The sequence below is a fragment of the Heterocephalus glaber genome, unplaced genomic scaffold (assembly GCF_053883595.1).
Source record: "Heterocephalus glaber isolate CG9 unplaced genomic scaffold, H.glaber_assembly_v1.0 deba00001608, whole genome shotgun sequence".
NCBI classification, from domain to species: domain Eukaryota; kingdom Metazoa; phylum Chordata; class Mammalia; order Rodentia; family Bathyergidae; genus Heterocephalus; species Heterocephalus glaber.
This window is the reverse complement of record NW_028258379.1, coordinates 22,014,362-22,158,540: the sequence shown is the minus strand read 5'-3', so window position 1 is coordinate 22,158,540 and position 144,179 is coordinate 22,014,362. Positions and strand designations below refer to the sequence as shown.

Below are 144,179 nucleotides of genomic sequence, written 5' to 3'. Positions count from 1 at the left end.
GCCACCTCATCTTTGACAAAGGAGCCAACCACCCTCATTGGAGGAAATATTTAATAAACAGTGTTGGAAAAACTGGATTTCAACCTGCCAGAGATTAAAACTAGACCCATACCTATCACCATGCACTAAACTAAGATCAAAATGGATTAAAGATATAAATATTAAGACAGAAATACTAAACTTGCTGGAAGATAAGTTAGGTAGAACTCGTGAAGACATTGGCATAGGAAAAGACTTCATGAACAAAACCTCAGCAGCATGGGAACTAGCAGAAAGAATCAGCATCTGGGATCTCATCTTATTAAAAAGCTTCTGCATTGCAAAAGAAACCACCAACAGAGCTAACAGACAACATACAATATGGGAAAAAAATTTTAGCAGCTGTACTTCAGACAAAGGACTACTATCTAGAATATATAAAGAACTGAAAAAAATCAGACAGCCAAAATTCAAAGACCCAATTCAAAAATGGTCATCTGAAATGAACAGACATTTCTCAGACAAAGAAGTAAAAGCAGCGAACAAATATATGAAAAAACGTTCAACATCACTCATCATTTGAGACATGCAGATGAAAACAACACTGAGATTCCACCTCACCCCAGAAAGAATGGCTGCTATCAAGAAATCAACAAATAACAAATGCTAGCTGGGTTGTGAGGAGAAAGGAACCCTTCTCCATTGTTTGTAGGAGTGCAAACTGGTGCGATTTCTGTGGAAATCAGTATGGAGATACCTCAAAGAACTAGGACTAGAGGTCCCATTTGACCCAGCTATTCCCCTGCTGGGTATCTTCCCAAAAGAATTAAAAGAATCATGCCACAGTGATATATGTGCACCCATGCTTATAGCGGCACAGTTTGTAACAACTAAAGCTTGGAAACAGCCCAAGTGCCCATCAACTGGAAACTGGGTAAAGAAGACATGTTTTTTTAAAATAAAATGGAGTACTATTCAGCCATAAAGAATGAAAAACTAGAGTCATTTATAGTTAAATGGATGCATGTCGATGCCATACTCTCAAGTGAAATAAATAGGACACACTTGTGTAAATACTAAATAGTTTCTCTAGTGTGAGAAACTGATAGTGTAAACAAGAGTTAAAATGATTAAAATGAATAATTGATAATTTGAAATAGGAGAAAAGGTCCAAAGAAGAAGGAGTGAAGGGAGGGGAAGGGGAAAGGAAGAACTATGAGAAAAGAAAAAAAAAATAGAAAAATAGAAATGAAATCTATGTAAATAGGGAAGGGTGGAGGGTGTGAAGGGTGCACAGGTAATGGGGAAAAAAATAACAACCAAGATATATCATGTGCAGGTACAAACACCCAATGATAAATGTAAATGAATTGTGTACCTAAAGTGTACCAATAAAATTAATTTAAAAATTAAAAAATAAAGAAAGAAAGAAAAGAAAGAAAAGGAAAGAGTGAAGAAAAGAGAAGAGAAAGGAGAGATTCATCCCGAAAGGAGGATAGGCCATTACAGAAACAAGAAAACAGCAAAACAGTATGATCACAGTGGCTGCACAGTAGCTGCCATCTGTTTGTTATACTCTCTCAGATCCTCCCAGTCAGAAGTTGCTCTGACCATGCATCCTGGCTCTGACTGACAGGTCACATCCTGTTGTTCAGCCTCTTTCCAGACCAGGTTTTTACTGTTTTTAGCCTCTGTTCCAAGTGTTTGTAATTTGACAGGTCACCTCCTGTTTTCCAGCCGACCTGCCTTGCCCTGTTCTCCTGACTCCATAGGAATAATTGTAAAAATTTAGTTCACTAATTTCCTTTCTAAATAAGTCAAATTGTTCAGTTGCTGAAAAAAAAAATTCCATTTATCAATAATATCATATAAATACACAAAACTTATATGATTTGAAGGAATAAATTAGGACACAAAATGCTTGGAAAAATTCTTGGAAAGTAAGTTTCATATAGTTTAAATTTTTTAGTTGAACTTTATAATTTCCAACTACATTTTATAGCATTGTAAGAATCAACTTTTTATCATTACAATAAACTGCCTGAGATAAGCTACTTATGAAGATAAAACTACAGAGAGCACTCTTTTAGAGATTCAAAGTCCAAGATAGGGTAGGCCTATTAAGTGCCTCCACTGAGACCTAACGCAGACCATGTCACATCATGGGGACACTGTGTACAAGTGACCTCTGCAGCTAAGAAGCACAGAGAGAGAGGGAAGGCAGCCTTATCTGTTTTGTAACAACCCTTCTCATGAGGATTACCAGGAAGTTGCAGGAGGAGGACTTCACAGCCTCAGTGATGCAAGGACTTCCCACCAGGCTCCACCTTTTAAAGTTTCCACCACCTCCCAAAGCCACCATCCTGAGGACTAATGCTTCAGTAGCATGGAACTCTGTGAGATGCCTGATCCAGGTATTTCTAACTGTGACAGAATTTTATATGTTGAATGAGTTACTCAGATAGGGTTTTAAAGTGTGATTGTATGAAAATTAAGTGAAAGAAGCTTTATGAGAGACCCACAGAAAGAGTATGCAATGTTATTTTAAAGGCAGAATTCAGTGGATTTGGGGGATTAAGTTTCTTACCTGACTAAGACAAAAAGTCTATAATCAGGGTTTCAAATCAGAGAAAAGACTAGATTTTATTTCCATACCCTTGGGAAACAGTATGCCAATAACTGTAAAAAAGAAGGGAAATAAATACATGACTGATTGTGAAGAGACTTCATGATAGTTAACTGATTGTGTCAATTTAAGTAAGAAACACTCAACTGAATCAGATCAACATTGTTTAGAGTGTGGCTGAGGGGATTTACCGAAGACAGAAGACCCACCCTATGGCGGCTTATCACCTGAATAGTATAAAAGGGAAATGAAGAAGGAAGACTCATCTCTGTTTCTCTGGAGGAGCTCCAATCTTCATCTTCACCTTGGATATTATCTGGCTTCAGGGACAGACTCTTCAGCCTTCCAGTGCAGACTCTGACCTCCTGATACCAACTCTCACAGAACACTGCAGTGAGCTCCAGGCTTTCAACTTGATCCTTCCTATCTCCAGAGTACAGACAGCCCTTTTGCACTCTTCCAGGCTGACTCTATGTGCAGCCATTGTAAGATAATCTTCTCAATCCTTATATAATTTTATATCTTTCATTAAATCAGTTCTCTACTTGAACACTGACTGATACAGACTTCTTCTTCTCCAATAATGGACATGGTTAATTGGCTACCAGCTTCTTACAAGTTTTCATTTCCAGAAAATAAAAAGGCAAACTGAGTCAAGTCTAAACTCCATCTAGCATCTGATTCATCAGGTTGCTTTTCCTAAAAATTTCACATACTCATTTTATGAAATGCAGGCAAATATAATGTCTACCATTGAACATATAATTTTATAATTTTATAACTCTGTCACATAAAAACATTATTACTTGACCATAACAGAATAGTGTGACTGAAATGGAAGCTAATTTAATAATTTTAGAATTCTTGATAATTAGTGATAGTAAATTATTCTTCCAAAACAGTGATCAGTGAAAGAACAAATACCAATTTATTTTCAGCTTTGCAGTCACAACCATTCAATTCTACCATAAGTAGTACTATAGACAAGCATAAATGAATGGGTGAAAATGTGTTCAGATAAAACTTTATGAGAAATATAGGCAGCCAGGGTTGGGGATTTAGCTCAGTGGTTCCACCTCCTTCCTCGAAAGCGCAAGATCACAAATTCAATCCCTGGTCAAAAAAAAAAAAAAAAAAAAAAAAAAAAAAAATATATATATATATATATATATATACACACACACACACATATATATACGTATATACATGTGTGTGTGTATATATATAGAGAGAGAGAGAGAGGCAGCAAAACAGACTGGGCTCTGAGGCCAAACTATACCACTCACTGCTCTAAAGTGAAAAAACTAACGCAGAACTGGTAGTTTTATGGGAACTATTGATTTTCTTTTGGTATTTTGGCATAAAGGTTTACACATGTTTCAAACTTAATCACTATTGACTTGCTGTTATAAAAAAATGAAAAAGTAAAACAAACATACATTCCCTTTCACTTAAATCAGATGATATTGCACACCATATTCTATAAACCTGCAACATTAGAACCAAGATTTATTCTTTCCTCTAGTTTGATTTTTCCACCATCGATAAAGACGCTTTAATCTATTCTTGTTTTCATACAAGAATATCCTCTAAAATACTGGGGAAAGCACTCTACATGTAAAAAACCAAACAAGAAGACTGCAGTAACCATCCTGCAAAAAAAGTACCCAAGGAGAATTTATTTTATAAAGTGATTAGAGGAGAGAACTTCTATTTCATTGTTTTTGTTTTTCCCTTGAGCTAAAGCTTTGTATCATATTGGAATTTATTCCCTTACCTAAACACCCGTTAATTACTCTTTTTAACTCTCTCCCTCTAAGGGGAGGACCTAGATAAGATTTTACCAAGGGATCACTATAAAAATAAGAAACACAGATGTTACAAATGAAATGTCCTCTAAGTATTCGTCTATACTTACATCGAATATGTAAATTAATAAATTGCATGATATGATTTATCATATATGGTTGGCATGTCAGGAGAAGTGAAAAATGAATGCTGTATGTGACAGATGGTCCCTACCCACACCATCCACATTCCCCTCTGTTCTCATCAGTGTTTGTCCAACTCGCAACAGCCATCCCCCGCCTTTCTTTGCTTGAAGGTTTTCTAATGCCTCTAGAACTGAACTGTAAGATCAGAAGAATTAAAGATTTTAGAGATGCCTCTCAAACAATGGCCCTCAGAATTTAAGCATATGTATCCCAGCTTCTTTGCCTGCCCTTTTAAGTCTGTTTTACACAAAACACAAAATTCTTTTGCTGGAATTAAGCTCCAATTGCCTGTTAGAGCAAATACTTGATCATTGTTATTACTTGATTTCTCTTCTCATTCTTTTCTCACTTCTTGTCTCACTTCTATTGCTCAGATCCTTAAGAAGATATTTTCTGTTAGTGTGGTCATTTTAAAGATGAAGAAAAAAGGCCTAGATTGTAAGGAACAATGATCTATGAGCATTTAGGACAAGCTGTACTTCATTGCTTTAGCTATACATTACTCACTAGTGATATCATAAAAAGTATTTCAGAGGGCTGGCTGACAGGAAATTTTGTTTCAAATTAAGCAGATTTATTTTCCTGATGTTTGACCCCAGTCCGTGTTCACCAATTGCAAGAACATCAATTAACTCAGGTTGCTTGCATTTTTTTGCCCTCCCTCCTCCAGCAATGGAAATGAACCCAGGGTCTCAATCATGCTGGGCAAGTGCTCTATCCCTGAGCCAAATTTTCAGCCCTTTCTATTTTTTATTTCAAGATAAGTTCTCACTAAGTTACCCAGGTTGAGCTCCAACTTACCATCCTCCTGCCTCAGCCTGCAGAATAGCTGGGACAATAGTCATGCATCACCACAACAGGACCTTGGCATTTTTGTAAACTTGGTCAGTGTCTCACAGCCCCACCAATAGGGGGGAATAGTGTTGTGTAAGTAGAAGTGTACACATACCTATTGCCTACACCTGCATCTGTACACAGTCTCTTTTGTCTCCAGGAATCCCCATTACCATGTGATATGTAGACGTAGCCTCCTCTACGTTCAGAATGGTACTTGTGCAATCACCCAGCCTATGTCAAACTCACCCAGGCTCTTCAGAGTCATAGAGTGTAGGCCATCTTCTCTTGTCACCTGGGACATTTTTCTTCTTTCTTTCTCCTCATTTCTCTTTTTCTTTACATTCTCATGCACAAAAGCACCCCTAGTGCTATTTGCACTGAAAAAATTACTCTTAAAAAGATAAAATTTCATTCAACTCAGTCACAAGAAAGTATTAAAGTCAAAAGTTTTATCTCCAAAGGGCTATTTGCATTTTGAGCCTCAGCTGCAATTTACAGAATGAAAAGTTTATCTCACTTAAAGAAATTTCATACATCAGTGGCCAACTATTTCAAGGAGGAAGGTGCCTTTTAAAAAATCATATACTGTATAAACACAGCTTGCCCTAGTTGGTGGGCAAAGGAATTTCGAGAGGCATCATTAGGCATATTACACTAGGCACTGGCTACAGTCTTGCTTGTCCAGGGGCCTGTGTTTTGAATGTGCAACACCTGGGACCCACTCTGAAATTCAGGTGGGAAACACTAACACTGCTGTAAGCAGAAGACACACAATAACCATATCCCTTTTGGGTTCTAAACATATTTAGCAAAGCCTGGCAAGACATTACCCCCAATTGAGTAAGTAAAACTAAGATCAGTGTCTTTTCCTTGGGGGTGTTCTTTTTCTGCCAGCAGGAAATTGTCAAGCTGACATCATCTACTCATAGCACTGATAACCCAGCAACTGTTTGATATCTCAGCTACTCAAGAGAAACATTCTCATTCCCTCTCTCTCTCTCTCTCTCTCTCTCTCTCTCTCTCTCTCTCTCTCTCTCCCCCTCTCAGCTACCCGTGTTATCTATCTCTCTCTACTCATCCTTGGCAGAATCATCCATCTCAAGCTTTGGGTGCAGGTTTTCTGATAATACTGTACAACCAGGTTGCAAACCAATCCCTGTTGATTCTTTTTCAGGCAAGAAATTTTGCCTTTATAATTGCCTCAGGGAGAAGAAAGGTTCTAAAAGGAAAAAAGTAGCACTTTCATCCGCAATGATTCTACTGGGAAGTTTAAACATAATCTCCTCATTGAGAATTTCATTGGGTTTACTTGCTTCTTCCCAGGGAAGCTTTAAGACTCAGCTGAGATGTCATCTCTCAGGAAGACTCCCTGACCTCCGAGTCTTTGTTAGGTTGCTCTTCTCCACGGTTTTGAACTCCCTTTCATTGTTGCTCTTATCTTCCTGGATTTTAATTTTCTGATTATCTGCCCTTTTGGATTGTGAGGTCTTGAGATCAGAGTCTCTTCCTGGATAATACTGTATATCCCTGCAGCCACAGTTTCTAACTCTGTTGAGCTAAGATGACACTTTATTTAAAGAAACAAACAACACATCTCTATGCCTCAGTGTAATTCTGGAAAGAGTCAGGTACAGTTTGAGACCTCTTCATCCTTATTTTGACCCTAATTCCTTTAGAATCATTTTGTGGAACAGTTTGGCAATCTCAGTGATGCCACAAAGAAATTCTAAATACAGTACGTTCTTTTTTTTTTTTTTTTTTTGAACTCTGTCGTGATTGAGAACTTTTATCCCACCTCAAAGCTCCATTGGTTTGCAAATAATATACTACTTCTAAATATAACCATGACTCAGAGATTCAGAGGAGAAGAAATAATGAGGAAAACAAGAGATGGTAGGAGGGAGGCTGGAAGGAAGGGAAAGGAATGAATAAACAGTCAAGGTGCACATTATCATGTACAGATTCCGACTCCTCACAAGGCATGTAAACATTATGCACTGCAAACGCATGCTAACAAAAATGAAAATTAAAAATGGAAATAAACAATAGTGCCCACACTGTTTTTATTTTTAATCATAATCCCGGTATCATTTTAAAGCTCAGATGAAAATCAAAGATAGGAAGAAAAAAAAAACTCAACAGTTCTGGAACTATTTCTTCCTTGTGGTTAACATTAGGGAAAGGAAGCTGAGTAAGTTCTACTACACAGCGGCAAATGTCCACAGAGAAACATGTAGGTGGTAACAGACTGGAAAACAAAACGTACTCTTCCGCTGAAGTCTGTAGGCATTGTTTCAAAGGACAGCAGAGTTGTGTGGAGTTATCACAGCTTGGAAGCTACCTGCAAAGAACAGTTTGAGAAAACCCATATTATTAGTGTTAGACCGGAATTCTTTATGGATGGAGGCTCTGAATGGTATGTGGTAATGAACCAAAGCACGTGGAACTGTCCAGGGGTTAATAATTGCCAAAGAAGAGGAAGGAATAGCTGCAAACACAGCCGGAAATAGATAGCTGAGGAAGTACTTGGAGTTGACATTATTGGCAATCCAAGATTAATTTAAATTTTTGCAGTCAATGAAAAAGCGGATGCTCCCTGGCTGTGCAGCTACCTGACTCAGACGCACTGGCTGCAGAGGAGGCAGGCATGACTCTCAAAATAAGCCTCAGATACTACGTTTTTACTATCTAATCTCTACCTTAAAAATAAAGCCTTTTAAATACGTATATGCCTTGCACATAAATCATACATATTTACAACACAAAGTGTACAATCAATACAGAATCTTCCTAGAATATAGAGTAAGGTATAGTAATAACAATTTATAAATATTTTAAAATGTTTAAAGTTGGAGAACATCTTTCTAGATACAACTTTATATTTTAAAAAGACAGAAATATTAACAATCAGAAAAGTTTCATGACAGTGTGATTAATCTTCTCATGCTATTATGTTAATATTATCAAATTTAATTTCACTTACCAAAGGAGGAATCACTAAAGAGAAAAACTGAAATGTTAGCCTCCTTATAAGTATTTCTGGAAAAAAAAGATATTAACTAGTGATCATGAAAATATAAAATTATAGAAGGATAGAATTTTAAAATATCTCTTCAAGTTTTGTTTATTGTCATATTTTTTAATTCACACATTACATTTACTACCTAATAATTCCCTGCTATGTAAAATGAATAAACTCATCCTTTCTTCTACCTTCAATCCCTCATTTTTATTAATTATATTGTTATTATTACATATCCAAGGTTTATAATTGCATAGAGTAATGCCAATGTTTGGGTCCAAGCAAAGCCTTAAACTCAACATTTCTGATAGTGACTTCTAAATCTTGATAGCTCTTTTTAGATTTTCAGCATAACATTTTTTTATTTATAAAATATGCAGCATGGACTTTTAAGTTTTTTCTCAGAGATCCTTCATTCTTATCCCAACAAAAATGTCTGAGTTCAAAGATGTACCTGTCAACTTCAAAGTTGGGTGAATTAGAGCATATCACTTAGTCTCAGTAAATATTAGTTTCTTCTTCTAAAAGACAAATTTAATGAAGTACTTGTATTAGCAGGTTTTTGTAAAAATTGAATGAAATAATGTATTTTTATCCACTATTTAGCATAATGCCTAATAAGAGTAAATAATTAATCAATGTTAGCTATGTCTTTGCTATTGTTACTTTTACTATTACCGTCTATCTGGCCCCTTATCTACCTTAATCTAACTTCCTACAATACCCTTTTCCAAAAATATGATCCAATGTTTCTGAATTTCATAGATTTCAGAATGTCTAAGTTCTTCCAACTCCTCATACTTTGCACCTGCAATTTTTTTCTGGTTGAATGCACTTTCCCAACTTTATAAGTACTAATAGCCTGCAGACCTGTCCAAGTGTTAACCATTTAAAAAATCTCCTTAATGTACCATGAGAGGTATTTAGGAATTCCCTTAGATAACTACAGGTGTTCCCTCCAAGGCTTCCTTTTTTTTCTGCCAAGTCTTGAAACATACCTTGTAACATTGTATCATCTTTCATGGTCCCCATTTCAGTCTCACTGCTGAACAGTAAATGTCTTTAAAGGAGGGCAATCTTGTCTGTATGCACTCAGTCCCTGATGTTGTCATCGTCACCATTGTCCTCAGGAGAGATTTCATTTGTTGTGTTTAGCATGTAGGAATATTTGTTTTATGAAATGAATAGATAGATGATATATAATAGACAGATAATATATATCTGTATTACATAACTCATAGAAGAAACTTTCAATTTGTTCTCAGAAGAATTAAATTATCTTCATTGTAGCAGATGAGAGTGCAAGGGACATAAATGTTTGGAAACTGGCCCAAGGTTCAATTGCCAAAAAAAAAAAAGAGAGAAATGACAGAGCCAATGTATTTCGTTGTAAAGCCTAATTCCTTGTTGTCATGCTGAATAAAATAGGCACTCAATTTTTTTTTAAAGTAGAAGGCCACAGAATCTGGGTAATGCTACTAAGAGGTCATTTTAAAGAGTCACTAATATGTTACTTTATATTTCAAAACACTTTTCTGGTCCTTCTAGCTTGAGAATGCACTGTTCTTCAGTTTATATGAGTCGAAAGATGAACAACTGATTGAAACATTGATAAAAATCAATATTATATCATGCAGCAGAATGTCAGTAGATACTTTGTTCATGTTTGATCTTTGAACATGAATGGGAAAAGTGAATATTCTGCCACTATCTTTAAATACTATCTATCACCAGACTATGAATTTTTGACTATAATTAAAACATGAAAATTTGCCTATTTGTGATCGATTTTATGGTTTACTATACATTATTTCATTTTCATGTGGAGGTGTACATTGTGACCATAAGTATTTTATTGCTATGTGTTTGTATTCATTTCCTTTAACAATAAATTCAATGCTTAACATAAAAAAATAAATTAGAAATCTAGAAACACTCAAGATGAAACATGGGAAGTTATGTCAAAGAATCTCATGACAGGAAATCCAAAATTACTTTGAAGTCAGTTAATTAATAGATATGTATTAATTACACATAGATTTTATATATACATACATAACATTAATTATATTATCTGTACATTACACATATAATTTATACAAGCCATTGTGCTGCTATACATTCAAATGGAATCAAATCTTCACCTTGAGTCAAGGAGAGTCTGATAAGAATGTTTTAATTCAAATAGTGGGATAGAAGCATTAATATAGGTGAAGTAAAAGAAGACCCTAACTTTCTGAGAATGGGCATCATATGATTTTATTAGAGCTGGGATGTGAATAAGAAATCACAAAAGCAAACAGCATTGTGTTTTTTTATTAAATCCAAACTGGAATTAAATTTGCCTATTTTCCTCCTATACTAAAGGCTGAGTGACTTAAAGCTCATGACACTATCTCGGTAAACAAATTCACTCATGATTTTTCAATGCCTTAAAATTACTGAGCAGCTAAGTTATTCCATATATTAAATTTGTGCTAACTAAATATCTTATTTTGATTTTTTTATAATAAGATAGGCTTATGATTTACTGCACTCTAGAAAATTCACTAGATAGTAGGTATATATGCCTCTGTTTAAATAATTTTTATCATCTGACTGAGATATTACCTTCACTTGTTCAGTTCTTAAGCAAATATTTAGCAATTATCATAGGTTAACTAGACAATAGTTAGAAAATTGTATTGATGAGTTAAACAGTTTCCTTAAAATTAAATATATATTTAATATTCACTTTTCTACATTGTTCTTCCATGTATAAAAATAGCAGGTGATGTGTTCATAGGTTTTCCATACTGAAAAAAGAATTTTTATTTTGAGACAATGACAGATTTAAGCACTTTTTCCTCCAAGTTATAGGAATAAATCAGTGGTAGGGTATTAAACATAAAAATAGGAAAACACTCTATGTTTAGCATTTCTTTGTTCAATGTTCTGTCCATACTTCTTTCTTGCATTTAATGCTAATAAATTCACCCTTAGTAGTTTTTATTCAATATTATTTTTTCTTTGTAAAATGGTAGTAACTAGGAAAATGATGTCAGAAATACAAAATAAACACTGGAAGTATCTGCCAGTTAAACAATGCCTGGAAGGAAAATTAATTTGAATTTTCCCATCTTAAATTATTAGCTGTGTAAATAAGCAATTTGACCATATTCTTAGAGATAAGAAGGAATTCTGCAAAAATAAGTTAATACCAAAAGGTATTATTAGTCATCAGTTCTCTTGAAATCAATGCACTGATTTTTTCATTCTTTGAAATGATCCAAAGCCCTAGAGTTTGGATGAAGTGTATAACCCAACATCACTGTTCAGAATGAAGTTACCCTTTAAGTCATTTGTCTCCATTTAGAAAACAATTTGATATATATTAAGTCTTTTAAATGTATTAGATGCATTACTTCATTTGCATGTAGAATATTAGTAACTTTATCTTCATTTCCAGAGTGCTATTGAAGTGGTGGAACCATCACTAATAAAGATAAAGGTCCCACAACTTAATAGGAAACATTCATAAAACAAGCATTTTTCTATACTGAATAATTTAATTTTCATAACTATACAAAATATATGCTATCATTATTTTTATTTATAGATGTGAAAACTAAGACCTAAATACTTTTATAAATTTCTTATTGTCAAAAACATATAAAGGAAAAGGCTTGGATTGAAATTCATATTATTTTGCTCCAGATATCTTATTCACAAATTATTAACACTATAGTAATATAAATGAAATAAAAAATTCTAGAGAACAATATTTATAAGTGTATTAGAATCTATGGAAGCTAGAAAGAAAGACTGAGTTCTTCATCTCACTAAATAAAATTCATTAATAGTCAAAATGAATTTAAGAGAAAAATACAACAGTGCTATTAATTACCATTATAATAACTCTTCTGTTAAATAATTTCAGAAAATTGAAAAATAAGTTAGTAAAGTCACTAGTATATATGTCATCTGTGGGACTGATAAAAACATCACATTTAATATACTCCTGTATTTAATACTCATTCCACCTAAATAGTCTTATCATCGTCACCATTAGAAACATTGCCATCTCTGTTTTCCAGATTGGATATCAAAATAAACACAAACTGAGGTGCGGAGATGGGGTAATTTGCTCAAAGTTGCACAGTAATTAGATAGTATAATAGTTAAGCCTGATTATTGACTCAATCGGCTTTGGAGAACCCAGGGGATTAGTAAAGCACATTTTTTTTGTGGGTGTTTGGGATGATAATGGAGACATGATCTTGTAGTTTACATCTAATTCTTCCCACTTCTTCTCTGGCACTGTTCCCCTACTCAGCTTCTAGACCCCCCCAAAATAATCATATTTGCTCCACTATAGTCTTCTGTCATTATGTTTATCCCTTGGAGGCACCCAACCATACACTGGATTCCAAAGAGCATGAGACATGTTAAATCTCTCCTCCTTTAGGTTGATAGTGTTAGTTGCTGGGTCCCAGTGATGGGAAAACTCACTAAAACTGAAAACTGGTACAGAAAAGTGTGGTTATTGTTGTGAATATACCTAACTATATGGTTTAGAACAATTTGAAAATGGTTTGTGTGAAAAGATTGGAAAGATTTGCAGATCTGGGTGAGAGATGCCCTAGAATGTTGTAAGCAAAGCATGTTGAATGAGTCTGGCTGGAGTTCAGAAGACCATAATGCTGATAGGAATGAGGACAGTAAAAGCCAGGCTTGGCAAGTTTCAGCTGGGAACAAATATGTCATTGCCAACTGGACTACAAGTCATACATGTTACACTTTGACAAAAAAAAAAAGTCTACATTTTGCCTGTGAACTGAGACTTCACCAGAGATCAAAACAAAGGGTTTAGACTAATTAATCTCACAGATCTCACAGAAGACATGTCAGGGTAGCTCATTGTTCAGGCTGTGGCATAAAAAACTGCTGGCTACTTTTAGCCAGATTTAAAATAAGAATTGAAAACAAAAAGCAAAACAACAACAAAAAAATGAAAAATTTAAATTCCAGCCTTAAAGAAAATGTATAAAATTAGGGCCAAAGGTATTGTGTTTGCTGAAGACAATAGTGCCATTAAAAAGAAAACAAGAACTCTGTACAGATAGATATAGAAAGAAAGATGCTTTGAGTCCATCTCAGAAATCAACAAGGTCTCATCCATCATAGACTCAAGGGTCTTGCATTTGAAAAGAGAGTTGCTGGGATCCCTGCTAAAGAAGAGCCTCCTAGGAAATTGGTTCATAGGGATTCATTTCATTCTGTTCAGCCATCTAGGCACTCTGAGGCCATGAAAAGCCATGGCCAAAGGATCATAGCACTGCTTCCAATGACAGGAGATGTTAGCATTGTCCAAGTTATACTAGTTTTACTGGCATGAAAAATGCAAGAGTTGTTGGGTGATGAGGGCTTCTACTCAGCTTTCAAAGGAAAGTTTTGCAGGCCAGGTAATATGTCCATGAGAGGATAGGGCAGGAAGCTGTGGGAATAAAGCCAAAGGTGTTATTAATATCCCAATAAGTTGCAGATGACAGGAATGTGGAACATCTATTGAAGAAAGCTGAAGAACTGTGAGAGGAGCCAGCCTAAGAGAGAAGCCATGTGGGTAGCAATGAGCAAGGACACAGAGGTAGGGATGCTCAAGCCCTCTGGAACTCATATTTTGCCAACATTTGCTCATATGTTGTATGTAGAGCTACAGTGCTTAATGCTACCTTGCTGGGTTTTGGTGTTGCTTTGTCTTTTTTTTTTTTTTTTTTTTTGAAGTCCTATTTCCTCCCTTTTGGAATGGAAATATTTAACCTGTACCACTGTTCTTTGGAATTATGTAACTTGTTTTTTAATTTTACAGGGCTTCACTGCTAAAAGTTTACTTTGAGTCTGAGGGGAATCTTTGACCTGGCTGTTTTAGAAATGCTGAGACTGTTGAGACATTGGGGAAAGGATTATTGTAGATCAGCTGTATGTGGGATGCTTGTATAATGCTAAGCAAATTATAATCTTGTGTCTATAGATTAAGTATGTTTTAAAGAGATGTGTTTGGATATCAAGTTAAACAGCATGGTAATGATATCACTAGAGTGTCAACTTGAATGACTTGGAAGGGAAATAGTGAATCACACAGAACAGTGTGTCTGGGTGAGTCATGAAGTAATAACCTTAGGGTACATATATGGTCCTTAACCCTTTCCTCTTTGACAGTGTGCCCTTCCTTTGCTTCCCTCCCATCATGAACTGAACATACTTGCTTGCCATCTCCTTCCTCTCTGATGTTTTGGCCTTGGACTCAGATCACCAGGGACTGAATCTTCTGAAATCATGACCCAAGTTAAACCTTACTTCTTTAAGTTGTGTGTGTTGGATATTGTGCTCCAGGAAGAGTAAAACTGACACACAGATAATGAAACCAAGGTCTTCAAACTCCGCATTAATGATGCTTCACCATTTTCCTGAGATGACTATTGATTTTCAGTGTAGCTGAACAAGTGTTAAACAAAAATTAGGGCAAGTCATTGTTTTAGATTGAGCTCTTGAGCCTGAGGCCCCAACAAACCAGATAAAACCAAAATGGTGTCATTTATGATAAATGCTGCATAATCAAACTGAAGCTTTTAAGAAGCAAATTTCCAAATAAAGGTTTTGTGTTTTTTTTTTAACAGAGACTCCTGTTTTCCTGAGTCTGTGTACTAGGAAGTTTCATCATTTTAAACTTTATGAAAAGAAAATAACCTAAAATAGCCTCCTGTTAAAACAGATTTTTCCCTATTATCCTTTCTCCTTGCTCCCACATAACAAAACCTACTTTCTGCTATTGCCTTATGAGAGCTCTAATTTTATTTTATAGAATAGATGTTGTTCTAGTCCATGAATCACAAATAAATATATTAGATTTATAACTAAATTTGTTTTAATATTGGCTTTTGAAACCAATTATTGGAGATATTTTGATTTGACTTGCAGACGTTCTTGATGACTGGGATAGTTTATATCTAGATATCCACCAAAGTCTTCTGCACTCATATGTGGGGCTTTTAGAGGATGATTGGATTATGGAGGCTTATAGATGACTTGCTATTATTAGGGCAGGTCTGGTCAGGAAAGGTGTGTCACTGGGAGTTTGACCTGGGCAAACAGCTATTTCTCCACCATGCTCCTATTCCATGCTACCTTGGATTGGAGCCACTGACTAAAGACCAAAATGTGAGCCAAAATAAACCTCTCCTCCTTTAAGTTGCAGGTGCTAGGTGTTGTGCTCAGTGATGAGAAAGTGACTAAAACAAAGACTAAGGTACAACCACTAACTCAGTGGAGCCTGGAGAAAAAATTCCATATTCATTGGTTTTGGCTCTTCCTGGGTGCCATGATTCTGTCCCTAATGGTCAACAGTAACTGGACACCAATTATGAGAGGTCATAAGTTTTCTTAAAATGAGTATTCTTTTGAGTTTTTACCTAGATACACAATTCTTCTCAGAAAAATAGATTGATAGGAATTTAACAGCACTGAGAAAAAATACATTTAAAGAATAGTCAACAAACAGAATTTTATTATTGAAATAAGCAATATTCTGAACTAATGCAACCATTATCATTATAATCCATATGAACAAGGAAACAAGAGAGAAACGATAATGGTAAACCTCTTTCTGAGATGCATATAGGCTTTTCCCTTCTCTACTTGTTGATTTTATATTAAAAGTAGAATTTCTCCACTTGTTGAGTAATTTTTGAAGGAACTCGTTTTTACCTGGTCTTTCCTGGTTCCATATAACCAAGCCCTTGTCCTGGTATGCTGCCAGGACCAACACTATTTTAATCTATAAAAGTGAGTTCTTGAAACTATCACAGAAAAGAAAGTAGACATTTAGTTGCAAGTAGAGAAATATTCTTCTGTTTTTAAATGGTTAAAGCAAGTCCCCAGATTGCATTTATACAAGCTTGAGTACTTTATTCATAAAGATGGCATTCAAATTCCTCAACGCCTCCTTTTTGTTTGCAGATCTTCAGAGAAGCTGTTTAATTCCCAGCGTCAAAGGCACAACAGAATCTGTGATCTGCAAGTAACTCAGTTCATCAGCATCAATTATTGCTGAGCCAGCCTGGTAAACAAATGTAATCAGAACTCTTCTGCAGAGGTCCCTGGGAGGATGTCACCTATGTCTCTCTTGCTCATTCTCAGTTGCCTTCCTCTTCTCTCTTATGTACTGTTGACTCTCTGCTTTGGAGCACTTCTGATTTCCTTTCTTATGTTTTGCTTTCTCCCTGGGTAGGCACATCTGCTTTCTTGGCTTTAGCTAAAATCTCTATTATAATGAATTCTAATTATACATTTTCAGCATCAGCCCTTTTCAGCCATCCCACACCTGTATTTCTGACTTCCTACTAAAATGTAACTCAAACTACCATTTCCAAAATGGCTCATGCTGTTCCTCAACCCTCAAATTGAATCGTGTTTCTCCCCCAAGCTCTCAATCTGAGCCAATGTCTCCGCATTGCATAATCAATGTGCATAAAAAGAAAACCTCAGATTTATCCATGACTCATTTCTCTGCTTCTACATTTCCCCAGTACATTCAACCATCGGAACACTACAATCTAATCAGGGGACTCTTAGAAGTCTTCCTACTTAGTAATTTTTACCTGATGTCAGTTTCTCCTCTTTTCTTACCTGAATGATACCTCACCTCACCAGTTTGACTCCCTGCTCGGCTATATTGTTATCTTTTTAAACCTCAAATATTTTATTCTTCTATTTTCTAAACGTTTCATGAATTTTTAAAACAAAGAACACTGAATGGAACTGGTGGGTTTTCTTTAAAATATTGACAAGTTACTTTCTTAAATCTAAACTTACAGTGTTCCTCAGTATCTATTTCATGGACTTGTGCCAAGTGATGAAATAAGATAGATGGACTATAGAATTGGGACATATTGTATGCTTATCAGGTATATTCTGGACTTTAGAAATTTAAAAGAACAATATTGGTAATAAAGCATATTAAACTGGATGAATAGAAGAATGTACACAAGAGTAAACTGAGTTAACAGATCAATTCCTACTAGATTGAGAAACTCTCAGAGCAGACCAGCACAAAAAGATGGAGAAAATAAATGAATCTATATCACCAAACTAGAAAAGGAAATTTAATAATTTCTTAATTAAAATGAGAAAGAAATATATTGTTCATTATATAGGCATCAAAATGTACTGAATGTTTGTATTATTTTACTGAATATAAAGTTCATAATCAATTATGTAAAATTATTTAAGTATGAATTTAGCAATTTTATGCACATTTATTTGCTATTGTCTTTAGTCTCTATTTTAAATATACTGAAGTGTACAGATGCATCTGGCCTATAGAGAAAACATAATCAAAATCCTGGAAGTTTGAAAGGGCTAAACAATGTGAGAAACTTCCAACCTTTCCTTCTCAATGTTTGGCCTTTATATTGCTCATTTCTGTTTTCACACTTTCACTGTTTTATGGGACTCTTGGTTTCTTCTGGATTCCTTTTGCCATTATGTAAGTGACAGTTGATGTACACAGGAAGAGCCTTTACCAGGTCCAAACATAAATGAAGCTAATTGCAATACATTTCATGAAGGCATTTTTATAGACTGCACAGACCACTCAGCTTAAAGAACATCATCCTCCTGGGTTGTCTTTGTGTTTATTTAATAAAAGATGGACTCTTCACATACGAACCCATAGAACAAAAATAATTAACATTGCCCAAAACATGTAGTTTAATTCCAAATTATGTTCAGAAGACAAAGTTCAAGTTTAGTTGATTTCTTGTCATGTTCAAGTACTTTTATTTGCAATGCACCTTTTCCCTTGAATAAAGAAAGCATAATCTAGACATGAAGAAGCTTGGAATAATGGGAAAATTATGAAAGAAAGTAGTTTATTGACCCAAAGCATAATTTCATCAAATATTTTACCTTAATTTCAATGCAAAATTATGGTAAGAAACCATTGAAGCACAAATTTATAAGAACTATCCAACAATAGGGAAAGGACAAAAAGAAAGATTCAAAAATTATGAATGGCTCATAGACATACTATAACTGATATGTTATAAATATGTTCTTATTAATTAAGCCACATAATACTTTAGAGAAATTCTAAGGGGGGAGATTTTGAAGCATAAATATTTTATTTGTGATCAGATATGCCAAGGTGCAGATATGATATAGGATTTTAAACAATATCTACTTAAACCCACATATATATACTCTGAGCAAATTAGTTTGGTGACAAAGAACATGCTATTGTTGAACTTTAGAATCACTTTCAATTTATGATGAAGAATTAATTGGAGGTTTATTTCAAAGAGGGTTAAAAATATGTCAAGGGATTTTTCTATCTTAAAAATTGAATCATGCACTAGTAAGTCAATTTACAATTTTCCTTGGTTCATGATTCTGTAAATGTAAACAGGGCATTGCCTTTGGCAGTGTGTCAAATCTGACTTGTTTTCACAACACAAACTGAATGAAGTCATGAAGCAGCTTTTCTGGCCAGGTCATAACGATATAATTTACGCCATATTAGCCTTTTCATATCATATTGATTTTTCACACTGAAAGACTTCCAACACCACAATAGAAGCTAATGTTATGCAAAGGAACAACAGCATCAAATTAAATGGTAACCCATTTGCCAATTCAAATGTTGAGTTGCTATTACAAAATAAACATCCAGTTTTTGAAAGCATTGGATTCACCCATGATTAGAGTCATATGTGATTAAATGAATCTAAAAAACAAAGGCAAAACCCAAAAGTAATTATTTGCTAGGGCAAAAAATAAAAGTTCCTATTAAATTCTGACCCTAAAAGTTATCAGTATTAGAAAAGAAATCATTTGAATTGATTTAAAAAGAAATTCATTGTATGAAATAACTAAAGAAAAATGTAAGCTAAGATTCAGGTAATATTTACATATCATTTGTTCTTTAGACAAGGAGAACTTTCATCACAGAGTGCTTTCAGTGCTGAGTATCATATAAGGATCCTTGTTCATCACGTTAAATATTATTCAGGCATTAAAAAAAAGTTTTGTCATTTGGAGAAAAATAAATGATTCTGGAGATCATCACGTTGAGCGAAATAAGCCAGACGCAGAAAGACAAATATCAAATATTCTCTCTAATACATGCAACAACAAAAAGATGGCAAGAAAGTAAAAAGAAGACTATAATTACATATGAGGAAAAGAAGGGAGAGGAAGGAGAAGCTTAAGGGAAGGTAACAGTGGGCATGAATAAGATCAAAATACGTTGCACACACTGACCTCCTCCACCAAAAAAAAAAAAAAAGTGAAATTAGGGCTTTGGATGAGCTAAAGTGGGTGATGGAAAGAAACAATAAAGTAGGTCAGGTGTACAAATCTTCCAAAGTTAAATGTATTATTTTGTATAATCAATATGTGCTAATAAAATGTAGGGAAATTAAAATAAAAATTGTTTAAAAACACAATGTTGAAAGCTGTTTGAAAATAAAATAAAAACTACTTGAGAAGCCCAGATTTCTTATTAAGTTAGGTGTAGAAACTTCTTGACACTTATTTTTAAACCCTTAAACCCAGGCTTCTACATTTTAAATAGAATAATTCATGGAAGCAAAAACAAACACAAAGCCTTTAAACCTGTTTTGTTTCTTTCTTTGTTTCTCAGACCTATTCAATTTTAGATTTGTAAATGAAGGTCATGGACTAAGTTAAAAACTCTAGAATTTTTTCATTGTTTATAAAAATATTACATATTTAAATAATTTAAATGTAAAATATTGTCACATTAGTACAAAGAACTCTTATGTGCCCTCAACCCAATACTCTAGTTACTTAAGGTTTGCCATATCTTCCTCTTAACAGAAAATTTTCTAGACTATCCCAGGAAAAGGATAAAGCAGTTGTTACCAAAAGCAGAATTTCTTCATTTGAAAAGCTTTAGCTGTTCTCTTTAGGCCTTTCAACTGATTGAGTCAGGCCTACTCAGATGATGCAAAATAAACTCTCTTACTAAATGTCAACCCAATATGGATTTCTATGCTATGAAATAACTTCACAAAAACACTTAAGATAGATGTTTGATTTAATAACAGGATTGTGGCCTACCCAGTTTGATATAATTTTTTAAAAAAAGAAACAAAAAAACCACAATGGGATATTTATTCTTTTTCTATTTTTTTTATCTACTGCAAATAATGCTGCTCTGAACATTTTTGTTCAAGTTTGATGTATGTGATTTCATTTCTCTCAAATATACGAGGAGTAGAATTGCTGGCTGACCTAGGAACTCTATGTAAATATTAGGAAAGACCAAAATGTATTCCAAATGGCTGCAACAGTTAATTTTTTACCTTTAAAAGGATATTTATAAAAGTTCCATTACCTCCACATCTTCTTCAGCATATATTATCTCTATTTTTCATTACTGACATTCTAGAAGATATAAAGAATGATCTCATCATAATTTTAGTTTGCATTTACCTAATGGGTAATGATATTAAACATATTCTATGTGTTCATTTGTATATGTTTGGAGAAATACCTCTTCAAAACCTTTTCCAGTTCGTGATTGCTATTGTTTAATTATTGAACATGATTATTACTCAATAATTAAATAATAAATAACATTTAGTCTTGTTACTAATTATTATTTTAATCATTAAGTCATAAAAATTCTTTATATAGCTTTTGGTATTAAACCCAGGAAACCCTTACAGAATAGATAGACACCAAGAGTTACTACTATGTTTATTTCCAAGAATTTTATACCTTCAATCTTTAGATTTAGGTTTGCTGTGTTTTGAGTTAATTTCATTTTGTAAACACTATACTTTACTACTTGTGTGTAAAAGCTATAAGTCATTAAGGAAGAATCATCCACATTCATCTTGATGTGTACCTCCAATTGTCCCATTATTATTAGTTGAAAAGTGTATTCTTTCTCCATGAGCTGAAACTAAATTGACTGCAAGATGAAATTTATTTTACAACTCAAAATTTCACTCTAGTGACCTACATATCTATCTAAATGTTAGTACCACATTGCCTTTATAGTAAGTATAAAATCGAGGAAAATGAGTCAAAATTTGATTTTTGATTTTTTAAAGATTATTTTGTCTATTCTGTATCTCTCTCTCTCTCTCTCTCCCTCACACACACACACACGCACGCACACACACACACGCCCACACACACATTTTAGAATCAGTTTGCCATTTTTGCTTGAAAAAGCAAGATGGGAATTTAATAGGAATCACTTAGAGTTTGTAGAACAAATTTGAGAAAAAATCCCATTGTAACATCTTTAATCTATGAGCGTGGGATGTCTTTCAATATATTTAGTTAATGTGTAGTTTTCATCAAAAAGATCTTGCTCTTCTTTCATTTAATTTATTGCAGTGTTTGATGCTTTTGTAGACAATTGTTTTTTTAAATTTCAGTTTGGGATCATTAGTTACTAGTGTAAAGAAATATAAATAAAATTGTCTATTGGTACTGTATTCTGCATCTTGGTAAAATTGGCTATTATTTTTAATGATGTATGTGTATTGTTCATGGGTATTTTTTAAATCATGTCATCTGTAGATAGAGAAAAATGTAATCCTTAATTTGCAGTCTGGTTACCTTTTATTGTTTTTTCTTGCCAATTGGACCAGGCAAGAACCATCGATACAATGTTGAAGAGAAACGAAGAGAGTGCTCGTCCCTTTTTTATCGTCTTTGGAGAAGTTTTCTATCTTTTACTAAGTATGATGTTAACATTAAGTTTTGTGTAGTTGCTCTTTATCAAATTGAGAAGGGACTAGCTTGCTTCATTATCAGGTAATAATAGCCCTATGGAAAGAATTGAAAAATGTCCCTTTCTTTATCTTTCTATATGGCCTTTGTGGGGAGTAAAGGCTGCTGGGAGAGTTTGTAAAAGATACTAAAATTTATTTAAACATTGAGTGGCATTAACCAGTGAAGTCATCTTGGTTTGTGACTTGAATTTTCCTTTTTCATCTTTTAACAGTTATAGGTCTATTCAGGTTTTTGTTCAGTATTTTGTGTTTTTCTGTGTACTTATCCATTTTATCGTTTACCTAACTTGACAAGAGTTTTACAAAGTATTCCCATGTGACTTTTTATTTCTCCCAGTTTAATAATGACACATCCTCTTTCAGTCTTGATTTTGGTTATCTAATTTTTTCTTGGTAGCTCTAAAGGTCTATCAATTTTGTTGATCACTGCTAACCAATTTTTGAGTTCATATTTTTGTTTCTGTTCATTTATTTTTGCTCCAAATTATTTATTTATTTATTTTCTTTTTACTTGCCCTGAATTTGTCTTTGGATTGTGTGTTCATAATGAAATTACTCCTTTGGTTCACTATAACGTGTTTATGTTTCTTGACAAAAAAATTTATAGTAGACCATCAGCTTGTAAATCCTTACCTGCCTACCTAATGTCCCTCTACAATTGGGCAAAGATAATGCCTAAGTCCTCATGTTTCCACTCTTTTAATGGATCTGTCCTTGATATTTGGAAGGGTTTTCAAGTTTGCCATGAATGCTTTTGAGCAGCTTCAGCCTAGTGCACTTGTACAATCTTCTCAACTTGCAGGGTAGACTGTACTGTCAAAAGGACTATGAGTTCTTTCTGTTAAACATTTGATCATTCTGCAGTTTTATGTACTTGTATCATGGAGCTATAAAAGGACTCACTTAAGGGCTGGCCACTAAGATTTCCATTGTTTTTTACATCATCTCGTTTTGCAGAATTTTATCCACTCTCCTCTAAATAAAGTAAGCTGCCTCACACATAACTAAGAATGTTTTTTAAGGCTTGCCTGTCTGGCCTGCCTCTCCTCAAATGCAAGGACCACTGTACAATTACATGAAGACCAGATACAGAGACATTGCTCACTTTTTCTAAAGTATTATTTCTACTTTGTAATTGGATGCTGGGAAAGGGTTAGCCCCAGTCTTTGTGGCTTTCTTCTCCAGTGTGGAACCTTAGAATAGTTTGTGGAAAAAAAGAATTCAGGGTGAGAGGGAGCTCACAGCTGAAAGCCAATGGTGCTTATTGTTCTTATCAAGATATAGTGGATTTCTTTGAGCAAATATTTTTCCTTTTTCCATATCCAGCAGCTAATTTTTTTATACTTTAAATATGATTTTAAAAATATTTCTCTCCATTTACACAGTTATTTGTTGGTAAAAGTTTATTGCACTTTTACTTCTCATTTCTCTATTTCAGAATTCAATGTCTTGCAGTCAGTTTTTAATGCAACATATCTCTAATTATATATTTATATACTGACATTCCAAATATTAAAATTTTTAGTTTTTTTCTGGAAAATATTTTTAGTGATCCTACATGGTATGGCCAATTCTAGAATAAATATAAATATTAATTTTAGTATTGCTCTGTAAAGTATATGTATAAATTAAGTGTATCATTTAGAACTAAGTCTATTCAAGATTGTTAAATACTAAATATAGTTTGAACCTATTACACACCTGCAAACATTAAGTATTAGTTGTTACAAGGATGAATACAGATCTTGACTTGAAAGAGAGACTGTGAAACAATACCTAATGAAAGAAGATCTAACAGGAAATTTAAAAAGATATATATGACATATATGATCATTTAAAATAAAGATATAAACATACTAAATTAAAACTAATCAGCTTTTCTCATTATTTATTTACTTATTTATGTTTGGTACTGAGGACTAAATTCAAATCCTCACACATGCTAGGCAAACATTCTAGCACTAAGCTACATCCCAGCCCAGCTTTTCATCTTTTTAGTGGACAATTTACCTGGATCAGTTATTCAGTAGACATTCGTTATATATATTGGAGTTTAATCAGACACCTTTTCTTTCCTTCTCAGTTTTGAATCAACTTTTGAGAGCAAAACATCAACTCAGACAGAAAAATTGCATTATAAAGATGGGCTAGCTGGGACAACAAATTAAGTACCTGGCCACAGTCAGACTTTTTGATACTTTCACTGATTTATACTTGGCCACTCAGAACTGCTGGTAACTTCACGCCCACTTCTCCCTGGACTGGAGTCTGACTGATCAGCTTAGTACACGAAGGAAAAAATGGGATGAAACATACAGGCTTAGCAGAGAAGCTGGTGCAAAAGAGGAAGCTTAAAGGGAGAAGAGAGATTTTTTTGCCATGAGCAGAGCCTGAAGATGGTCCTTTGCCTCCTCCCTATTCCCTTTCTCCTCCCTACTCCCTCTCTCCTCCACAGATTAGACAGTCAAACAGATGTAGAACTTGGACAGCACAGCCCCAGGAGGCAATTATACTACGTATCCCTTCCTACGCATGCTCCGATCACGAAACAATCACACTGTGTTCCGCCTAGGCCACGTAGGTCATGTAGCACTATTTGCCCTGCCTTCTCTTCTTGTTTGCCTTCCATTATAAATAAAGAGTGTGTGGTACTCCAGGTGGCCATTGGACCCCGACAAGCTGTGGTTCCACTTGGTTCCAACTTTCAAGAATAGTCTTTGTTGCTTTGCTTTTTCTTCATCTCCCACCGCTCTCTGCAGCTTCGGACTCTGTTGTGCGGGTCACGGCAATTTTTATTTTCTCTCCATGTCTTAACAAAAATAGTAGAAGGGGAGGTCTTTTTCCATGTTTAAATCTGTGTGTTTATAGTACTATGCATGTTAGGGATGATGGAAGTCAATAATGAGCCATATAAATTTGAAATCTCAGCCTCTTGTAGCAGTTGACAATCCACACCAGTGTACCATCTTCCTTACTATATATTTCTCTTTATTTCAGCAACTGCATCCATATTCCTCTACTTTTAGTTGGCTTCTAAGAGTACACATACTGTTAACTTACAAGTAAAAATAACTAACTGATAAAAATTATCATTTTAATTTTCTTTTAAAATAACCCTTCTTGGGTATAAAATGTGATTACCTTATTGAACAAAAACAAATGGTCTCTACTGAGTATGACTTTCTACACTTGTTACTTCCAAGATGCTTGGTTGTATAGCATTTTTTCCCTTTCTTTTTGACTGTTTCCCATTTTATTTCAAAATGAAACCACCTGCTTTTATCATAGTAAGCAGAACGTAGTCTTGCTGATCTATCCAGCTGCTCATTAGACACTTAGAATGTTACCACCTGATTTATGATACCATGAGTGAAGTTATGAGTCAATCAACCAACTCTCTGTTAATATTTTATAGGTATCTAGCATCCGGTCTACATCTAAATTTGATCACAAGCTCTTTGGAACAAGCACATTGTCTTTAAAGCTTTATACTTCACTAAGATCCATGTGCACTTACCATACTCTATAAATATTCTCAGAGAATATTTATGACAAATCTAACATGGCAAGCAATTTCACTAGGGTCACTCTACCCTGGTGGATTTAAAGCTACATAAATTACAGCAGCAATCTACTTTGCAATATTTTACCTAGAAAAATCTAAGCTCCAAAACAACTTTCAGACTCCACTCTATTTTTCTAGCTTACTTAAAAAAATCTCCCAGATGGCTTACTGACATTTCTAAGACTTAGACATTAAAGACCACTATCGTAAAATCAGAGTAAAATTACTTTAAGTTAGCATCTAGATCAATGGCAACTATATCTGACTTCAAATCTCAGCTTTTCTCATTTCTATTAACCTTACTCTTCTGTAAAACTTAGTTTCCTTACTTATAAAATGAATATTAAAGCAATAAGTATACCTATACTGTAAACATGTTCTATGAAGATTAAATAAGACCTGACATTTGGTTTATACTCATACTTCTTTGCTGGAATAAATTATGGCAATCAGAATTATAATGGGAATAGTAGTAGTAATGGAAATTACAATGGAATCAAGCTCTGTAGCAGAAGTAAAATCCATACAAATGGACTGGGAGAAACCAGAAGATATTGTAAATAGCTGTGGGAGAAATAAAGGTTTAGAAATGTCAAATCCCAATTAGCCTCAGAACATAGACTCTCAAAGTTGGATATGAATATGATCGCAATTAAAACAAAACCTAAACAATTCCTTGTTCTCCATTTAAAAATTTTGTGTACAATAATGTAGCTTCTATAAAGTCTAGAGAAAGGGATATCCATAGATAAGAAATAATTCTTAATGCATATTCTGCACTCATTAAAGGAAGGTATGCTGACCTATTTCAGAGATATTTGTTTCAACCTCCATGTAAAGCCTTACACCAAATAAGGATCCATCAAATTGTCACACTAAGCATCATCCCAAATAATCCAGCTGTCTCCCATTGCCACAATGTCATACTCAAGTACATATCTGTTGGAGGTTTGGCAGTCAATGGTCATTTCCTCTTATGGAGAGAATATTTGGCTCCTTTTCAGAGTTTTAGTTCTACTTAACAAATTGGCATATTAGTGTATATATCAGCCTTTTGTGAATTGAGTAACCAATTCCAATGGTACCATTGAATGCTAAGAGCTTGATACAACAGTCTTAGAACCAGAAACATTAGCATCATAATGATACAAAATACACCTAAATCTATGATCTCCTGTCAAATCAGCAATCAACCTCAGTAGACAGAAGTTCTCTTAACTCTCACCATAACATAATCTAAAATCATTAAGTCAGACAATTCAACTCAATCCTAGCCTTCTCCAAGAGAAAAATATGGATGATAGAATCAAGATCTTGACTTTATTAAAAGCATGCATATTTATAGCCTCTTTGGATCTTGGTGAGTCTGAGGCTGAAGCAGGGTAGCAGGAACAGGCCTTTGGCCAGGATGACAACACAGGGCACCAGTAGCGTGGGTGTGAAGATAGAACTTGGGCCTTGTCATTCGAGGCACCTGCTTGATCCCCGAGCCACATCCGAGGCCCCAGCCCTCCTATCTGTGGCTATTTCTCCAGGAATGGTGCCCTTTGGGAAATGCCACCTCATCCCTTATAAACAGTGACGCTCATGCTCACCTCTCTTTCACCCTGTAAGCATCAAGGGCTGCAGGGAACAAGAGCACCAGGTTGAGAAGAGGGTGCAGGTGGTGGACTAAGCTCACTCATAGTTCACTGACTCCCATCTAGACCACTGCACTGTCAGATGACCACACATGATAGAATTTTGTTTGGAAATCTCGAGGATGGCAGAAACTGAGCATGCCTGATGAGGGTTCAGAGCTCTGCTCTAGTCTTTCCAGGTGCCTCTGTCTGGCTTCTCTGATGTCAAGAAATGAGCCTGTGTGGGTAGCTCTTCAACAGGAAGTTGAGAGGGACCTGCAGATGGGAAGCCCAGCATCCAGGTGGTGGCCCTGCTGTGCCCATGATCAAAGCCAAGGCAGTTTGTGGAGGGAAAGGCACTTGCACAAGACAGGTGGGCTGGGCCCTCTCTGCATTCACTTGCACTGGAGACATCTGCTTTCCCTGCACGAAGCTGAACTCTCTCCAGTTGAGCAAGTTTGCAATGGATGGCAATGAGGTGACAGCCAGCAGGGACAGCATACCGAGGGCCAGCACTCCCAGTGAGAGGTATATCTCCATGCACCAGACTTCCTCCTCCACCCAGAGGTGGCTCTTGTTGGTCAACCTCTGATATGGACAGAAGGAAAGGAATGAGCACTGTGGCCTCAGCTGAAACGCTTGTGATGTGGTGGGCCAGTGTTGAAGGAAGCAAAGACAGTTAGGGATGCCTATCACATCCCACCTACCACCCAACAAGCACTTGGCTGTGTGTGAAGTTCTGGCCAGGTCTTATTAATCCATTTAATCTCACAATCACCCCGAGAAGGAGGGGTCACTATTAACCCATTCTACTAGGGATGAGGAAGAAAAGGCACAGAGACCAAGTTCATGGGCTCCCCTAGGCTCTCACATATCTGCCTGGGGGGCAGCCAACCAGAAGGGTCACATTGGCTCAAAGTAACGAGTCAGAGAGAGTGACAAGTACAGAACCCCCAAGTGTGACTGGTCCTCACATTACAGGACAACAGAGAGATGCTCTCCCAGACATTATCTTTAAATTTTTATTTTTAAAAAAAGCATGCATATTTATGATCCATTTCTTATGGCAAAAATATATATCACTAGTATATTACATTTTGACACAGAGAAAAACAATAAGGAAAATAAAGTAAAAGTAGAGATATTCAGAGGAAAAAAATAATGAGGAGAAACTAAAGATATTTAAGATTAAAACTAAGCTGTGCTAATGCTTGCATCTTTCCTTTTATTCCAGATATTAATTGGAAAAGAAGTGTGAAGTTAGATCACCTCAGGGTTAAAATTAATAGCATAAATAAGGGCTTAGATATAGACTGTCATTTTAGTTTTTCTTCTGTGAAATAATGTGCTGTACTTTATGTTAGGACCCAGCTTTCTCTTTGCCAAGTGTTTGAAATAAAAGGTTCTTCTAATATATTTAAAATCAATGAATGTGGTGCTTTCTGTCTAGTAAGACTACTCTGTGGTAAATGCTGTGTGCTTCCAAATGACAATAGTAGGTGAACAGCACGACATCCATTAATTTCCATAGTGGTGGCTTCCCATAGAATCATGATTTCATTTACAAGCAACATGAACAACCTCCATTTCCTATTTTTAAAATATCACATTCTATAGATTACCTGAAAATTCAGTTTTCTGTAATACACGCTTTATTATTTGTAGTCATAACCTGCTTCAGAAGTAAAGGTAGCATTTCTGTAAGATTATATAAAAATATTTTCACAGTTTAACATTTCAAAGAATCTCTCCCTTTATGTTCAGTTAACTTTAAAAAAGGGATTTTAATTTAATTTAAAAATTTTTGCATGTCAGTTAAATGTAAATATTCACAATCTTTGTTTCTCCTACTTCTAAGGGGGATATGGGCAAGCCTAGAAAATTGAAGAAGCAATACGCAGACAAAATTAATGGCCCTCTGGAATTTCAGAGGGTAATACTCTGGCCAGTAGAGTTTTTTTTTTTTTTTCTGTTTTATGTTTTCAACAAGATGAATCAAAATTACTTAGATTGAATGGGTTGAGGTACAGAATTTGAAAAGGCTTATGATTTTCTTTCATACTTCTTTTGGCTATAGGATGCCTGCATGCTCTAGAATTAGAAACCAAGGTTATAATTCTACTATCTTAGTGGATTTCTGCCAGATTTATTGCTCCACAGGGCTGTCAAGTATCATTCAGTGTATGTGTGCACTGGATAGTCAAGCCTACATCTCATATAATAGATATTTTTGAAACTGATAGTCATTAGAGATATTTGGAAAATAACATACCGAAAAACATTCAAAATTTTGGTTTGGATAAATACAGTGTTATATTTTTTGTGTACTACATCCATTTCTGTATAATTTTCATGGATTAAAATATAAATACAGTGTTATATTTTTTGTGTACTACATCCATTTCTGTATAATTTTCATGGATTAAAATAATTAGACATTTAAGTGTATATGTGTAGGTGGAGTATATACAAGTTTCATTTAATTATATCACCAACAATCTGTGTATTTAATAATGTACAAACCATTTTTGCATGTTATTGCTCTTGTAGCAAGGTCTTCTACTCTCAAATTTTAATAAATACTGGAAGAAAAAGTGATCACATTATAGTCATGAAAAAATCTTATAAAATAAAAAAGAAGAAAAATTTAGAAACAATAAAATTAATCAGACACAAATGAGAAAAGTCAATAATTCCATTAAAGAAAGTATATTTTTATTATTATTATTGAGCAAAAATAGTCTTTATTCTTATTAAATTCTAATTTCAATAAGCATGATCCCAGCTCACTCTGTTAAAAAATATACAGTGGTTATGAGTATCAACAAAAATAAAAGTGGCTGCAAAAAATAGTTTGACTCTCCCATTTTTTCACAAGAAAATAAATTTCATTTGGTAGGAAAGCCATACTGAGTATATAAATGACAGAAGAATTCCTGTTCTTTAAATTAGTAGTTTCTATATCTGATAATAAGTAGGGTTGGCTAACAATACAATTACATGACACAAGGGAGAATTTGTTCATTTTACTTTTTCATTATATGTTTAACTTTTAAAAAATCGAATTAGTTGCTGCTCTAGGGATACAATAAAAACTCAGACATGGAAGATCCCTACTATCAAGACTTTTCTATTCTAGAGAGAGGACTATAAAATTTATGAACATCCTGGGAAGGGGGGGGAATGTGTCTGCAGATTTCAGAGAAGGTTGAGATTTTCCTGGCATGGTATAATACATAAGAGAGTCATATAGACAGAAACTTCATAATATTCACCATCTGATGCATATGAAGCTTTCTGCTCCGTCCTCTATCTTTTCCTTTCTTTTTAAAACATCTTTGTTCAGCATTAACTATAACATGCTGAATTCATTTAAAAACTATGAGTGCAAATCATAGTCAAAAAGTATCAGCATGTTATGCCATGGACATAAGTGGCTGAGGGAGTTTAGAAGAAGAAAACATTGGAAGACTGGGTAGGAGGGACAGCAAAGCACAGAAATGAAAGATTATCTAAGTTGGTATTATATCCAACAAGAACCTAAGAATTATTACAAGTCTTCCTCAGGGACATAGTGCTGATATATTCTAGAAATGTGTTATTTTATGTCAACATTAAGCTCTTTTTCCCATCTATTTGGCTATTCTTCTTGGGCTACATTTATCAGTTCAAATCCTCAGTTCCCACGTTAATATTTGCGGTGCTAGCGTGTAATCCAGGGCTTGACACATACTAAAGAAATGCTGTACACTAAGACTATATCTTCAGTCTTCAGTCCCATACTAATTGGTATCATCTCCAGGCTTTGTCCTTAGAGATCTTCTGAACTTACATACTCACTCTAAACCATCTTATGCATATTCGTGATTCCAACCACTGTCCAGACCATGATTTCTTTTGTATAATGATTTTTTAAGATATACAACTCATTTGGATACTATCTAAGTTGCAGTCTCATACATTTAGTCTTCTCTCACTTTATATTTCCATATATCCAAAATTGAATAACTCCAGTAAAACTGATTTTTCTTTTGTAATTCACATCTTCAACAACACCTGAGAAAGAAAACTGTTATTCTTTCTATTTCTCTTGTAGTAAGGCAGAATATCTTCCTGGATTTATATCCTAAATATCAGCTGTGTTCTGGTTTTCTTCTTGAATAATATAGCATCACTCCAGATCACACCATCAGACTTCTGGTTTACCTACTTTAGCAATTTCTGGTATCTCCTCTTTCTTCCACCTTTTAATAGAGCATTCACAGTACTTGCAGTATAATCTTGTCCAAACATAAATCCAATTGTGTTATTCTGTAGAGAATACCTAAATTCTCTTTTCCTATTTACATTCGTGTTGATATCATCAATCATATCTCATGTTTAAGATATATAATGTTTATATTAATTTAGGTTATTAAGGTTACTTTTAAAAAATTTTGAAATAAGGTCTTAATAAGTTGCTAAATTACCCAGTCTGGCTCCAATTTGTAATCCTCCCACCTCAACCACCCAGAGTGGTGGGATTACAGGTATGCATGGCATCACCAGCTTATCTTTATATCTCTAGTACCTCACACATATCATAGCCAGTGTTTGCTTATCAATGCTAATGCAAGATAATAAAAGCTACAAGATTATAGGAGCAAGAGCTATTCTAAGGTCACAGTCCATTTCTTTCAATGTTTTTAATTGTTTTATTATGTTTATAATACATATACATTACAATCATCTTTAGGAATTGGTGCATATGCATATCAAATCTTAATCATTTTTTCCCTTCTCTTTCTACTCCTCTTTTCTCCCCCCATACCCAGATCCTCTTTCCATCTCCAAAATGACCACATCCCAGTTTCCTATCATCGATCTTTTATTTTGCCCTTTAAATCATTTAGATTTGGGGTTTCTCACATAACAGAAACCATACAACATTTTATATTTTGTGTCTAATTTACTTCACTTAGCAATGTTCTCAAAATGTGTCCATTTTTCTACAAATCACTCAAATTTATCCTTCTTTATGGCTATATAGGTTTTCCCCATCCATTTTCTTTATCCATTCATTTGTTCATGGGCAGATAGGTCATTTGCAAAATTAAGTTGATAAATTGTGCTGCTATATACATGGATATCCATGTATCATTGTACCATGATGCTTTTAACTCTCTCAGGAAGATGATCAGAAGAGGTATAGCAAAATCAAATAAAATTTCTCTTTTTAATTTTTTGAGGGATTTACACACTGATTTCTACGTGGCTATATACCATTTTATGTTCCCACCAACAATGTGGGATTCCATTTTCCTTACCAGCATTTGTTGTTTTTTGAGTTCTTGAAAATGGTCACTCTTACTGGGCTGTCTTGAAGATAGACTATTATGGGAATCTCAGCGTCATTTTGACTTCCATTTCTCTAATAGCCAAAGATGCTGAACATTTTTTCATGTACCTATTGGTCATTTGTACTCCTGTTCAGTATAGCACTCAAAATTTTAGTCAGAGCAATCAAGCAAAAGAAAAAATAAATAGGAAATGTAAAAGTCAAAAGATTCTTACTAAGATATTACATGAACCTTTACATAGAAGATCCAAAAAATTCCACCAGAAGATTCTTAAAACTAATAAATAAATTCAGCAAAGTGCCAGGGTAGAAAATCAATACACACACACACACACACACACACACACACACACACAGTAGCATTCCTCTGCACCAACAATGAACCCACTGAAAAAGAAACCAGGAAAACAAACCTATTCACTGTAGCCTCAAAAATAAATTAAGTACCTAGGAATTAAGCTAGCTAAGGAAGGAAAGACCTCTATAATGGAAACTATAGTATATTCAAAAAAGAGAATGAAGAGAACATTAGAAAATGAAAAGATATCCCTTGATCCTGGATAAGCAGGACCTATATTGTCAAAATAGCCACATTATCAAAAATTATACACAGATTTAATGCAATTCCAATCGAAATGCCTTCAAAATTCTTCACAGAACTAGGAAAAACACACTTCTAAAGTTTATATAGAATCAGAAGAGGCTCAGAATAGTCAAAGCAATCCTAAGCAACAAGAGCAAAGCAGGAGGCATTATAATCGCCAGTTTTAAGTAAATACTATAAAGCTACAGTGGCAAAAAGCACCATTGTACTGGAACAAAAATAGACATGTTTATTAACAGAATAGAACTGAGGAAGGAGAAACAACTCCAGGAACTTTTAGACATCTTATATTTTTTCCAAAGGGGCCAATAATACACACTGGAAATAGAGGAACCTCTTTTTCAGATGGTGGTAGGAAAAACAGTTATTCGCGTTCAGAAGAGTGAATCTCGATTCATCTCTACCTCTCTCACTTATACTAAATCCCAATGGAAATGGACCAAAGATTTAATATTAAAACAGAAACACTAAATCTGCTGGAAAATAAAATAGCAAAAACTCTTGAAGATACTGGCTAGGACTTTCTGAACAGAATCCCTATTGCACAAGAAATAATACCAAGAATCAACAAATGAGATTATATCATGCTTAAAAGTTTCACAAAGCAAAAGAAACAAATAAACTGAAGAAACAACCTATTGAATGGTGTGTGTGTGTGTGTGTGTGTGTGTGTGTGTGTGTGTGTGTCCCAATTACTCTTCAGAAAGAGAACTAATATCTGGAATATTCACTGAATATAAAAAATTAGGCTCCCCAAAATAAAAGACCCAATTGAAAATGGGAAATTTCAGTGAATAGAAACTTCTCAACATATGGTACATTTTTTGTTGTTTTTGTGCATATTAGAAAAGACTTCTTGAAGGAAAGCACATTTCAACTGACTATGAAGGGACGGGTAAGATTTCTAAAGCCAAAGACTGCTTGGAAAGTCATTTTAATCATAGGAAAAGATGAGATAGAGATTAGAATGGAAAAAGGTAAAGAAAGACAATGATTTATAAAGAAGACTGGGATCATAAGCCTCTCACCGATTGTATGACAATCCTGAAATTGCTGTATTTAAAACATAAAGTTTTAAAATTAAGCAAAGTCGCACATAAACATGTAGACAAAACCACACAGACAGAATGTTATACAATGTCATCTGCTCCTCTGTATTATTCGCTCCTGAAATATTCATTTTATATATGAATTGTTCACTAAATTCATTTTAAACATTCTATGGGTAAAAAACATATCTCACAAGGAACTATTACAGTTTTCCCCCACATCTTTCAGAGTAACTATCATGTTGCTAAATTTCTTAATTATCTCAATATACAAAGAAACTTAGACAATCACCAACACCCAGGTACAAAAAAAGAGTTCATTTGTCCTTTAAAAGTCAATCTACTTTAACTTGCAGAATGCATCATTTCTAAAGACAGACATTTTAGAAGAATCCCTTTTAAAGTACCAAAGAAAGGAAATGGGTTCTTGTTCTTGTTCATCAGAGAGTTTGAAATTATGGGCAAGCAACATGAGCAGAGAAAGCAAAACATATGCCTAAATTATTGTCATCATTTACCATTGCAAATAAAGAAGTATCCAGAGGCAAAGTAAAATCAGAAGAAAACATACCAATATATAAACTTGTTAAGCTTTTTTATCCCAATAACTATCAATTTAAAATGCAATAGAATAAAATAATAAACACTACTTATTTTATTTTCTATGTTTTTCTCTATATGGATTTTCTAGTGATTAATACTGCTTTAGGCCTCCATGGAAAAAAAATTAAAACTGAAAAAGACCATAACAAACAAATAATATCTATATCCTCATCTTAATGACACAAATATATTCTCTATATGTTCATTAAAGGAACAATTTAAAGATTAAGCTTCAGGAGAATTTAAAATACCAGTCCATAAAGAAAACTATATATAAACTTATTAATCAAGTGTCAGGCTGAGAATATATTTGCAACATTCAAAATCAAATGAAGTGTAATGTCTAGAATTTATGAAAAGGAGAAAACAAATATATTAGTGGGACAATGATATGAACTTCAATTTGTAGAGAAGAAATCACAAGATCACTAAATATGCAAGGAAATATACAATATCACCAACAGTCCAAATATGCAAATTACATATACTGAGATTCCCCATTAAATTCAAAAGTTTGGAGAAAAATTACACAGTCAAATAAAAACAATCAAACATGGGATAGAATGGGGGGAGATAAAAATCTTCTTGTAATTGAGAACATAATTTTACACAGCCATTTCTGAGAGCAATCTGGAAAAATTTGGAGAAAACTGACATGAGCAAAATAATGTAATGAAGTAACACTACACTGGAGTAATGTTAGACACTAATGCAAGAAACAAATGTCAGTAAACAGAATGAATCTTTCTCCTTTATGTAACAGTTCAATGCCAGCCTTCTCATTAGTTGGCTTTCCTTCATACTGTCTCAGTATCTCAGCTTCCTTTCAGCACATTACTTTGTTACCCTTATCTTGTAGCTTCTAGGTCTTCCAGAGGCTTACTACCATTCCAGCCAGAAAGGATAAAGGAGGAAGTCACATGGAATGACTGTAGGGACATGGCCATTCCTGAGACAATATTCAAGATATGAGTGTAGGAAGAAAAAGAAAACTTTGAGGAACACTAATAGTCTACAAGTATATCTATGATCTATCAACTCAACCCTAAGTTACATGCCCCAGAGAAAGAGCAGTGAGGTGTGGCAGGGTGCATACATGAAAATGTTCAGTGCTGTCTCTACTGTGGTCACAAACATGAGAAGGGAACCTGAATGTTCAAAGATGGAATGTGGATAAGTAAAGTTAGATGTATGCATTTTAAGAACTATTGTATAATAATCAGAAAAGTGAAGTAGTTTTACATTAAGCCACACCTACAGACGTTAAAAAACAGAAATGCATAAGATTATTAGTACAGTTGTTTTTGTACCAATTTTTAAAACCACATAAAATAGTACACACAATATAGTACAAAGTGTATCTTATACTTTATATAGTATAAAAAACTGTAGACGGTAGAGAGAAAAAGCATATATCAAAACACATGTGTAGGTAACTTTTAGGGGATGAATGGAAGGATGAGCAATAAAATAGTAATTTACAAATGGTAAATTAACAGAGAGAAGATGTACAAAACTGTTAATGGGAGTATGCTGTGAATTTTGAAATGTTATTAATTCTGTTCTGTTTATCTAATTTCCTTCTTGAAACAAAATAGTCCAAACAAATGCAACCTGATTCACATATACCAGTATATTGGAGGCATCATAAATAACAAAATTTCTGAGAAATATCTCATATAACAAAATATCTGAGATTACAAAGTGCTAAAGAACCTCCAGGTTATTGCAGATTTAACATTCATCCAAGAAAAATATTCACCAAGTCACTATCTGATGTATGAAATAATCCTTATCTCAAAAGATTTAACAGATTAAAAGGTAAGGTGGAGGGGCCTGGTGTGGTGGCGAAAACCTGTAATCTCAGCACTTGGGAGACTGAGGCAAGAGAATTGCTGAAAGTTGGAGGCCAGCCTAGGCTATGTCGGTAGGGAGTTCAAGGCTAGCCTGAAGTATATAGTGAGACTTTATCTCAAAAAAATGAGCAAATAAATAAATAAAACAAAATAAACAAAATAAAAGAAAAGAGGGCTGGGTTATAGCTAAGTGCAAAGGCTTTAGATTGAATCACCAGTACTGAAAAAAAAATTTAAGAGACAAGGTGGGGGCCAGGAGTGGTAGCACACACATGTAATTCCAGCACTATCAAGGCTAAGGCAGGAGGATCCTCACAAGTTCAAGGCCGGCCGAGGCTGCATAGTGAGTTCAAGGCTAGCCTGAATTGCATAATGAAAACATGTCTCAAAAAAAAGGCCTGTGGGGGAAAATATTAAACAAATAATTATGCAAATTGTGATATAATAAAAGATTATAAAATATTAATTTATAGCAAGTTATTCACCCTGATTCAACTGGAAGCAATAGGGGGTCATTAGAATACAGTTCACATTTGTGAGGACTGAGCATATAAATAAAACTTTATCCTGAAAGCAGAGTTACCAGAAAAAGAGTTGGACAAGAACATTTCAGGGTCTGACAGCCACTTGTGACAAAATAACACAGTAAAGAACACCTAAAGTATTAAAGGACAGCCAACATGGTTGGAACAGGAGGAGAAAGAGGGGATTCCTTTAGAGAAGACTCGGCCACTAGGTATGTGGGGTTTGTCTTCCTTATTAAAGAACTAGGATTTAGTCTAAAAAACATTTGTATGATCAAGTTTTTATGTTTATTCTAAATTTTGTATATTCCCAGAGACATATATAACATATATTCATTGCAGAGTTTCAAAAGTGTAAAAAACTAGAAATATAATCTCTGTATTTATCAATATACCATTCACATAAATGATGGTGTATCTGTATTATAGAAGACTTAAGTTTTAAAAAGGAGTTGATGAAAACAAATATAGAGTGATGAGTACACAAATGTTAAAGAACGTGTAAGTCCCCCTATAAAATACATAACACAATATGTTTTAGTCAGCTTTACATTCATACAATGAAATACCTGGGGCGAATAACTTACCAAAAAAAAAGGGTTATTTAGATCACAGTCCTAGAAGTTCCAGTCACAGTTTGGTGACTGCATTCTTTGGCCTCTGCTGAAATGGATATATCATGGCAGGACACACAGTGGAGCTTATCATTTACCTGACAACTCAGGAAGCAGAAAATGACTGAGAGATTGGAGTCCCACCAGCCCCCTCTGAGGCACACCCCTGTGACCTCAGAGCCTCTGGGAGGCTGCATCTCCTCAAAGTCCCACTCCTTCCCATCAGTACCACTCTGAAATTCAGCCTTAATACACAGACATTCATTAGACAGTCATCCAAATGATATGTGTTTATGTACACAAATATTTGCACATAAAAATGAATGCAAGATGCATTCTATGTTTTTATCAGAAAGTACTTTAAATGGTGAAGGAGAAGTCAAAGGAAGAGATAAAATAAATAACTTTCATGCTTCATAAGGTATAATTTTGCTAATGGCATTTATGATAAAAATGTTAATATATTATCTTGTTAATAATAAAGAATGAAATAGAAAAAAATGAAAACAGATTGATAGAAAAACTTTAGAATGTTTTAATAACTTACATAATAATCATGAGCAAAGATGTTTGTGGCTCACTCTTGATGTTGCAAAGAGATATTAATGCCCTTCTAGATACATATTTTGGAAGTAGAGTCAACCAAAACAATATGATAATATATCAGGAGTATTAGACAAAAATATCAAAAATTGAATCTCTTATTCAGGAACTAAAATAAGGTTGTTGGAGATACCATGGAATAAGATTATTGGGACATGAATAAAACACAAATGGGAGAAAAATAGTAAGTATTAACTTGCACATCTATTAAGTTTGAGATGTCTGTTTATTAACCCCAGTAGAAAAATCAAGTGTCAGCTACAGTGGCCAGCAGAGAAATGGGGAAAAGATAAAAATCAAGATATATTATGTAAAGTTACAAATCTCCAATGATGAATGTCATTATACTGTAGACCTAAAATGTACCAATAAAATTAATTTAAAAAAAAGAAAAGAAGATTGGATTTGGGATTTTGAAAGCCATTGAACCATAATCCAAAATGTACATCATGTTGTTGCAGTTTTTAGTTGGTCCAGGGGTTTATCACTAACATTATTATTTCATTAAATTCACAAGTGTCATAAAATAGCATTTCCTTATCTGTACTTATATTCGTTTGTCTGTGCTTGTGTGTGTTTGACCACCTAGAAGTTATGTTAGCCTAATGCTAGAAAATATATTTTTTTTAATTTGGTAATATTGTTTACTCAGAGAATACTAGCAAAGATAGTCAAAACTTTAAGGAAAAAAAGTTGAAATTTAAAATAGCTAACAATTGTGAACATTTCTATGATTTATACGTGGGGAGGATAGCCTTTTAACATTTATTTCTTTTTCCTTTCCATGTATCTATCTAGAGCACTGGTCCCCAAAGTATGGTCCCTAGAACAAAACATTAGCTTTACGCTGGAATTTATTTGAAATGCAAGTTTTAAGCCCCAACTCAGACCCAGTAAGGCAAAAACCTTGCGGTGGTGCCCAACTGTCTGTGTTGTAATGATTCCTCCGTATCAATCTCCTCTACCTTTAAGTTTGAGAATCCCTCATTTAGAAGTCATGCTATCACATTTTAACCCAGTTTGCACAGAGCGCTTTGTTAAATTACAGTGGGTGTGGTTATTTAGTTAGGCATTAAACTTTTTTTTAAAAAGCTCTTCCATTTAAGTTTAGGCTGAAGTTAACTTCCATCCTTCACTTGGCATTTGACTGGCACTAACACTGACCTTCTGGAAGTTTGAGGCTCCTGGCACAAATGCTTTTGATCTTGTACAGATTTTTGACCTCATAATTGACAGAAAGTTGGCATTTCTGATTCACAAAGACAAGACTATCTGACCTTTTCCATTACAATGATTTCCATGATTGGCAGGCCTTGGCCTCTGTTTTGAAAGGATGTGGCAATTGGAACCCTAAACTCGTACTGAAGAAACTTCATCCTGTCCTCCAAGTTTGAACATGACACAGCTGGAGCATGACAGATTGGCCTATCTGGTGATATCTTGAGATTCTGTTACTTCAATGAGTTGGTGGATGATTATCAGCTTCCTGATGAAGACAGACAGTGTATAGTTTGGCAGCTACCATTCCGATGTCCTGAGCTTGCTGTGATACTGCTTTGACAGCCGAGACCTTTTCTTAAGGTGAGTGCTGATTTCAAATCAGTAAGGAGAAGACACTGAAATTCTTCTAGATTACATGGATTGCATTAGCCATTGCATCTTGCTAAGAAAATAAGACAAGCAGGACCCAAGGGAGGATATGTTAGCTTAATCAATTGTGAAATCCAAAGAGGCTAAAAGACAGTATTTTAGTAACCAATAACTCTTGCTCCATCTTTAAAAAATATCATCAACATCACCCATTGCCAAGAACATTGCAAGATATCAGAAAAGTTAAAACAAATAAGATTTTTCCCTTATGGTTCTTATAATCAATTTGCCAAAAATATGTACATAGAAGCACATCTGAAGAAGTAGCTGTTACTCAGTTCTAGCTTATCGGTGTCTTAGGGGAAAGAGCAAAGCTTCCCATTGCACAAAAAAATTGGAATTTGAGATTTGATATAAAGTAGCATCCAACTTTCAATGTTTTCAACTCATTCAAATTTAAAACCCTGTGCAGACCTGTTACATGGGGAAAAGATATCATGCTTTTGTATTGGATGCAGCCTTGTTTATCAGTTTTTGTCCTCATTATGTCATGATGCTTCATGTAAAATTCAGTTTACTCCCACAATCAAAATAATCCAAACATTGCTGTTTTTTTAAGTGGAGAAATTATTAGGAGAGAAAAATTCAATTTAATAAGAAATTATAGAAATATTTGTATTTATGAATCTCATCTGATGATCCATCTAAAACAAATCTCATCAAAAACTCAGTGTATCATCAGAAACTGAAAATATCCCACATAGATCCATATGTCCATACTGTTATTGTAGGTATGGTTTAAATCAAGAGCAATGACTCTCAAATTTAGGTGTACATATTCTAGGCAAATATCATGGCTCCATGAACTCTTCATAATAAATAAGGGAAAGATGAATGATCCCAGTTCTCAAAATTGATATCCCCCCAAAATAATTGATCTCTTCTAATTGCTAAAAAGAAATTTGAACAGTGAAGAAAAAAATATGATTCAGGTTGCCCTCTCATTTGACAGTTCACAGATGCATAAATATAAAATGTTAGGTAATTATGTAAAAACATTAGGAGAAAGCAACAAAGAGAAGTACAAAGGAAATTACTCAGTGGTTCTTAAAATTGCCCTATGTCAGAATCAACTGAGAAGCTTTGAAGCTCCTTTGGCCAGGTCATACCCATGTCAATGAAATCATCATCACCAGTGACAGAACATAGGCAATGGAGACTCCATATACAGCCAAATTTGAGAACATTATCATGGTTAAGTATATCCATTATAGTATTTTGAATTTCAGGGTAGCAAGTAGAGAGAAGACAGAATGATGAAAAATACAATTTTCTAATGACTCTAGTCCCCCCCCCTTTGTGTGAAATCATCACTCTGAAAATTATATTTAAGTATACTCTTTTTTAAATTTCACCAAAAATGTGCTCACTTCCACAGCACATATGCTAAATTTCACAAAATTGTAATTCCCATTTCAATTATATACTTAAATTATCAAAATTACAATCTCCATCTTATATACTTACACTACTGAATGTTTCTACCAACATATCTCCCTGTTTAGCATTTTTCTTTGCATCATTTATTTCTGTAGAGCTTTTATTTCCAAGTTCATCTTGCCAGTATTATTTTTACCTCTTTTCAAAACACTGAATGTCCTGTTCATTCCACAGGGTACCTCAGCTCTCCACAGCTGCCTCATTAACTATGTTAACTCACACGAACATTGCACTTACTACGGAAGGCATTGTTCTTAGCACTTTGTAAAGTCAATTAATTTAATCCTCATGCTTTAATCTTTCCTCTGTGAGGGAGTTATCTGTACTGTCTATTTTAAACAATGAAGAAACGGATGCAGAGTGCTTCAAGTACTTTACCCAGAGTTTGAAAGGGGGACAGTGAAAGTATCTGACGCTACACAAAGGAGATCTTGCTCCAGCAAGTGGGCTGCCAACCTTCCAGCCTCCTTTCCTCATCTTTCCTCCGCCATAGCCAAACTCTTCACTCATATTTTCCTCAAGTTAGAATCACAAATTCAAGTTCTGATTTGGGTGGGGTAAGTCCCCCACCACTCCATCATCTTCTTTCTTTCCATTGCTTCTTCTTAATCTAGCTAACATGTATCTTGTGTTACTGTAGAGGATTTCTTGCCAGAGTGGCCATAGATAATAAAAGGCCATTATGCCACAATCTCAATCTGCAAGGACCAACTGAAATCCATTCCAGTTTCTTGCCTTCTTCCTCCTCTCCCAGCACCCCCCCCCCATTCATTTCATGGTCCTAGGGACTGCTACATCCCTTCTCCTAAAAAAAATTAAAAACAAAACAAAACAGGGTCTCAAGTTTCTAGCTTGCCTAGACTAGGCTCAAACTTGTGCTCCTCCTGCCTCAGCCTCCCACAGTGCTGGGATTGAAGGCACATATCACCAACCCTTGGTTCTAGTTACTTTCTGGGTGACCCAGGCCAAAAAGGATGTCTTGGTCCTCCTATACTTATACTTCATGTAGTTAATATGATTTATCATTTGGAAACTAACTACAAATATGAGTATAGGTGATATTCCATTTCTCTACTAGATGAATCACTTCACAACATTCTCTGAAGAAGGACTACTTTATTCTTTTGTCACTTGTTGAACATATGTTTCGTTACTATTTTTTTTTTTTTTTGGTATCGGGGATCAAACTTCCGACCTTGTGCTTGCAAGGCAGGCAGCAGAACCACTGTGCTAAATCCACAGCTTGAACATATGTTTTGGAGCCCCATCTATATCTGAAGCCCTTTTGTACAAAAACATTCTGAAAAAAGAATGTTGAATAAAACAAAGTACATGCCCTCATGTAGCCAACATGTCCAATAGTTTATTTTTTCTCCACTGCATATTATCTTGCCTCACAAATAACAGATCTGTATATATTGAAAAGTAACAAAAGAAAAAGGGCAAAAGATTAAAGAAACTGAGAAGTAGAAAGAGAGGAAGCCAATGATTCCAACATATACTTGATTATTGATGAATATTAGTTTTTCAGAAATGAAGCATTTCCTTGAAATGATTTTAAAAAATTATCAACCGTATTTTGTAAACAGAATTTCAAGGTCAGTAGAGTTGCACATAAAAGTAGATATGCAAATAATGTTCACTATTTGGAGACCTTTAGAAAACAAAATAACTATTTCCTATAGTTAAAGATATGATCACAAGTTTTACCTTCATTTAGGGAGAAATAAATTAGTTTGCTAATATCCTGAAGTGATTTGCTCAAGATTTAACCTAATTAATTACAAAGCTCAGTAAGAAACGTGTGACTTTTTCCTGGAATTAGCTTCTTGATCCAAACACTTGAGGACTTTTTGATTATAAAACGAAATTATAGATATTTCCAAGCCTAAATAATTTGGGCCAAATAGACTTTGCATGTGATATTTATGACTCATGTACCCTATTCTGTAAAACTTCCCCCAAAGAGTCATTAAATCTGTTTTATGTGTATTTTTTCCAGCCTCGCACTTTCATTAACTGGAAGGAAGAGAATAAACCCATTTACAATGCCACCAAACGTATGCCAAGGTCCTTACTTGTTGATGGATATCTTCCTAATGAATTATATGTATTGTAAACAAGTAGTACATGCCAACCCAAAGTTTTCACTAATTTTTCATTAATGAAATGCACCACATAGCTTGTTTGACATTTAAGTGAGCCACATAAATTTAAACTAGAGGTCACCATAAAAAAGCATTTCCAAGTGTCACTGAAGGAACAAGCTAGGAGCTGCTCCACCTCTTAACTCAAAACCTTCTCTAAAGCATGTTCAAGGCTACCACCAACAAATTAATACAATATATAACACATAAATGATCCTGGAGTTAGCTGCTAATGGCCGATTTGAAATTTGGTTCTCTATTCTGCCATTAAGAACATGGTTTCTTTTTAACACCTTTCATTTCATTTTTGATTATCAAATAGACAACATAGACTCTGGGTGTCATGCAATTATTTTGGTTCTGAAAGACACAAGTACCATGTACTTAACTCCCTCCATACACCCCAATAAATACTTTCTCTCATGTGTTTCAAGTTGAAAAAAAAATCACTCTAAGGCAACACAGGAGGAAAATGTCTACAACTACAGTTTAAAATACTGTAACCACTGCAAATTCAAATACCTATATGAACTGAAAAGCCCAAACTTTCATGCCACAGAATTCCCTCCAAAAGTGAAAGATAACCATTAAATATAAGGTTTACAAACAGAATCATCTCTTCATTCTTAATAAATATAGGAGTTAAATGCACTTAAAGCATAGCAATTCTAGAGCAACACAAGTCACTGCAGAGTCTTCTAACTGCCCGGGTATAATTGTTACTACTTTTTTCATCATGATTGGCATAAGATCCAGGTAAAGCTGAGTTTATAATGCACATTATATCTATCTAGAATTCTAACCTGAATGAGGCAGACACTAACAGAGAATTATTTAATTTAAAATCAAAGCAGAGGGGCCAGGGATTTAGCTCAGTGGTTCCAGTGGCTGCTTTGCAAGCGCAAGGTCCAGAGTTCTATCCCTGGTACCAAAAACAATAATAATAATAAAATAAAATCAAAGCAGAACTAGGAATGTACTCTGGTGGCAGGGTGCCTACTTGGCATGCATAAAGCTTTAGATTCAATCCCCAGTACCTAAATAATATAATAAAAAGCAAAAACTATAATGATATTGTTATACTCTCTGACCATGTCAATCAGTTCAATTCCCCCCAAAACATTATGTTCTATTCTATGATTAATACCATGCTAGACATAGGAATACTAAAAAGTGTAATTATTGCTCTTACCTTCAAAGAGCTCAGGTTAATGGCAGAAACAAACATGTAATCAAACTATGTGAGTATAATCAGGTAATGGAGGCAAGACTACAGTATTTTTATACTGCTTCTTCAAACCATCAATTAAACTAAATCCTCCCCTTGTTAAAAAGTAAATTCTGATTGCTACCCTCCTCATCAAGAGATTCTAGGTTTTATCACATTTCATTAAATGCAAGGCAACCCACATATTACTCCTATAGTTACAAGCATTCTTCATAAAAATTTTAGTAACAAATGAAGAAAGAAAATAGGATACCTAATCTTAGCCTAAAGGAGCAATATGCTTCTTGTAATTCCTTTGTTAACACCGTGGATGAATCTTAGAGTTTCCGTTATAGTCTAATCATCAGTCTTCCATCGTGGAGTACGTTTCATTCTTCTAGTTGTTCTCTTGGGATTTATCTTCATTTTCTTCCTTCTCTAAACCTGTAATCATTACATATTTACCTGGAGCTTAATGCCTCTCCTCTTCCCATACCACAGCACTGCTGGTTCAGGGAGACCAACATTGCTGCGGCCCCTTCATTCATTGCTATTATTGAAAAGAAGAACACAAATGATTTCAGTGTTTAGAGTACTTCTGCTAATCATTCAGTGAGCCAGGCTTCTTGACAATCATTGCCTTAAGGCGATGTCAGAGTGAGAAGAAAATAGCCCCAAACAATTCTGTACTGGTGTTCTTCACTTAAGAAAAGGGAAGGAGCGTGATCAAAATATAGACCTTGGAGTGATATTTAATAAACCTTCCACATATCCCTCCAGACATCTTTGCCTCTCCTACCATTTTTCTCACTGCACACAGCAAGTCTTAGGCCTATGCTTTCTTTTTCAACTAAAGGGATGAGAGGAACTCAACAACTAGGCTGTTAGGTTCGGCTTCTCAATAATTTACTTAGATATCCACTGTTCTGCCCGATGTCTTACCGTTTGATCTTAGTCAAGTGTTTGTTACTAAACACCTCAGTATTCTCTATTTTAATATTACTTAAGGCCAAATTCGCCAAAGATATACCTTGCTTCAAATTGCTACTCCTCCTTCTTCAGGTAATAAAAATGCTTTCTTCCTAGAAAGCCCATTCCATGCCATCTAAAACATTAATGCAAGCCATAAGAACAAGGAAAAGACCTAAAAAGCGGAAGGAGAGTAAGTTTTCCTATTCTTATATCATAATGTTCATTTGAAGAACTACAGGGCAAGTAGAATTTGTTTCCATTTTGCTTTCTGTCTTCTCATTTTCTGTGTGAAAGATTACTTTATGTATATAATTATTAAATAATAACTGCTGGTTTATGTCTATATTTATTACCAGGTTTTGATGACAAAAGTCAGAGAATTTACTTTCCAATTGAATTAAACTTAGAAATTGGATTTTCTAACATATATACAGTCTTTATAAAGTCAGTCACTCTTTAAAAAGTCAATCAGATGGCCAGGGATTTAGCTCAGTGCTTCCACCACCTGCCTCACAAGTGCAAGGTCCCCAGTTCAATCCCTGGTACCAAAAAAAAAAAAGTCAATCAGAAAACAATCAATCACTGCTTTCTATTTTTCTCCCTTGTCCCTGTTTATTCTTGTTTTCTGTCTTGGGTGGCACACATAGGCTTGTATCTTCTTTCCCAATAAAAGATCTGATCCTTATCCTTATTCTTCATACGAAATGGAGGGGTGATTTTATATCTTTCCTTTCTCATTACTCGTATAATGAAAATACCTTAATTAACTCCTACGTATGTCTTGAATTGACATATTTTTGTGTTGTCAGCATGGTGGATTTGGGCCATTTTAATAGTGGTCTTATTTCATTATTGTATTTACATTTCCCTGATGACATATTATGTGGAGCATATTATTATATCCTTATTGGTCATCTATATATTCCTTGGTGAGGTATTTGGACCATTTTTTAATTGGGTTGTTTTCTTATGGTCAAGTTTTAAGGATGATACCCTCCCACACACACTTTGAATAGAAGTCCATTATCAGGTATATCTTTGCAAATATTTTCTCCTTATCTGTCACTTATCTTTTGATTTTTGATAGTATTTTTATATAGTACACATTTGTAATTTTAATGAATTTCAGTTTATCAATTCTTTGTTTTGTAAATTGTGCTTTTCATGTTGTATCTAAAATGTCATGAACAATCTCAAGGTCATTCACATTCTCTCCCGCTATCTTCTAGGAGTTTTATGTTTTATATTTTACATTTAGCCCTATTTTGAGTTTTATTATTGGTATATAATTTAGGTTGGATTTAGGTTTATTTATTTATATGTCTTGAGGCTGTTCAGTTGTTACAGTACCATTTCCTGAAAAGATATCTTTGGTCCATTATGTTATTTTTACTCCTTTGTCAGAGATTGCTTGACTTTAATTATATGAATTTCTTTTTCAGTTTTAATTTTTATTAGTACATGTTTGCATTACATAATGATTACCTTCCTTGTGGGGAGTTGGTACATGTACATAACACATCTTAATTTTGTTTTTCATCCCTTTTCCCTCCCTTCCTTCCTCCTTCTCTTAATCCCTTTCCCATTTGAAAAAAAATCTATTTCCTATTCTCTATATTTTATTTTACAGTGTATTTGTATTTTGGGTTTCTCATATAAGAGAATGTGATATTTAAGCTTGTGTGTCTGATTTATTTCACTTATAATTATGGTCTCAAGGTGGATCCATTATCCTCAAATGTCTGAAGTTTATCCTTCTTTTGAGTTTATGTCTAAGCTATTCATGTGATTTATCTATTACTTTGGACTTTCACTAATACTACATTGTATTGATAACTCTAATTTTATAGTTACTTTAGAAATTGGGTAATATCAGTCTCCAACTCTTCTCCTACAACGTGGTGTTGGCTAATCTGAATCTTTCATCTCCTAATATAATTATGTATTAGAATCAGATTCCACAAAACAAAATCAATATCCACAAAATAATTTCCTGAAATTTTAACAGGGATTCAAACTGAATCTATAGAACCATTTGGGAAGAGATGACATCTTAACAATATTACATCTTCCTGTGCATTCACAGGAGTACGTCTACATTTGTTTATTCTTTGACTTCTTTTACCAGAGATATATATGGTTTTCCTGTGTACATATTGTAATATTTGTAAGACTTAAATTGACACTAATTTTTAGAGTGATAATGTAGGTGATATTGTTCCTCATTTCAAATTCCATTTGTTCATTGCTAGTATATACGAAAGCAAAGGATTTTCTATACGAACTCTGTATACTAAAAGATTCCTATGATTGCTTTTTAGTTCCGGAGGGTTTATTTCTGTTTTTGTGTTTTGTTTTGTTTCTTTTTTTGTCAGTTTTTTGAGATTTTCAACATAGCCAATCATGTCATCTGCAAGCATACCTAGTTTTATGCCTTCATGGTGATTCCCAATGCCTTTTCTTTCCTTTTCTTGTTTTATTTGCATTGGACTTCCAATAAAATGTTGAAATACAGTGGTGAGAAAGGATATTCATTCCTTGTTCTAGATCTTGGTGAGAAAACTTCAGATTCTCACAGTTAAGTGCCATGTTAGTTGTAGTTAGTTGTTTTTATAGATATTTTTCAGCACATTAAGGAATTTCCTGTCTACTCTTAATTTACAGAAAGTTTTGCAATTATTAAACATTGCATTTTGTTAAAAGCTACCTATATCTATTGATAAGATTACAGATTTTTTTTGGTTTTTTAATCTGATGGATTACATTAATTTTCAAGTTGAGACAGTTTTGTATACTTAGGATAAATAGCTCATAGTCTGGTGGGTAATTCTTTGATACTTTATTGGATTTGATTTGGTAACTTTTTTAAAAAGGAAAACTAGTGATTGTAACAAAAAATCTAAATAGACATATCATCATAGAAGATAATGAGATGTCAAGTATGTGAGTATATGCTAAGCATTTTTTTCACTAAGAAAATAAAGGGCAAATTCAAAGTGAGAAACCGTAGCACAGTTAGAATGACTGAAGGACAAAACCAAACACAACCAAGATAAAAAATAAAACTGATAACATTCTGGCAAAGATCAAGAGCAACTAGAACAATTATGCCCCTCTAGTGGATTACAAAATGATGTAATCACTTTGGAATATAGTTTGGAAGTTTCATCTAAAACCAAACATGTACTTCATACAATCTAGGAATCTCACAGTGGACATTTACCTAGAAAAGTTAAAACTGATAGTCATAACAAATCCTGTACAGAAATTGTTATGGCTTGTATGTAGATATTTCTAAAATCCTCATGAACTCATCTGTGGGGCTTTATGGAGCTGGCTAGGTATAGGATGTGTGATACTGAGATTAATGAAGTGTGTACTAAATTAGTTCACTGATTAGCTGAGCAAGCTTCTGGCTGTGGATAATGAGAAGCTCCACTATGGGTGTGGGATTATAGCCTGGATGGGATATAAGGGAATGGGGAGCTTGCTTAGCTGCTGGCTGCTGCTTGCTGCTTTTTGTCTTTCCTGTCATGTAGAGTTTCTGCCTTGCTATGCCCTTCTGCCATGCCACCCTGCCTTGAAACTAGTCAACTATGAATTGAAACTCTACACTGCAAGCTAAAATAAACTTTTACTCCTTTAACTTCTGGTGGTATTTTGTCCCTGCCATGAAAAAAGTAACTAAGACTGGAAAATTTAAACAAACTTTAATCATAATCACCAAAAGTGGAAACTAAAAAAACCCTTGATTTTTGAAGAGCCAAGAAAACTGCCACATATTTATACAATTCAATTCTATCCATGAATTGAATTTCTGGAATCATGATTCCAGGAAAGGAATACACAAACAAAAGTAACAAACTATTGTTTCACGTAAGACAAGAATGAATGTAAATACATTTTGCATAATGAAAAATTATGCTGTATAAATTCCATTATAAGACCTTCCAAAACAAGTAAAATTATAGAGACAGAGAATAGATAGTGGCTTTCATGAGCTGGGCATATTGGATGCCTGTAATAATACAGGCAAAGCAAGGGAATTTTGTGCATGTGACAATTATTCTCTATGTTCGCTGTGACTGTGAATGTACAATTTTATGAATTTGCCAAACCCTATAAAATTGTATACCACAAAAACAATATTTCTTTTGAATGAAAATTGTTTTAAATGCAAAAAATCCAATTATTAAAAAGGCTTTGTACTCCTTCACTCCTCCTAGAAATTATCAAAAGACAGTTTTTATTTTAAAATCCCATTTAAAATAGCCTGAATCAGCATTTGACTGTAGTTTTCACTTAGGCATGGTTAATAAGAAGGTTGGTTAGATCTTTCAGGCAAAAGACATGAGGTATTCCATTATATTCTCCTTGAAAAGTTTTGAAATAAAAATGTTTATTGTCTGTGGTATTAGATGTTTCTTAGAACTTAGTCAATTTGTTAAAAAATGAATGCAATTTTGAGAGCCATACTCTTCTTGTTACAGAACCCTAGTATTCAATGAGAGTTTATTGGTAATCTTTTGCTGGGGCTGGTTATATTTTTCTTGTAAATCAATGTTAAAAGAAAAAGTGAACTTGTGTTTGTTTTCTAAAAATATTGATAACAGAATTAATAATTAGTAAATTACACCAGCCAGGTGTGTCCTGAATCACAGAAGACATTAAATTGTGATTTATCCACATGTTGTACAGCCACCAACATTTCTTTGTGTTGTGTATTTCAGATGTTTCCTATAATATGTAGATTTGCAATATAAACATTATTTGGAGAAATTGTTAAACATCGACAAACATGGGTTCCACTGAGGATTTACTTGAATCAGAATCTCCAAACCTATCATTTTAAATACTTAAAATACACTTTCAGAACATCTGGGTTCCTTGGCAATCATTAGCTTATTATACAGTTTATGTGATCTCACAGGATTATTTTTAAAATTATCATAAACTCAGTGACTTAAATAGAAATTGATTGCTCATGCCACTGAAGTTGAAAACTGCAAAAGTAAAGCTATTATCAAAGTCATTATCCCTTCAGGTGTTGAGGGAAATTCAGTTCCTTGACTCTATCTGCTTCTGCTGTCAGTCAGGACACCTTGGCTTGTGGTTACTTCTTTCTCAACTCTCTTCACATAATCTTCCCTGTGTGTTCATCTCAAAACTCCCTTTATCTATATTCTCTGGAAAAAATAATATGACTGTACTTAGTACTAACATAGATAATCCAGTGTAAACTTTCTCTTCTACTCAAGATCCTTAATTTAATCATATTTTTTGGAATATAAAGTAATTATTATTATTTGCCACATAAGATAATATTCAAAGGTTCCAGGTATCAAAATGTGTATATAGTCTTTGAAAAACTACTTAACCTATTACATATGTTTACTGATAAATTAAAAATGCAACTATTGAGCTATTTTAAATTTTTTGTTATTTTACTATTTAAACAATAATTTGAGCAAGAATATGTTTATGCTCACTCTTTTAACTAATGCATATATTAGATTTCATAAACAATCACTATTTTTCATTAATTAAATCTCAAATTCTTATTTTGAAAGTGTTTATAATATAAATGAATTGAAATTAATGATTATGCAATTATTATTTAATATATACCAATATGCTTTTGTTCTAGTATATAGCTCTGAACATTGAAAGTTGATTGTGAAGCATTTATATCATGCAGTAGTTTATAACAATAATGGTTAACTCATCTGCTACATTCCTATCCAATTCAACAACGGTTCCTTCCACATCCTAATTATTCTAAGTCCCAAACTGGGGAAATAAACTTTATGAGGAACATATTGATTTTGTGATAGAAGGAAAAAGAGAGAGGCAGATGCACAGAATGACACTAAAACTTTCTACTTGAAAGTTGTACTTATCACTTCTATCACACTCTACTAAGCAACATGGCCAATTCAGATGTCAGTAGGCTCAGAACGAGAAGCATGATCTATCCACAGGAACACAGTACAGATACATTGGAAATAATAACTCATTGAACCATACCTATCTCCTAGTTCTCTGCCATATTGGGGGTGAAATGGAGATAATGATATTGCCTCCAATGCCACTGTTAATGTTTTTTTTTTTTGTCCTTAAAGTATCATCTCAGGTAAAGTCTTGGCTCAAATATTTGAGTCATGGTATATTTGCTATGATGCATTATAAGAGTAAGGAGAATTCTGAGCATTATTTCTTGAACAATGTCTGTGTGTAAATATCCAGATAGATAAACTCCAAACACATATATGTGCATATATGCACACATTCTATAGTATAGAACTTTTAATGATAAAATTCCACTCCAGAATGGCACACATATACATTCTCCTTTGTTCACCAGATTCCAGATACAATTCACTAACTATTCAAAAGTCCTAGGTTAGTGGGCACATTTTTCATTGTTCTATCCACCACTATTTAATATTATCTTTATCTCATATAATTTCATGTGAAGTAATTAACAAACACATGGAAGGAAAAGTGATTTTTAAATTCCTATAAAAATTAGGCCATTAACTAAAGAGCACCACTGTGGCAGGTTACAGTTCTTATGATGGAAGATGTGATTAAAAATATAATTCAAGTCCGTAGTACACTGGTAGAAATCTATTTTTCTTGGTAAGTAACTTACTACAGGTCAATAAATATTCACAAGACACCTGTGGATATATGTTGCAAAAATGCATTAAACTTCTAAACATTAGGAACATCACAGCAGGACTGCTTAATGGAGTAGTTTTTTTAAGGTCTCTATAGTACAGCACAGCAGATAATATTAGACCAGGTAAGAATTAAGTAGAATAAATTGAAAAATGCACTATTAATATCCACTGACCATGAATTTCTGGTTAACAAAGGAAAGACAAATTAAGCTAAATATTCTTTAATTCAAGGATGGTATGTAGCTAAGTAGCCTTTTTGGATCAAACGCGACATTAACGGTCTCTAATAGGCACTCTAGGCCTTTCAAAGGCCATAAGTAAACAGTAGATTTTCCACATGACACTTTGGTACCATACCTCAAGGCAGTGGTAATGAAATTAATCATATAATAATTGTATAAATCAATAAAAAATCTATCCACAAAGTAATACATGTTAAAACATTTTAAAAATAATAATGAGAACACACTGCCATCTACCATGCTTTAATTACTTATAGGAACAGTGAAAGAGTGAAGGTGAAGCAGAAAATAGTAAAGGAAAGACATGAAAATTGATGGATTTAGGTTCAATATGCAGCAATTACATGTGCTGGTCAAAATTTAAGGAGATCTTATGTCACAATAATAGAAGTGTAGATTTCATGACTATAAAGACAATCCTTTTCTTCTAAGGTAGTCAGAAAATATCTGGAGCATAATGTTTCATTCTGAGCATGACATTTGAAGAAAAACATAAAACTAAAATATTGCATGAAATCAAGAATAAAGGAAAGTTGATAGAGAATCTATACTAAGCCATATTTATTCATGCACAAAGGAAACACTAAGACCATGTATTAGTGGAAAGTTTGAAAAATAGTATATTTAACTAGGAAAAGAGTGCATTTGGATATAGAATCAAAAGAGGATGTCTTAAAACTATTGAAAACTACACAAAAGACAGATTTGACCTATTTTTGGATATGTCACTATAATTCTTTTAAAGTTAATTCTCAAATTAAGAGAAGTTATTATTCACCTGTGTGGGGAAAGTAGGCCAGAGAAGATAAACAGTATTTACCCACTTACAAGTTTGCTTTCAAATTATAAGCTAATTGAATACAGCTTATACAAGAAGTATATTTAAAACAGTCTGGGAATCAAGAATTTGGCTGCATGAATGGTGATGGTCAATGTGTGCCTATTTTCAGAGAAAATAAACTCCAAACTATCACCATTTTTTAAACCGTAAACTTTTAAGGTTTTATTCAGAAGAAGTTATAATAAAGAATTTTATTTTCATCTAGCTAGATTCCAAAGACTGAAAGAAGAAAGCAGGAATGACTAGTTGGCTGATTCTGATTAGTTTGCAAAGATTAAAAAAAAATAGTAAAGATAAAAAGATTTTTAAAAGATAAAGTAAAGAAATTATATCTTATCATTGCAACCCTGTCAACAAGAGGTCATAGGAATGAGAACTATTTTGTTTAACTGAAAAATAGCCAGTTAAAAATCTGTCAATGAGGGACCAATGAGGACCTCAGCAGCTTGGAGCTGGAGCTTCCGCCCCGCTCCCACCCCACCTCAGAGCAATGAGCAAAGCCAAGCTGGTGCCTGCTCAGCACCCCCAAGCCCTCCGAACCCCCTCCCCTTCTGGGTTCCTGGCTGCTGCGTAGGTATCTGGTCCCACACTGCACACACTCCAGAGGCACAGGGGGTCATAAAGGCCATTGTCCTGAGCTGCAGAAGATAGAACAGAAGTGAACAACAGAAAGAGGGCCTCTCCTTGATGAAAATTGAAGCCCACTGGAAAAGTGAAGAGAATCTCTGCAATAAAGGCACACCAGACCACGGTGCTTGATAAGTTGGAGGGATCATCACCTCACATCGGAACCTGGACTATCTTCAGGGGAAAGGCAGCTGGAACATGCAGTAGAACCTTGCAGAGTTCAACCCCAACCCGCCAGGAGGACAGGGAGCTCAACTTGGGACTAGCAGCCAGAAATCTGCCTGCATCTCACGGGTCTGCTACTGGATTGTTGAAACTAATTGACTTATATCTGCATACTGCTGACCATGTTGTCTATTGTGACAGCAGAGAAATACTCTGAAGGAGGTCCTTCATTTTTATTTGTTATTTGTTATTCTCAAAATTATATTTTCTCTTATTTTTAATTTTTATTTTTTCTACTATTTTCCATTTTTTTCTTTCTTCTTTTCTTTTCTTTTTTTATTTTCTTTGTCTCTCTCTCACTCTCTGACTCTCTCACTCACCCACATTGTTCCCTTTTTGCCCCTGTTCTGGCCCTAATTCAGATTTCTTCTTTCTTTTTCTTTTCTTCTCCTTACCTTCTCTCAATTGTAATTAGTTTTAAAGGAAAGTAAATACAGTTTCTAGCCTCCCTATTGTTGTTAGGTTATTCTGTTCTTGTCTTTGTTCTTTCATTCTGTCTTTTCCTCTGGTCTTCAATAGTTTCCTAGAGTTTGCATGATCTTCCTCTGTCCTCACAGCTAATCTTTCCTTATCCTTCTATCTATCTATCCCTCCTTCCCCAACTCCTTCTAGATCCCCATCCTGTAGGGTAAAGTTGCTATATTGAAGAGTTATTCACTATAAACAAATGTTGGGCTGGTCCTCAATTTTGATTTAATTCACACAGTTAAAGGTGATAGATTAGTAACTACCACAAATTGTTATTATCTAAGCTGTGCTTTATGCTATTGAGTTGCTGATTGTATCTCTTGGGCTAAGATGTTGTAATTGATCTAATCAGTTTTCTTTTCTGGTGTAATGAAAATGAGATTGCCTCAGAGTCATTAGAAACTCAAAAGCTAAAGACCAGCTATATTTGGAAGACACCTCTGAGAAGCAATCATTCCATAAGGATTCTAAATACAAGCAACAAAGATACTTACAATAAGCAATATCAAAGTATCAACCCAGGAATTAAACCAAGGATAGTACCAACAACAAAATAAAAATGAGACGACATTTAAGCAAGGTACAGACCCAGATTTCCAGCCCACTAAAGGCAAATTCTGGGGAAACAAGATGGAAAAGTCTGATAATCAACCACCTGGACACCCTGAACTGATAGCACAGGAATTAACAAAACAGATGAATGAGGCTCTAGAAAAATTCAAAACAGAAATAATTTCCCAGATAGAGGTGAACAGAATGAAAGACATGATTAGAGGCTCTAGAAAAGAAACAGATTTAAAAAAAGTAGATGAGTTCAATACCATGATGGAAACCATGAATGCCTAATATAGGAAAGAAATGGAATCCATGAAACAGATTTGAACAGATATCCAGGAGATTAAAAACTCTATTGAAAGCATGCACAGCAGACTGAGGCAATCTGAAGACAGAATATCAGATATAGAAGACAGGATGGTGGTCAGTGACTATGAAAAGAGGGATCTCTTAAAAATAGTAAGGGACCATGAGAAATCAATCCAACATCTCCTAGATAATACAAAGAAGAATAATATAAGACTGATAGAAGTCCATGAAAAAGCAGGAGAAAGTACAATTGACATAATAAAAACTGGTCACAGAATTAATGACAGAAAACTTCCCAAACAGAGCAAAAGAATTTGACATACAGAAAAGTGGAATATAGAACTCCAACTAGCCATGATAAAAAAAAATCTGCACCTAGACATATGATAATCAAGATCCCAGAAGCCCAACAGAAGAACAAAATACTCCAAGCAGTTAGAGAAAAGAAACCAATCACATGCAAAGGAAAGCCCAGCAGAATCACAGCAGACTTTTCAACATAAACCCTCAAGTAAAGGAGAGCCTGGAGCGAGGTATTTCAAGTCCAAAAAGAAAACAACCTCCAACCTAGACTGATGTATCCTGCAAAACTATCTTTCAAAATTAATGGGGAAACAAGATACCTCCGTGACAAAGAACACCTGAGAAACTTCATAAACACCAAACCAGCACTCCAAACAATTGTAAGCAATATCCTAGAAAAAGATAACAAAGGTCACCACCACTCCATGAGGAGACCCAACAGAGCAAATTCATCAGGCAAGGTAAGAAATTAAAGGGAAAGGGAGAAAAATAAAAAAAAACCCAACAACAGGAAAATAACATGACAATGATAAGTCAATATATATCAGTTACAACCATCAATGTTAATGGCTTCAATTCATCAATTAAAAAAAAAAGACTGGCAGAATGGATTAAGAAGCAAAATCCAACAATATGCTCTATATAAGATACACACCTAGTTAAGAAAAAAAACTCAGACTGAAAGTAAAAGTAGGGAAAACAGTTCTCCATGTGTCAGGAATCCAGAAAATAGCAGGGGTAGCTATTTTATTTGCAGACAAAGTGAATTTCAAACCAAAACTAAGAGAGACGAAGAAGTTCACTACATCCTTGTAAGGGGAACAATCTCAGAGGAAGAGATGACAACCATAAATATATATGCACCAAACACTAATGGCCCCAACTATACAAAACAAATATTAGGAAACATAAAAAACCAAATATGCACTGATAAAATTGTAGTGGAGGACCTCAATACCCCACTATCAAAAATAGACAGATCTTCTAGACCAAAATTTAACAATAAAATTCTAGAACTGAACCAAGCTATTGAACAAATGGACTTAATAGATGTTTATAGAGTGTTCCACCCCACAAAATTAGAATACACATTCTTTTCGGTGCACACAGGTCATTCTCCAAAATAGACCACATGCTAGATCATAGGACATGTCTAAGTAAATGTAAAGGAATTGAAGTTGCCCCCTGTATATTATCAGATTATAGTGCATTAAAATTGGAGATCAATTACATAAGAAACTGCAAAACCCCCACAAACACATGGAAATTGAATAACACCCTCCTGAACAACCAATGGGTGACAGAGGAAATTAAAGAAGAAATTAGACACATTCTACATGTAAATGATAATGCCAGTACAATATACAGGAATCTATGGGACACAAGGAAAGCAGTTCTACACTGGAAATTCATAGCAGTGAATGCCCATATTAGGAAAACAGAGAGAACCAGTTAAATAACCTAATGCAGAACCTCAAGCTCCTAGAAAAAGAAGAGCATGACAAACCCAAAGCTCATACAAGAGAGGAAATTTTAAGTATCAGAACAGAAATCAATGCAATGGAGACTAAGAGAATGATACAAAATAATCAATGAATCAAAGAGTTGGTTTTTCCAAAGAATAAATGAAATTGATAAGCCTTTAGCCAACCTTATCAGAAAAAGGAAAGAAAAGGCTCAAATCCATTCAATTTAGAATGAAAAAGGTGAAGTCACCACAGATCCAGCAGTAATCCAGAGGGTCATAAATACCTACCTCAAGAAGCTGTACTCTAAAAAAATGAAAACCACAGAATTCTAGAAACATATGAATTAACAAAGTTGAACAAAGAAGATATAAAAGTTCTAAACATTCCAATTACAATCAGTGAAATTGAAAGCATAAATAAAAATTTACCAAGAAAGAAAAGCCCAGGTCCTGATGGCTTCACTGCTGAATTCTACACAACATTTAGAGAAAAACTATTGCCACTACTCTTTAAACTTTTCAATGAAATTGAAAGGCAAGCAATATTTCCAAATTCATTCCAGGAAGCAAGTGTTACTTTGATTCCAAAAGCAGGGAAAGACCCAATCAAAAAAGAGAACTACAGGTCAATCTCCCTCGTGAACATAGATGCAAAAATTCTCAACAAGATACTGGCAAACAGAATACAGAGTGTTATCAAAAAGATCATACACCCTGACCAAGTCGGATTTATCCTAGGAATGCAAGGATGGTCGAACATACATAAATCAATAAATGTAATACAGTATATTAACAGAGCCAAGAACAAAAACCATATGGTCATCTCAATAGATGTAGAAAAGGCATTCAACAAAATTCAACACCCATTTATGATAAAAACCCTGCAGAAAATTGGAATAGATGGTCTTTATCTCAACTTGATAAAGGCTATCTATGAAAAACCAACAGCCAAAGTCATACTAAATGGTCAAACACTGAAAACTTTCACTCTAAAAATCAGGAACAAGACAGGGATGCCCACTATCACCACTCCTGTTCAATATAATTCTGGAAGCATTAGCACAGAAATTTAAAAAGAAAGAAATAAAAAGAATAAAGATAGGAAAGGAAGAAGTTAAACTGTCATTATTTGCTGATGATATGATACTGTACATAGAAGACCCAAAAAACTCTGCCAAAAGACTTCTAGAATTAATTGACAGATTCAGTAGAGTAGCTGGTCAACATTCAAAAAAAAAAAAAAGCCTTCTCATACAGAAATAACAGACTCACAGAAAGAGAAAGTAGGGAAATAATCCCTTTCACAAAAGCATCCAAAAAAGTGAAATATCTAGGAATCACTCTGATGAAGGAAGCAAAAGACCTCTACATTGAGAACTACAGCACTCTGAAAAAAGAGATCAAAAAGCATATAAGAAAATGGAAAGACATCCCCTGCTCCTTGTTAGGAAGAATTAATATAGTGAAAATAACCATACTTTCAAAACTGCTATACAGATTCAATACAATTCTGATTGAAATCCCAAAAGCATATTTCACAGAACTAAAGAAAACAATCCAAAAGTTCATCTGAAACCAGAAGAGACCTAGAATAGCAAAAGTACTTCTAGGCAACAGAGTCATGGCAGGGGGTATCACAATTCCCAACTTGAAACTGTATCACAAAGCTACTGTGACAAAAACAGCATGATACTGGCAAAGAAACAGACCCCAGGATCAGTGGAATGCATTAGAAGATGCAGAAACAACTCCAGACATACTCAGTCACCTCATCTTTGACAAAGGAGCCAACCATCCTCACTAGAGGAAAGACAACCTCTGTCATAAATGGTGTTGGAAAAACTGGATTTCAACTTACCAAAGATTAAAACTAGACCCCTATATTTCACCATGCATTAAACTAAAATCGAAGTGGATTAAAGATTTAAATACTAGGACAGAAACACTAAACTTGCTGGAAGACAAGTTAGGTAGAACTCTCAAAGACATTAGCATAGGAAAGGACTTTATGAATAAATCCTCAGTAGCACAGGAACTAGCACAAAGTATCAACAACTAAGATCTCTTCTTATTAAAAAGCTTCTGCACTGCAAGAGAAACAACTAACAGAGCTAAGAGACAACCTACAATATGGAGAAAAAAATTTTGCCAGCTCTTCCTCAGACACTATCTAGAATCCATAAAAAGCTAAAAAAAAATCAGACCCCCTAAATATAAAGATCCAATTCAAAAAGGGACATCTGAAATGAACAAACATTTCTCAGACAAAGTAAAAGAAGCAAATAAATATATGAAAAAATGTTCAACATTACTGGCCATTTGAGAGATGCAGATGAAAACAACACTGAGATTCCACCTCACCCCAGAAAGAATAGATGCTATCAAGAAATTAACCAATAACAAATTCTGGTGGTGTTATGGGGACAAAGGAACCCTTCTTCTTTGTTGGTGGGAGTGCAGATTGGTGCAACCACTATGGAAATCAATATGGAGATACCTCAAACAACTAGGATTGGAGGTCCCATTTGACCCAGCTATTCCTCTACTGGGTATCTTCCCAAAAGAATTAAAAGAATCATACCACAGTGATATAGGTGCACCCATGTTTATAGTGGCAAAGTGTGTAATACCTAAAACTTATAAACAGCCCAAGTGCCCATCAGCTGGAGACTGGATAAAGAAGATGTGGATTTTTTTAATAAAATGGAGTACTAGTCAGCCATAAAGAATGAGAAACTAGAGACATTTATAGGTAAGAGGCCATACTCTTAAGTGAAATAAATAGGACACACATGTGTAAGTACCAAATAGTTTCTCTGGTCTAAAAAAATAAATAGTAAATAAGAATCAAAAAGTATAATTGATATTGTGAAATAAGAGGAAAATGTCTAAAGGAATGGGGAAATGAAAAGGGAAGGGGAAAGGAAAGAAGGAAAAAGAAAAAATTTGAGAAAAGGAAAAATATGAAAATAAAATCTTTGTAAACAGGGAAGGGTAGAAGAGGTGAAGGGAGGGAAGGGGAATGGGGAAAAAATAATAACCAAGATACATCATGTAAAGGTACAAGATCCCAGTCAGGAATGTAACTGTATTGTATACCTAAAATGTACCAATAAACTAAATGGGAAAATGTCAATGATATTTCCATTAGGAATTAGACATTTTCAGAAAAAGTGTTGAATTCTTCTGCCTTTAACATGAAACAACTTTGCAAAGTTAGTTCATGGAAACACTTGAACTCTGAAATATTTGGTTAGAATCCTCCTTTTTTTTTTTTTTACTCTATTTATTTATATTCTCCTCCTTTAAAAATGCCATTATAAAACTTTTCAAAAATAATGTAAATGTAAAATTTTAAATTTGACATGTAATTTCAGTAGTTTAATTTTACTTTAAAGAATGGGTTTTTAGAAGTTTTAACCTTAATTGAACTGAATGTAGTATAAATCAGTACCCTCCTTAGTTGTACTCACTCTTTCTACAAAATGAGAGGTTAGTATCTGTTATCAGCACATTTACATTAGGATTTATAGTTAGGCTTGATGCATCTGGAGTTTTGTAAATTTTGCTTTATCTGACTTTAAATTGAACATCAGTTGGTACTGAAGATTAGCTACGTTTTTGACCTAGGGGTTTTGGCCAGAAGGACTTTACAACTTCAGAAGCATTCACTAAAAGACTCCATAAATTTTCTTAAACAACAGGTAAACTTTTGTGATGGAAATATCATTTCTTTAAAGAATACTTCTCAGGCCAAACTCCCACCATAAGCTAATTGTGCTCCCTTTGACTAGAAGAGGAATTCTGTCACTTTCCTCCTTGTGAATAATCAAGTATGATAACATACTGCATGTATTAATACTGACTGCAAAGTGAATGTAAATGGATAACTTTACTCATCCACATCTTTTCTCTAGCAATTGAACTGATCATGCATTAACTTTGAGCCTTTGTTCCTAGGACCTACATCCTGAGAATCTCCTCAGATACACAATGGCTATATATACTTAAGTCTTCTTTTCCTCTCAATAAACAAAATATAAAGACTAAAACTAGCTGCTAAACCCCACATGAAAACTACAGAATCAACTTTGGTTCGTATTTTTACTAATTATTTTTTGTCTATATGCTGGCTTTTTTTTTTAATGCATTCCCCATTTCCAGTCTTTATTTTCTCTGGCTTTTAAATATTTATTTTTATTATTGTATTAAGAGCTAAACTTAGCTTCCTTCCAAATTTTGTCTTTTATCTAGTTATTTTTAGATTGGATTATACTCACCTCTGAAACTTGACTTGGTATTATCTAGTCAAAGCATTGTCAAGCTTGTAAAAATCTAGATTATCAATATTTTAGGCTTTGAAAGCCAAATCATTCCTATCACAACTACTCATCTCTGCAATTTTATCACAAAGGCATTCACAGATGATATATAAATAAATGAATGTTACTATATTCCAATAAAATCTGTTTACAAAAACAAATAGCAGGCTAATTTTAACTCAGGCACCACAGTTTGTTGACCCTTATTAGAGATAAACATGCTTGTACCACATTCTGAGAGATTCATTTACTCATCTATAAGTACACCAAGCATTTGGACACATAGCCATTAATTCCCATGGAAAGATCCATGTAATCAAATATTGCTTGGGAATTGGCTTCCTTTGATTTCTCTTCTAGGTCTTCTGGAAATATCTGAAATCAAGACAAGCATTCATCATTCAATTATATGGATAATTTCAAGTGACAGGAAAATAAATTAATATATAAAGCCCACTTCATCAGTGATATATTTCATATAAATTGATAGAATTTTGAGTAGCTTTAATCTGCAGAGCTGAAACACTTCATATGTACTATTGACCATTTATTCTTTGTTATTTGAAGACAGAAAAGGCTTACGATATGCCATCTTTGTGTTCAACTTCCAATTCCCTGCATCTTCTGAATGTTAGGAGCATCTGTATTTTGTTATTTCTAATTTAGCCTAATACCCATGCAGTCCCATTCCACAGACACTGAACCCTAAAACTAGCTTATTTTGACTCCTCTGTCACTCTCTACTGTTTCCTATGAAGCCGTAGACTGTATCTCAGCTACTGTTGTATTACTCTTTTCTGCACTAGACACACATGCACGGCCAAATACATTCAGTTATTTTAAAAGGGAAGAAACCATATAATTATGCTGATTGGTAGGCATTTTCCTTTTGTCTTCTATCACATTTTCAGTCTCAATAAGAAATATGTTTCTCTTCCCCAATGAATCTTTTAAGAGGCTCTAGAGAGATACTCAGTATTCTGTATGAAACGTGTTCCTAAGCTACGTTTGTATAACTATTTATACTTATATGTCATTATGTACTTAATTAGAGGTAAGAGTTGGTGAAAAATAAACTTAACATAATGTACAGATTTTTTAATTTGCATTTTTCCTTCCAGTGAGAGGTTGTAAACTATTTTACTCATTTTTAATAAAGAAATACAGTGCTATGAAACTTAGTGCTGAAAGTAAGAAGAAAATGGGGCACATACACTATGTACAATTACGCAAATAAAAAAGATATGCACATATTTTGTGAGAACCAAAATGAATATAACATTTTCAAAAATCATATTTGGAAAATAGCCTGATAGAAGAAAATTAGAATGACAAGTTAAAGATAAACTTACAGCTAACTAAAATACAATCGACACTTGCTAGATCATTTCTGGTATCCTAGGAAGGAGAGGAGTGTGATAAACTAAACCCTGAGTGCCTGAGATTAAAAATAAATACATCAATAAAAAATAAAACAAGTTTTGACTAAGTAAAACTATGCTACATTTACTGAAATGATCCATTAATTAATCAAGTCATGTTTTCTCCTAATTTCTTAGAAGGAGCTAGCAAAACATTGGTATTTTTATTAATAATTTAATAATTAAATTGAGATGAGTTGTTTTAGCCATGATGCCATAGCACTACTAGTTGTTACTTGAAAGAAACCTACCACCGGGACTGCCTATGAGAAATGCAATTAAGAACCATTGGAGCCATCAAGAGACCAAGTGTGTACAGAATATAAATGAACTGCAAAGATTTACAAAGAAATAGTTCCATAGAGGGAGTCTAGTGACACATAAACTACCAGAGTCCCACCTGTAAATGGCTTCTAATCTTTACCAGAAGTCTGGGATGGAATTAATTCCATGCAAATTACTCCAAAACAGCTAATTTGTATTATAACTTGGAGATCTGACAATGCATGTGAGGGTTTTTCTGGTTTTTGTATCGAAATATTTGAAACAACAAGAGCATTAATTATTGAAGGGATCATGCTAAGAATCATTAAAACCATCCCAATGCACCAACTGCAGAGCTGTGCATGGTGTTTGACTATTAGTCAGGCCTTTGTGACTTCTACAGCTTCACTAGGAGTTTTACCACTGTCAGAGCCATGAGACATTATCCCATATTAGCGTTCATCCCCCTGATGAAGTTATTTTAGCTGTAGCCAACACCCTCCAAGAAATGGCTTGTTAGAGTGTCCCTTAAGATAATAATAATTCATCATTTTCAAAATCAATTGCTCTGTCATAATCTCCCACTCCCACTTTTTCTAAGATATTAGAAAAAGAAAAAGGTGATGGGGTGTATTTGGTGGCTAAGGGTGCCATAACAAAAACTACCATGGACTAGGTGGCATAAACAACAGACATTTATTTTTCACAATGCAAGAAGTCCAGAATCTAGAAGTTGGGATTCTTGGTTTCTCCCAAAGCCCCTTCTTGGTGTTTTAAGGACCACCTTCTTGCTGTGTTCTCACGTGGTCTTTTCTCTATATGCACAGATCCGGATTTTTCTGTATACCCCAGTGTCTTCTTTTTATAAAGATACCAGTCAGATTGGATTAGAGCCTAATGGCTTCATTTTAAATTAATTACCCTTTTAAGGCCCTAACTCCATTACTGTCACACTCTATGGTACCAGGGATTAAGGCTTCAACATGCTATCGGGGCAGGTATTAGCAGCAGAATTCAGTCCATAATGAGGAGAAAAATAAAACGAAGCCTGAAACCATCAGAGAAAATGCAACAATCCGATTTGTAAGAATTGACCAGACCTGACTGGTAAATTGTAACAGAAACTGCTGGCCAGAATTATCTCTTTCTGATGAACATGAACACATGGGTGATTAATTTAGTCATCTACTTAATGGATACTCTTTGTAATTGGACTAAAAACCAAATTTTTAGCATAATCTACTTGCCCTTGCACTATGTTTGATTAACTCTTGCCCTTCCCACCTTCCTCTTTTGAAATCCAAACACACTGGTCTCCTTTCTGTTCTCTGAATCTGCTGTTCTTCCTTCTACATGGGATCTTTGCCAATACCATTCCCTCTGCTTGGACATATTACCATTTATCCATCAATCATTCTTATTGCATTTTTTCTGTGCTGGGGATCAAATCAAAGTCTCGTGCATGATAAACAAGTACTCTACCACTGGCCACATCCAAACTTTCATTGTTAGTGTCTTGTCCTTGAAAACCTCTTGCCTATGTCCTTGGTTTAGATCAGGTTTTCTCACTACATCCTCTATAGAACAATCACTTTTCATTTATAGCAATTGTTATAATTTGTAGCTATACAGAGGTTTGTATATACTTTATGTGTATTGTATATACTTACATATCAATGAGAGTTAAATTTTTTACCTAATACTGATAATACAAGTTGATACAAAACACCTAGTCTATGAAAAGTGGCATTAGTTTTAATTCTAATAACTTTACCATGTATTTTAAATTGATAGTATTATCACTTTCACATTTTATAAACAGGAATACAGAAGCACAAAATGCTTTTTTAAAAAAAATTGCTTAATATTTGTACCTAAAGAGTTCTGCGGCTTGAATGCAAGTAACCGTGGCTTAATAGCCCATTCTTATGCAACATTCTATTCCACACAATATGTTTATTACCAATTACTTGTCATGCCCTTTCTGTTTCATTGTATATATCAAAATACGTTTATTATGATGATATAAAAACAAAATTAAATGAAAACCACACATAGTAAGACTAATCGCAGTGGCATACAGAAGCCAAGATATTTTATCTTGATCAATCTAAGCCAAGATATTTTATCTTGATCAATCTAAGCCAAGATACAGCTCTTCCTAACTTCAAAGAACAATAATCCTTCCAAGCAGTAAATGTACAATATTCAGGATTTCAATACGTTTTATATTATAAAAAATGATTCAGTTCATATCTTCTCTAAATCACTTCAACTAGCAAATGAAGAGGTGTGATACTAGTTAAGTATCTTAATATTGATTACTGAAGCATATGTTGATATCTTATAAAATGATATATACATACACATTAGTTAATCATAAATACCTATCAATCTGCCTGTTTCTTGACAGAGAGTCAGAGACTATTCTTTGAATAGTAAATTTAACTATAATCGACATTTTTGGACCTCTGCTATTACTTACCTGGAGGAAGTAGAGTGTCAAGGATAAATGATTGGATTCTTGAGCCAAAAATATACGGATTTAAACCACTAGCTAATTTCTTGTAACCCAAGAAATATTAATTAACCTTCTTGAAAATACAGATCACCTATCTTAGATGTGGTAGTGAAGCTTAAATAAATTGCTATACATAAAATCTTAGAAGAGTTCTTGGCACAAAATAAATATTAAAGATTTTAGGTGTTATTATTTTATTTCTTGATCAAATAATTTTGATTTTGAGTTCATTAATTGTGTGACTTTTGCAATATCAGTCTATATTGTTCATATTTGATTTATCTTCTGAGAACAGACATAAAAAACTACAATTTACTTAGAGCTTAAGAAAGAAGAGAGATAAGAAACAAAGAGCACAAATATCAAAGTTCAATGATTTATTTAGAAGAATGTGCCTGAGATACCAACAGCACTTCAAAGACAAGAGAAAATAATATTTGCTTATTTATTATTCAGTAACATACCTCTCTATTTCCCCACTTCCAATAAGCCACAGATCTAGAAATGCAGATACTGGACTGAAAGCAGAACTTGCAGTGGGTTAGCTACTAATAAAATATATATATATATATATATAAAATATGACTTCTTAGCTAAGATAATGCTATTATATATATTTAGGTGATCTAAAAACCTGTAACCAATAATTCATTATCTCACCAAACAAATAATTTAAGAAAATCATTTATTTGAACTTTTCTGTGTTTTTCATGTTTGCTATATTTAATGGAAACAGTTTGAAAAGTAAAGAGGAAGGCAAATTGATCATAAGGGAAGAGATTAAAAGAACCAAAGTAAGAAGAAAAACAACAAAAAATATGAGATCATGAAGAAAAATATTGCAAGATGATCAGAAATCCAGTATCACCAGGAAGAGTTTTAAAGTTGAATATAATTCAGGTAAATGTTGGTAGTAGCAGCATGATTTTTAAATGTAGTTTTAACAAGGCAGGTTTCAGAACATTAACAAGAGAAAGAACTGTAAGTCCAGACAGTCTTGGGGAAAAGGCAGCTATAAAGAATAAGATTTAGTGTTCAGATAGTTAAATTAAATTGATATTTATTTGTCACAAACAAAATTCCATACTATGTGGCACCATGAAAGGAGGTGTCAAGTACTATAGGGATGATAACAACAGTTTTTTCATCTCTTAGAAACTTTCGCCTAGTTGGTTGGACACATGCGCATGTGCACACACATACACACACACACACAACTTTTTGATATAGGACCTAAATTTATCTTCTCACAGTCATTTTCACTCTTTGTAATTATTTCTATTAATTTAGGGAATACTCGGTAGAACTATAGCATGAAAACAAGCTGTGTTAGCCTATTTTCTGGTGCTATAGCTAAATACTGCAGACACTATAGTTTATAAGAAAAAAAATGTTATCTGGCTCATGGTTCTGAAGGCTGGTTAGGACAACACTGAGAGGCTACATCTGCTGAGCTTGTTCTTACTGGAAATGACCTGCAGAATCCCAAAGTGGCACAGCAGATCATGTGGCAAGACAGCATTTCTTAGCTCATGTCTTGCCTGTTCTTGTAAAACCACAGACTCATTGGATTAGTGGCTCCCTTTTTTGGCTTCATTTGACCTTAATAAGCTCTGAAAGAGCCTATCTACATATATCATCAGATTAAATTTTCACACCCTTAATACCTCACAGTGAGCATGAAATTTAGAGGAGAGCTTGGTAAGTCAATTCAAACCACAGGACAGACCAAAACCAACACAGAATAACAAAGCAAAAAACAGTTTAAGAAAACAAAAAAACCTCTGAAGTTCAAAAGCCTAATACAAACAGAAAAAATTTACAATAAAAATACGTATCAGATTGGATAGGAAAAAATACCCAATTTTATGATGGTTATTAAAAATTTCAAATACAAAAATAGAAATATTAAAAGTCAGCAAATAAAGATAGGTAAATTTAGAAACAATTAATAAATTGAAAGCAATATTGTAGATGATTTACACTCATTCCACAAAAGATACAGACAATTGAGAATTAGAGATTGAGATAAAGCCAAAAATCAACTGAATTTTTACATATTAGTAACAAAGGGCTAGAAATATAATCATCAAAAAGTATTAAGATGTATTATGTACCTGTACCAACTCTCTATGAGAATGCAATCATTATTTACTGCAAGCATGTGTTAATACAATTTTTTAAAAAGCAAATATAATCATCACCATAACCAAGGTAAAAAAAAAAAAACAGAACTATGTAAGGTGCTAGTATGGTTTTGATCTAAAGTGACCCCCAATGCCCCATGCGTTTGGGAAATGATTGAATTATGAGTTTATAGAAAAAGGTGCTACTGAACCAGGCCTGGGAAAAAGAGTTGAGTCACGTGGGACACGACCTGGGAGCATTTGACTTCTGCTCTGGACCCCCCCTTTCTCTCTGTGCTTTCTCCTCACCATGAGTAGCTTTCCCTTGCCCAGGTCCTTTCACTACGCAATTTCTGCATTACAGCCAGCTAACCACAGACTCATGGGTGGCATTGGTAAATATTCTCTTTACCACTACCTTCTAAAAATGATGTAGAGAATTGGTACAATTTTCTTTAAATATCTGCTCTATGAAAAAATAAAACACCTTAAAGAAAATATAAACAAGAGAGAGGATTTTGCATAAGACCTATCTGGCAAATGATTATCATTCAAACTATACTCAAAACTCAGGAATAAAAAAATAAACAACCAGTTTTAAAAATGGTAAAGACCTTAGAAATCCCCACCAATGCAGAAAAATAGGCATAGAAGATGTTACACATATATTTCATCAGAGAAATGAAAATTAAAAGATATAATACTACCATACACCTGCTAAAAGTTACCAAATTCAGAATGCTGACAACAATAACAGATACTGGTAAAGATATGGAATAAAATAGATTCTCATCTTTGTTTGTGAGAATGCAAAATATTATAGTTGTTTGGGAAGATGGTTTAGAGGTTTTTTACAAATCTAAATGTAGCACTCTGACCATAAGATAAGAAGTAGAATTCTTTGGAATTTAGGCAGAGGTATTGAAAAGTTATGTTCAGTGAAAAACTTACCTACAGATGTTTATAGGAGCTTTATTTATATTATAAAGACTTGGGAGCAATCAAGATGTTCATTAGTTGCTTAATAGATAAATAAACTATAATACATTCAGTCAATGGATTATTATTCATTGTTAAAAAGAAATGAGCTATTAAGGCATGAAAGGACATGGAGGAAAGTTAAATGACATTACTAAGCGAAAGTGCTGGGTAATGTTAACTATGGTGCTGTATACTACATGATTCCAACTATATGACATTCTGGAAAAGGTAAGACTATAAGGATGATAAAAAGATCAGTGGCTGTCAAGAGTTTACAGGAGGGAGAAGAGCAATTAATAGGAGGAACCTAGAAGATTTTGAAGGCACTGTGAAAACTCTGTATTATACTATAATGGCGGCTGCATATCATCGTCCTTTTGCCTGAACCCATAAAATGTGCAACACCAAGAATGAATCTTGATTTATACTATGAACTTTGGGTAATAATGATGTGTCAATAAAGGTTCATTAGTTACAGCAAATGTATTATTCTTGTGGAGGACACTGATAATGAGAAAGGGGCAGGAGGTAGATGAGCAGTATATTCTCAATTTTGCTTTGAACCCCAATCTATTCTAAAATAATAAAGTGTAAGCCGGGATTTAGCTCAGTGGTTTTGCCACCTGCTGCGCAAGTGCAAGGACCCAAGTTCAATCCCCGGTACCAAAAAAAAAAAAAGATTAAAAAAAATAATAAAGTGCATTATTTTGGTTTTTTTAGGGGGGTTGTATTTTTGTTAAAGCACAACTGTTAATGAATCAATCAATAAGTGACTATATTAAAGTTAAAAATTCTGTATGTCAGAAACATACCATTAAGTATAGGTTAACCAATATAAGATAGAGATGTTTATTTGCAAAACAAATAACTGTTACAGTTCTCCTATTCAAAATATTTAAAGATGAAAGTAAACCAGAAAATAATAGCTAACATAAAAGTAGCCAAGAGAAGTGAATAGCCCCTTAATAAAAAATAATACATAGCAACAATAGTCTTTCCATAGTACCGGGGGGGATTAGTAATGTAACTTTGGAAAATAGTTTTGCATTATTCCATTTCATCCCTATATTTTTTCATAAGAAAACCATGTTCATCAAAATCGATAGTATATTGTACATGACAGTATATTTCTTAATAGCTCTGTGATGGTTAATTTTTCATATCAACTAGTCTTGGCCATTTAAGTAGTTTTGGGTCAAATACCAGTGCAGCTGTTGCTGAGAAAGTATTTCTAATTGTGATTAAAATTTATGTGAGTAGACTGAATTACCTCTACAATATCCATGGAGAAAGAAGGAAGGAATTTTGCCGCTAGAGTATCATTAGAACTAAGACAACAAATCTGTCCAGAGTCTCCGGACTGCTGTTCTACTTGCACATTTTGAACTTACCAGCCCCGCAAATCCCATGAACCAACAAGCTAACCCTTCGTCTCTCTGCCCTATCTCCTTCTCTGTATGTATATACATCCCACAGGCTACATTCTTCTGGAGAATCCAGACTAATAAAACCCCAAAGCTAGAAATTACTCAGGTATTCATTAACAAAAGGTAAATATACAAAAATTGTGAGAGATTCGTGCTTTTCCCCATCCCTCTTCCCTCCTTTCCACTCCTCTGCCCCTCCCTATTTACAAGAACTTTGTTTCCTTTTTTTTCCTTCTTTTCTCATATTTTTTTTCTTTCTCTTCTTTCCTTTCCCCCCAACCCCCATCTGTATTTCCCCTTCCCCTTTGGATCTTTTCTTCCTATTTCATATTATCTATTATACATTTTATATCATTTACACTTTCAGTTTCTTACACCAGAGAAACTATTTAGTATTTACACATGTGTGTCCTATTTATTTCACTTAAGAGTATGGCCTCTATCTGCATCCATTTAGCTATAAACATCACTAGTTTACATTCTTAGATTTTTAAAAAACTCCAGTAATTAAAAAATTATGAGAGAATCACACAATGGAATACTGAATCTCAATGAAAATCAAATGCTACTAGCAAAATATGTACAGATTTCAAAAATAACATGATTATTTAAAGAAGCCAAACACAACCTATGACACGGTTCTACTTAACTGAATTTCAAAAACAAAACCAAATTTCAGTATTTCAGAGCATGTGTTTAGGTGAGCAGATTAGAAAGAACACAGAAACATAATCACAGTTAACAAAAGTAATAATTATTGTAGGAGGTCAGGGAAAAAAAGGGGCACAAAAGAGATTTCCAGGGCCCTAAAATGTATTACTTCTTAACTTGGATATTTATTACCTTGACTTTATATAGCAAAATGAAGCTATTCTATTTCTTAATTTTTTTTTTTGAGATGTGCTATACTCCACAAAAAAATGCTTTAGCAAACAGGAATAATGAGCCTATATTCAGAGACAGCCGACAACAAGAGACATTAGTGATTGCCTGATTTTTCAGGTTATTTCTGTTAATTGGATGCTGAATGTTTAGACTTTAGTGGGAAAGCTTTTTACTTCTAGAAAGGTCTCACATTTTGATTTCCAGTTCATTGCACAACACTGTGACAATGCAAAAAAACTGAAGATAGAATGGCCTGCTTTTTCAGAGCTGGTGGCTGAGATGCTATAGAGGCAGGTGTTCTTTTTTCATTTTTATGCTTTTTAATTTTATCTTAAACTGATACATAATAATTATATATATTATGGAATACATCATGATGCTTTAGAGGCAGGTGTCCTTAAGAAACCAGTTCCTGCTGCATTAACATTATCAGCCTGCCAGCAAAACAGAGCATTTGGAGTAATCTTTCTGAGTTGTTTGCAGAACACAAGAAAGCTGAGCAGAGCTAAATCAATGATCCAAGAACACAGTGTCTACAACTGATCGGATCCTGAATATCTTTTGCAGCCTCCTGCAGCCAATTGATCACCCAACACTATTGCCTCCATGCTGTTTTGCTAATAGATTTGCCTTTAGCTGATTACATTGATGTCCTATAAAACATGGGTAACACTCAAGACAGTTTATGAGAAGCTTACTTGATTTACAGTGACAGATTAGAAATGTATAGTTCATAACTTCTTCCCAAATAAGCCAGGGATATGGAAAATAATATGCTCTTTGGAGATCCATGTACTTTGGTAGTCAAATGTTTATTCCAATCAGCTCTTGACTAGCATATTTTAATTAGAAACATTTCATTTATAATATTTTATGGCCAATTCAATGGATAGCTTTTACTAGAGCCAAATACCTCTCTTCTTTCTCCTATAATTCAACTTGTGCAATACTACACTGTAGCTTTACTTTAAAGTAATAGTCCTTCTCCTACACTTTGGAAATCAATCAGTTGAATCCCAATAAATAATATCACAATATGTTTTCAAGTAAATAAATGAATGGAAATATTAAAATGACTGAAAAATAAGGGATATAACTACAATAGAATGATCCAGACACTAGAAGCACATTTATTGATAATGTTCCTTTGTTTGTTTATTCGGTTAAAAAGCTATAATAAGTCAAACGTTTTACCTAATGTGCAAAACCAAGGCACTTGTACAGGTATGCCTGCTGTCTGAAAGTGCTGTAAGTGCAGTAAATGTGATTGCTGTTACTAAGAAGGTTCTTTATACCTGCTGTTTCATGACTTAAAATTATCATTCACATGATTTTGTTAAAAATCGAGTCCTTTGCTTAATGACACTAGAATCAGACTTATTTCCTCCCTTTAACAAAAGCCCAAGTGACGCCAGATCTCTTTCCTAGGGATTATAATCTTTAACAAATGATCAGGGTTCTCCTGAGATCTGTATTGATAATAAAATTAAATCCTTCAATCAGATATTGTAAGCTGGACATGATTCAAACAGAGTTTTCAACCTAAATAAGTGTTTTACTTGAAACTCAATGAGGTTGGCACAAAAGGATTTAAAGACAATAAAAAGGTGTTTTATTCACCTGTAACAGGATACTTTAGTTATATTAAGTCTACTCTGCCTATATTTCTTCTACTTTCTTTCAACTTAAGACACAAGCATCCATGTTACAAAACAATAACAATTCCATAATTCTGTAATTTTACAAGGCAGGAATCTCAGAAGTTGCTAACACCTGCTCTGATAATAAGGTCAGTAAGTGTCCTAGGAAGGGAGAATTTTGAGGTAAAAGATTGAGTAAAGTTTTCAATTTTCTTGAAAGCCAAGCCAAAAAAGAAATGTTTACCAGATTTGTTGTTACATGATGAGAGAATAGAAGGGCTGCATAGTATAGAGATAGAATGACTATCATGTGGATATTTACACCTGATATCAACAAGTACACTTTTTATTCTAAGGGAAAAAAAGCTTTTCTTCTTTTTTTCTCTTCTTAAAATATTTATAATTATTAAGATTCCCAACTCCTGAAAATACCTACACAATATCAAATATGACACAAAACCTTAAAGAATTGAGGAAGAATTCTAAGTTCTCAAATCCATTCAGTTTGTTAATGACAAATTTATATAAGTGAACAGAAAGCCACTTGAGTTGAATTGAACTCCTTTGCATCCTTTGTAAGAAATACAAAAACCAAACCATTAACAAAGCCAGTATTAAATGCAGATGCACTTCTCAGAGCTGCACTGAAAACAAAACAGAACAGTCTATCCTTGGTTTCCCAATCACTTCACCTTTTAATTATTTTTCCAGTTCCCACTACTTTTCTTTAAATTATCCCCAATCACAATATTGACTTTTGAGCATTCCTAATTCATTAAGCTGGCTATGGCATTTTTCTGATCTGATACTAAAATATACCCCTTAGTGAAATGCAGGAGCACTCAAAAAGTACTTAATAAGGCTCTTTACATACACTACTTCTCAACATAAGCAACACTGTGGGGATGTTATGATCACTGATTTTCCTCGATGAAGAAACAAATTCAGCATAGCTAAAGAAATGCACACACACACCCATACACACACACACACACACACACATCAAATAATAAATTTAAAAATTCAGCTTTCCCTGTCTTCCTCAGGGAGTTGTTCCAACCATTCCTCATGACATTTCTTCTTTTATGTTTGTTCCTATAACTGTTATGTTAACTATCTAGTACATAACTTACTATTTAACAACATATTCTGCTAGCCAATTGTATCTTGTTCTAAGTAGTCTTCTCTTTTAAATATTCTAGACAATGCATTTAATTTATTTACTATAAAGAATATGCTTTCTTTTTAGGAGCTCACAATCCTATGGAGTAAGGTCTAGAATTAGAATCCATGAGCCAGAATTAAAAGACCCACCGCCCCCTTACAAAGGCCCTAGGAAATATGGAAAGCTCAATGTTAACTATTTTGCAAAAGAGAAAACATGCCCACAGCACAGTTGAGGATCTATATCCAGAAGTAGAGAATATATGCTTTGAAGGAAAGATTTATATCTTTATTTATATACACACACCCCTCAATGGAGAAATCTTGTGAAAACAATTTCAATCAGAAACTTTGAGTTGTTAAAATTATTGAAAAAACATTGAACTAATTCTGTTTTTCTATGTATCATTAATAAATGTTTTGGCAACAAACATAACTATTTACATGTATATCCTATTGTCAGGAAAGGAGGAAAAATTATAGTTTAAATACTTTGAAACCTATTTATAATAGCTCCTAAACAATTGTAAAGTTGAGAATCAAAGTATACACACTACTACTTTTTTAAAAAGGCATTTTATAGCATTCAAACTTCATCTTTAACCCAAGCATGTCGACAGTAATGAAAGTGTCACATAGGTTGCTAGAGTATATTATTAAAAACTAAAATATAAATCAGAGGAGATACGAATATTGCTGTAGAATTTACTGGCTGTAAGCTGCGTCTCAAATTACTCATCAAAATTGAAAAAGTCATACGTATTCTCACAGGAAATTAGGGAGACTTGAAATGAATTAATGCAAGTTATTTTAACTTACAAGGCAGTTGTATAAAAGTGAGCAGATTAAATTGCACTTTCAGAGGAACCTTGAACAGAAAGGAAGGTGGCTAAAGGGAAATAATGCAGTAATGAGATGACTTGAAGGCTTGAAAAGTAATTCTTTGATAATGCTTTTTTCATTAGGTCTTTCAAATTCTCAGATGTTGGAGTTAGGAGTATGAGATCAGCCAGTATTGGAGGGTATATCTAATCGGTCACCTTTCTTCAGGTCAAAGGAGGTCAATTCCCTGGGAACAGCAGGCAGTATTCCAAGATACGAAGGACACACACCTCATGATTACTACCTGAAGAATTCCTAGACCTGGTTCCCACTCACTAACGCCCACATAAAATAAGATAAACAGCCTGGTCTAGGAGTTCCCAACTGTCACTCATCTAAACTTCTGAAGTATGATTCATAGATAATATATGTGTTAGTCAGTTTCCTGTCATTCTGACACAATACCTGACAAAATGAACTTAAAGAAGAGAAGGTTTGCTTTGGCTCACAGTTTCTGAGATTTCAGTCAATAGTCTCATGGCTCCATTGTTTGTGGGCCTGTGGTGAGGCACCGCGTCAGGGCAGAGAGGATATGGTAGGCACAGCTGTTAATCTTATGGCAGTGAAGAAGAAGAAGAGTGTTAGGGTTGATATCTAGATGTTCCCTAAGGGTCTCATGCTCTTATAGGTCAGTCTTTTAGAAGGTGATTCAATTGTGGGGCTTATAATTGGCTTGCTATTAGGAGGTGATGTCAGGTAGAGATGTGGGACACTCAGAACATTGCCTGGAATGATTTATCTCCCTTTCTGGTTCCTCCCTTGATAGATCTCTCTCTCTCTCTCTCTCTCTCTCTCTCTCTCTCTCTCTCTCCCTCCCTCCCTCCCTCGCTCCCTCCCTCCCTCTTGCTCTCACCCTCTGCTTCCTGTGTGCCATGCTGCTGAGAGCAGCTCTCCTCTACCGTGCCTCTCTGTCATGCCATTCTGCCCTACAGCCTGCTATGGACTGAAACTTCTACGAAATGTAAGCTCAAATAAATCTTCCCTTCTTTAATTTGTGCATGTCACGTATTGTGTCTCAGTGACAAGGCAATGGGTTAAGACAGATTTTGGTACTGGAGAAGTGGAGTCACTGCTGTGACTATACTTGACCACATGTTTCAAAAGCCTTTGGACCTGGTTTGAGGAAAGGTTTGGACAGGTTAGCAGATGCTGGCTGGAGAAGCAGCCATAGATGTAGGTAGGTAACCTTATCGGAGATTCTGGCAGGAGCTCAGAAGACCAGAATGCTGACAGTAAAGACTAGGGTCAGGTGGTTTCAGTTGGGAAGAGCTCCACTGGCAGTTGGACTCCAGCATATGTGTGTTATGCTCTGGCAGAAAGGTTGTCTGCATTTTGCTCATGTCCTGAGACTGTGGGAGACTGAGATTAATGGCAGCAGAATAATCAATCTGGTGGAGGAAATTTCAAAGCAGTCCAATATTCAGGCTGGATCATGCCTAAAGTTTACTGCTTTTAGCAAGGTTTATGCTGAAAACTGGGATCAAAAAGCCCATTTAAAATCTTCCCAGTTTGCCCAGAAAGGAAGGGGCTGTCAAGTTGGAGCAAAAGAGAGTTTGGTTGAAGAAAAGATTAGCATTAAAAAGAAGTCAATTACTTTACTACAGGATTTTGGAAAAGATGGCTTGAGGCCATCACAGGATGGAGCAAGACCTTACCCTTAGAAAGCTCACAGTTGCAAAAGTGAAAGGCTTTGCTTTGAGAAGAAAGCTCCAAGGCACCCTGCTTGAGAAGGGCCACTTAGAGAATTTGCTATCAGCATTTGATCCACAGTACTCTGCCATCCAGGAACTCTGTATTTGTGATTTAAGGGGCCCTGACTAATGCAGGGGCTGGTGACAGACACTGGCATCATCCACATGGTTTTGCTTTTTTACAGGCATGCAGAATGCTAGAGATGCGGGGGTGGGGGAAGCTACAGATTTTAGAAGAAGGCCTGGGAGGCCAAGCAATATGCTCCTGTGAGAGCAGTGCATGAAACACTGAAAGTGAAGTGAAAAATGCAGTAGAGATCCCAGAAAGTAGGAGAAGTTGGGAATATGTAAGATTTAATGAAAGCCACAAGGAGTAAGAGAAGTTAGTCCACAAGAGCAGTCTGGAGGGCTAAAAGCACCAACAATACCACAGGGGTAGGGCCACGCTGGCACTTTGGAGCTCACCTCTTGCCACAACCTGCCCCTGGGGCTGGACATAGAACTATAGGATATAATATTGTCCCCACTGGATTTTGGTTTTGTTTTGGTGCAATTTCTTTCTACTTCCCTGCTCCTTCCTTTAGAATGAAAATATTTATAGTGTGCCACTATATGTCAAAAGTGTTTAACATATTAAAAATTATTTTAACAGGGCCTCATAGCGTAAGTTTGTCTTAAGTAGCAATGGATAATTTGTACTTGGATGATTCAGCAACGTTGGAACTGTTAGGACTCTGGCAACTCTTAAAGATGAAATAAATGCAGTTTGCATAGGGAGATAGACATGAGTCTCTTGGAAGGCAGGGAAGGAATGTTATGGTTTATATCTACATGTCCCCCTAAAGCTTCATGTGACTAAAGGCAGGACCTTAGAAGGTGATTGGATTATGGGGCAGTGCAACTGGCTTGATGTTAGGAAATAGCATCTCGTCAAGATGTTACTCACTAAAGGCATGGCCTGGAAGTGTTTATCTTGCTTCTGGACTCTTCCCTTGATTCTCTCTACTTCCTGGACATAATGATGTGAGAAGCTATTCCTCTTCTATGCCTCTCTGGGATGCTATTCTGCTTTGAACCCATCAAAGTATGGCCTGAAACCACTACAAACTGTGAGCCAAAATAATCCTTTCCTTCTTTAATTTGTGGGTGTTTGGAAGTGTGCCTCAGTGATAAAGAAAATGACTAAGACACACACAGAAAAAGAGAGTGATTCCATAAAGGCAGGCCCCAAGGACTCACTCCCTTAACTATGTCCCACCTTCTAAATTTCCATCATCTCCCATCAAATTATAAACCCACCAATGGATTAATCCATTGATGTGGTCAGAACCCTCATGATCTAATTGCTGCCCCAAGTCCCCATCTATGAACATTGCTATATTAGGGATCAATCCTCTGGGAAACTTTCCAGATACAAACAATAACAATATAATACACTGTAAAACATTGGTTTTCAAGTAACTTGTTCTGCAAGATGAGCAAATATTTCTTATAATTTTTAACTTCATAAATGACCTATGTCTTGCAATATGAGTAGTATGTGATGCCAAACGTCACATAATGACAATTGACCCAATGATTCTTTTCTTCTTGCTATGGTATTGTGGCTGATTTTCTCCTAACAGCAAGAAGGTATGGAGGAGATCTCATCAATAAAGGAGAAAGAAAAAAGTCAGAGGAATGCCTTACCTCAAATGAGATTAGGAAGATGTATAAAATGTGGGAAATAGTACAACATTTGTAGAAAAGCACTACCTAAATAAGGCTGTAACAGTGCATGTGCTGAATTTGTTTAACAAGTATACATAGTCACATTTCCATGAAATCTTCAAAAGGAAGAAAACCAAGTGTCATTGCACAGGTTCCTTGTTAAAATTGCACAAAAAGAAAAAGATTTCATTGAGCCAACAATAGACAGCAGTGATTCCATTAGTGATAGTGAAAGTCATCCTACACAATAACCCTCCTCTCTTTTGTCTCCCTCACATCAGCTATGAAGTTTTTCAAAGGTAACTGCATGTTAATTTGTTTAATTTTTCTTGCACTTTATATTTTTTATTTTGTATTCCATTACAGTATTTTAATTGTTTTTATATGAATACTTTTGGTTTGTGAAACCAATCATCTGAGTTTCTATTTTTTGTTATGGGGAAATTTGCTTTGATATATAAGTGCTTTGATTACAAGCATGTTTTGAGAACAAATTATGCTCACAAACCAAGGTTTTAGTGCATTTGGCAAGCTGGTCTTATATCCGAAAATATTAAAAATGAAAGTTACAAAATCAGAAAAACACAGGTATATACAGTGGTAGTGAAGTTCATGAACTTAATTCATTCCATGATTCTGGAAAGATGGCCACATTTGTGTTCATGCAGAAAAGATGGTCATGGTCATGTTCTTTATGCAATGCAGAGTTTGCAATCAAAAACAAAATTTTGCCAAACCCTTCTGTTTGCAAACCAAATTGATTTCAAACAAAAGTATTTGTGAACAAAAGTACCATTGTATTTTTGAAATGTAAAGTAGTCATTAGTCACTTTAGTTTCCAAAATTATAAAGATGTCTCCCACTAAATTAAATCTTTCCTCAATTACATAGGGATTGTGAGCCTGGAAAGTTCAATGTATGTTAAATGTATGCAACAAATTTTTGTCCATAAACTAGAATTATGTAATAGTCTCAGATAATTATAAATAGGTCCAATAGAAGTGGCAGACCCCCTTGATCAAAGTCACAGAAGGCTATAATATGAAGCAGGCATTCTTTCCTTATAACTGGCCACAATGTATTAAGAGCCAGATCGAAGCCTATGTACTCACATGAACATGTCCAATGCCACATGGGCTAGCATAAGCCCCCTACCAGCAGCTGTGATGGAGAACTAAAACTTGGTCTGTGAAGGTGCAGGTCTTTTAAGTGAGATAACATTGTGGTCAAGGACCATGGCTCCAAACCACATTCCATTCCTACAGTTACCCCTCCCTTAATTGTTTTAGTAGCTTATTAGTTAACTATGACCTACCTTTGTTCTGTTCTGCTCTTTTTGAAAGAATACTTTATCTCCCTTTTATAAGCCTTGCTGGTGTCAGCTAATATCACTGGATCCCACACATATCCCTCTACACTATTTTACTCATGCTTGCATAATCAATAAATACTGGCAGTCCTGGTTGCTTGGGGTCTTCACCACATGCTTGGTGTGGTCCACCCCAGTTTCCCATTTTGTTGTAAATCTCTGTGTCTTCTTTTCTCCTTGTATCATATCACCTTGCAGGAGATCGAGACTCTAGACTGGGATCCTTGAAAATAGAATATTTGTTCTACAGTATATCAAGTATCTCTGGCCCATAACCCCTAGAGCCACTAGTGGCCATTGGACCTTATAAAAACCATAGTACACACAGCTGGATATATAAATAATTTGTAGGAAGAGTTATCTTCCAGATGAGTACTATAATACTAACTTTGGAGAAGAAGACTGGCAGCCACATTTATTGTAGACGGTAATACATAAGGAAACCAGTAAGGCTAACTGAGCACCTGCACTAGCTAGTTAGGATACTACAAATTTTATTTCAAGATTTTTATTTCATTTTTTCAATATTCCTGCACAACAATTAGGAATAACCACATTAACAGGTGTAGAAACTAAGTCTCAAGAGGGGGAAATAATATTTTTTCAATATATAGGTTGCAAATAGCTGAGCTGTATTAGAAACACAGTCACTCAGACTAAGTCCCACACATTCCACTGCAACATATATTTAATTGTTAACAAGAAGTAAAACTTTAATAAAAGAGCCTAATTTAAATATGACTCAGATTCATATTATCTTGAATACATCTATTGACATTCATATAAGAAAAGTAACCTGTAAATATGTCAAGATTTATGTAGCAATATGAGAAAACAAATTAATGTAAAAACATGTTTGATTTCTATCAATTCAAATTTTGGAATAAATCAGGCATATATAGGCATGATAATGAACAAAATTAGAAATCAAAGTGGCCAGAACTAGTGAAAAAAATGAATGAAAATTTCATATTGTGAAAAGACTATTTTCTCAAATTTTTTCTCATTAAGTTTATTGATACATTTTAGGTATAAAATACAGTTACATTCATCTTTGAGATCTTGTACCTTTACATGATGTATCTTAGTTCTTATTTTTTCCCCATTTCCCTGCCCTCCTTTCACCCCATCCATGCAGAGGAGACTCTATTTACAGATTGGTCATCATTGTCATGGTAGTTATCCTCACTCTGACTCAAAGTGATCTAGTAAACTCAGTAACCCAGTTATTCAGATTTCCTACCTGAAAATTAATGTACAAATTATCAGTTCATAGTTTATGTGCAAAGGAGCATAGCTATACTTGGATACTTTTACGTATATTGCAAAATACATTGCATTGATTGTCAAAGCTATTTTTAAAAATGAAGATCCATTAATTACAATCTGAGGTTTGAATAGTGGCCCTAAGAGAAAGAAAAAATGTCCTCAAATTATCATATCATCTCTGATGAAAGAAAATATCAAATATTTGAAAAAGTAAAAAGCAATGGAAAAAATCAAATGATTAAAGGAAAGTTTCCATTCCTGCCTAGAGAAAGCTACTATTAACATTATTCTCAGAAGGAATTTCAATAATTTTTCTAATTATAGTTTTATACCTAGACAACTTAATATTTTAGAAGTATATAAAATTTATTCCAGCTATTTTTACTTTTAGATTTTTAAAATCTTAATTTTAAAGACTCTCTTCCAACAAAACAAAATCAAAAACAAGGCAGGTCAACCTTGCTAAAATTTGCAATCTAAATTTTCTCCCACACAGCTCACAGTGCAGAGAAGGCTTCTGGGTCAATGTGCCACAGCTCCTAGGGCAGAGGAGGCTTCCAGGTCAATATGCCACAGCTCCCAGTGGAGAGGATGCTTCTGGGTCAACCTGCCACAGCTACCAGGGCAGAGGAAGTGAGTCACGCGGGCACTAACATTACAGCACCCCACCCCCATCAAAATGAGTAGACACATAAACAAGCCTCAGAACCACACTTCCAGATCACCTACATCAACTCCAAAGGAAAATGGCATGGAACACTCTGATATTCAACCACCTGGACTCCCTGAACTAGCAATGAAAAAGGATCTGGAAAAACTGAAATCAGAAATAATTTCTCAAATAACAGCAGAGATTGTGCTTATAGTGCAAGACACGATTGATAAATCTAAAGAGGAGCTGAGGAACATGATGGAATCCCAACATGGGAAACAAATGGAATCCATAAAACAGATGCAAACAGATTTCCAGGAGATTAAAAACTCCACTGAAAGTCTATGCAGCAGAATGAACCAATGTGAAGACAGAATTTCAGATATAGAAGATCAGATTCCAATTAGTGACCAGGAAAAGAAAAATTTCTTTAAAATTGTAAGGGACCATGAGAAATCAATCCAGCAGCTACTAGACAATGAAAAGAAGAATAATGTAAGACTGATTGGAGTCAATGAAGAAACAGGAGAGAGAGCAGATGACATAAAGAAAAAAAAAAAAACTGTTCACAGAAGTGATGACAGAAAACTTCCCAACAGGGGAAAAGAACTTGACATACAGATAAGTGAGGCATATAGGACTCCAACTAGCCTTAATCAAAAAAATGAACACATAGGGACATAATTGTTAAAATTCCAGAAATCCAACAGAACAAAGTTCTACACAGTTAAAGAAAAGAAACAAATCACACACAAAGGAAAGCCAATCAGAATCACACCAGACTTCTCAACAGAAACACTCAAGGCAAGAAGAGGTTGGAGTGATGTATTTCAAGCCCAAAAAGAAAACAACCTCCAACCCAGACTGATGTACACTGCAAAACTGTATTTCAACATTGATGGTGAAATAAGATACTTTCATGACAAAGAGCACCTTAGGAACTTCATGAATACCAAACCAGCACTCCAAAAACTTTAAGACAAAATCCTAGGAAAAGACAATGAGGATCACAAACCCAGGAAGTCCAGCAGAATGAATCTACTGGGCACAACAAGAAATTAAAGCAAAGGGGGAGAAACTAACAAAAAAAAAGCCATGACAATGATAACTCAATATGTATCAGTTATAACCATCAATGCTAACAGTCTCAACTTACCAATCAAAAGAAATAGACTGGCAGAATGGTCAAGAACCAAGATCCAACAATGTGCTGCATACAAGAAGCACACTTAATACAAAAAGAAACTCACAGACTGAAAGTTAAAGGGTAGAAAACAATACTCCATGTAACAGGAACCTGAAAAAAAGCAGGAGTAGATATCCTCTTTGCAAACCAAGTAGATTTCAAACCCACACGGACTAAGACAAACAAAGAAGGACATTACATCCTTGTAAAGGGAACAATCCAAGAGGAAGAGATGACAATCATAAATATTTATGCACCAAACACTCATGCACTCAACTGTATAAAACAAATGTTAACAGACATGAAAAATCATATAAGGACTAATGCAATAGTAGAGGGGACCTCAGTACCCCATTGTCACAAATAGATCCACTAGACAAAAAAAAAGCAACAAAATACTAGAACTCAATCAAACTTTTGAACAAATGAACTTAACAGATTTTTATAGAGTGTTACATCCCACAAAATCAGAGTGCACATTCTTTTCAGCTGTACACAGGTCATCCTCCAAAATAGACCACATACTTGCTCATAGAACATGTTTAAGTAAGTGCAAAGGTATTAAGGTTATCCCCTCTATATTATCAGACCATACTGCAATGAAATTGGAGATCCATAGCAAAAGAAACCTCAGAAATTTAATAAACACGTAGAAATTGAACAACACACTTCTGAATAACTAATGGATCACAGAGAAAATTAAAGAAGAAATCAAACAGTTCCTTTAATTAAATGACTATGACAATACAGCATATCAGAATCTATGGGACACAATGAAAGCAGTCTTACAAGGGAAATTCATAATAGAGGATGCTCATATTAGGAAAATAGAGTGAGCCCAATTAAACAACCTGATGCTGAACCTCAAGCTTCTAGGAAAAGAAGAGTAAGACAAACCCAAAGCCAATACAAAGGGGGAAATTATAAAGATCAGGCCAGAAATCAATGCAATGGAGACTAAGAGAACGATACAAAAAAATCAATGAAGCCAAGAGTTGGTTCTTTGAAAGAATCAACAAAATGGACAAACCTTTAGCCAACCGTGTCAGAAAAAGGAAAGAAAAGGCCCAAATCCATGCAATTAGGAATGAAAAGGGTGAAATTACAACAGACCCAGCAGAAATCCAGAGGATCATCAATACCTACTTCCAAAACCTACACGCCCAAAAGATGGACAACACAGAAGAAATAGACAGAATCCTAGATACATATGAATTACCAAAGTTGAATGAAGAAGACCTAAAAATTGTAAACAACACAATATCAATCAATGAAATTGAAAATGTAATTAAAAACTTACCAACTAAGAAAATCCCAGGTCCTGATGGCTTCACTGCTGAATTCTATAAGACATTTAGAGAGGAACTACTGCCACTACTCTTTAAACTCTTCAATGAAATTGAAAGAGAAGCAATACTCCTGAATTCATTCCTGGAAGCAAGCATAACTTTGATCCCCAAAGCAGAGAAAGACCAAACCAAAAATGAGAGCTATAGGGCAATCTCGCTCACGAACAAAAATGCAAAAATCCTTAATAAGATACTGGCAAATAGAATGCAGAAGATCATACACCCTGAAAAAGTGGGACTCAACCCAGGAGTGCAGGGATGGTTCAAAATACAAAATCAATAAATGTAATACACTATATTAATAGAGCCAAGGTCAAAAACCATATGATCTTCTCAATAGATCCACCAAAACATTTGACAAAATCCAACATGCATTTATGATAAAAGCCCTGCAAAAAATTGGAATAGACGGTCTCTACCTCAATCTGATAAAAGCTACCTATGAAAAACCAACAGCCAATATCATACTAAATGGCCAAGCCTGAAGTCCTTCACACTGTAAGCACAAGCAAGACAAGGATGTCCACTATCACCACTCCTGTTCAATATAGTTTTGGAAACATTAGCCATGGCAATTAGACAAGAGAAAGAAATAAAAGGAATAAAGATAGGAAATGAAGAAGTCAATTTGTTATTATTTCCAGATGACATGATACTCTATATAGAAGACCCCAGAACTCCACCAAAAGTCTTCTAGACTTAATAACCAAATTCAGTAAAGTACCTGGATGCAAGATCAACACACAAAAAACAATAGCTTTCCTCTACACAAACAACACACTCACTGAGAGAAAAATAAGGCAAACAATTCCTTTCACAATAGCATCCAAAAAACTGAAATACCTAGGAATCAACCTAATGAAAGTAATCAAGACCTCTTCTCTGAAAACTATAGCACTCTGAAAAGAGATATTGAAGATGATATCAGAAAATGGAAAGACATCCTTTGTTCCTGGGTATGAAGGATCAACATAGTGAAAATGGCTGTTCTTCCAAAAATGCTATATAGATTCAATGCAATCCAAATTGAAATCCCAGCAACATACTTCACGAATCTTGAGAAAACAATCCAAAAATTCATTTGGAACCAGAAGAGACCCAGAATAGTGAAAGTAATTCTAGGCAACAGAGCCATGGTAGGGGGTATCACAACACCCAACTTGAAACTATACTACAAAGCTACTGTGATAAAAACAGCATGATACTGCCAAAAAAACAGACCTGAGGACCAGTGGAACAGATTAGAAGATGCAGAAACAACTCCAGACACACTCAGCCACCTCATCTTTGACAAAGAAGCCAAACACCCTCACTGGAGGAAAGATAGCCTCTTTAATAAATGGTACTGGAGAAATTGGGTTTCCACTTTCCAAAGACTAAAACTAGACCTATAACGCTCGCCATGCACTCAACTAAAATCAAAATGGATTAAAGATTGAAATATTAAAAGAGAAATGCTGAACCGGCTGGAACAGAGGTAATGTAGAACTCTTGAAGACATTGGTGTAGGAAAAGATTTTATGAACACAACCTCAGTTGCCCATGAACTAGCACAAACAATAAACAAGTGGGACCTCTTCTTATTAAAAAGCTTCTGCACAGCAAGAGAAATGACCAGCAGTGTGAAAAGACAACCCACCATGTGGGAAAAATTTTCACCAGTGGTCCCTCAGACAAAGGTCTATTATCTCTAATCTATAAAAAACTTCAAAAAATCAGACCTCCCAAATTTAAAGACCCAATCCAAAAATGGGCATCTGAAATGAATAGACATTTCTCATACAAAGAAGTAGAAATGGCCAATAAACATATGAAAAAATGTTCAATTTCACTGGTCATTCGAGTGATACAAATGAAAACAATATTGAGATTCCATCTCACCCCGGAAAGAATGGCTGCTAATAAGAAATGAACCAATAACAAATGCTGGTGGGGCTGTGGGGAAAGATGAACACTGCTCCACTGTTGGTGGGAGTGCAGACTGGTGCAACCACTGTGGAAATCAGTATAGAGATACCTCAAAGAACTAGGACTGGAAGTCTCATTTGACCCAGCTATTCCCCTGCTGGGTATCCTCCCCAAAGAAATAAAAGAATCATACTACAGTAATATATGTGTACCCATGTTCATAGCAGCACAGTTTGTAATAGCTAAAAGCTGGAAACAGCCCAAATGCCCATCAACTGGAGACTGGATCAAGAAACTGTCATTTTTTTTTTATAAAATGGAGTGCTACTCAGTCATAAAAAATGAGAAATTAGAGACATTTATTACTAAATGGATGAACCTTGAGGCGATACTCTGGAGTAAAATAAATAGGACACACGTGTAAATACCAAATAGTTTCTCTAGTGTGAAAAACTGAAAGTGTAAATAAGGATCAAAATGTATAATGCATAATGTGAAATAGGAAGAAAAGGGGTAAAGGGGAAGGGGAAATGGGAGGGGTAGGGGAAAGTAAAGAAGGGAATGGAATTAATATGAGAAAATGAAAAAAAGGAAAGAAAGTCTTTGTAAATAGGGATTGAGGGAGGGGTTGAAGGGAAGGCAGGGGAAAGGGGATAAAATAAGAACCAAGAGAGTATGTAAAGGTGCAAATTTCCAATGATGAATGACATTATATTGTACACCTAAAATGTACTGATAAAAGGATATACAAAAAAAAAAAGAAAGAAATGCCAGACTTAAGGTAATTTCCCCAATGGAGCCAGTTCTGTGGATTCTGCTTCCCGGTGAGGCTCAGCATGGCCAGACCCTAGAGAGGGAGAGCTGCCAGGTGGACCCTCTAGGGAGCTGCAGCCACAGGGGGGAAAAAATTAAATAAATAAATAAATAAATAAATAAATAAATAAATAAATGAAATTTCTCCAGTAATAGACTGAAACAATTTGAATGACTCATTATAGAAATGATAGAAATCCTATCCACTCAATCAACTTTCTTTCCTTTTCTCATTTTTTTCTTTTCCATAACTTTGGAAATTATTATTTTACTATAAACCATTATCATTTAACTCCTAATCATTGTAACAGCCTCTCAACTGGTTTTCCAGTGTTATTGCCCTCCAATATGTCTTTCTCATAATTACTAGGATGTCATTTCTAAAAATAAATATGACCACTCTCCTACTTACTATCATCTGATGTGGCATTATTACCAAGACACAGTCCAAAGTCTTGCAATGTAGCCTCACTAATTTAGATTCTGTTTGCTCTTAACTTTCATTACTCCTCAAAAATACGTTTCATTATAGAATCACAGTAAACTTTCTGCAGTTTCTTAAATGAGCCAGCATTTGTTTTGGTTTTTTCCTCCTTGGAACAGTTTCTTTTACACTTTGGGTTCCAATTTCAGGAATGCTGCTTTGCTCTCTGTGGTTTACTTGGAGAACACCACAACCTTGATGTTAGTCAAGGTTTAACTCCCTCTGGGAGAATTTTGTGGCTAGATGCCTCTCAGCTTCCATTGCCCTTCTCCATATACCACTAATACTAATTAATAGAGCAGATAGCATAATTATAAATTAGTTTGTTTCTTACCCCCATCATCATTAAGTTGAATGTCTCAAAGATATATTCTGTGATCTAAACATTGTGAACTCTAACACATGTTCAATAAACAAGAGCTAAAATAATAACACTTTCTTTTTTTGTACTGGCGATCGAACTTGGGACCTTGCGCTTGCGAGGCAGGCGCCAGAACCACTGGGCTAAATCCCCGGCCCAATAACACTTTTATTATCACAGAATTGAACCATACATTGAACTCTAACAATCACTCATATAAAAAGATTTTGAATGTACTTTCTCTTTTTAAGACAATTTGACAATGGTGTGATTTATAACTTTAAGAAGAATGATACTGTAAATATTGGATGTGTTTGAAGAAGTTATATGTATTTTTATTTATAGATTTCCAATAAATCATTATTTTTAAATTAATTATATTGGTACATTTTAGGTATACAATATACTGACATTCATTTTTGGGAATTTGTACCTTTACATAATATATTTTGGTTCTTATTTTTTTCCCAATTTCCCTGCCCTCCCTTCAACCCCTCCACACGTCCCTATTTACACAGACTTTCTTTTCATTTTTGCCTTTTCTTATATTTATTAATTTCCCTTCTTTCTTGACTTTTTAATACATCCACAAAATAAAACCAGACATTTTTCAGAGAATAACTGAGTCAGTGACACTGCATTTCAATGTAATGAAATAAATACATACTTCCTATTAAAAGACAAATTTTCCATTTCAAAAGTGACTAAAGTAATATTTTAAAAATAATTCCAAATATTTAAATTTAGTCAAAATACTATGATTTCTGCATTGATTGCTATTTAATTTTATTTTGAATTATCTAATTTTCATTACCATTAAGTCTTTGGCTCATTTCTATTTGAGATTGTCAAATAAATGTTAATAGGAATATATAGCTTAATAGTGTCTTTTGGGTTTTTAAATTATCTGTTTTGATTGAAACTTCACGCAGATATACTTATAGGTTTACATGATTTAAAGCAATAAAATGGCACAATTGGACCATTTTCATCCCAAATTCTATAACGTTAGTAAATCCTTATAGTCATTATATAGTTTATCTGAAATAGCTTCTTGGCCTTTTGGCTAAGATCAAATGTATAGTTTATCTGAGTCTAAGAAGACTTTAATAGTTAAAGATGCATATTGCTTTTGCTAGAATAGCCACTAAATAATAGTATAAAAAGTATAGCTAGGCATTCAAAGAAAAAAATATGGCAGAATAATAAAAAGAAAAGAAAGTAGAAAGAGATCAGCAAAGGAACAAATAAAAGGGAGCAGTGGGGGAGCACAGCAAAGTGCACAGTTAAATTTAAGCATATCAAAAGTTACACTAAATATAAATGGCTAAATATATACAAGGCAAATATGGCCAACTGTATCAAAATTGAGACTCCACTACATGCTGTCTATAAAAGATTCACTTTAAATTTTAAAAACTCTACATAAAAAGGCAAAAAAGTAAAAAATATTAAAAATACATCATTACTGTTGTTCCACATTAAAACTGTTTGGGTTATTAGTATCTTAAAAAGTAGAACAGAGAAAAACATTACTAAATATTAGAATAATTGTTTCATAATAAGAAATTGGATAATTAATCAGGGGAATATAGATAGCAGTAATGACTTTAAGATTTGTGAGACAAACTGTAACATATAAATATATGATCATGGCTGAATATTTTACTGACTAAAGGAAGTTAGAACAATGGCAACAATCCAATGACTTATTTTAATTCATAAGCACTACATTATAACAAATGCATATTGTACACACTTATCAATTGCAGTTAGAATGCTACCAAGACAAATTAAACAACGAGCCCCAAAATAAGTCTTAAGTTACAGAGGTATCTTGGTCCATGAATTTCCTTCTTTTCACAACTTTGGGAAAGATGACTGCATTCACATTTGGGCAGGGAAAACGACCATGGTCCTGTTCCCCACCCGATGCTGAGTTTGAGAATGCAAGCAAAAGTTTACCAAACGCTTCTTTTCCGGAAGGGAGTTGTTCGCAAAGAGAAGTGTTTGTGAACCAAGGTATTATTGTACTTCAAAAGATGGAAATTGTGTAGAACAGGATATGTTAACTGACCTAGGGGAATAGTATTATAAACTAATAAGTACAGCATATCCATATACAAATCTTGCATATACTTGTAAATTAAATGACACATCTCTAAATAAGCAATCTATAAAAAAGAAATGACAAGATAAATTATAATTTATTTCAAACTAACTGTTATAAAATGCAACATGCCAAAATGTATGGATTCAGTGATAACACAATATCTTTAAATTCAGTGTTTATACCATAGCTTTACATAGAAATCAGTAGCTTTCAATGACTATATTAGAAAAGATAGATGGTATGTATCAACCTAACTTTTTATATTAAATCTAAAAAATAAATTGCATACAGTTAAGTTGAAAAAAATTATTGTGGGAACATTGTACTGTAAAATGATTTTATCCCTATCACTTTGATAGAGTCTCTGCCAGCAGACTCCCTCCCTCCCATGGCCATGAATGAAGAGCAGTGAGGAAGAGCTGCAGCTGAACCCAGCAGCATCCAGAAAGATTACATGAAATACCTAAGATCCCCAATATATCAGTCACTCTTAACCTGAAAAAAATGTGATTTTTTGTGCTAAAACTTAGAATCCATGTCATCGAAGTACCTTCCAACCCTTTATAGAAATAAATCATATAGAAAACACATGGATATTAGAAAGGATATCAGTTGTCCTTCTGTGTGTACTCCACCCATTCATTTGTCTTTGTACCTTCAATTTGTTATCTATGTATCTACTCAATTCACACAGTTAGGCATGCTTTTGGAAAGAGAGCAATATGACAAAGTAAGCACCAATGGGTTTATTTTCTTCTGGTTTCTAATGATGCAAATATTTCACCAACCGAAGCAGACTTTTTATTCTGTTTTTCTTCTGGAAGGCACATACATTCTAATATATAAAATCTTTTTTAAAGAAATATTTCTTTCCTTAAAATGGAGGAGCATAGTTTATCTAAAATCAAGAGTCAAGAAACTGAAAGTGTAAATAGGGACCAAAATGTATAATAGACAATGTGAAATAAGAAAAAACAATTGTTCAAAAGGAAGGGGAAACTAGAGAGGGGAAGGGGGAGAGGAAAGAAGAAAAAATTTAAAAATGAGAAAAGGAAACAATGGAAACAAAGCTTTTGTAAATAAGGAAGGGAAGAGAGGTTGAAGGGAGGAGAAGGGAATGGGGGAAAAAGAACTCAAGATACATCGTGTACAGGCACAAATTCACTATGATGAATGTGATCTTTATGTATATCTAAAATGTACCAATAAAGTAAAAGTGTAAAAAACTCAACTTAATATGTAGAACTAGGAGAGAAAACAGAAGCAGATATCTTTAAAAAGACAAAATAAATAATTTTAGCCATGGAATTCACTTTAGCCATTGTCCAAGTTTACACACAATCAGTTACAGAAAGAGCCAAGATAACAACGTATTTTGTTTTATTATTTTCTCCATTGTTTTATTTTGGGTTTGGTTTTGTTTTGTTGAGGTTTGTTGTTGCTGTTTGTCTTTCTATATTTGATCCAAATTTAAGATGAATTGAGTTTTGAGTCAAAATCACATTCAGCATTTCAAGGAATAAGACTTTCATTACATCCCCAGAAAGGTAATTTCAGCTTGATAGATTTCATTAGACTGTGAGTTTTAGATTGAAATCACTTCTAAATGCATTTCTCTAGAGTAAAACATGGTTTAAAATGTTCTATTTCTAGTTATACTCCTTTGGAGCACCCTGAAATACTGTATTGTATTCTTCTTTGATTTTATATCCATTTGATGATTTTAATTCATTTAATAAAATCTACAGGAGGGCAAGACCTTTCTTATTATGTTACCATATTTAACCCCTGGGGAATGTCTGCCTTCTTATAATTGTGCAAAGACTTAATATTTATACAAATATTTTGTGCTTGCAAGGGGTTAAAATAGGTCTGTCTCATGAATATTCAACAGTGCCACTTCTAGTAAGACATAAACACGTTTCTTTGTGGATATCAAACATTAGGATGTCTGTATGCATTTTTCCCTTTATACTTTGTGCATAAAAATGCTGACGTACAGGGACTGCCAAAGCAGGCATTTATTATCCCAAGTATCATGATATTATAACACTTTCATCCAGATATCTCAATAGCATTTTCCTGATTCAGATCTTATATAGGATACTACACACACACACCACACACACACACACACACACACAGCACATATATAATTCTAAAGATACAAAATAAAATAATAAATTTAAAGGCTTGGGTTAAAATTGTGGTGAGAAGCTAGTAGGGGCGAGGTGATTTCATTCTTTTTGTGGCATGATTTCTTTCATGACAAACCTCTGCGTTCTTAGGATCCAATTTCTAACAGTAACAAGACAAGCAGGTGAATAATCTCTCCAAAGAAATTGGAAAAAGTTCTTTAATGTGAAAAATTTCTCTTATATAATAACACTATTCACATAAAAAGTACTCATCCACCCATTTATACGTTCAATAAGCATGTTTGGAGCACCCACTATACCAAGAAATATTATGGGATCTGAGGTTATAGTCAGGAATAAAATATAAAGGAAGCAAAGTTCCTATTATGATAGAATTTATTCTGAGGGATAGGAGAGCATAAGTAATAAATGATTAAGTAAATAAATAAAATAGAAAAATGAAAAACTATTAAGTATTGCTGAGCACTAGGTAGATTTTAATTTTAAAAAACTTTCAACCTCATATGTTAATATACTTCTCACAGATAATGTACCTGTGTGTCTGTGTGTTTTTAATAGATGTCTCCTGTGCATGTTTACAGTTTTATTTTATTCTCACACCAATAGCATAAAATCTCTTCATTGTAGTGTCTGATTTGAGCTTTGTGTGCTTCCTATGACAGCAACTGTCCTCCCAGATGGTAGTTCCACTGTCCACTGTCCTATTCTGTGATTATGAGGAAAGTGACCTGGAGAAAATCCAGATATAATTGAGAGGTAATGTGGTTGGAAATTTCTAGACTGTACATTAACATGAAAAACTAATTTAACTACAAAGACAAAATTACAGTCAGCTAAATGAAGAATGATTAGGGTAAATGGAAAAAAAATACCTTGCAAAAGAGGGAGAATGCTACTTTTTCCTAGAATAGAGAAAAGATATCCTTTTCCTTCTTATTTCTCTACCAACTTCTGATAGTACACCACAAACATGGCACTTAGGTGAGAGGTGAGAAAGGAAAACCTCACATTAATAAATTAGAGGAAACTTAAAATGCAAGCTTTTTCTAGGTTAGTACATCTTATATAATGAAGATAAATAGGAGATGCTCTTCAGGAATAAAGACTATTCATTTTTGTTAGGTTTTTGGAGTGTGTGTGTATTTACTTCTAGGGAAGTTGGAGGTAACAGATAAGATTCCAAAGACAGAATAAGAACTTACCAATGTGTTTCAAGTTAACAAGAAGGATTAACAAACAGAAAGGGGACTAAATATGTTCTCCACAGCATCTAAAGACAACTGCCCATGGTAAGAGCATGCTTTTACAATACATTTGAATAGATAGGGACACTGTCACTGGTTTCTTTGAGCATTTTCTTCTTATCTCCTGAGGACTTGGTAAGTGGAATGAAGATGACAAGCTTTCTGTGGAAATGACTCTCTGTCTCTCTCTCTCTTTCTGTTTCTCTCTCTCTCTGTCTCTCTCTCTGTCTGTCTCTCTCTCTCTCCCTCCCTCTCAGTGGCAGAAAGGGGGTGGTGAGTATACAAAGTATGCTCAAAAACTATGGTGAATGTTTAAGTTAAATTATTACAAAAAAAGATACATTGTCATTAATCTCCCTTAAAATACTCCTCATTTTATTCAAACACATTTATCCCATAATTCTTGAAATAGTTCTGGGATTTCTCTTGTGTGAATGTCTAGCCATGTTGTCACTGCCCTCAACATCCTGATTCAATTCAAAACTTTTACAAAAATTTCTGTCAAATACAAATATTAAAGTCTGTTCTCATCCATCTTATGCTAATCTAATGATCTGGCACTGTGCAACTTCTGGCACTTCCTCAAGTCAAAATGACCATGAAAACTGAATGTTTTGAATCTATTGAAGACATTGAGGCAGCCACAACAGCACAACTAAAAACTTAACAAAAGAGAACTTTCAGAACTGCTTTAGAATAAGATAATGGAATTAATAAAATAATGGAATAAGTGAGTTCAAAGTGAGGGGGAGTACTTTGAAGGAGATTAATGGCAATGTGTCTTTTACTGTAATAATTCTTTTAAAATCAAAAATTCATCAAAGTTTTTGAACACATATTTTAAATGTCAGGATGTCCTCCCTCTTTCTGAGTACCTCATAACCAAGACTCCCACATTGGCATCCAGTGTGCAAATAAGTCAGAAGAAGCCTTGAGATCAAACAATAATTCATAGACCACTGGTGGCAGTTTCAACTATGACATCCACTCAACAACTCCTGTAGGGGAAGTAGTTATATCTATAAAGATAATATCATGTTGCTTCTTCTGATGATAGAAGTGAACTTCTCCTCCTGAATCAGAGCCTTCTTTTTCACCCAAACAGCAACATCATTATTTAAATAGCCACCTTGAAAAATACAGTGCTTTCTCTAGCAATTCTGAGATGGAGAAATTCTTTTAGATTTCTTACTCTAAGCATATTCTTTATCCAATCTCATGAAAAATCCTTCAGTTTACAAATAGCTTTAAAATAATTCCTCCAGAAGGTCTTTGTAGACATCAAAATGTTTTCAAGTCTGAGACCACCCTGAAAAAGCATGCAGAGCAAAATGAATGAGAACTCACAGGAAAAAAAAATTTCCATTTCTATAAGTGAACATTTTTATGAGACTGATGATAAATCTGCAGAGCTATGATTTTTTTAAAAAACGAAATTATAATATGATGCTGAATCTGTCAGTCTAGATTCAGCTGGCTTTTAGAAAAGCCAGAGAGAGACAAATGCTAACAAGGATACATACTGTAGGATGTATAGGTTTCAAAAAAAACATTAACGTTCTTTGTTGGATGGTTATAAACCTTAAAAATAGTTATACAATTTTTAAAAAATGAATATTGCTTTAACCAAATAGCTTTGACACTTTGCAGTCTCAAATACTGAATATTTATATGCAAAATTTTAAAATTCACAAATAGTCATTCACGACTGGCAAGACCCTGAGCAAGGATTTACATCTCAAAGGGGCAGAGAAAAATTTAGTTACAAATTTTCTAAATGCTTTAAAAACAGGTAGGTAGTGGCCTATAGTCAGGAAAAATACTGTCTAAATGTAGTAGATTAGTCAAGCTGAAGGCACAGTTGATGCCATTTGGGCTACTATTTGGGTTAGAAGAGTCTATATGGAAAGTATTTATAAAAAAGGCAAACTTTTATTGGTAAACATAATGTGGTCACCTATAATAGGAAGAAAGTTTCATACTGCACACAAGTTAAGGGGTGACAGGATGGAAGGAGGAAAGCAGAACCGTTAACAGTGATAGTATTCCTACAAGCTTATACCTTACCAAACCCAAGATTAAGTTTGTGCTATGTACAGCCCTTTTTGAAAGCAAGAGTTACATTATTATTCAGGAAAATGTTTACACGTGCAATTTATGCTTCAGTAAGAAAAGGTACAAACATATAAAACAGACTCTTAAGCCAAATATAATATCCACTAAACTTCATATCCTATCCTGAGAAATAATAAGCACAATCCTTTACTGGCTTCTCTGATTCCAATTTCAATCACATTAGTAATTCCTATCCAAACACACTCCTACATAATATCTTCTTTGCTCTTTTGCACCTCTTTCTACTTTTGCATTTAATAAAGCAAAAGCAAAACACCACCTTCCATACAGTGTCAGCTATGTTGATACTTGGAGATGGAATGGAGGAAGGAACGTTTCTCCTTACAACCACTCTGTTCCCAACCTAGGAATACAATCTATGTGACATGTTTCGCTAAGATATGACTAGAAGTGGAAGAATGTGTGTAGCTTACATGGGAGAATTTATTTGCTGATTTTGTCTTTGTGCATTGAGTGCCATTTTGTTGGTTTCACTGGAGATTGATTCTAAAACCTAGGTTCAGTTCAGGGGAACTCTACAAGTTTCTCAGAAGGAGTTGGGCAAAAGGCTCACCAAGCATATCATTTCATGGAGAAAGGTAAAGACACAATAGGGCAAGCTCACATGTTCAGGCTTATTTCCAGCCTCTGACCCAGGTCCATTTGCTTACATCCTACCAATATAAGTGATACAGCCATGCCAAATCAAAGGAAAGGGCAAATGTACTCTTCCTACCAGCATCAATCAATATATCTGAATGGTAATTAAATTTATAATAGAATCCAAAGGACCTTATACCTAGCTTTATATTTTCTTCAGTGAGATCAATTAAGGTCTATTAAATATTAAATTAAGATCTATTAAATCTAAGATGACTCAGATTTCAAAACTGATTTCCAATATTTTCTTCTTTTGGCTTATATTACTGTAGAACCCTTTTAGGATCATTGATTGTGATATGTCATCTTCACTTGAGTAAGAACTATGTAACCAATTAGTAGTGTTGGATATATCTGTGGATGATTGACATGCAGTCTAGCAAACTGAGGCAGAGACACTCACCACAGATGTGAGTGGCACCAACCAATTGGCTTATAGTGTGGAAAGAATAAAAAGGAAAAGAAAGGAAGTGTTTCCTTTCTGGAGGAACTTCAATCTTCACTACACCATTGCCTTTGAACATTAGTCTTCAGTTTCTTTTTTCTTCCAGTGCAGAGTCTTCAGCCTTCCAATGCAGACACAGACTCATAGGTCCTCACAGCCTTCCAACACAGTCTTGCACTGGTAACTACAATGAGCTTCTAGGCCTTAAATGTTCTACTGTTATGGGTCTACTGCTATGACTCTCCACCACATAGACAGCCATTTTGGATTCTCTGCCTCTGAGCCCACCGATGGCCATTGTGACTTCCTCTCTTGATCCTGTAAGCGTGCCTAATGAATCCCTTTATATATATAAATATATATATATAATATATTATATAAAATATAAATATATATCCACACTGTATATGTTGTCTGCCCATTGTCACTTAGCTTTTATCTCAGTCATGAGCCTGCCTATGCCAGTATATGTCACAGCATGTATTGCACTGCTTCTGTTCCCTTACGTAACCTATATATAGTAGCCTCATGCCTATGTCAATTACTTCACTTCATCTCATCACATACACATTGTATCATGTTATCTCAAGAAGAATGGTGAATACACTAAAAAAATAATTTTGAGAGATCACATCATATAATTTTTATTACAATATATTATTATTGTTTAATTTTATTCTTTGTTATTGTTTTTAATCTCTGTAATTTGTCATAAGTATATGTAGGAAAAAAACAGTACATATATAGTTTCATGCTACCTACAGTATCAAACATTTACTGGGGGTATTGGAACATACTCCCACAAACAGGGGGACAATTGTGCATGAAGAAGTCACCTATTTCCAAGGAAAATGAGACTGTTGAAGGATTTTGAGTTTAGCTTGTTATAAAAGTGAGGGCCTTAGACAGAAATTCCTTCTTCCCAGAGACCAAAAAAGACACCCAAGGGTGTTGGTTGTGTCTTCTGTGTCCCCTGATGGGGGAGAATTAACATTAATGATAATACTTTAAGGATCTGCCAGCACCATGCCTGCATATAGACCAATCATCTGGGTTATTGTTCTTTATTGCTGCTGTTTAGGTTTTCCTTAAAAATGCTAATGAAGTAGCATCAGGAGACTGGCAAGTGATTGTTGACATAATATAGGTAAATTTCCTTATAATAACTCAGCAAACAGAAACTAGATCTTCAAATATACACACGCAGTACTTGAACTGAAAGCAAAGTGCCTAGCTACTGCTTCTCTTTAGCCAACTGTTTTCAGCAAATCTCTGTTGTCACCTGTTTTATTTGCTGTGAAAATTCCAGCAAATGTGATCTTTCTTCTGTTCATTTACTGATGCTCTTTGAACACATGCCACAGCTGTGTTTCTTTCCCTGCTCTTCCCTTTAGCCCAAATCAAACTTGTTTATTCCTTAAAAGCCAGAGCTTCCACCAACAGCTAAGCAACCATTTCTAAGCATCCAGAGAATTGTGTTTTTGTGGTGTAAAATTTGTGGTAGTGAGTTTAATAGAAGCTGAAGGACTTTCAACTCAAAAGATGCTTTTAAGCTAAAATTTCACACTTATGTTTCTTTTTGGACTGTAAGTAATAATGCATAGCCAAACTAACTCTAATAGTAGAGAAACTCTTTGTTACAAGAATCCAATACACACTAACCTCAAGTTGTAGAAATTGAGGATGAACTCGCATGCCAAGGAATTTTACATGACTTATATCAAAGTTTCTTCAAAAAGTCAAATTGCAGTGGAAGATTTATGGTCAAGGTGGATTATAATTACATTTTATTTAGCTTCAGAGAGCTTAAATAATTCAGTTGAAACACAGTTCTTATACAAATGCATTTCCGGTAATATATATTGGGATTTTAAAAAAAAATCCCAAATTTGGTTGTGTTTCCAACAATTTCTTCTAGCTACTATATGCATGGTTAGTAGTAACTTCCTGTCAGAGTTCATTTATGAGGAATATGTCATTCATAATATTAAAAAAATCTCTACTTCCTAACTGATTAATAGTCTTTACTATTTACTGATTAATAGTCTTTACTATTCTCCCACTACTTCAAAGTGCTGATGTCTCTCAACCAATGCAAAAAATTCAACATCAAACATGGATCTAGGTAATTCGTGACAACTTTTATACCACTTAAAACATATAGCCTACATTGCTATTCCATTCATTATGAGTCAAATCTGTTGATGAGATACTTAAGTACTGGTCAAAAGAGAGTTAAGTGATATAAACCAGTTTTCTACAATAATTGAATCAAATACAGAAGCATACTGGATGCAAGCACTTATTCCAGTGGCTTGTAAGTTTTAAAAATAATATACCTTAGAATTAGTGTATTTATTACCAAAGTGAGAAGCACATCAATATGTATATTTATATACATCATGTGAGTATGTGCATATATGTTTACATGTATGTGCATAAGTCTATATGCCTATGAGTATACATGTGCATGTGTGTGTATATATCTCCTAGACACTATTTCCAAACTAAGCCGCTATACTCATAACTACTCTCTAGGCCAGTGATAAGCAAGGGATGCTATACCATGAAATTCCTTTATCTATTACCCTAAATAGTAATATTTGTGATCAAAAGATTGCTTCCTAGTTTCAGAATTATTGGGGGATCAGTTTCATATAGTTGTACCTGAAATTCCCAATGTTCTGAGCAATCAACAGAATTTCCCAGAGTCAAACAAAGCAAAATAAGACAGCAAACACTAACATAAGACTCCAATATGAGATTAAAAGAAGACGTTTCTGAGGAATATTCCAGTACTTTGGAACAACAGTACCTATGCCTATGTCAAAGACAAAGGCAATACTGATGAGGGTGACAAGGGTAAAGATGTCAGGAAAGGACTGAGTCTAGAAGGCGTGACAGTAGCTCATGAGGTTGGAGTCCTCAAGCTTCAGCCGTGCATTGACCCAGCAGCTTCTGGAGTGACAGGAGCAGGGTTTTGAGGACGTCATTTCTTCAGAGTGATCTTTAAGGGACCTGGCTCATCAACGTGTTTCCCAGGAGTTGTCATGATAGAACTTTTTGACTCTCAAGTGATGAATCCATGGCTAGATTTCTGAAACTTTAACAGCTGTGGCCGTGGTTAATATTACCATGTATGGCCCTCATGATAAAGGTTGTGGGGGCTCCTTTTTTCCAGTCCTTTACCCACACCATGTCCCCAGGACTATGAGTGTGTGCAGGAGTATCTGTAGGGATAGGAGACCTCTCAGCTATATTTGTATGTAGCTAGAAGAAGGTCTTTCCTAATTGTATAAATTGCTCTCTTAGATATTTATTGCCTAATTGTCTTAAGTCTCCTTCAAGTTCCCTGACTATGAGTGGTGGCCTCCCATATAATACTTCAAAAGGGGTATATCCAGTAGGTACAGGTGAGCTCTGAACTTTTAAGAGGCCCATGGGAAGCAAATCTACCCAATTAGCTTGTGTCTCTTGATGATATTTAGTAAGAATGGATTTTAGGGTCTTAATCATTCTTCCAACCTTGCCAGAACTTTGGGGCCTGTATGCCATATGTAGTTTCTATTTAATCTTTAACTTCTCAGCCAATTTTTGGGTTATTTCAGCCACAAATGCTGGCCCATTATTGCTCCGTATAGTAAGGGGCAGCCCATACCTAGGTATAACCTCTCTTTACAGAGCTTTGCAGACCTCATTTGCCTTTTCAGTCTTAGTAAGAAAGGTTTCTGGCCACCCTGAGTATGTACAAACAAGCACCAAGAGGTATTTGTAGCCCTTATAAGGTTTAAGTTCAGTAAAATCAGCTTGGACATCCTCAAATGGAGAGAGTCTGACATGCTGAAAGCCTGGAGGAGGGTGGGGCTTTGATGCAGGCTCAGTCTTAGCATAAATTTGGCACCTCTGACTCACCAAGGCACAGATAGAAGCTAAGTTTGGCACATAATAATATCGACTCAGGAGTTGGTTCATTGCAGTTTTCCCTCCATGAGTAACTTCATGGTATTGTCTTACTCAAGAGTAGGCAAGCTTTTTAGGTATAACAATTTGACCATCTGGCAATACCCAAGACCCATTTGGCCCCTTCTTGTTGTGCCCAAGTGTTCTCCTTGTGTGTGTAGCATGGTATTCTGCTCTGGAGATTGAGCACGGTGTCAAGAGGAGTGACATGAAGGAGTTTTAAGTTATCCACTTGATTACTGATAGACAGGCCTTCAGAGGCTAACTTTTCAGTCTCATCTGCTTTGTGATTTCATAAGGAAACAAGGTTTCTTATCTGTTGATGTACCCTACAATGGATGAAGGCAACCTTCTCAGGCTTCCAGATTTCAGTCAGGAGCTGTAGAATTTCATCTTTGTTTTTAATTTGTTTTCCTCTACTGTCAAAAGTCCTCTTTTTTTATAAATCATTCCATGTACATGTACAGTGACAAAAGCATACCTGGAGTCAATGTAAATGTTTACCTTTTTTCCTTCTGAACATTTAAGGGCCCAGATCAGGGCATACATTTCAGCTGTCTGGGCAGACCAACCTTGAGAAAGAGGCCCAGCTAGGATCACCTCTTCTGCTGTGGTGACTGCATATCAAGCTCTTCGAATCCCATCCTTAACAGAGCTACTCCCATCCATGAATAGGATGCACTCAGCATCTGTCAAAGGTTCCATCTTTAGGTTGTGTCTGCTTGCAAAGAGTTGGTCTGTCAAGGCCAAACAGTCATGGTCTGGTGGGCCAAGTTCAGTTGGCAAGTGGGTGGCAGGATTCAGAAATTTACTTAACTCAAAAGTGAGTCAGGGGTTCTCACAAAGCAGTACTTGGTATTGGGTCACCTGAATGTTTGAAAGCCATCAGTGACCTCTGTTATTTAGTAATTCCAGCACCACATGTGGGACCTGTAATGTCAGATTTTGTCCTAAGGTTAACTTGTTGACTTTTTTAATCAGAAGGACAGCTGCTGCCAATGCCCTGAGGCATGGTGGCCAGCCCTTTGCCATAGGGTCAAGATTCTTTGACAAGTAGGCAATGGGCCTTTCCAAGGTCCCACCTTCTGGATTAATACTCCAGAGGCCACATGTCTCTTTTCATCCACAAACAGATTAAAGGGTCTTGTTACATCAGGAATTCCAAGAGCTGGGGCAGAGAAGAGAGAAAACTTGAGGTCTCTAAGTGACCGAGTTTGTTCTGGGCTCCATTCAAGTGTTGTATCTTCATCTTTGTTTCCTGTCAGCAGCTTATATAAGGGCTTTGCCTTTTTGGTAAAACCTGGGATCCAAATGCAACAGAAGCCTTCAGTGCCTAAAAATTCTCTCAGTTGTTTCTTAGTCTCTGGTCTGGGGATAGAACAAATGACCTCTTTTCTTTCAGGTCCCAGCCTTCTGAGTCCCTTTTCTAAGTCAAAACCTAAGTATCATACCTTAGATTTACAGATTTGGGCTTTGTCCCATGAGATCTTGTAGCTAGCTTCCTGTAAATGGTGTAGAAGGGCTCAAGTTCCATTCCAGCAATCTGTCTGTTCAATAGCACAGAATAATAAGTCATCCACATATTGTAATAGGGTGCAATTATAATCATGATATGGAAAGTTCGCCAAGTCAGCAGTGAGTGCCTCCCCAAATAGAGTGGGTGAATTTTTGAATCTTTACGACAATCGAGTCCAAGTTAGTTGTACTTTCCTCCCTATCTCTGGGTCTTCCCATTCAAAGGCAAATAACAGTTGGCTTTTTGGAGCAATTCGTAGACAGAAGAAAGCATCTTTCAGATCTAAGCAGGTAAACCAAGTAGCATTGGGAGGAAGCCAGCACAGAAGAGCATAGGGTTTTGCAACTGCTGAATGTAGAGTGACAGTGGCGTTGTTGATGGCATGCAGGTCTCGTACTGGCTGGTAATCCCCATTTGGCTTCTTTACAGGAAGCAAAGGAGTATTCCAAGGAGATTCACAGTCTACTAAAATCTCAAACCTTTTCAGGCAGTTGATGTGTGTCTGAATACCCAAATGAGCAGTTCTTGATATAGGGTACTGTCTAATAACAACTGGGTCTGCTGTGGATTGTAGTTCAATGATTAAAGGGGCATGATTCTTAGCAAGCCCTGGCAGAGCCCCCTCTGCCCATACCTTTGGGAAGAGTGTTTTAAAAATCTCTGGATTTTGGCCAATTGGAAAATCAGCATGGTGCAGTCACCATTCATCTTCTCTAGGCACAAAGTCATGATTAAGCTGGAAGCTGTAGGTTCAAAGCTAAGTGGGGCAGGTCTACTTGGTGCAAAGGACATAGTTGCCCTGAGTTCTGAAAGGAGGTCTCTTCCCAAGAATGGAATTGGACATTCAGGCATGTATAGGAACTCATGTTTAGCTAGGTGTCCTCCAATTTCACAAGAACGACTTTTATAAAACTTCCTTTCAGCTGGCACTCCAGATGCTCTTATTACCTGAACTTGTTTAGGCTCCAGAGGGGCCACAAGTTGGGTTACAACTGAATGTTCAGTGCCACTATACAGCATAAAGGTTACAGGTTTACCTCCTATTTTGGCAGTGACCATGGGCTCTTGGGGGCCTAACTGAATAGAGCCCAGTCTGTCTTAGTCTGTAGAGTTGGTTAAAGCAAAAACTTGATCAAGGAGATCAGGGAGTACATCTGCAGAAGAAACTATTTCTTGGAGGATCTTTCAAAGGACAGGACAGCTGTCCTTTCAATGTCCATGTTGTTTGCAGTAGGCACACTGGTTGGGATCTAAAGGTGCCTGTTTCTTTATCCCAGCTGGGGCTGTTTTTTCTCCAGTTTGAGGAGTCTTATATGTTTCCTTTTGACTTCGATTGGTCCATCTACTTCACTGATTCTCAGCAGGAAGCTCTCTTTCCATGACAGCTGGGAGAAGGGCCATATTCTGTCGACCTTGACAATCTGCTATCTGCCTTTGTTCACATTTTTCTTCTATGTTTCAGTTTACAAAGAACTTTTGAGCTATCTCTAGTGGCTTTTATATTCATTCTCACAAAGCCTTCTGTTTTCTGAATTTTTCTTTGAATATCATTGGCAGATTGAGCAACAAAAGCTGCATTTACCATCTGTTAATATTCAGGTGCCTCAGGATCAAATGAGGTGTAAGTACAGTAGGCATCACAGAGTCTCTCATAAAGTGTTGTTGGGCTTTCTTCTGACATCTGGACTACTGACACTACTTTAGACATATTTACAGGCCTTTTCTCTCCCTTTTTAAGGCCTGCTAGCAGAGCATTTTGGTATTGTTTCAAGGCCCTTAGTCCCACACTAGTGTCACAGTCCCATTTTGTGTGGGTCTTTGGTAAGGCAGCTGATACCCATTCTTCAAGGTCCTCCTCAGCTCCAGCTTGTCCTTCTATCCATTCTCGTGCTCCAATCAGAATGCGATGTCATTCTTCTGTTGTAAAAAGATTCATTAAAAGCTGTTGACAGTCATACTAGGTTGGCTAATGAGTTTGGGAAATGGATGTCACAAGTTCAGTCATTCCTTGAGACTTGCCAGTGTAGGATGGATAATGATTTCTCCAATTCAGGGTTGATGGTATCTCATCAGAGGCTGACTGGGTTCTTGGATGCTCACTTACGGGCATCTGCATAGCTGGAGGCGGTTCAGATTGTATGGCTGACCACAAACGCTCCTTAAGTGCTGGGGTTGGGGGTGCTAGAGATGGTGGAGGTGGTGGAAATGTTTGGTCACTTAAAGTCCCTGGGATAGAAATAGATGAGGTGGCACTAGGGTTTAGTTGCTCAGCAGATGGGGGAACAACAGGGTTGATAGGCAGAGGAAAATCAGGAGTAAGCCTGGGCCCTCTACAGGTGTGGAATCAGAAGTTACTTTTGGCAAAAATGCTGATCTGGAGACCAGTGGGGTCAGCATCCAAATCAGGGCAGGTGCCATGTTTAGTATGGCCACCTGCTCTGGAAGTGGAAGCACTGTTCTGGAAACAGGGGTGGGGGGTCAGTCCCGAGTAACAGAGATGGTTGGGAGTGTGGTGGAACAGGAACCTGTGTCACAGGAACTGGGACCATCTGAACAGGAACTGGAACTGTCATCACTGGATCCTAGCAGGGCAGTGGAGGGACAGAGACCGAAACCGAACTGATGTTGTAGGAACAGGCCCGGGAGGTGGAAGTATTCTGGTGGAACAGGTGGAAATAGGGTCTGGAGGCATAGAGGTGGGACCAGGAACAGGAGCTGATGTTAACAGCAACTGGGTGGGGGTGAGGGGGAGTAGGCGAGGGTGCAGGGCACCCAGTGGGAGATGGCCTTAGCAGTAGCAGCTGAGGAGGAGTTTGATGACACCTCAGTGGGAGGAGCAGGAAAGGTTGGCATAGCCACTGAAGCAGTTGTAGAATCAGGTGACATAGGGATGGGCCAGACAGTGGCTCTGCGGGCGGCACAGCTATAGGCTGTGATGTATAAGGTGGGGGCAGAGCAAATTCTTCCGGACTTGGAACCTCTGGTAGGAGGGGGTAGAGCCTCTTGGAAGGTGCTTGGTCCCCATCGGTTTGGTTCCCATTTTATATCTTTTGTTATTTGGATTGGAGCCCATGAGGCTCTTTTTTACTAGTAGGATGGCATTTGGCCCTCCAGCAATGCATGCACAGAGCCAAGGCGGCAGCCTTAGGCATAAATTTAGCCAGGTATCTATGTATGGGTACTGATCTGGGTGACCCCCTGGCTCAGTTACTTTATCCCAGACTCAGCGTACAACATCAACTTTCAGGGTTCCTTCTGATGGCCACTCCAAACATAATTTTGGCCACTCCAGCTCACAAAAAGTGCAAAGCCTCTGGGGTCTCATTTCTACCCTGTAACCACCTGTTGAGTATCCCTTTTTAAAATTATCTAACATACATTTTAATACGGTGCACTTTAATTTAGACTGACCTGCACCCATTTCTTCTTTGTGTATGTGGTGCAATTGTGGGCAGTGGCGCAGAGGACAGAAAACAGGATACAAGGAGAGAGATTAGGGCCCCTAATGCAGGGTTAATGACTCAGACAGTCTTGGTGTCTCCAATCGCAGAAGATTAAGAGGTTCCACAAAACCTCCTCCTGTGGGGGCCAGGGGACAACTTTAACTGCAAAATCAAGCATGATTTTAGGGTTCGAAGGAAAGAGAAAGAGGGGGGTCTGGGAAACAAGCTTGATCGGTGGGAGTAGAAATGGGTTAGGGTGGGAATAATCAATCCTCCCCCCAGTGTCTATATAGTGTCCCTTGAACAGAGTTGAGAAAAACAAAAGGCATGAGGTGCCCCTCCTACAGGAGGAGCCACACAGTAGGTCGGCTGGCCATGGGCCTCTCAACCACTTTAAGGACCGTTCAAGCTTTAGGGTGAATTTCTTGTTGCAAGAGCACCCACTTAGCCCTTTCTAGACACATCCACAAAATCTCAACACAACCCCAATCAAGTTCCATATATCTTGGGGGGGGGGGTTACACCCTCCCTTTGTCATGCAACACGGGTGGAGCAGTCTATAGATTTCACTGCCTGCTGCTTACACTCACTCATTCACTCAGCATTCACTCTGAGGCTATTACATTACCCCCTCCTTCCCAGGGAGTCTCTCAACTAACAAAACGAAACTAAAATGAATCAAACTAAACAAATGGGAAACGATAGTTCCCCTTGAGGGGTAGCCAGACCCTCCTTCCATCCATATAGGCAGGTCCAAACAAACTAATGAGAATACCCCCAGAGTCTTACCTCCTCTGGCAGCCAGGACAAACCAGACAATGCGTCCTCGCTCCTTTTGGGATGGGAGAGCCACTGGCAGTGGACGGAGGCCGTTCCCAGCCCTGGAGAGACTCAGAAAGAGTTCTGAGGGTACACCTTCCCTTCAAGGGTCCAGGAATAGCACCCCTGTCCCTTCTGCAAGGGTTTCGACAGATGATCAAGTGGTCAATGCAGTCGATCCATCCTGGATGAGCTCCCAAATGCAGCAGAAAATTCAGTTCCCTGCTATAGCTTTCCTTGGCAGTCTGGGAGGATGGAAAGCATACCGGGAGTCTAGGAGGCAAAGTGAAAAGCACGCTTTATTTTCAGCACCGGTGGGTCAGCCTGAGTTTACACTCCAACAGACTGAGCCCTCTTTGAGGTAGAACAGGGCAAGATATACTCTCAGAAGAGGCCGGGATTACAGACATTTTACATTCTTTTCATTGGTTACAAAGAGTTCAGGTCATAGGGGTTTAAGCAAATTCATTGGTTATCAAGCATTACAGTACATGGAGTCATATCTCATTTACATCTGGAGGGAAGGTAGAAACTCCTTGAGAACAGAGAATTCCTGAGATACTTGTGAGGTAGAGTTACACTAGGGCAAGCTCAAATGCGTTGGGAGAAAGGGGGTGGGGGGCTTCCCCATCAGTAAGTCCATCTTTAATTGTAAGGAAGCATGTTCCCCGTTCAATCAGTGGTAATTTTGTTCTAAGAAATACTAGAAAGAATCTGGGAACATTTTTGATTGTTATAATTTGAGGGGAGTTTTTACTGGCATTTGATAAGTAGAGGCCAGAGTTGAGGCTAACCATCCTGTGATGCAGAGAATATCCATCAACAAATCATTATCTAGCCAAAACACTCAATAGTGCCAACATTGAGAAATCTTGCATTTCACCAATCCACACACCCCGCCACAACCCCCTTCATATAAATTGATTCATCTGTACAAGAAGTTGCCCAAGTGGTTGTTGTCATAAACTCTCTTTGCTCATTTCTTGTGTTTTCAACCTTACCGGCATGGCCTTTTTCTCTTTAGTGTACCAGGAATACAGCAGTAAGTTCCACAGGCCCTAAATTACATATTTCCCCAACATTCTTTTAATCCTAGGGAGATCTTGATGATAGATAGAAAAGCAAAAGGAGAATTTGTTTTTAGAAAAGAGAATGAAGTACCAGATATAACCCAATTGCACACATTTTATTGATTTCCTTCTATAGCTAGAGACATTTGCCACTGTGGGAGATGATGTAACACATACTCAATTATTCTCTCTGTACTTTGTTAAGATTTAAAATTATATTCTGCTCATTTTCTTATTAAAAAATAAAAGATGTTCATCATTGAACATTTAGAAGCCATTATTACTGAGCAAAGGGAAGAAAATTACAACCATCCATAATCCCAACAGATCCAGACAAACTATTAATTCTGCAATATATATGCACTCTGCTCTTTTTTTATGCACACATATCATACTAGTACATAAATGAGACCAGATTCTACTTATTCTTTATAAGCTTTACTTTTTGCCCACTTAGAAATATTACATTTTATACCAATTATTACCCATTTACCTTTCAAAAGCACAGAGCTAACTTTTAAAGGGGAAAGTGCTTCTCATATTTCTAAGTGGCAATGAGTTACACACAGATTTATTCAGCTTTCAAGATGACTACAGTCCATGGAAACCTGGGGAATTTTCTTTACACATTAGTAAGCAAGGCCATTGTTTCTGTATTGTTTGTAGCACTTTCTATTGCCTTGCTAATAAAATAATCTCTCCACGTATCTCCTTTAAACACACACTGATAATGCCCCCCCTTTGTCTCTTTCTGTCTCTCTCACTCTCAGACATGCATTTTTTGATGGTAAAATATTTAATGTTTTACATATTTAATACATTTCCCTTTGAAGTCAGTAAGAAGACATACATTAAAATATATAAGTAAAGCTTCTAGTAGAGAAAAGAAACTCAGTCTTCTGCAATCTTAAAGAATGCAATAAAAGTTGTTAAAAAGAGACAGCTTAGAAGAAGAAGCTGCCTCCCTGGAAAAACAGCAGGTCAGGGATGTAATTGGCAATTATCACACTGAAATGCTTCTTAAGCTATGAAAGTCATAAGGTCGGAAATCTGTAATTTTATGAATTAACATGTTCTAAAATACTTTGGATGAACTTACCAGCAGTTGATCATTACAGATAGAGAAAACTTCAGCTGGTCTACTGCACCACACAGCCAAGAAGAAACAGTTTGGTCTTCTCTGGCCTGTGCTACTGAGCCACACGTACCTACGTGCCAAGGCAGGAGAAAGAGAAGTCTGCTCTTTTCATACGTACGTGGTGGCATATGAGCGTGTTGTCTTAGTTAAAAAGGGAGAGAATTGAGCCTACTCAACCTTAAATTGACTGATACTAAAAATTTTAAACCACTTTGGTTTTTTTTATGGCATCTATTTCCCAAAACACATGTGACAGTGCCAGAGTTAGTCATGTGAGAAAAGCCCTGGTTTGTGACTCCTGGTTTCTGATGTGAATATGTGCGTGAATGTCTCTGTGTTCTCATCTCTGTTGTATTCAAACCAATGCTCTCTACTAATACAGAGTGGAAAGCATGGGCTAAAATAGCGCAAGAGACATTAAAAGTGAACTATACTAAATTAATTTGCCTTAAAGTTCCCCCAGGAAAGTTGTGCTTCAGTAGACAACTATGAATTGTCTGTAACTCAGCCTGCGCTTCTGATTCTGAGGGAGCTGTTTAACAATTCTATAAATTATCGGTAATCAATGTCAATACAAAATATATATTGCATATAGACATGAAAATGAATACTGCCTGGTGCAAGAACAGCTTTTTCCTCTCCTTATGAAAAAGCTAGTCTTAATTCTTCTTCAGGAGAAGTTTAACTCAGCAGGTCTGGGCTGTTCAAACTCTGCACATTGCAAACAAAGTCCTTTCTTCAGAACTGACTGTTGGCCGATTTCTGGAAGATAACTTCTGAGATCTTAGGATATTCTGCCCAATAAGAACGCTTTATATGCTTCTGTAATGCTTGGCCCCTCTAAACTAGTTTCCCCACAAAAGTTTTCCTGATAATGTGATTTATAGGGAAAGCCTGTTTGTGCTCTGGAGGCTTTGTGGGTAGGCTGGAGTCTGAGCAGCTGAGATCAGTCATATGGCCAATGCATGCCTATCTGACTGATCCCCAGTAAAGCTCATGAACATCCACACTCGGGTGATCTTCCTCTCACACATGTGTCACACATCAGTGGTGGAGAATTAAGTGCAACTTTACTCCGAGGGGACACCTAGAAGCTCATGCCTGGTTTTCCCCCAGACTTTGCTCAAACTGCTTTTTCCTTATATACATTGATTTTAATCTGTCTTATTTTGCTATAATCATCTATAATCTTCAGAATAAGAATGTTGAACTGTGTATCCTCCTAGAAAATCATTGAACCTGAGAGTGGTCTTGCGTATTCTTGTCACTATTCAATGTCTATCAGTCTATTCCTTGGATGTTCCATTCAAGCAGTTATTACATCATTCTGGTTCCCTTATTAGTGAGTTAAAAATCTTTTCCAAGTATTCATTTTAAATCTGTAAGTTTTTTTTTACTTTAAAAAAATACCTTTTAGTACATCAAAGTTTATTTAGATAAATACTAGGAGTCTCTTTTTGAGTTGATAAACTAAATTCCCTCCTTTGAAATTTTGCTATCTTCTAGTATGTGAAATCAAGGCAATTCTAAGACTAAATTTACACATGTAGCACTGAAGTATTCATTAGCAAGCAGAAACAGAGGAGAGTTATACCATGTGTTCAGGAGCCAAGCTTTCTCCACTAGCATGCTCCTGAGAACTCTCAGAAAGCAATTCAATGAGACTGTGGTGGTGGACTCAGCAAGTCCTTAGTATGCCCAGTAAGAGAAGCATCCTCCATGAAGCAAAAGGTCATGGGGCCCCAAAAGCTGCACTGATGCTTTTCCACTGTCAAGTTGCAGCATTTTACAATCCATGTGAGCAATTGCTATGGGGATGACAAACTTTCTAAGCCACCACCTGTTCACACTTTTAGTGCATCAATGGAAAATTATTTCTAACACCCCTCATGCTAATAACAAACAACTCTTCTCCTGTAAATTTCCATTTAGGAGTGGTAAGTTACCACCTGTAAAGCTGTTGATATCTGATTAAGGTGCTTCCTAGTTATACTGTTTAACCACCTCTGAAGTGTGAATTCCTGAAAAAGGCGCTGTACATGGCAACTTACCCTAGGGTATAAATTAGTTACCTTGCATACACAAACATGCACCACATGGTTAATGCCAAAATAGCCTTAAATTCCATACAAACAACAAAAGCATTGTAAGGAAAAAACAAAGAAATACAAAGTAATCATTATCATGGTTTTTTTCTATCTTCCTTTTGATATACTTTTTCTTATCCATTTTACAGTCATTAATCAAAAATTATTTAGCATCTACTATATATTAATAGGATTGTTAAGTAATTGAGTGATAAAAATGATTAAATCTTGGTTTCTTCAAAAAGAATAGAAGGAAAATCAATATTTACTAGTGTTCTACCAGGTAGAAATAACTTTACAAGTACTATATTAAAGTTTCACAATAACCTTGAAAGGTTTGTATTATGAGCACCAGTGCATAAAAATAAAACTGAGGTCCAGAAAGGTAAAGTGTCTTGCCATAGAACATGATGAGATCCTGACTGTAACCAAGGTGAATACTTCCATGACCCAGGATCTTTCATGAGGTGCAATAAATCTATCCTTCCTCAAGATGAAACATAGCTACGTATGCATTAGTTTCTCTTCAGAGCACAATTAAATTAACATTCAACAAGTGATTTTATATGACAATCACAATAATAGGTATTATGTATGATATCTTATTTTCTCAAAAGTTTCAAGAGCTTTGATATATTAGTATACAGTTAAGTTGATTTAGACTTAGAGATGTTAAATTAATAGTATACTAAGTTTATGAATTTTTTTGGAAAAAATGTTCACAGTTATAAATTTAATGTACTGTATGCATGGGAGTGACTTTTATTTTTAAACTCTTTTCTTTTAGATAATTTTCAATTTAAAGACAAGTTGTAGCCATTTGAACCACATACAGTTTTTCCCTTTTGCTAACCACTTTCTCTTATGTGGTGCATTTGTAATTAATATTATTCCTATTAATCAAAATAAATAATCTATTCAGATATCAGTGTTTTCTACCTAACATCATTTTCATTTTCCAGGATCCTATTTAGAGATTACATTTTGTCACCATGTCTCTGTAATCACTTGTAGACTATGATAGTTTCTGGGGTTTTTTGTTTGTTTGTTTTTGATGACCCTGGCAATTTTGAACAGAGAAGTTCAGGTAATTTATACAGTGTCTCTCAACTGGCATTTATCTGATGTTTTTCTCATTCTTGGACTGAGAATGGATTTTAGGGAAGAAAAGCACAAAGAAAAAATGCCATTCTCCTCAAATGATACTATTTATATTATCCAAATGATTGATCAACATTGATACTACTAATCTTGATTACCTAATTGAGGCAGAATATGTCAAATTTCTCTGATATAAAAACACTCTGTACCTGTGCAAGCTCAGGGACCTGAGTTCGATCCCCAGTACCAAAAAAAAAAAAAAAAGGTAAGGATAGAAATGAATTTTGGAGCCAGGGATTTAGCTCAGTGGTTCTGCTGCCTGCCTCACAAGCTCAAGGACCTGAGTTCGATCCCCGGTACCAAAAACAAAAAACACTCTGTACCAAACATTTCCCATGTTGTATTCTTGAAGGAAGTCACTAAGATTGGGGAGTTATGCTCCACCTTCTTGTGGGAAGGGTATCTACATAGAGTATCTACATTTGGGATTGTTCTGCATGGTAGATTTATCTATTCTCTCCCATTTATTTATTTTTATTTGGTCATTTATTTATATCAGTGTGAAATTGCAGATATTTTATAATTTGGGTTACAGTCCAATGCTACTAAATTTTTCTGCATAAAGCATTCCCAGTTTTAGTCATAGGGAGGTCTTTCAGTTAGATCCTGCAATTCTGGGTTGATGTAAGTGTTTGTGTATATATATACATGTGTGAGTTTAAATGTGTACGCCCTAACTTTCTGGCAATGAAAGTGCTCCAGGCTCATTTTGCAAGTTTCATGTTTAGCCCTAAAATCATCCATTACTCTAAGAATGCTTGGTTCATTTTAATATTAGGGAATGGTAGTAGAAATCAAAATCTGGGCACTGAATATGCTTATTGACTTCAGGATATAATAGTTATTTAAGTACTTAAATAACTTAAGTACTTTTGTTGTTTCTCGATTCAAGAAACTATTCAAAAAATAAGAGTTAAATGTATATTAAATTATTTAATCTACAAGTACATTTAACAGTGTTTAAAAGAGTTTAACTTAATATCAATAGGAGTAGATATTATCTTAAAAAGCTCCTTAAAAGTGAATGTTAAAAATTAGTACGCATACTGATATTTTGATAAGGAAAGACTTTTATACTGACTTTCAAAGCCAAACAGGTCCTCAGCTTTTTCACTTTTAATTTTTGAAAATATTAATTAGTAAAAAACATGCTTTCAAACATTCTTCTCTGTGTACTACAAGAAAAAAAACATTACTCTGAAGTTTCCCAATTCACATAACTGTAAAACACTCTTTATCTGAAACTTATTCCTGCAACTGCTGCTTATAGATAGTTCTCATTTAGCCAGCTACCTGTTTAACGACTGTTTGGACTTACAACTGAAGGGCACTGTTTAGACTTTCAACCCACCATTTGGACTTACAACCACACTTTTCTTTTTGAACAGTTCTGTGCATATTGTTTATAGAGCCTTTGTGTTTTTAGTACAGTAAACCTTGTTTATACAATGAAGTAATTTTTTGCTAATTGTACTGTATAGTGCAGTACTAGTTTTATGTTCTGTTATACATTTCAGTACTGCATATAAAAGTTATACAAATAAAAGCAAAGTCATCAAATTGGAGCTGCCTTTGACCATTTCTTTGTTCTGAATATTGCAATGTACATACTATATACAATTCCTCATTTGGCAACTAATTTATTTAACAACCTAGAAGCAGGCATATAACTCACTAGTTAAATGAGGAGTGTCCATATCACCTTAGAAAGACTCTGTAGTAGAAGAATGAGCAACAGATTCAGATCATTCACAGAAGGGCATACCCAAATGCCCAATAAACATGTCAATAGATGTTAACCTTCAGTACTGCACTCATTTTCTGTGGCTGCTTTCTAGTGGCTTAACACAGAATACATTTATATTTTGTAGTTCAGTAGAAGGTCTCACATGGATCTCATGGAGCTAGGATCAAGGTGTCAGCCATGCGTGTTTGTTCTTGGAGGTTCTAGGAGGGAATTCATTTCTTAAAGTGGGAATGGAGGAAATTTCTCACTTTAAGAGGTCCTACTTCCTTGGCTAGGACCTCCTTTTAAAGCTAAAAATGTCCAAGTAAGGCCTCTATACACTGCTATCTCTCTGATTCTTCTGTCTCTGATCCCTTTTAACAACTCTTGTGATTACACTGGATTCACCAGTATAATCCAGGTTGATATCCCTATTTTTACAGTAGCTCATTAACAATTTTAATTTCATCTGCAACCTTCATTCCCCTTTTTCATGTCATGAAATATATTCACAGGCTCTAGTGCTTAGGGTATGAACTTCTCTGAGTGGTAATGGGAGAAGAGGGGCTCAATTTCTGCTGGAAACAATTAGTCATCACATGAAATAAATCGAAAGGAAACTCAGGTACTCTCATCTACTGCCAAAGGGAGTATAGACTGGTACAATCACTTTGAAAGGGAATTAGGTTTTATTTAATAATTTGAAAATGAATCAAATTTCTAGTTAGAAAAATCAAAGAAAAGCAAACAGTTGGGTACAAAATGTCTAGTTTCACTTTCATTCTAATAGCAACAAAATGTAGAACAAGATAAAATAATTTCCAACAAGACTGGGATGAATAAATTTTGGTACATTATATGGCAAAATATTATGTATTATATAGCAATTAAGTGTATAACCCAGATATGTATATTCTAACATGAATATGTCATAAACATATCGTGCATTACTTAAATATTCAGAAAGTTAACATGATTTCAATAACTGTTTAACATATATACATATATTACATATATATAAATGATGTGTATTGTTTGCTATTCAATGTGGGGGATGTTTAAGGTAAAGAATGTAAAATTGTAAATGAAAATCAAAAGCATAAGCACACAAAGGAATTGAAATTTAGACTAAAAAAAATAACTAATTAATTAAGCCACTTTTCTCCAAAATCCATGAAGGCAATTTATCAGAAATGCCAACCGGCTTCTCTTCTACACAGATCTTTCTCCAAGGCAGAACACCAAATAGGAGGGGTAGGAAACTTGACACTGTTGCTTCCTTTTTCTGCCCTCAGGAGAAAACAAACCACCTTTTCTCTGTATAGCATAAAAGCATAAATACACAGATGTGTACAGTAGCTGTAATATTTCTTCCTTTAAAATCAATGAATAAACCAACCAATAAGTAAAACAAAATTATGCGCACATTTCCCTCACTACAGACCTAGCCCTTTAAACACCTTATTATTACCCTCTATTCAATATTCCTTCTAAGCAAGCCATCTCCTCCCCTTCACTGCTGAAGTTTCAAGTGTGCACTCATCCCACATTTAGGGTTTCGGGCTTTTCCCAGATGCTGGTGAGGCTCATTCTTCCACTCACAGGGGCCTCATATAAAGTGTCACATGTGAAAGAAATTTTCCAGACCAAATCATCCTTTTAAAAACAACTCTGTACTACTCTATTCTTTCATCTCCTCTGACTTTTTTATTGTTATTCATCACATCCTAACTTACATTTAGTTGTTGATTATCTGTCTCCCTCAAGAATATGAGCTAAAAGGGGAACACTGACTCCCTGCTCGCTGAGTGGCCCAATCCTCATGAAAGGCACTCCGAAAACTGCTTGGTCCTGAACTATCCAATGAATGATTAATTGGAGTTGGAGGATCTTTGAAGTGTTAACAGAAAGACGGAGAGCATTTCCAGGTTTGCAAGGACTGTGATTTACCTGTAAGGCAGAGATGAAAACAAATACAGCATCCCTGAGTGAAAACAACAGATGTAGTTAGAAGACAGGGGGACAAGGGTTTTTTTCTCTGAGATGTCAAGTTTGTATGAAGAGGCATCACTTAAAAATGCTTTAAAAGTAGGCTAGAAAAAGGCTGTACAATGTCTTAATTGTCATGAAAAGAAATGTAGAGTCAATTGTGAACTGTTGCAGATGTTTTTCAAAGGTAATCACACAGAGTCAAGCTTCAGAAAATTGACATAGTTGTGTGAAAGATGAATGAAATAGTGAAGCTATGAGAAGCAGAGAATCCAGAAAATTAGTTAAGGCAAGAAATTATAAGAGCTGGAGTTACCTTCAATGGTGATACTTTCCACTAAGAGAGTCTCAGCAGAGGTCTCATATACACTACTAGCCACTAACCCTGCCTGCAAGTTAAAATTGGTTTGGAAGCTTTTTTAACACCATAAAGTTGGACTATACTACAAATTAAAGCAGACCCTATGGTTTAGGACATGTACCTGGATGTTTTTAAAAGTTTCCCAGCTGATTGCAACATACACCCAGATTTGAGAACCACAACTAATAATTAGGGGAATTAATTTGGATCAGTGATTCTCAAAATTCTGGTTTCTTCAACATTAAATAGAATTTGTGGAAATGCAAACTGATTTCTAATTTGTTAGAATTAAAACCCAGCCAGCATCACTGAATCAGAAGGATGGACCCAACAGTTTGTTTCTTAGCAAGCCCTGTGGCTAATTTTGATGCACTGAAATTTGAAAACGACTGCCCCACATTGCCAGATTGAACAAAAATCGAATAGATTTATGATAAAACATTTGCTCCTTATCTGAAACTTTAATTTTATTGGGGATCCTGTATTTTACCTATAAATCTAAATTAAGAGAATAGAATGATTTTACAGTAAAGCTGACTTTGAAGTTTAAATGCTTAGGAGAAATGACATCAATTAATGAAGGGAAAGGGTAATAGGATGAGTTAGCTTTGGAGATGATAATGAATATGGTTGTAGATACTTTGGGGTTAGGTTGTTTTGGGAAATTCAAGTGAAGGTCTCACATAGATAATATTGGAAATAGGCAGATAGATATAAATATCTGTATAAACACAAATTTAAAAAATTATGTATCAAAGACAAAGGTGTAAAAAGGCTAAAATTTGAAGAATATACCTATTTTGATGAAAGGAGAGAGATGAGAGAGCCATTGAGATGAGAAAGAGATATTTCTCAATGAATTTAGCCCTAGGTTTTTGTCTGAACTTTTAATGATCAAATATTAATTAATTGGGTACTATATATCAAATATACAAGTAAGCTCTTTGAAGCCAGAAGCCATAGATATAGCTTTGTTAACAATTTTAATCACAATAAATCCTAGCATGTTAACATACACACAGAGGTTAGTCAATTAACTTTCGATTAACATTTTTTTAAGAATCTGACTGACCAGATTAGTAGTTTGCCATGAAACGAGAAAATTATATATCATTAAGATATAGTTTAAAATGAAAATGCACTTATCACAGTGCAGCTTGGGGTTAAGATGACATCAACACAGCAGTAAGAAGTTTTGTTTCACTTTTTGTAAAAATCATGGGGAAAGAGAGATTGGTAGTATATTTTCTATTTAGTATGGCATGAAGTAAGTTGAATGGCTGAACAATGGCACAGGATATTAGAATGGAGACCAGGTTTAAAAGGACACGGAAAAATTATAAAACTGACAAGCTGGAAAAACAATGCTAAATAAAGAGTAGTTAGTATTTTATTTCCTGAATATACTGTTTAAATGGACAATAAAGATATTTTTCCTACAGTAATCAATGTATTTGGTGGAATGCTTTTATATTTGGAAATGTGGGTGTTGCATTTTTGGCAACTGAGCCTCAACTGGCCTTGTGGTAGGTTGTGCTGTCATTAAATAAGGAATTGGTTGGAAAAATGAGTCTTCATCTCAATGGCAAAATTTATTACTCCAATAAAAGGAAAGGCTCCCAAGGTTCACTGACTCCACTCTGCTGAAGAAAAGGAAAGTAATGTTCAGGGATTTTTCTGTATTATATGACTAGGTTATTGTGGCAGAAGTAGGCAGAGGTGGTGGTGAATAGCTGAAGATATTAAAGAAAGTTCAGCCTAAAGGGAGAAATAGGGGGTGCACATTTAGGTCGTCAAAATATAAATGAACCTTACTTGAGAAGGCTAAAAAAAACAATTAAAAAGCTCAATTAAAAAGCAATTTGAAAGACTAAAAGTGTAAATAAGAATCAAAATGTATAATTGATATTGCAAAATAGGAAGAAAATGTTTAAATGAATAGAGGAAGTGGGAGGGGAAGGAGAAAGAAGGGGAAAGAAAAAATATGAGAAAAGGAAAAACATGGAAGCAAAGTCTTTGTAAATAGGGAAGGGTAGAGGGGGTAAAGGGAGGGCAGGAGAATGGGGAAAAAATAAGAACCAAGATACATCATGTAAAGGTACAAGATCCCAATGATGAATGCAACAGTATTGTATACCTAAAATGTACCAATAAACTAAATGGAAAAAAAAAGCAATTTGAGTCAGTTTTATGCTACAGGATCTTCATTGAACATTTCTACTGCACCAGTAAATCAATTATTGAAACTTCCTCTTTGCACAACATACAGTATTAGTTTCCTGTTGCTGCTGAAACAAATTACCAAAAATGTTACTGGTATAGAGCAACACTAATGTATTATCTGACAGTCCTGTTTGTTAGGGTACAAAATGAGGTTTACTGGACTAAGATCAAGGCGTTGGCTAGACTACTTTCCTTCTGGGAGTTGAGGGCAGTGTCCATATTCTTATCTTTAAGCTTCTCTAAATATTTCTTGCATTCCTCTGCTCATGGCCACCTCTTCCATGCTCAAAATCAGCAATGGCCAGGATTTCCTTTTTCCCATCAAACCCCTAATGCACTGATCTCTTGTCTCCCTCCTCATGTAAGGACCTTTCTGATTATTATGGGCTAATGTAGATAATGCAGAATAATCTGTCCATCTCAAGATCTCGACCCGAATCACATCTACAGTGTTTCTTTTGGCACAGAAGGTGACAGGTTCTCAAATTCTATGGATTGGGAAATTACTGGGGGTCATTATCCTGCCTATCACAAACAGCAATACTCTTGGATTCTAACTTGACTGTGTATGCTTCACAGCAAGTAGATGCCTAAGGGGTTAAGACTTATGAAACTTTATAGGTATAAATACTCATTTTAAAGCATGTCTGTTCTTCCTGCTTTATGTCTCATCAGTAGTAAGAAAGATGGCCATGACTATCTAGGTGGTGATATTTTTACATACCCCCAAAACAACAGAGAAGCCATTTCAGTTCTTTCCTAGATCTCATAGCTATTGAAAAGTCAGCAAGATTATGACCTTATATTCCAATAAAATATATTTCACATAAAGATACAGAAGAAGGGGGTTGTAGTAGAAAGGGTAACATTTTTCCTGATCTTTTAAAAACTATCATCACTTTTTTTAAATTTCAGAGATGCAGAGCAAGAGAAAGAGAGATTAGATGAAATCATATGCATCACTGAAAGGAGATAGAACACACGTGGGATAATTGAAGCATCATCCACATAGACAGATCTGAGCACAATACTTAAACTTGGTAAGTTACATAGTCTACAGTAGCATGTGTTTAACAGAGTAATAGGATACAGCAGATAGATGCTTAGTTGAGAGGGAAGAACAAAATGGATAGTACTGAAACAAGGAAGGGAGATCTGTGAATGAGGGATTTACAATGAAATACCAAGTACAGTTCTAGGGCCTCAGCAGTAATGAAATTGACATATGAGAGATCCAGTGATGAACTCCTACGGATAAGTGTAAATATCCAGGCTCTTGATTTGCAGAGTATATCCAGCACTCAGATGAAAATCAAGAAATGTGTTAATAAAAGAAGCACACCAATTGTGTAATGATAGGATTATAAAGGAAAAACTGAAATTCAGAAGGGAGGGCAACATGCACTTTGTTTAAAAAAATAGTATCAACATCAAAGAAACAGTTAGAACCAGAAAAGCACATAGTTGTTAATAATATGGTAAAAAGAAATTAAAGCCAGAGAAGCAATGCTTCAAGGGGCCACCGGAAAGTAATGGCTCTGTTCTCACATGGAGGGCTCTATTTTTGAAGTAGTCTCGCTTAAACCACTCATTGTAGATTATCCTGAAGAATCAGAATGGGATGGGAAAGGTAGACCAAAGACAGAATAAAAAATGTGAGATAATAGAAACATTTTTCTGACATAAAACAACAATCCCCCAAATTTTGTCTTATTTGAGAGATCCATGAGAAGCAGGGGAAAATGGAATGACAGGAGAAAGAAAAGACTGGTTTTGTTCTCTGTAACATTAAAAGGAACTTTGACATTTTTTTTTTCTGGTCTGAGAAGTATGTTGGTATAATAACTTAAATGGATTCAGCTTTCAGTTCCACAAAAGCCAACTGAGGAGATAATGCATTTATCCCATTTAGAACCCATAGCATATAGAGCAGTAAGGAAACTGTGGCCAGAGAGCCAAGGGCCTGAGTTCTGAGCTGTTATTACAGCCAGCTATTCATGTATTTAGGTTGCAGCAGAAGCTTATTCAGTTTTTCATTTTCTGTGTGTTTGCTTTGTTGTATTGATAAATTTTTAATTATACAATAAATATTTCAATGCATGCTCGCTGAAAAAATCCCAGTAATGTAAAAATCTTTAGAACATTCCTTTACACATACTTCCAAGCCCTCCAATCCTCCTACCTTCCCCAAAGGTAAACGTGGAAACAGAGTCTAATGGTGCCTTTCTGATAGCCTGCATCTTTATGAATATAAAATTTATGCATAAATACTTAGAGTGTTTTAATAGACTTTTTTTGTGCATACTGTTCTATAATTTTCTTTGAAACAATAAGTGTTAAAGACATTTTGCTCTCTCTTTCTGAAGTATTTACCTGTTTGTTACAATCACTGTGTTCATTCTCTCAGATCTTAAAGATGTTTTCTGTTATTTTTAACCTGCCTGTGTTTTTTTTCAAAATCTTTTCAAAATTCAAGACTGCAAATTGTGTTTCTCTAAATGTTTTTTCAGCACCATGAAGTAAATCACATGGATTTTTTTATTTAATCTGACACCATTAAAGAAATCTTGCTTTCATGAAATAAACGTATCTATTCAAATAATTGTTGCTGAATAAAAATCATACTAAGTACAGTAAAGAAAAACAACAACCGTTTTACCCCAGGAATTCTGTGGGCTGCAAAGAGGGGAAGGACTTGGCTAGACAATCCCTTTGCTCCTTGTAGCATAAACTGTGCTCAGCTGCACAGCTTGACCTGGGAAGGTCAAGAGCATACGAAAGAGTTTCACTCCATGTCTGATGACTGGGGCATGGCAGGAAAGTTCAAATTAATTTGGACGATTGACTACATATGGAGTCTCCAACATGATAGTCTCAATATTGTTGGGATTTATTAGGAGGAAACTAACTTCCACCAGAGCAAATATCTCAAGAAAATAGGAAGGAAGCAAATATCTCAAGAGGAAGGAAGCTTCTTGGCTTTTTATGACTTAATCCTTAATACAGCTTCACTTTCACCATACTATATCAATCAAAACAGTCATGAGCTCTTCCCTTCCTCTCCATTACCTGATTTAAGAAAGTGGACATAAAGTCCAATCTACTGAAAGAATAAGTATCAAAAAATATACACTTTTTAAACTGCCATGAAACCTGATCATGGCACTTTATAATTTTATACTTCTACCAGATTCATTTTTCTTATAATTCATAAGATCTCTTTGGATCAAGGTTTCTTTGTAAAACAGCATGTCAGCTTCTTATAAGGCTTTATGACCGTGAGAATTACGTAAGGACCCAGCGAAAGGAAAAAAAACATTCCCAAGGTCATAAAGGTCAGGCTTCCTTGACAGTAGCCTCATTTTCTGAAAGCATCGGTTGCCTCTTTTGGTCCATGAGCAAGTACTGTGTTTGGATGTGGCCTTCGTTGCTCATGCCTTGTGGAAGAACTGCAGCTCCAGGCACAGGTCTGATCTTACCAGGCTCACAAAAGCTTGAGTGCCTCTAGCAACTGCTAGAAAAGACCACACGTGCGGAGGACTTGGAGCCCCAGGAAGAGAATTTTAAGGAACAATGAGAGGCAGAAAAAATTCTGAAGATATGCAATTCGCCCTCCTCCCCTATGAAGGACTATCCCAGGCATAATAGTCTAGGAACATCCAGTATGATCCAGCAACCAACAGTATTGTTTTAGAGTTGCATTTTTGTTTATTTTTCTTGTAAGTGTGACACAATTAATTACGATCTTGCATTTGCTTTCTTTTTTTCCAATTTCTATTTCTTTTCCTTACATTTGCTTCTCTGGGATTATATCTTTCAATAAAGCACTTGCACAAAATTTTTGGTATAAGCTGTTATTTCTAAAAAAAAAATTAGGTTGAAACAAAGGATTATGCTACCATTATAAACCTACATGAGTATCTTTTCCATTTTTATTTGCTCTGAAATAGTATGCAGAAAATATAAATAGCTTATCTAGAATTTCAATTTTTTGAAAAATTGGTCAAAAAATCGGTCTCATACTTTAAACTTCTTAATTCAACTTTTGATAGTTTATTTTGTTCTAGAAAAATTTCCTGGGAATTGCTATGATTAATCAGTTATCCAGCGACAATATTCATTTTGCTAAATTGCTGAAAAAGAAAAATAAAGAATAACATTTATCTAATTTCCATCAGTAATTAATATAACAAATAGGACAATTAGCTATTAATGACTTTCAACTAATTCATATATCAAATGAGATAAGTTGGACTAAACTATTGATTTTTTCCTTCTGGCTCCAAAATCTTTTATATAAGATGACATTGGTTGGTTTCATATTATGTGAGAAGAAACACTGAAAATATAGACTTCTAAGCCAACATTCAGCCATCTATGTTACCTGAAGAAAGTGAATTCATTTGCCAGATGCTTAATTTTCTCATCATAAAATGTAAACTGTAGTAGATACAGTTATTATCAGCTGGAGGAGATGCAGCATTGGAAGGAATATTCAATGTGAAATTCTGGTAAGGTCTTTATATCCCAGTTTTCCCATATTAGATCCTTCCCACAGGAACAGTGACCAGTAGAGGTTTTTAGAGATATCTTTAGGAATAAAAATGTTTGGAAGAACATTTATTCATGATAATAATAAAAAGGAGAAGAAAAATAAAGGAAGGAAAATTATTATGTTTATAATAGGAAATATTTGCTAGTGAGTTTACCTTTTAGTATTAACTTCTTTAATTCCAAAAATAGCTCATTAAATAGATACTATATAGGTGATGTTTCTAAGATTCTTTCAAGTTTTATAAGTCTCACAATATAGTTTTTATTTATGTACACATGCTATATATATATATATATACATATTCCTTTTCATCAAAGGTCTATAGAATATTAATCACATATTAGAATACTAAGACAAATATAATACAGATTATATTTGGAGAAAAAGCTTGGGGGGAAAACTGATGACAATGGAGAGGAAAAGAATAAGTGAATGAAAGTCACAAAATTTTTTATATGTGTGTTTATGAAAGTTAAATGAAAACCAAGAAATGGTAAGAATTACCATATTAATATCAAAGTAGATTTAAAAAAGAGTCTAAAGATGCAAAAAAAATTTTCATTGTGAAATGTTTAGTGCAGGAAAAAGAAATATCTTCTGTAAGGGTTTATACAAAACATAAAAGAAGATAGAAAGAAACAAAATTAAAGAGTTACAAATACAAAAAAGAAAAAAACTGCTGACAAAACTGTAACAAGGAGAGATCTGTTGGTAATTATGTAAGCTATCATATATCAAGTCTTAGAAGATAAATACATTCATGAATGAATAGTATAACTTTAAGCCAAATCTACCAAACTGCTAAAAACTAAAGAAAAAGAACAAATTTTAAAGTAGCCAAAGAAAAACCCAAGTTACATTTTGTACAGGAAAGCAATGGTAAATTACTGCAGACTTCCATCGAAAGCAAGAGGGCCAGGGTGTAATGCAGTGGTAGAGCACTTGCCTCGAATGCACAGGTCCTGGATTTGATCCCCAACGTTGCCAAATAAACCCCACCTTTTTCTTGTAATTTCTATTATTGCTAGTTAAAGCATAATAAGATTTGTAAAATAATATAAAACTAAAAGATATAACAATAATCACATATAGGCTAGCAGCTGAAAAATGAAATTATGCCATTCTAATGTAATTAAATATTTAAAATGGGCAGTTAGAAATGTGAAAGGCATAATGATATGTATAAAGTATAAACTATTATACCATTGACTCTAGTCTTAGATGATTTCCAATATAGTACGCTGTAGGATTCTTAGCATCATTCCTAGCCTCCACTCATTAAATGCCAGTAGCAGCTCCCTTCCCTCCACTGAAAACAATTAAAAATGCCTCCTTGCAGACATTTCCAATTATTCTCTTAAGGGCAAAATCAGCCCTGATTGAGAACCATGCTCTAATCATTAATAGTCATTGAGATTCATTGTCCTAATTAATAACCATTAATAAAATAAGAAGTGATATAATTAAAAATCCTATAGATAAATATTATAAAATATTAAAGAATATTCAATAACTAAGCAGATAGTAAAAGAGCAATAGTCAAAATAAGCAAGCTGATAACAAATAGCAAGAAATATATTTAAATTAAAATATCAATTGCATTAAATATGAGTTAAATATTGCTCCAACTAAAATTCAGAAATTATCAAAATTGTATTCATAAAAGTCAAGAACCATCTGCTTGCTTCCTATATGAGGAACACTTTAACTTCATAAAAACACAAATGACTTTAAAATAAAATAATGGAAAAAGATACCCTGTTCTTATTTTTCCTCATTCCCCTGCCCTCCCTTCAACTCCTTCACTCCTGTTTTACAAAGACTGTTTCCATTTTTTCCTTTTCTCTGTTTTACAAAGACTTTGTTCCCATTCTTTCCTTTTCTCATGTTTTTTCCTTTCCCTTCTTTCCTTTCCGTTACTCCTGCCACTTCCCCTTCCCTTTCCACTTTGAACTTTTTCTTCCTATTTCACATTATCTATTATACATTTTGATCCTCATTTATACCTTCAGTTTTTCACACCAGAGAAACTATTCAGATGTCAGGGGAATGGGGAGGAAAAAAATAAAAACCAAGATATATCATGTAAAGGTACAAATTTCCAATGATGAATGTCATCATATTGTATACCTAAAATGTACCAATAAACTTAATGAATAAAAATAAATAAAAAGATATCCTGTGAAAACAATAAGGAAAAAATCTTGAACACCGTAAATATACACAATTATTATTTGTCAAATGAAAATTTTAATAAATTTAAAGAAGTAAAGCTGATGTAGTGACAGCAAGGTAGATATCAAGAGAGAATATGATAAAGTACTTATTGTAGGTGATAAAAAGGACAACAAATTATAACCTTATTTATGTTCTAAAAATTCATCAGTGGTGTAAACTCTACAATGTTGACTTTCATCATTCCTATGAGCTAACACACTGTCTTGCATATAAGGAATGACCAGCATATGTTTATACAGTAATTTTTAATGTATCTTAATTATTTTAATAATATCCTTCTGAATGAGTTGTTTCCAATTTCAAGTAGGTTTGATTTGAATGACTGCAAAGTGCCTGGATATCTTTGCCCAAATTTTTTGTTTTGGATGAACAGGTTTATTCCACTTTCACGACATAAATGTTCTTTTAGTCCTGGAGTTCACACATAATCCTATTCAGTCTCCTTTGGTGTGTGTCCTTTGGGGAAGTAACATGGTGAGATTCCTCTCAAATTTTTTGGATAGTTCGTCAGCTCCAGTTCATTCTAGGTATGTTCCCTTGACTTTCAAAAGTGCAGACAGAAATGTTTCCTAGGGCAGACAGAATATTTACCTTTAATATTTCAATTAGGATGACATCCACAAAGTTAGGGTCTTTCTTCACATATATAAATGTGAGGGAATATAAATGTGAGAGTTTGACATGATTGCTTTCTCTATTTCCATGGCATCCTTATAATGTTAATGATATGTTACGGCTTTCCACAGAGCACTAGAGAGCATACTAGTCTTGGTATCAGAACAGCCAGGTTCCAGCTTAACTTTACATTATTGTTTTTAGATCTTTGAGCAATATCCTTAATGGCACACATTCTATGTTGTCTTTTTTCATTAATTTTATTGGTACATTTTAGGTATACAATATGATGACATTCATCATCAGGAATTTGTGCCTTTACATGATGCATCTTGGTTCTTATTTTTTCCTATTCCCCTGCCCTCCTTTCAACCCCTCCACCCCTCCCTATTTACAAAGACTTTGTTTCCATTTTTTCCTTTTCTCATATCTTTTCCTTTCCCTTCTTTCCTTTCTCCTACTCCTCCCACTTCCCCCTCCCCTTTAAGACCTTTTCTTCCTGTTTCACATTATCTATTATACATTTTGGTTATTTACACTTTCAGTTTCTCACACCAGAGAAATTATTTGGTATTTACACTTGTGTCCTATTTATTTCACTTAAGAGTATGGCCAATGTGCATCCATTTAGCTATAAATGACTCTAGTTTCTCATTTTTTATGGCTGAGTAGTACTCTATTTTATAAAGAATAAACCCCGCATCTTCTTTATCCAGTGTCCAGTTGATAGGCAATTGGGCTGTTTCCAAGCTTTAGCTATTACCAACTGTGCCACTATAAACATGAGTATTTATATATCACTGTGATATGATTCTTTTAATTCTTTTGGGAAGATCCCAGTGGGGGAACAGCTGGGTCAAATGGGACCAAACATATTTCTAGTATCTTTCTTGTGGAATTCAGTATGTGCCGGCAGTGTTCTGGGATGTGGTGGTGACTCAGGTAGACATGGCCATCATAGAGTTCACAGGTGATAAAATTTGTGTCATTAGGTATATAAATACTTTGGGTTCTTAAAATTTATTTCCTTTTATCATTTTAAATGTTACTTTTTATCTTGCTGCACAGGTGTTTAGCCAAGGAGTAGGAACCCCTATTTCCTAGATGTAAAACAGACTACACCATGTAGGTTTGTGCTATTGATATTCATGTACCGAGTGTACTATTTGGTATTCACGACAAAATTGCCCAATGGTACATCTCTCAGAACATAGCCCTGTTGTTATGTAATGCATGGCCATTTCTGTACCTTTCAGCTTCATGCTTGTTATGGAAGGCTGCAAAATAGCTGCTACAACTCCAAAACTCACATTGCCATTCAAGGAAGAAGAAAAGAGGAGAAGGGAAAGTACCACCCATCTCTTACTGACCAAAATACAGGCACATATTTATATCTCTAGATGAATCTTCTGGAAAGTGAGGGAGATCAAACAGCATGTAGTGTTCGCACTTGAGCACATTTCTAGCTTCTTCAAAACTGAGATTCTGTTAGCAAAGACGAGAGGAAAATAGAAATTGGGGAAGCAACTGTGCTTGCCACAGGGCCTTTAAGGTGAAATATTTTGTCCTCTCTTCAGGGTTCTAGCCGCTTTCCTAACCTAATCTCATTATCCACTTTTAAAGGTTAATAAGTTTACTAGGAAAAATTTGAATTTTTTTTTCATTTCAGACAATTCTTTCAACTTACCACCTCCTATCAGAACAATTCCCAAAGCCTCTAGGTTATTTAGGATCTGCAAATTTCTAATCAGCTGGTCTTCAAACACAGAGTGGCTTTACTTGAAATGTTATGAGGTGATATAAATGAATTCATTGAAGTTTTAAGGGAGAAGATAAATTATAGAATAAAATCAATAAAACAAAAACCATGAAAATTGTAAATAGCAGTGATATCCCATAACGTTTTAAAAAATATTTCTCCAGAAAATACAAAGGTAAATTCCATTATATTAGAAACATGGAAAGCTTTCCACTGTCCTTCAAAAGGCTTTGAAGATGTCCCTCTACCATACAATTACCTATTCCAGAATTCATCATGGATGAAACCAGGCAAAGTCTTATTTAACACTTATTCCAAAGCAGGTACTGAGCTAATTACACTAAAAGTTTTACCTCTAACACAATTCAAAAGCATGGAGAACTACATGATTCCTCCCATTTTATGTAGGAAGAAGTCAACTCATATAGCAAATGCAGTTAAAGTACAAGTAATTTTATTAATAAAGACAAAGCCCAGAACTCCTATCTATGCTTTCCAGAAAACTTATTTCTTGCCATCAACCCTTGATAGAAGGGAGAATATAGATAAGATGCAAAGTTCCATATTCCAAGATTTTTACCTTAATATTTTCTTAAACATTTAAGATTTTTATTTATGAGAATGCCAGTTTACCTAAAGTTTATTTTATGTAAAGAGATTAAAATATCTTTTTGAATGAGGAAATTGATGGTAATATTTGTAACTATGAATACTTATCAAGACTGATATTATTATTTATGAAATTCATATCATACAAACTAATGATAGTAAGAACCATGAAGAATATTTTCTAGACACTGCTACCTTTATAAATTCTTACAAAATCTTTTCTAGCTTTAATAACTATGCTGATATTGTGAGAATCACATACTGTGGGTATTTCATCAAAGAAGTATAGTCAATAGCCAGAGCCACTATGAAATCCCAAAGACTGAATTCCTCCAAAACAGCTACAACTTCATTTTGCCAACTCTTCTTCCCTGTAGTCTCAAAATGGTTGACAATAACAATATATTTTCAAAGATGACAACACAATAAAATCGAGTTTTAAAAAAGCACGAGTAAGTAAAACTTGTTTCAAATGTGATTCAAAGGTAACTTGCATAGCTTGAAAAGGTGAAAAAGCTTATTTGATGCAGACGTCTGAGACAAAATATCTGTGTAACAGGCTACCCAATTTAGTCACCTTGGCCTTGCGTGGTCTCTCAGTGGCCACTTCTGGCATTTTCCTTTCTCTCATTCCCTTCCAGCTCATCCTGTTCTTTGGTGATGTTGAGACAGATAAAGAAGCAGAGCGTGGAGTGGATGAGACCTAGCTATGGCATTTATATGCTGAGGGAAACGCTAAAGTGGGAGACTGAAGGTAAGAAGCAATGTGGAGATGGAAACAATTAAAAAGTAATGCTGCTTTTCACTGAAAACCACAGAGAGAAATAAAATGTTTGAAGAGCTTCCACTTTTAACTAAGGTGATGTTTATGGACTGGAAACTTGCTAAAATATTTACATCTTTAAGTGCATGTGAGTAGATTCTCTTTTTTTGCCACTGTCCTAGAGAAGAAGAAAATATGCTGGAAGTATACTAATACGGTTGATTTTAATTCCAAAAGCTATCCTTGAAATGACTTTGGAGAAATTCAGGTGAAGCATGGTAGCCCAAAGTTATTCCTCCTTTGTCTAAACACACTGTGTTACCATTGAGATGGGACCATTACGGTGCTACTGATAATCCCATCTTTGCCATTAAAAGGCATTTTCTCATAAACAGAAGCAATTGGCCCTGATTTGACGTTAAAAATTACTTGGTTCTGTAAGGCACAAATCAAATAGCAAGTGTATGTTGCTTCTTAGAACAAGATTAAAATGATGATCTGACTGTTCATCAATCCATTTACCCAATTTACTTATTAGCAGCTGTTTTAAGTAGATTTATCAATAAATATCAATTTCCTGGCAATATATCAAGTGTGCTAAGCACATTTGTCCACATATGTAACTTTTATACTCATAATTTTAAAAGACTTTTAGTACATGTGCTGCCTAAGCGAGCACATTAAACGAATTTTAATTTCCTTCCTAACAAGGGAAACTAGAAACATGTTGAGAAAATGATAGCACAAGAATCATTGTTTTCTATTTCATGCTATTTGGTACTAGTGTCATGTTCAGGTCACACCAGGGTGTCATTTATTAATGTCATGTTTCATAGGCATCGGCAAACCAAGGCACCCCATTCTGCTTCATAAATTCCCTTTCTCCTTCTTATTCACCAGACATTATCTAATGACCTTTTATATACTTTTTTGATGATCTTCAAACCAGTAAGGCTATATTAAAAAAAAAATAACCTAAAGTTTTCCAGTGCTCTGAGAGGCTGAGACTACGATCTCATATTCAAGCATAGCTTGGGTAACTTGGCAACTTGGTGAGAACTTGTCTATAAATGAAAAAAAAATTAAAAATCTGGAGATATGAAAATAAAACTACAGATGAACTTTCTACTCATGTCCAACTTCCTTTGCTCTCCAGTATGCATCTTAAAAAGCTGTGGGTGCAGTGTCATTGGCCCTCACTCTTCTTACATCGGAATCCAATTTGCATTTTGACAATGTTTCCTTTTGTAGTTTTTATGTTCATCTGAAGTGTTCTGTAATGAGAACGCTCTTATTTTCCAGCAAGCTCTTTGTACCCGCACCTCTACCTACCCTGAGAAGTACTCCTTAAAATTCTCTGAGTTTTAAATCTTTCCTTTCTTATGACTTCAATGATATCAAAACTGATGAATCTGGCCATGCATTTAAAACTGTGTGTTTATATAAACAAAGCAATTGCTTTGGCAGAAGTCTATGTTAACAATTTTTTTTGTTTGTCTGTTGTATTTTTTGGTACCGGGGATCAAACTCAGGACCTTTCGCTAAATCCTCAACCCTGTTCAATGATTTTTATGTCAATAATATCATCTCTGCCATGTGCTGTGGGACAGCTTCAGGTATTTAGATCCAAGTTTATTCATTGTGGGAACATCACACTTTATTTAGAACACACATTTGTTTCCTGGTTATCTGATGGTGGCTTTTCATACCCTTTCAGCTGATTCATAACTCAATAAATAATTGATAGTAATGAAAAATAATACATGTGTATGGACCTGCAAACAAATTCTATCTGGTGGAAGTTCAGTTGACTTCCCTTTTCTCCCCTTGTGGAAAAGGCCAAGTTTTTATTATTATTATTATTATTATTATTATTACTATTATTATTTGTATATTTAAATATTGCTTTACTTCATGTAAATGTGTGCTTCTTTAACTTTTTTGAACTTATTACAACATCTTCCTGTTTCCCTTATTAGTGAGTTGAGTAAAATATCTTACATGCATCCATTTTGTCTCTAGGAAGCTCAAGATTTTACCCTTGTGTTCTTTTAATTACTCTTTACCACCAGGCTTCATGGTCCAACCTGTGAGGCATGCTTCTCAGTACAGCTGGGAGCCATACATTATGAAGAGACAAAGAGCATGCTTATCTAAAATTTAGTACCTTTGTCTGTGTATATGAAAATGACAGAAAACCTTTTAAAATTTTGTACATCATTTGTGAAAGTCACAGAGGTGACAATAATTCAAGATGCTGTCAGTTAAAGAAGTTAGAGTGGAAAAAGTTAAAACATTAAAATACTGAAAATAAACTGTCTCCTACCTTCATTTCTTCTTTCAATTCCTTGACCTGCAAGAATTAAAAGATAATGAAAGAATTTAAAAATAGCAAAAGAAAGGGTTTTTTATGCCTGTGCAGAAAGAAATGTTAAATGTCAGAATTTTCCTGAATCTTTAGCTTCTCAGGGAGGAATGCTACACTCAGTTCTTCAAGTCCTGTTGAGCCACTAAAATGGACAATTTTTTTCCATTTGACAATCCTGAATACATAGCATAAGGAAGACTGGCTGACAGAGGCAGCATTTCTAGCTTCAGACTGTGTGTGTTCAGATTTTGCTCCATGATTTACCAAATGCGTGAATTTGGTCAAGTGATGGAACCCCTATAAGTTTTGAGTAGCTCATGTATAAATCTATGATATAATAATGAGATCACTTTCTAGATGTAGCTGAGGTTTTAATGAGAACATATCTGTAAAGCATCACAAACATTTTTGGGCATGGTGGTACATGCCTCTAAACTCAGCAGTCTGGGAAGCTGAGTCAGGAGAATCACAAATGTGAGCCTTAGGAATGTTCCTCAGTGTGAAGGTCCTGGGTTCAATCCCCAGGGCTGAAAAATAAAGGAGCATATCCTAATCATTCAGTCAGTACTATTATTATTATTCCATATTTTATGTGCTTCAGAAAAATTATTACCTAACGTAAAGAATGTTCTGCATAAACAGAATGAAGACTTGTTTTGAAAATATAAAAATCTAGAAATGAAGCATCAAATACACACACAAGTGCACACACATACACACACACAAACACAGATAATTAGTTAAAATATTGTTTTACAAACTGAGTATCAGATGATGATTTGGGCAAGGCTTCCATACTAAATATTCTTATAATTAAAGAGCTCTCACCTAAACAATAAACTTAACTTTCCTTAATTCAGGAAACAAGACTAAATATAAATTTTACTTCTGAAGCCTTTTATTAGGAAACAATGTGTACCCTGCATTGGGAGTACAATAACCATTGTACTTAAATATATGTAATCGTGTGTGTGTGTGTGTGTGTTTGTGTGTGTGTGTGTGTGTGTGTGTATCTATATACTGCCACCTTTGGAAGCAAAACACCTCTCTCTTTGGATCATTAGGAAATTCAAGTAATAGTTTAGTGTCACAGCTGGGTCACCAAGTCTAATTAATTGTGTGGTTTGGGACCAGTAATGAAGCTACTCTACTTTAGCTGTCCCACTGGTAATCAGAACTGCAAATGGTAAATTCTTATTATACAATCATGCAGTAAAGATAATGAGACAAAACTTTTGAGATCGATTTGGAACAGTGTGTTCTATGTATCAAAGCTGGTGCTATTTTGAAGAACACAAATTTAAGCACTTCAGATATAGTAACAAAATGCTGATGCAAAGATAACTGTATTTTTCCACCTGCTCTTTCTTCCTACACATTTTCCAGATGCAGCTATATAATCTTCCTCACAACCAGGCAATTATCACTGTGCATGGTGTGGTTATTCAGCCAACCATCTGCTTTCTAGGAGCAATCATGTTCTGTGTTCTTAATTTTCTTGATCCAAACCATAAAAAAGATATGGAAACCTCAGGTGCAGTATTTAGGCTTCTTCATTTGGAAAAAAAAAATAACCATAAGGATGAAGAAAATTTTGACCTACCTTCCATCACTTGCTTGTAAAATTCTTGAAAACAATAGAGAGCAAGTTTGAGGAACAAAGGAGAACGGAAAGAAGGGCCATTTAACATGTAACTATATATACAAATAAATTCTTGTGCCTCCTTGAATTTTTCTATTGATTGTACTTCCTCCTACCACCCCAAGCTATAAACAGGCTGTAAATATATGACTCCAAACACCCAGACAAAAGCAGCAATCTTAATTAGCCAAATTAAAACAGTAAGACACATCCGATTATCCCTTTTTAGTCTAAACCAGCTTCTAAAATGACAACTGATGTGAAAATAATTAAAGTAAGACAGACTGGAAAAAGAGAAGAAATAATGTATTTAGATTTTGAAGAGAAGTAATTAGTTTTGGCAGGTTATTTATTTATGTAAATTGAAAAATTAGCTCTACCAGGCAGAGGCAATATATTCAAGCATTTACAAGTCTGGCACAATGTAGAAGGAAAAAGTTGTAATGAAAAGCAACAACATAAATTTCAAGCAAAGAAAGACTCTCTAAATTATAACTTTTTAAAAAGAAGTCAGGTTCTCAAAGAAAACAGAATTCATAAAATCTGTCTCAATATCTCAGCACTACTGTGGGTTTAAAAACAATCTAACTAATTTCCTAAGACTGCTTTTCCACACTACAGATATAGATTTTTTATTTAAACAGCTGTCTTGGGTTTGCTTGTTCCTTGTTACATTCATAAGTTATTCTTCCCTTAGTTTGGCATTTTTATATAGCTCTATGTCTTCATTTCAATTGCTTCAATTTTTTTTAGAAATCTAGAGCAGGCTTTCTCTCTTCATCCTCCACTTCCGAAGAACATCCATTCACATCCCTTCCCTAGTTTTACCCATACAGTGACTTCAATCATCTCAGATAAACTGATATCCTCGACATCTATGAATCTAGCACTATCAACCTTATGTAAGAATATAGGCACCTATGCTGTATTTCAATATAGAGCTCTTCTCACATGCTTCAATTAATGCATGGCTGCTGTGGAAAATATTTGTTAGCTCCTGTCAACATAACAAATTCTGTGCTATGATTGGACATTGAAGCACTGGATATAAAGAAATATTTCTAGAGTTTAAGGGTTAAAGGAGTATATCATCTAGAAGTAATGAAAAACAAAAATAAATGCAATAAAATAGTGTAAGCATTCGCATAGGAGAACGTAAGGGTATGGGAGAGATACAAAGAAGAAAATGATGTATTCTGCCTGGTTTAGAGTGTGGATAAGGAAAAAGTTTCTCATAAGTAGATTATCCTTATATACTGAAGTTCTAAAACCACTCTAGTTTTAATAAAAGATAGACATATTTTGGATAAATAATAATAAAGGACACTGGCCAAGTTCAACTAAATAATCACACTGGTGAGGTAAGTCTATCAGAAAGATAGAGAACAAGTGTACAAATTAAGTACATGAACCAACCTACCGTGATGAATGTAATCATTATGAACTGAAAAAATGTACTAATAAAAATAAAAGTGTTTTAAAAACTGCTAGGTTATGATACAGAATATTGGTATGTTAAATAAAAAGTATTAATTAAAATCATGCTACTTTGACCCTAAGCAAGTGTTTAGTGAGTGAGATGATTTTCCATCTTCATATATAAAATATATACACAAGTCTTATATATGATATTTAGTCTGATTATTTATTTTTATTTTTGTTAGTGCTTGTTTGCAGTACACGATGACTACATTCATTCGGGTGAGTTGGTACATGTATATAACACAACTTAATTCTTTGTCTCACCCATTCACCTTGTTCTCTCCCCACTCCCTGCATTTCATTATGCTTTTCCCACTTGCAAAAGATTGATTTCCCTGTTTCCTGTTGTCTGTCTTTTAATCTATTTTAACCTCTTTAATCTATTTATACTTGGAGTTTCTCATATAAGAGAAACCAGGCAATATTTAAACTTGTATGTGATTTATTTCACTTAATATTGTGGTCTCAAGATGCATTCATTTTTCTATAAATGACTCAATTTTATTCTTCTTTATAACAGAGTAGTATTCCATTGTGTATAAATACTGTATTTTCTTTATCCATTCATTTGTTGTTAGACATATAGGCCACTTCCAAGATGTAGCTATTATGAGTTTCACTGCTATAATATAGATATTCATGTATCACTGTAATATGATGTCTTTAACTCTTTGGGGGAGATAACTAAGAAGGGAATAGCTGAGCCAAATAAAATTTGTATTTTTAGTTTTTTGAGGAATCTCCATATTGGTTTGCATAGTAATGATACTGCATTACATTCTCACCAACAGGGTGGAATAGAATTGTTCTTTTTCCCCACAGCCTTACCAGGGTGTATTAATTGATTTCTTTCTTTCTTTCTTTCTTTCTTTCTTTCTTTCTTTCTTTCTTCTTTTTTTGATACTGGGGATAGAACTCTAGTCCTGGCGCTTGCGGGGAAGGAGGCAGAACCACCAGGCGCCAGTATTAACTGATTTCTTGATAAGAAACATTCTCTTTAGAGTAAGATGGAATCTGTGTTTTTGTTAAATCTGCATTTTTCTGATGGGCAATAATGTTGTACATTTTTTCAGGTGTTTATTGGTCATTTTTCTTCTTCTGAGAAGTGTCCATTCATTTCAGTTATCAGTTTTTTTACTGAGTCTTTTACTTGCGGCAGCCTAATTTTTTATAAATTTTAGTCCTCTATCCAAGGTATAGCTGGAAAAAATTCTTTCCCATTCTACAGTTGTCTCTTCACTATGCTGGTTGTTTCCTTTGCTATGCAGGATCTTTTAATTTGATATAACCCATTTGTTGATTCTTGATGTTATTTTTTGTGCAATTGGTTTTGTTCAGAAAGTCCTTACCTACATCTACGGTTTGAAGAGTTTTATCTATTTTATCTTCCGGCATGTTAAGCATTTCTGTTGTAATATTTATGTCTTTGATCCATTCTGATTTCCTTTTGAAACATGGTGATAGTTATGGGTCTAAATTCGATCTTCTATGTGTGTATAGCCTGTTTCCCCAGGAACATTTCTTTTCTGGTATGGGGAATTGAAGTCAGGACCTTGTACTTGCCAGGCAGGGGCGGTGCCATTGAGCTATAATCCCACCCCTACCAGTAACATTTGTTAAAGACACTACATTTCCTCCCTTTTGATAGGTCAGGAGACTTCATGTGCCTAGGGTTTCTTCATCTTACATTCTGTTCCATTGATTGGTATGTCTGTTTTTGTGCCAATATCATGCTGCCTTCCATTACCGTAGCTTTGTAATACAACTTCAAATCTGGGATCATGATGCTTCTTGCTTTGCTCTTGTTATACAGGATTGCTTTCACTATTCTCAGTTGCTTCTGGTTCCACATGAATTTTAAAGATGGCCTTCTGTAGTTCTGTGGGTAATTCTACTGATATTTTGATTTAAATTGCATTAAATCTATGTGTCTGTTTTGGAAGTATGGATATTTGGCAAAGTTGCTTCTGCCTTCCAGGAAAGGAACAGGGGATGTCTCCCCATTTTCTAATTCCTTTTTCAGAGTACTGATTTATTCCTGTTATTGCATTCATTTTCTGCTATTGACTCCCTTTTTGCTTAATTACTCATTTGCTTGATATTTTCATTCCATCTAACTTTTGGCTTTGTTGTCTCTGTCTAGGGTATTCTTATATTTTGGAGTGCACATTTGATGTTCATGAGTTTCTTAATGTGCTCTTTGTCATGGAATATCTTTATTTCTCCATCAATTTTGAAAGATAGTTTTGCAAGGTATATTAATGTGGACTGGAAGTTGTCTTGTTTTAGGGCTTGAAACTCTTCTCTCCAAGCTCTCTTGGCCTTTAAAATTTGTGGCACAAGTAGAAATGTTCACTGCAGTTTTTGTTGTGAGGTCTTTCACTTTTTGGTTAATTTCTAACTATTTGAATTTTCCTGAGGCTACTGTAAATGGTATTGTATTATTTTCTTTCTCAGTGAGTTCATTATTGATGTACAGAAATGCTATTGATTTTTCAGTGTTGATTTTATATCCTGCTATATTATGACATTTAGCTATTAATTTGAAGAATCTTTTGGTGGACTTCTTTGGATCTTGTAAATAAAAGATCATGGTATCAACAAATAATAATTTGACATCTCCATTCCTATTAATATTCCTTTTGTTTCTTTCTAATCCCTGATTGCTCTGGCTAATATTTTGAGAACTATATTGAACAGGAGTGGTGATAGTGGAGATCCTTGTCTTGTTCCTGAATTTAGAGGGAAAGCTTTCAGTTTTTTTCCTGTTGAATATGTTAATTATCATTAATTTTTCATAAAAGGCTTTTATGCAATTGTAATAAGGTCCTTCCACACCTATTTTCTTCAGTATTTTTTTATCATGAATTGATGTTCATGATAAAAATAAATGCATGGGATTTTTGTCTTTAATCTGTTTATGTGGTGTATTATATTTATTGGTTTGTATAAATTGAACCATCCTTGCATTTCTGGGATAAAATCTACATGGTCATTACCTATAATCTTTTTGATGATTTGTTGCATGCTGTTTGCCAGTACTTTGGTGATGATTTTTGTGTCTATGTTCATTAAAAATTGGCCTATAGTTTTATTTTTTTAGTTGGGTTCTTGTCTGGTTTTGAAAGCAGAGTAATGCTAGCTTCCAAGAATGAGTTGGAACTACCCTTTCCCTTTCAATTTCGTTAAATAATTTGTGGAATATCTTTGTTTATATTCTCTTTGAAGTTCTTATAAAATTCAATGGTGAATCCATCAGGTCCTAAGCTTTTCTTAGTAACTTTTGATTACTGTCTTAATTTCATAATATCATTGGATTGTTCAGAGTTTTACATCTTCTTGGTTCAGTTTCAGTAGTTCATACATGTCTAGGAATCTGTCCATTTTTTTCAAGATTCTCCAATTTGCTGGAGTATAATTTATTTTAGTAGTTACTAGTGATCTTCTGGATTTTGGGGATATCTGTTGTGATTTCACCTTTTACTTTCCTAATTGCATTAATATGGTCTTTTTTTCCTTCTTTTTGTAAGTTTGGCTAATGGTTTCACTATTCATTTTTTCCAGGAATTACCTCTTTAATTTGTTGATTTATTCTATTTTAGGCTTAATTTTATTTGTTTTTTCTCTGGTATATAAAAAATTTACTTTATTAACTATCTTTGGGTGTGGACTGTTCTATTTCTGGTATCTTAAGGTGCATCTTTAGGTTATTTATTTGAGCTTACTCTGTTTTCCTAAATTACACCAACAAACTTCGCTCTGAGAGCTGCTTTCATTATGTCCCATGACTTCTTGTATAAAGTACTGTCATTATTGTTGGATTCTAGAAATTTTTAAATTTCTTCTTTGATTAATTCTGTGACCCATTGAGTATTCAAGGGTGTGTTAATTTCCAGATGTTTGTATAATTTTCTTTTTTTCCTGCAATTTTTCATTTCAGTGTGTTATGATCTGATAGTATACATGGGATGATTTCAGTCCTTTTGCATTTATTTATCCAGATTTTATGTACTAATATGTGGTCTATTTTAGAGAAAGTTCTGCTTGCTGCTGAGAAAAATGTGTATTCTGTTGTAGTTGGGTTGCTGTTTATTTGATCTTTAATGTCCAGTAGTGTTTGTTTCATGACAGTGAGGCAACCATATTTGGTGATATATATTTACAATTATTATCACTTCCTGTTTAATTATTTCTTTAATATGTAGTTATCTTCTTTGCCTCTTCTGATCAGTTTTAACCTGGTTTTATTTTGAGAATAAAATTGCCTCTCCTGCTTGCCCTTAGAGTCTTAGTCGATGTAATATTTTTTCCATTGTTTGATTTTAGGCTTTGGATTTCTTTTTGGATTAAATGACTCTCTTGAATGCAATAAATCACTGAGTTTTGCCATTCCATGATTTTTAATTTGAAAGTAGAGAGTTACTGATTTACTACTATTATTGCATCTTTTTCTGTTGTTGACTCATTTATTTTTCCTTTCATTTAACTACTCACCTTGCTTGATGTATTCATTGCATCCAACTTTTTAACTTTGTTGGATTTGTTGTCTGTCTAGGACAGTGTTGCCAAACCTATAGCATTCATGCTGCACTCAGTTATTTGTTATCCTTGAAAACTCTAAAAAGATTCACCATCAATGGTCTAGGATATTCTTGAATGTGTTTTGAAATGCTAGTTTGACGTTCATTAATTTTTTAGGTATTTATCATACAATGTCCTAATTTCTCCATCAATTTTGAAAGCTAATTTTGCACAATATAATAATCAGGGTTGGAAGTTCTTTTCTTTAAGGGCTTGAAACACTTCACTCTGAGCTGTCCTGGTCTTTAAAGTCTCTGTTGAAAAGTCTGCTGTAATCTTAACGGGTTTATAAGTGGCTTTTTGTTTTTCTCTGACAGCTATTAGAATTCTGTTTTTGTATTAAACTTCCAGGATGTTTGTCTATTATTTCTAATAAGGAGCTTCTTTTTTCATCATAGATGTATGACATTCTGTAAGCCTCATTTATTTGTATGTTGAGTTCTTTCCCCATGCTTGGAACATTTTCTACTATGATTTCTGTAGAAAGATGTCTTTATATTCCATGTGTGTTATTCTCTATTTTCTCTCTAACTCCATTAGTTTTTATTAGTCCTCTTAGTGTCATCTAGTAATTTCTGAATGAAATGATTTTTGTTGTCTTACCATTTTTAAAGGTTTCTCTGAATATATTATCATATGCTTTCATTTTATCCCTGAGTTCTCAGATCTTTTCTTCACATTGGTCATTTCTGCACTTCATGTATTCAATAAAATTCTTTACCTCCAGGATTTCTATTTGGTACATTTTCTTAGAGTCTATTTCTTTGTTAAATTTATCATTCATGTTTTGAGCAGTTTTGGGAAGCTCTTCTAATTTTTTATTTGTTTCTTCCATAACCTCATTGGCCAGTGTATTTGTTAGTTTCATTATATTTTGGGTCATGTCATCTTTCAGCTCACTGAAATTTCACCTTTGCTTTATTCATTTTGTGCAGCTCAACTGGTTTGTTTTTTTTTATTTCCCCCTCATCAGTGCCCTTTGGATCTATGTTGAGAGTGTAAGTAGTCTTCTAGACATTTTCTTCACACTTCATTTTTTAATCAAACAATGAAAATAGAAAAATAAAACAATGAAGATAAGCCAGATCAAACAAATAAGCAGTTGTCCCCTTGGGTTTGCTTTGAGACAGTAGTGAGTCTTTCTAGACACTTTGTTGCTTAGTCTTTTCATGTCCCTCTATTGTGTGTGTGTACATTGAAGGTTGAGGTCAAATAGAGTGAAGAGAACATGTTCTTGCTATAAAGATCTCTTTAGTTAGGTTGTTTTATCCAGTGATATGTTTTTGGAATTATTTGTCAAGAGGTATTGTTTACATCTTCAACCTGTTCAATTTGGTGGGGTTGGAGCCTGTCCTTGTGTATCAGAAGATAATTTCTACTGCTTAAAACAGAGTGGACAATTCTAACCATATAAAAATCATAAACATAGTTTGATACTTTCACCTTTTTAACAACACCCCCCTAGACTATATTAAGATGCTATTTGTGGTCCTTCTGGGGTGTGGATATTGGAGCAAAGAGGCAAGAAGAGGAAAAAGAAAGGGTTATGTCAATGGGAAGAGAAGGATGTAAGAGAAATGTCAATAGGTAAAAAATAGACAGGAAGTCAAACACTGTTGGAATTATTTTTATAGTTGGAGTAAAAGGTTAGTGTTAAGAGAATATTTGTGTAGGTGGGAGGAGGTGTGCAGATGGGTGGAAGTGTGTTTAGAGATTGAGGGAGGCTGTGGAATTGTCAGAACTTGTTAATATATTTGTAGTTAGTTTTGTTTGTATCTTCCAAGCCCAATTTTGTTAAAGGTTAACCTGATATACCCTCGAAGTATACAGTTTAAATTATAGCACTGGTTAATTGTTATTCTATAATGTACATATACAGGCTCCTGTCATAGATATGCTGTAAATAGGTAGAGAGGAGGAGGGGGCAGGCAAGAAGGCAAGAAAATGAGGAGGAGAGGAGAGAAAAAAGAATAGGGAAGAAAGGGCATCAAAAAAGTAAAACTGATAAAAAGTAAAATCAATAAAGAATCAAAAACCAGTAGAAAAAATAAATAATAAAAAATCAAAATGGAAAAAAATCCTAGATAACCCATATAAAATAAAGAAAGAAAAAAGTAGCAGCAACAACAACAACAAATGAAAACCATCATGAAGTTATTGTATCATTAAGCCACAGTGTCCAAACAGCTCTCTCTACACTGGATTCACAGTCTGATTCTGAGCTGCCCAGTTGTTTCCCCCGTGGACCATCAATTGCCTGCCTGAAGTGAGGGTTTCTGTCCTCTCCAGTCACAACCCTCAGTTAAAAGCTGTGCTCCAGGTGTGACCACTGCTGGCCTCTGTGGTTACCTCAAGATCCAATTGTCTCAACAGTTTTGAGGGTGAGCAAACGTGGTGATATTGCCTCATTCCTGGTTCTCCAGTTCTCTGTTGACTTCTACCATAGGCTTCACACTCTTCCTTTTTTCCATGCCTTGAAAACATTGTGGTTATCTCTGTGTCTTCCCTCCATAGCCTTTTCATGCCTAGTTATGGCCAGAAGTCCTTTGGCCCAATTCACCATCTCTATGCTAACAGCCATATATTTATCTCAAAACCACCTGCAGAAACTAGTGCCAGCTCCAGGCTTGGCAGAGGCACCCTTTTTTCAATGAATGGCAGTGGACAAAGACCTCACATTATCTCAGGCCTTTCTGTTGTTTGAGGAAACAGTAGGAAAGCCTTCCTCCCCCGCTTTAGCTTGGGCACCAGTCTCTGTCTCTCCTCTCACAGATCTTCCTTGCTGTACTCTTTATTCCATGTACTTGTTGCAGTCCTGCCTCTCCCTTCCCTTTGCAGTCCTCCGCTAGGATGTGCTAGGTGGGAGCCCACTAGCAATAACAGATAGCATATTGAATGTCCCACAGCCCAGCACTCCTATTATATGTGGGGGGAATGGGCACTTATTTTTTATCTGTGTCAGGCAAGTTTTCTCTCTCCCCACAGTCCCACCATTTGCAGGTGTTTTTAGAATCTGAGTACATGGAATTCTTTCCCAACCCATTCTCCTGCTTTTGACATTTCTGAATCCCTGGCTTCCATATATCTCATTTGCTGTGTCCAATAAGGATATTAGAGTGATGGTGGGCCAATTCCATCAGCTAGGCCATCTCTGAAGACCCTCCATCAGTCTGATGTTCTCTCAAGATGGCATGTGCACTGGGCCTGAGGTGGAAGATGAGGTGCCATGATCCAGAAGTGGTCTGGTCTCCCCTCACATCCTGCTAAACACTAGATGTTGGTCCAGCTAGATTCTCTTCCCGTTTATCCTCCTCTTTTTCTTTCACTCCTGCATCAAGGTACCTACTTTTCTCCCTTGTCAATTCAGAGAACTTACCCTTGCTGTCACACCACCAGGGCAGCCATCTTAACCAGAGTGCACATGATGTTATTGAGAACGCTGGGTGATATATCAAGTATCTGTATTCATGTTTGGGCCCAACAAAATTTGAGAAATCTATTGATTTTAAATTCAGAAATATTAGAATCATAAGCCTCACACTTCCAGTTTTCTTCAGTGTAATGATGTAGGCTTGAACAAGAAGAAATAAAGTAGTAAGCTCTCTGATCTGATGCCCTCATCTGACTAGTAGAGAGAAATACGTTGTACAGTATATTTACCAGAGTATATTCTTCTCTTCATACAGAAAGGCTATATTTTCTAGTCTCCTTGCAGTTCAACTGAAAGTATGTAGCTAAAGTTTTGCCACTAAGAATAGGAGCAAAAAAGGAAGTTAAGAGTTGGTATGTATATATCCTTCATGATATTCCTTTCACATTTGTGTGGTGGAAACAAAGATCTCATGCATGGTAGAGTGTAATACAGGACAACATAAATCTTGAGCCATAACTTGATGAGATCAGGCAAGGAGGGCCACTTGACCTATAAGTAAGAAATAATGCATTTTTCTGTTAATCCATTAAGAGTTAGAGATTCATTTGTTACCACAGCATAGCTTAGATTATACTGATAAACATGATGTTGCATAATGTTACTGGCAATGTCTATTTGACTAATCAATATTTTGTCTCCTAAGCAAAATGAATGAATGTAATATCAAAAACTACAGATTCCTTATTATTAGCAAATACTCAATATAAAGAAAATATTGTATAGAGTTAATGTTTAAGAAATTGTGTTTTGAGGACAAATGGCCAAGTTCAAGTTGTTCAGGCAACTTTCTTAACTTCCATATGCCTTAAGTTCCTTATTTTTAAATTTATATACCTCATATTTTGCCATAAGGACTAAATGAAAAAAATTCCTATTAAGAACATACCATAGGCCACAGCATACAGTAATTACATCTTATTAAAACATGTTTACTATTGTTACTGTTGCATTTAAATAGAATACTCATATAATTCTAACAGGTCACATTTTCCAAATTTAAGGTACTGTTTATATGACTGGTCAGAACACTTTGGAGTACTATGTAGTTCCTATAGAGGATGAAAAAGATGTACAGTCACCAGAAAAGAAAAGGATGTTTCTTTCACTGACTCCTGAATCTCTCTGATAGTGTCTTACCACACAGCTGCCAAGACCATACCGGTGCAGTCTTGTGATGTATGAGATAAATGATGAGGCCCTTCTAAGGCCAGTGAAATTTTATGGACACTGGCAATGTCTATTTATAAGCTCAGTAAGCCAGTATAGAATTCCACTGATGCCTCTTAATTTGTAAATTTATGTTCAATGAAACACAATGTCTCACAATGACAGGGAAGGGCTAAGAAACAATTCAAGTTACACAAGGTTAATTTAATAAAGAGTTTAAGAATATAGCATCTTCTTAAATTCTATACCATATCACATGAAATTATATTTCTGTGCAAAAGATATATATTCTCATTTCCAGCTCAGAGAAAAGAACCTCTGAGCTTGTACACAAATGATCATATCTAGGTACTTTAAAGATGGACAAACGTTAAAATGCATGGATTTATGAACTATTGCCATGCTGGTCATGATACCTTGAATATACTCCTAGGTAAGGCCCAAAATATAGGCATTTTTAAGATCTATCTTAGCAGAAAAGAGATTATCAGGCATGTTTAGGCAACTTGAAATTGTTCTTCTGTTC

At 35.0% G+C, this 144,179-nt stretch overlaps 2 long non-coding RNA genes across 2 annotated transcripts; one reads left to right on the top strand and one right to left on the bottom strand.

The window, feature by feature from the left end:
• The first annotated feature begins 76,276 nt into the window (after positions 1-76,276).
• LOC147822783 (uncharacterized) lies at positions 76,277-128,966 on the top strand. Its single transcript, XR_015444969.1, has 3 exons — positions 76,277-76,381; positions 119,357-119,481; positions 128,859-128,966. It is a non-coding gene; the product is annotated as an uncharacterized LOC147822783 (long non-coding RNA).
• Positions 125,225-128,883, bottom strand: LOC147822784 (uncharacterized). Its single transcript, XR_015444970.1, has 3 exons — positions 128,795-128,883; positions 127,220-127,334; positions 125,225-125,803 (listed from the first exon to the last, which is right to left on the bottom strand). It is a non-coding gene; the product is annotated as an uncharacterized LOC147822784 (long non-coding RNA).
• Positions 128,967-144,179: the final 15,213 nt, after the last annotated feature.